The 144179-nt window shown below is 40.3% G+C and overlaps 4 protein-coding genes across 5 annotated transcripts in view; 1 reads left to right on the top strand and 3 right to left on the bottom strand.

Annotated features, from left to right (window-relative positions):
* LOC111157247 (mitochondrial calcium uniporter dominant negative beta subunit) overlaps nucleotides 1–48257 on the top strand; it is a 98269-nt gene extending 50012 nt beyond the window's left edge. The window contains exons 2-8 of the mRNA XM_022518523.1: nucleotides 29867–29942; nucleotides 30430–30600; nucleotides 35138–35242; nucleotides 43522–43682; nucleotides 45040–45243; nucleotides 45840–45956; nucleotides 48022–48257. Of these exons, the coding sequence (XP_022374231.1) occupies nucleotides 29867–29942; nucleotides 30430–30600; nucleotides 35138–35242; nucleotides 43522–43682; nucleotides 45040–45243; nucleotides 45840–45956; nucleotides 48022–48099 (912 nt within the window). The 3' untranslated portion in view covers nucleotides 48100–48257. The remainder of the gene's footprint in view (nucleotides 1–29866; nucleotides 29943–30429; nucleotides 30601–35137; nucleotides 35243–43521; nucleotides 43683–45039; nucleotides 45244–45839; nucleotides 45957–48021) is intronic.
* Nucleotides 48258–53044: 4787 nt separating this feature from the next.
* On the bottom strand, nucleotides 53045–66302 carry LOC111157298 (caspase 6). Its single transcript, XM_022518608.1, has 7 exons — nucleotides 66126–66302; nucleotides 60554–60596; nucleotides 59875–60021; nucleotides 59367–59443; nucleotides 57119–57294; nucleotides 54222–54381; nucleotides 53045–53663 (listed from the first exon to the last, which is right to left on the bottom strand). Exons 1-7 carry the CDS (start codon nucleotides 66163–66165, stop codon nucleotides 53425–53427), a joined length of 882 nt encoding a protein of 293 aa, XP_022374316.1. The 5' UTR covers nucleotides 66166–66302; the 3' UTR covers nucleotides 53045–53424.
* Nucleotides 66303–69528: 3226 nt separating this feature from the next.
* Nucleotides 69529–82862, bottom strand: LOC111157595 (phospholipase A2 group XIIA). Of its 2 annotated transcripts, XR_002641310.1 has the most exons (5): nucleotides 82543–82862; nucleotides 76059–76135; nucleotides 74715–74880; nucleotides 72149–72593; nucleotides 69529–70534 (listed from the first exon to the last, which is right to left on the bottom strand). XR_002641310.1 is itself a non-coding variant. In XM_022519146.1 (4 exons), the coding sequence occupies exons 1-4, from the start codon at nucleotides 82751–82753 to the stop codon at nucleotides 72475–72477; spliced, it is 573 nt and encodes a 190-aa protein (XP_022374854.1). In that variant the 5' UTR covers nucleotides 82754–82862; the 3' UTR covers nucleotides 71555–72474. The 2 variants fall into 2 exon arrangements, 1 of the variants encoding a protein (XP_022374854.1); XM_022519146.1 differs by lacking the exon at nucleotides 69529–70534 and having other exon boundaries at nucleotides 71555–72593.
* Nucleotides 82863–91122: 8260 nt separating this feature from the next.
* LOC111155213 (complement factor I) lies at nucleotides 91123–140381 on the bottom strand. The gene is made up of 14 exons (XM_022515323.1): nucleotides 140202–140381; nucleotides 126571–126612; nucleotides 124262–124541; nucleotides 122446–122599; nucleotides 118881–119062; nucleotides 117928–118041; nucleotides 117720–117830; nucleotides 110430–110471; nucleotides 109211–109246; nucleotides 107320–107423; nucleotides 107040–107143; nucleotides 97945–98222; nucleotides 93496–93600; nucleotides 91123–91454 (listed from the first exon to the last, which is right to left on the bottom strand). The coding sequence occupies exons 1-14, from the start codon at nucleotides 140256–140258 to the stop codon at nucleotides 91237–91239; spliced, it is 1827 nt and encodes a 608-aa protein (XP_022371031.1). The 5' UTR covers nucleotides 140259–140381; the 3' UTR covers nucleotides 91123–91236.
* Between the last annotated feature and the right edge of the window lie 3798 nt (nucleotides 140382–144179).

Here is a 144179-nt window from a genome sequence, read left to right as displayed (position 1 = left end):
TGATTCCATTATCCACTTTTGCCAGGGAGGTTAGTTTTGTTTTTAAAATTTCTAATAAAATTAATATAGCTGAAGATGTACCACAGCTTTCAGTTTAATTTCCTGACCATTATTACCATTATTTCTAAATTTAGTTTTTTGAGATTAAAAAAAAAACTTCCTCAGAAGGTGTCAAGTTTATCCTCAAATAATACATCATCATTCTTTGTTTTCTGAGACCAGTAGGAGATGACCAGTGTTTACTGGCATTTACCTGGGAGCATTTGAAAGAAATGACAAGAGAAGTTTAATTTTTCACTGAGATATTTAGAATAACTAACAAAGCGTAAAGGTATGGAGGAAGAATTAAATTCACCTCCATGATTAAGTACAAGGTGATATGCCTGATTTGGGGGGAATTAAAGAGTCTAAGCCTTGCCTCCTTAAATGGAATCTGTTAAGTACTTTAGGAAATGAATAGCTTTTGTTGGGGTTTGGAACATGTTACCCCAAACTATGGCATCTTGATAATAAACCATAAGTGTCAAGATCCCTGCTGTAGTGGGGAGAGTTGGAGAACTGAACTTGGGGATGATTGAACAGCCGACTGAGATAAGTAGTAGGAGGAAGTTAAACCAGGGGTAAGGGAAAAGGAGTCATGTGGCAGGAACAGTATTGGGTGGGTTGATGGGGAAGGCCTGTTGGAGGAAGCAACATATGGGCAAGAGCTGAATGGCCAGGAGTCAGTGGTGCTCAGGCTGCAAGGAAGGGTTTTCCAGCTGGAGGAAGTGGCAAGTGCCATGTCCCTGAGCAGGAGTGGAACGGAGGTACTTCTGAGACAGAAAGGAGACCAGTGAGTCTAGAGAGGACAGAGTGAAGAGAAGAGAAATATAGAGGGTGAAGTCAGGATGTAGGTAGAGGCCAGACTGGGAAGGAATTTAAATTTCATCCCAAGCACAGTGGTAGGCTCCTGGAGTTTGAGCAAGGGAGTAACAGGATCTGATTGATGCTTTTACAAGACCACTAAGGTTATTGTTTGGAGAGTAGCTGGGAGAAGGCAGGAGAGGAAGCCGGGAACCAAGTTAGAGGAGCAGCAGAAGTACTTAGGGAGAGATGCTGGCAGCTTGCAGAAGGGTGGCAACGGTGGGATTTGGGTGAAAGGGAAGGGGAATGAAGGGTTCCTTGGTTTTGCCTGGAGCAGCTGACTGGGTGGTGACTCTTTTTGCTGACGGGGGAAGCATCAGGAGGGGCTGAGAGGGCAGAGAAAAGAATTTCTGCCTTTCAGCGAAACTCAGGTTTTCTTTTTTTTTTCTTTTTTTTTTTAAATTTTATTTTTTTATAAACATATATTTTTATCCCCCGAAACTCAGGTTTTCTTGAAGGAGGAGGAGAAGCATGACACGTTTTTGCTCTGTGAGCATTGCCTAGTCTCTTCTGCTTTGGGTCTTAGGACTTTGATTTTCAACACTCACTCTTCCCTGGTTGACTTTTCTCCCCCAACACTGGATAATGAGATGGGAATGTGGGGTGCCTGAGTGGCACAGACGCTGAAGTGTCTGGCTCTTGGTTTCGGCTCAGGTGGTCATCTCAGGGTGGTGAGATCAAGCCCCATGTGGAGTTCCGTGCTCAGTGGGGAGCCTGTTTGAATTTCTCTCCCTCTCCTTGTGCCCCTCCTGCTTGTGTTCTCTGAGTAAATAAATCTTAAAAAAAAAAAAAAAAGAATGTGAGACTCTTTCAACTCACTGTAGGTCTCTTTTCCTCAGAATACAGGTTACATAATAAAATGAAACTGAGTGCCTGTGGCATGTTTACTAAATACAGTGACAAATACTGAGTATCATACATACTTGAGACACAAGGCAACGCAGGTTTACATTGTCTTTCCTTTAAAGAAATGCAGGACAGATTAGAGAGGGAGAAAAAGAATATGGTGCTAGTGATTCATCCATCATCTCTCCGCTCCCACTCTACCCTTCTTTGCTTCGGGATGTTGGAGTTGGTCTCTAAACATTTTTCCTTTGGCAGCTGCTGCACGTTAGCCTCTGTCAGAAGAGGGACTGGTCAGTGGCGTCCCATGGCAAGGTGATGGGCGCAGGGATCACTCCCTCCCCAGTTCTGGTTCTTCTTCCTTCCATGCCAGAACCCTGTGGTGCTCCTACGCCACCCTTGGCAACTCTCGCAGGCCTTCTGCCCACCTGCTGGCTGTTTCTGAGGTGTCCCGCCCCCCCCCCACCCCCCGCCGCCGTGTCCTTAGGCTGCATTCTTCCCACGGGGAGACCTGGCCTGTGGCCCGGCTTGCACCCTTAGCAGGGGCTGCCCTTCCATGGCCTGGCCCAAGCTGTGGCTCTCCCTTGGAGCCTCTGAGCCCACAGCTGCACCCTCTTTGGGGGGGGGAGCGGAATTTCAGCCTTTGCGGGAGGGAAGCCTCTCCTGAGCCCTCCACTCTCCTTTGGTGTAGATAAATGTTATTCCAGACCGCTGGGAGCCACGGACTACAACTGAACACAGTATCTCCCTCCGGGTTTGATATTTGTTTAGAGGGAGGTCAGCACACTTTTTTGGTAAAGGGCCAGATGATAAATATTTTAGACTTTGTGGGCCACCTACGATTTCTTGTTCATATTGTTCTTTTATTTTTAAATCGACCTTTTGAAAAGGTTAAAAAAAATTAGCTCATGGGCTATAATTTCTTGACCCCTTTGGTTTAGAGGATGAATCAAGAGAAGTCTCACTTTTCGAAACTAAAGAAGTGTTACCTAAAGCAGACATCTGAATTTTAGACTTACCATAGATTTTTGGCATAGCAAATCACCACAAAGCTCAGTGCCTTCAAACAAGAATTTCTTAACTTTCCTGAGTTCTGAGGCGGCAGGAATCGGGGAGCAGCGTGGCCGGGTGGTTGTGGCTCCAAGTCTCGAATGAGGCTGCGGGTGTTGGCCAGAGCTGCGGGCCTGTGGGGGCCCTCGCGCCCGGCCTCTGGCTGGGGGCCTCCACGCCTTTCCCCATAGGCCTCTGTGCTGCATTTCTTTGTGATCTTCGTACCTTGCTGCAGGTGTCCCCCAGAGAAAGTGACCCGTGAGGCCGGGCAGAAGCTACGGTGCCTTTCAGACTCAGCCTTGGGCATCCTGCGCCATCACTCCCATGGTATTATTTTGGCGGGACAGCTGTGATTTCGTGTGGGGGGCATCACACACGGATGTGACTGCCAGCGGGTCGGGATTATTGGGGACCACGTTGGAAGCTGTTCTGCCATAAGACCTGTACCTGTAATTGCTTCTCCGTTAACAAAGTGTGAACAAGCAGAGAATCTTGGGAGATCAGTGCTTTAGAAATTCACTTAGTGAGATGGATAATTAAGTTCCATAAAAACAGCAGCTTCTAAAATGCCTAAGTTAGATGGAATTGTGTACAGTAAAAATGCTCTCTGCCATCCATTTAATCAAGTTTCTCTTAATAAAATTCCACTTACACCTTTCTTTTCCATCTAGAAAGCGTATAGACCTGATGAATTCTTTAAAATACCTTGCTAAGGGGCACCTGGGTGGCTCAGTGGGTTAAAGCCCCTGCCTTCGGCTCAGGTCATGATCCCAGAGTCCTGGGATGGGCTCTCTGCTCAGCAGGGAGCCTGCTTCCCTCTCTTTCTCCGCCTCCCTCTCTGCCTACTTGTGATCTCTGTCTGTGAAATAAATAAATACAATCTTTTAAAAATAAATAAATAAAATAAAATACCTTGCTAAGTTTTTTTTTTTAATTCACATACAATTGACATGTAACAGTTTCAGGTGTGCAATGTAGAGCCAATATTGTACATATTGTAAAATGATTGCAATAAGTCTAACATCACTACACATATTACAGATTTTTTCCTTATTATCTTTATTTTAAGATCTACTCTCTTAGCAGCTTACAAATAAATATACAGTACAGTACTAAAGCTATAGTTCACGATGCTGCACATTTCATGCCCAGGACTCATTTATTCCTTAACTGGAAGTTTGTACTTTTTGACCCCTGTCACCCATTTTGTCCATCCCTCGTGTCCCCGTGGCCTGCCTCTGACAGCCACCAGCTTATTCTCTGTACCTATGAGCTCATTTTTTTGTCTTAGATATCACACATAAATGGGATCGTGAAGTATTTGTCTTTTCTCTTTCTGACTTATTTCAGTAAGTATAATACCTTCAGGGTCAATCCAGTGTTATAAATGGCAAGATTTCCTTCTTTTTAATGGCTCTATGTGTGTGTGTGTGTGTGTGTGTGTGTGTGTGTGTGTGTAGAATGGGTCATATATATAATCATTTATACATATGGTCACTAGGGCATGCTGAATTCTTAAGGCTGTTCCCATTAGTAGAATTGTTGACTTGACAGAAATCAAGTATTTGTTCCCAAGCATGGTTCTGTTAATTGTATTTGTTACTCTAATTGTGTGTTTTCAGTAGTATATAAACCAAAGAACTACGAATGTGAGTTGCCTCTAGGAAAATTAAGTTAAATACTTGGGGATAATTTGATAAATGAGTTACTCAGATTTGTTGTTGAATTAGATATTGGCAAATCCAGGAGAAATCATGAAAATCTGGAGAAATTCTGAACTCAGATTGGTTTTCAAGTATCTTAAAGGTCTTTTCTAAAGAATCTGGAAATGACACATGATGCCCTGTGTGTATCATTGCAAAATACCAGTGAGTGGAATTTTTCTCAAAGAAAAGACTTAAGTCATATGACAAAATATTGGCAGTTGAACATTTACACATTTTGGATTAAAATAAAATTTTTAAGGTATGTTTGTATTACTTAGTCTGTGTCTTCTCATTACCAGCTACCTGCTGGTTGTGATTGCATTTGATGAGGAACTCCCAATTTTAAAGTAGAAGGGCCTTTGGAAATGTGTGGTGCAGGGATTTGCAGTGTGCTCCATGGGTCCCCAGGGGTGTGTAAGCGCTCTCTGGGATTACATGTTTGTGCAGAGGGAAAGTGTTGGGATGTGATTGCAGACTTAGAGGGTGTTTAGGGGGGCTGTGATCTTTGAGAGCAGCTTCTCCTGTGTCTGTCCCGTAATTCCTGCTGGGTAGAAATGCATTTGGACATTCATGGGTTTCACATTTATACTCCTGAACAGACACTGGAAGAAGTTTTGGGATTGCCCAAGAGAACGTAGCTAGAGTCCATCAGTTTCTGAGAAAGCACCTGAAAAATGCCCCGATGAGGTCGTTTCCCCTACAGTATTGTCCTGCTTCCCTGTGCACTCTCCCCTCAATACATTAAATAGTTGGAGAGAATTCTGGCTTTTTTTTTTTTTTTTGCCATTCTTTTCTTTACAAGCCCTTTACTCTTATATTGCATTTTTAAACACTTTAACTGAACCTTGTTACATTGAAAATAAAGAAATCTAAATCTACTGAGCTTTTACTACACTGAAAATAGTGAGGTTCTCTTATGAAAAACTATGCTCTTTTGACCTGTGATCAAAATTAAACTCAGTTATGCCTTCTTCAGTCCTTTCTTTCATCTTTTCCCACAGAAGCCCCACCAGTTCTCTGTTCTTCATTCCTCCATTGGGAAGGTCTGCTTCCTGTCTTTTGGCTCTGCTGACCTCCTACTCAGACACCTTCCCCCTCTCTTTCTTCGTGCTCCCACGTGTTTTCAAGGTCCAGCAGAGCGGCCAGTGTATTGGATGAATTATGTTCCTTCTATGAGCAGTTTGCGCATGGGATTTGCCCCGTGCTGCTTGGCGATAATTAACCTTCTTTCTTCCTTCTGAGCTTGTGTCTTCTATACGGCCACAGGGTTGGCTTCTTGAGGGCACAGACTGCATTCTGTTAATCCTGTGGTTCCTTCCTTGGTCCTTGAGTCATCTTCATGCCGCCCTCACGTGTGGGATTAGCTGTCATTGGTTTGCCATATTATGGTTTCAGTGAACCACCTTAAAAAAAAAATCTTTTCTATGTTAATTAGATCTTTTTTTTTTTTTTTTTAAAGATTTTATTTATCCATTTGACAGAGAGATCACAAGCAGGCAGAGAGGCGGGCAGAGAGAGAGGAGGAAGCAGGCTCCCTGTTGAGCAGAGAGCCCAACGCGGGGCTCGATCCCAGGACTCTGAGATCATGACCTGAGCCGAAGGCAGCGGCCTAACCCACTGAGCCACCCAGGTGCCCCTGTTAATTAGATCTTAATGGCAGTTTCCTTTTTTTTTTTTTTTTAATCCTTAAAAAAAAAATATTACTGGATGTCAGTGGACCTAAAAGGGCGTCATGCCATAAGGTGTGTTCTGCCATATAGTTGTTTTCAGAAGGGAATGAGTACTAATGATTTTTTTTTAAGTTGGTTTGTGTAATTTCCCCTGTTTGAGTCTTCTGTCAATCTTGTCCTTTCCAATCTCTGTGGCAGCGCTATGTTGAGTAGGTGGCACAGTGTGGTGGCTCAGTAAACGTCAGGCCCTTAGGCTGATTCTCCAAAATAATGACTGTGAAACTGTGTAGCCAGAAAGGGAGGTTAGAAGGAGATATTAGGGCACCCATGAAATAGGAATACACTGGATTTTAGGAAAGAGTCTAAAATGAAATATTCTAAATTTACAACATTAGAAATGACAGAAGTCAAGAAGTATCTGTTAAAATAAAAACTTTTTTAAAGATTTTATTTAATTATTTGAGAGAGAGAGAGAGACTGAGAGAGCAAATGGGAAGAGGGACAGAGGGAGAGGCAGACTCCCCACCGAGCAGGGATCCTGACATGGGGCTCAATTCCAGAACCCTGGGATCATGACCTGAGCCAATGGCAGATGCTTTACTGACTGACCCACCCAGGTGCCCTGTTAAAATAAAACTTAAATCATCCTGGCTTTCAGTTAGTCTTTTGTTTTGCATTTATTAGAACAGGATATAATATTTTATAAGGAATTTTAAAAGGAAACTGATTAAACATGAGTCCTTAAGTATGCCTGCAGAGGAATAAATTTCTAAGTACTTGATGTGTTGGTTTGCTGGACTGGAGTAGAGCTGCCCACTCTGCTACCCCATGTGGCTTGTGGCCCTCTATCATCTCAGACACTAGGCATCAAAGACAGCTTTGTTAGTACCATCTGGCTCTACTTCTGAGGCTCTATCCCACTCCTTTGAGATATTTTTTTTTTTTTTTTTTTTTTAAGATTTTATTTATCTGGGGGAGAGAGCGAGCACGAGAGCAGTGGGGGAGGGACAGAGGGAGAGGGAGAAGCAGGCTCCCCGCTGAGCAGGGGATATGCGGGACTCAATCTCAGGACCCTGAGATAATGACCTGAGCTGAAGGCGGACCTCAACCAACTGAGTCACCCATGCACCCCTGCTTTGAGATAATTCTTGATAGTAATTGACTTAGATTAGGAGCAAAAAAAAAAGGAAGAAAAAAAGGTTGGTATGTTCTCTAAAATGCACCTTCCATATGAAGTTTTTCTTCTAATTTTTTCTGTGGGGGCTCCATTACACTTCATTTGTTCTCTCCACTATCATACTTACTCTCACTGTATTATGCCTGTTCTAAGCCTGTTATTGAAAGAAATTCTCACAAAGGAGAATTGAAATCTCAGTTCAAGAGTCCAGTTCAGATTTAGCTGAGCAACTTAAAGAGGAATATTCATATAGGAAGTACATTGTCCCTAAGTTTAATGGCTTCACAAAGTGAACATACCTGTGAGCGAGAAATAGAATATTAGCAGGTCCTAGCGGGCCCCTGTGCTCTCTCCCTAAACCTGGAAGTATAACCATCATCCTGCCTCCAGTGGCATAGATTACCTTTGCCTGTTGTTGGAATTTATATAAATGGAATCTTAGAGCATACACTCTTTTATACCTTTTGCTTAATGTTTTTGTGTATGTATGTGTATATACGCATGTGTATAATGTGTATTATTGTAATATCCCATCTGATGACTATACCTCTGTTTGTTGCACTGATGATTTGTGTAGTTTCCAGGTTTTGCTTATAAAGAGCACTTCTATGAATGTATTTTTGTTTTTTGGGCACATATGTAGTTCTTTCTCTTGGTTTGTACCCAGAGTGGAGTTGCTGTTGTTAGGTATGTTAGTAGTTGGAAATAGTTTTCCAAAGTGGCACTTTTAAAGAGTTTTAAAGTGCTTTTAAACACTTTTAATAGTTTTAAAGTGGCACTTTACATCGTCAACAGCAGTGTACAAGAATTCCAGTTTGCACACACATTTAGTCAATCACATTCCCAGGATGGGAGCCTAATTGGCCCAACTTGGAGCAAGTGTCTGGGCAGTTACAATGAGGGGACCTGGGTGGGGGCTGGGGGGAATTCGGGGATCATGTAATACAGACATGGTTTGGGAAAGCCCACCACTGATAGGCTCTAGCAGAAGAGGCAATTTCTCGAAAATGAGAGGTTGTGTGAATTGTGTGGATCTCCTAAATGGTTTCAACATAGTATTGGTAAATGAGATGCACAAGGAGAGGCTCTGAGTGAGGTACAGCTTTGAGTCATCAGCAAAGTAATGTAGTTAAAGCCAGTGACTAGGTGAGGGTGGGGCAAAGAGTGAGGTGAGAGAGGGTAGTGCATGGTAGAACTCTGGAAAACACCAACAATTAATTATAGGATGACAAAAGAATCTCTAAAGGAGAAGGAAAAGGTGTGATCAGAGGGCTAAGGGAATGTGGTGTCATGGAAGCCAAGAAAGAATCCTTGAAAGATAGCAGTCAGAAGTGGTGACTGCTTCTGCGAAGTCAGTGACTAAAAAGTTTTTACTTGGTGGGAGAGATGAAGAGGTTAGTGGCCTTCTGAGAGGAATTTCGGTGAAATGGGGGAGCAGAGGCTGGAGTGCAATGGGAAGGGATGAGGGAAAGCTAGGGTAGTAGAGATAACAGCTGTGGCCAGGCCTCTCAAGTCACTAAGTGAGAAGGGGTGGAAGGGGGTGGAGCTTGAGGGAAGGCCATCAGAAAGTAGCAGAGAACATCTGGTGGGGAAGATCCGAGAGAGAAAATATTCGGACAAGTGAGGTCCCTCTGGTGGTAGTAGGAACAGCTGGGATCCAAGCGCTGGGAAATGTGTTAGCGTTAGGAGGACCCAGAAAGACTTCCTGCACTGCCACCACGGAGAAAGCAGGGAAGGGTGGCTGGATTGGTAGCCATCTGGAAGAGTCTGTCAGTCAGCACACAGGAGGTGCTCAGTAAATATTAGTTGGATTGGACTGAATGACTATTTTCAGGCATTATATCCTGTAGTCTCATCTGTCAGTTTTTTTGTGCTTCTAGATCTCCTGGCTTACGTTACTCAGGAGAGCTGTTGTTTCCACATCTACCACCACAGAATGTGTAATAGCTTGGGATTACCACTTGCTAAAGAAATCCAGATAACGGGGACACCTGGGTGGCTCCGTCAGTTAATCATCTGCCTTTGGCTCAGGTCACGATCCCAGTGTCCTGGGATCACGCATCTTATCCAGCTCCCTGCTCACTGGGGAGCCTGCTTCTTCCTCTCCAGCTCCCCTGTACTTGTGTTCCCTCTCTCGCTGTCTCTCTCTGTCATAAATAAAATTTTTTTTTTAAGATTTTATTTATTTATTTAACACAGAGAGAGATCACAGGCAGAGAGGCAGGCAGAGAGAGAGAGAGAGGAGGAAGCAGGTCTCCCAACTGAGCAGAAAGCCCGATGCGGGGCTTGATCCCCGGACCCTGAAATCATGACCTGAGCCGAAGGCAGAGGCTCAACCCACTGAGCCACCCAGCTTCCCCATAAATAAAATCTTAAGAAAGAAAGAAAGAGAGGGAGGGAGGGAGGAAGGGAAGGAAAAAAAGGAAGGAAGGGAAGGAAGAGAAGGAAGGAAGAAAAGAAAAGAAAGAAACCCGGATGTGTTCCCTTTATATGGTGCCCATCTGTTTCCCAGTAGGAAACATGCCATGCAGAGATTTTCAGAGTATGTAGAAGCTGGGACTATAAACACATGTACTGATTTCAGTTGGTGTTTGTGTGTGTGTGTGTGTGTGTGTGTGTGTGTATACTATGTATTTCTGATATGTATACATTTCCACATTAGACCATTTGTGTCCAAGTATTCTCTTTAGCTTGGGGAAAATAGAAAATACTTGTATTGACTTTACAAAATGTCACAGCCGTGTTTTTGGAGTTGTTTTCAGACCTTGGGCCAAATTACTTTGTATGTCTTTAATGGTGGGAAGCCTTCAGCCTTTCACGGGCTACTAGATGGCTTCAGACAGCTAGGTGTTGTTCGGAATCCACTCTTGGCCTTTTCTCATCCGATTTCCAGTATGAGCCTTGAATCCTTTTAAAGTCAATTACATAACCTGATGATATCTGTGGACTACAACTGAGCAATCCCTGAAGAGGGTGGTAATAACGAGTTCTCACTTGTGGACGTGAAGGGCCAACTGGAGCACCGTGTTATCGCTGAAAGCCCCGTACTGGGACGGGTGTCACATGGAGCGCTTTTGTAGCAGGATAATTAAAGTTGTCCTAAAAAGGCTTCTATTTACAAGCACTCTGTTTTTATTTATTTTTCCATATCCATGTGTCACTCTTGCCTTTCAGCTAAGAAATTTAAACCGCTCCCCTTTGATTTGTATTTATTATGCACGTTATATGCTGGTTCCTGCTGTCGCCCATCACACATCCATAGCTCTTCTTCACCCCACATCACAGTTCTTTGTTTCTCAAGTAATGCCGCTGCTGCTTTTTTATTCTCCGCTGGGCTAGACTTCTGTTTACACCATACTCTCTACTTCTTGACACTTGACATTTTCTTAACACTACAGTGTAAGGTTGGATCACAAAAGCCCGCTGTGCTTACTTTAAAGGGAGGAAAACAATGAACTAAAAGAAAGTTCAGCTTTTTCTTCAGTCTCCCAGATGTGTACATTTTTTTCTTTTCCCCTCCCCCCTCTGATGTGTCATTTTTAAATAAATGGCTTGTCATGGGGTTATTGATATCCTCTACTAGATTTTAATACTGGAAATAATTTATCATTTGTTAACATCCAAGAGAAGCAGTATTATTTGAATTGGACTAGATAGGTAAGTTTATTTTACAGAAAACTTATGCTGTCCTGGAAATATGAACCCTCTGACAGGATTCTTAACTGCTCAAAGTTTCCAGATGGGTCACAGGTGGGATGTAAATTGAAAGAAGAACTGAGTTTGGGTTAGGCAGTCTTGAAATGCTTCAGCTCTGGATGTGTGGCAGTTTTGTGTAAGATTTTTAGAATGGTCTTTTAATAAAATCCCTCTGAGAAAGGGTTGTTGTAGGCTAAGTATAATGGTTTCTCTTTGACACTTTACTAACATGTCAAGAGAATGCCAGTATTCTTATCATTTGTAAATAAGAACTGGCTAAGGGTACCCTTAATGAGTTTCTGTGCTTGGGTTTTTTTTTTTTCCCCATATTTTTTTCTTTTAAAATATTTTTCAAATCTCCAAGTAGCCATACTTTTTTACTGGCATACAGTAAAAAAGTAAAGTTTATTTAATATTTGACCACTGGTTAATAGGTTGCTTCTCTCTGGAAATGATAATTTTAGTTTAGTTCATCTAAACTATTTTTTAGAATAAATGATAAGTTTAATTTGTCTAACCTATTGTTTATAGCATTGTGTTATTTTAGAACAAGCAAAATGCAGTAGGAGGAAAGTTCAGAAATAATCTGAGAATAAGTCATTAACGTGATGCCATTCCCCCTCAAATACAAAGACATTCTCTAATTTAATCACAAATGACCCTCCAAATCAGAAAATTAACATGGGCACATTACCACCATCCAATCTGTAGACCCCTTCAAATATTGCCAGTTTTCCCATTAATGTTCCTTAATGTCAAAAGCTCAGAATCACAGTTGAATCTGTCATATCTCCTTCAGTCTGAAACTAACATTGTTTCTTTGACTTGGAACGATTTTGACTCTTATGAAGATTACTGTACAGTGTCTCTGTTTGGGTGTGACTGGGGTTTCCTTTTGATTCGATTCAGGTTATGCGTCTTCGTTAGCACTTTCCCACTGGTACATGTAGTCTCAGGGCTTGATTTCCTTCTGGCCCCATTACTGAGACTAGTCACTCTGATCACCTGATTAAGATGGTGCCCGAAAGACCTCTTTCTTTTCAATTTACTATTTTTCCCTTGGAATTAATGCTTTTGTGTGGAGGTATATGTGTGAATATCTTGTTCCTTATCAGACTTTAATTTTTTCCATTTACTTAATTATATCGAAATGGACTCATGGTTTCTGGTTTTCTTCAATGGATTATCCATCTGTTACTGCCATTATTTTAATGCTCAAATCATTCTAAATTTTGACCATTGAGAACTCCCTTTAAGTTGATTTCTGCATCTTTGTGATATGCATCCCATTATTCATTGAGAACCCCCACAGCAAGAGGCCTCGGGCTCATTTTGTCCTTCTTGTGTCCCAGCCCAGGGATTAGCCATTTTTCCAAAGAACCCTGGTTCCCTTTGGATAAGAATGGTACTTAGGAGCCAAAATCTAGATGCTCCATAGGGTCATTACTAGAACTTTACTGCTCACACCCGGCCCCTCCCATGGAAAGAGAGGATACACCCATATAAGTATAAAATATATAAATATATGAAATTTAGATATATTGTATAAACATATAGACCCTAAACACTTGAATTTTTAAAAATTTTTTATATTTATCTTGTTGGTTTTATTTATAGTTTTGTGTATTAAAAACCATGAACTCCTACCAGTGCTTTCCATTTCATTCCAATACTATAGAATTCATTCCAGTTTTCTCCTTTACATATTGTAGCTCCTTTTTTGACAGGATAAGTCTGACTTCCACTAATCTTGATATATTTGCTTATTTGATCAGTTTTTTCCCCCCTAAGATTTTATTTATTTATTTGACAGAGATCATAAGTAGGCAGAGAGGAAGACAGAGAGAGAGGAGGAAGCAGGCTCCCTGCTAAGCAGAGAGCCCGATGCGGAGCTGATCCCAGGACCCTGAGATCATGACCTGAGGACCCTGAGATCATGACCTGAGCTGAAGGCAGAGGTTTTAACCCAGTGAGCCACCCAGGCATCCCTGATCAGTTTTTCTGTATGTGACAGCCTCTAATCTCTGCCACCACTCCTTCCCCTACGTAGATGCTTTCCTCACCTGATTGGTCTCCAACAGCTTGTTCTTAGCTTACCCTCCGTGCAGATGCCTTCTTCATTCCATCTGGATCCTGCCAGCCCTTTTAGTATGCTTAGGCCGCTTTACCCCCATGCTGGCTGCCCCTGAGCAGGGATGTCCTCCAGCCACAGTCAAAGTCCGACTTCCCACCTTTGTGTCACTCCTCTCACCCTCTATGAGTGCCCTTTTTAGAGGAATCCTTAGATTGAAGAAGCATTATCAGTCCCAAGCAGCAAAAACAAAGTCACATTTGTACCTGACACTGTAGTGAAATTGCAGAACCCAGAAGCAGAAAGACCGAAGAAAATCTCAGAAAATCGTAAATTTACAGAAGATGTTTTATTTATTTATTTATTTATTTATTTATTTATTTTTTTTTTAAGATTTGATTTATTTGAGAGAGCGTGTGCGAGAGAGCACAAGTAGAGGGTAAGGGGAGGGAGTAGCAGACTCCCAGCTAAGCAGGGAGCTGGATGGGGGCTCTGATGCAGGCTTGATCCCAGAATCCTGGGATCATGACCTGAGCCGAAGGCAGACGCTTAACCAATAGAGCCACCCAGATGCCCCTAGAAGATGTTTTAATAGAGGCCAGAGGGAAAAGAATATCTTCAAAGATCTGAGGGGAAATAACTTGGAGTACTCTGTTGAGTAAACTATCTGTTTCAGCAAACTAAAGGCTGAGAGACTAAAAGATTATTGAAAGTTCTTCTCTGGAAGAAGAAATTGAACACCTAAGAAAACAGAATGTAAGCAGAAATGGAGAGCAAAATAGTTGGAAAGCATACAGATGAATTGAAGAAACAGTCACTATATAAACAATAGTTGTAATGACAGTTTAGGGTTTCTGAAAAAGTGGAAATCATTCCTTCTTCATTGTGACTGATGCAGTCTAAATCCTTTATTGTTGTTCAGCAGCAAGGTAAAGAAATTAACTTTACACACTAAACCAAGTAAGAATGTCTTAGAATGTAAAAAGCAAACACTAGAGGGATAGAAAAAAAAGCCATGTACTTTTAAACCAGTAGAGATACTGGAGTATTTTTTTTTTCATTATATTATTAGAATATAAGAAAGAGGAAGGAAACAAAGAAAGTCAGGATAAAGAGAAAACACAAAATAGGATGGCAGATATCAATATATTTTTTAATGATTTTATTTGATTATTTGAGAGAGAGAAAAAGAGAATGAACAGGGGGTGGGGGAGGGGCAGGCAGAGGGAGAAGCAGCTCCCTGCTCAGCCTGATGGTGGGGCTCGATCCCAGGACCCTAGGATCATGACCTGAGCCAAAGGCAGACACTTAACTGACTGAGCCACATAGGCGCCCCCAGATATCTATATTTATCTGAGATAATAAATGTAAACAGATGAAATTCAACAGTGAAAAAGACAGAAATTGCCAAATTTATTAACAGCCTGGACTGAGGACTTTATTACCCATACAAAAGATCTCTTTGAAAACATTAACTCAAAGCTGTACTGAGCAAAATTTAATACAGAAGGACTAAGAATGCAGAAGAAATACCAAAAGAGAAAATGAGTAAAATACAAGAATAAAAAAATAATAAAACAATATTTTGTTGTTGGTGGTGATTTTGTTTTGTTTTTAATCTAAGCTCTGTACACAGTGTAGGGCTTGAACTCATGACCCTGAGATCAAGAGTCCCATGCTCTACCGACTGAGCCAGCCAGGCACCCCAAAACTCAATATTTTAAACCCTGTTTTATGGGGTGCCTGGGTGGCTCAGTGGGTTAAAGCCTCTGCCCTTCGGCTCAGGTCATGATCCCAGGGTCCTGGGATCAAGCCCGGAATCGCATCCCGCTCTCTGCTCAGCAGGGAGCCTGCCCCCCCCACCCTCACCCCCCCACCGCCTGCCTCTCTGCCTACTTGTGATCTCTGTCAAATAAATAAATAAAATCTTTTAAAAAAAAATAAACCCTATTTTTATGTACCACCTAATATGGAGTTCTTGTGTGGAATGTGTGAAGCAGGCAGGTAATCTTGATTAGATAATTGTTTTGCTTTGAAGCTTGTCCTTGGGTTCATTAGTGTTCTATCATGATTTTTTGTAAAACCCCACACTGAGCCCTTGAGCTTTCATGATTTTTTTTTGCTTCTTTGTTCCTTCTCTCTCCTTCCCCTAAATTAAACATTTATAAAGAGCTCATTTTTTATGAGCTCTTCTGACTTGTCTCTACATTTTATTTATTTTATTTTAAAGATTTTATTTATTTATTTGACAGAGAGTGAGAGAGGGAACACAAGCAGGGGAGTAGGAGAGGGAGAAGCAGGCTCCGTGCTGAGCAGGGAGCCTGACATGTCAGGACACGGACATGTCAGGAGACAGACATGTCAGGACACCAACATGTCAGGACACCATGAGTTGCGTCGGGACATGGGGGTCGATCCCGGGACCCTGGCCTCATGACTGGAGCTGAAGGCAGATGCCTAATGACTGAGCCACCCAGGCATCCCTTTAGGTTACATTTTAAATCTGCCTAAAAAATTTTGCATTTTTTAGCACACACTGGGCTGAGCTTAACTAAGGCTTCTGTCTGTCTCAGGTGCTAAGTGAATCATCAGCGTTAAAGTTTTCTCTTTGATCTGGATAGTCCAGGAAGAGTAGTTTATAACATGACTGAAACAGAACAAAAACAGAAATAATGTGTATGTAACACAGCCATAGCTTCCACATGTTTAGCGTAGTATCCTAGCAAGACCATGTTAATATCTCTTCTGAGCACTTGGCATTTAAGCCGTTGTCTGGACTGATCCCAGCAGGATCCCTAAAATTCATGTGCTCGTGTGTTTTGTGTATGTGTGTGTGTGTTTGTATGTATATGTGTGTCTGTGTATCTTCATTCTTCCTTTCCTCATTCACTCCTTTCCTCTCTTCACTTCAAAAAGAAATGTTTGGAGAGCAAATAACAAAGGACCACAACCCATACAGATGATACTAGACTAATGGTTGGTCTGTTACCACGCATGTTGACCTGTTGAAATATTAGAGTATATTGGCTCAAGAACACATTATTTACAATTAATGAATTGTATGAATGCAGTTTCTTAAGATTTGTTTGTAATAGAAATATCTAATATTTTTTCCTCTTCTTCAGACCCCTTGTTCCACAAAATCTTTTTTTTTTTTTTTTTTTTTTACACGTGTAAAACTTTTTTTACATTTTTACACTTGGTCTGGAAACAGAGTGCCCTGCTCTGCACAGGTGTGGGCACAGTGTATGATCACCTGACCCGGGTGCGGTTCTGTGTCCTGTCCCACAGGGTGACAGTACTGACAGGACAGTGAAGCAGTTGAAAGAATGGGAGCTCCTAAGTGCTTGACTGTGCTCCCTTATTAACTGACTTAATCTCCTTGTGTTCCAGTATTCTAATAATTAAGATACGGGAAACAACCTGCATGTAGTTCTTTATAGCAACTTTATTGATAGTGGCCAAAATTGAGAAGCATCCAAGATACCTCAGTAAGCTAGTGGATAAATTGTGGTCCATTGAGACAATGGAATATTATTCAGCACTAAAATGAAATGAGCAGTATATACAATATTATCATGATCAAACTTACTGAGAGCCTACATCTTAATCATTCCCATCCCGAAAAAGAAATGACAATTATGTGATGTCAGAGAGGTGCTAACTAATGATATGGCAGTCCTAAATGTATCAGATCAACAAGTTGTTCACCTAAATTTACACAGTGCTGTACATCAAATATATTTTGATTAAAAAACTTGAAATAAGTGATCAAGTGGAGAGACGTGGAACCCCCTTGAATGCATACTAAATGAAAGAAGCCAGTCTGAAGGGGCTACACACACTGTATGATTCTGACTGTATGACATTCTGGACAAGGTGAAACTGTGGCGACAGTGAAAAGATCGGTGGTTGCTGGGGGCCGAGGCGTGAGAGGGAGGCAGAGCATTTAGGATGTTTAGGAAACTGTTCCGCGTCGTGCTGCGGTGGTGGGCACAAGTCATCATGCAGGTGTTAAAACCCATAGAATGTCCAACCAAGAATGAACCCTAATGTCAGCTATGGACTTTGGATGAAAATGATGTGTGAATGAATATGGGTTCACAGACTGGAACAGTTGTACCATGCTGGTGCTGGATGTTGATACTGGGGAGGCCGGTGGTATGGGGGTGGGAAGAGATGAAGGTATGTAACTCTCTGTACTTTGCTCAGTTTTACTATTCTAAAATTGACTTAAAATATAAAGTTTATTTTTGAAAACTGGGGGAGGGGCATGCTGGATTCACCCCACAGGCTCTTGTTTACCAACTCCAGCTCTCTACTTCCTATTACATAAATGCTAAGCTTATTTGCTAGATCAATTAAGTGATAAATACATTTGAATAGGGGGAAAAAGGATGGGAAGCAATCGTACGCACCTCATATGGTTGCTAGAAAGATTAAATAAGATATTGCGTGTAAAACATCTAGCTATACAAAGAAGGTAAGAAGAATATTTGAGATGGAGAGCAGCATGTGCTACAAGCCTGAGATCTGAAAAATTTGTCAAGTTCTAGGAATTGAGAGGTAACCAGTAGGATCAGTGGAAGTAAGCAAGGAAGAAAGGCAATGAGACAAGCAGCATCTCATTGGCCATGATAAGCTTTTATTTTGTTGAATTACAAAGGGAATCCATTGAAAAATTTTAAACGGAAGAGTGAGATGATTGTGTTTACATTTTAAGATCAACACTTCTGCTGCTTTGAGGAGGGTAGCATAGAGGAGAGCAAGGGTGGAAGTAAGTAAATGAGTTTGGGAAATGTTACAGTGGCCTGGACCAACATTAACAATAAAAATGGAGAGAAGTGTATAAACTAGGCAGATAGAATGGGTGGGTTGATGAAATTGATGGCATCAAGAACAACTCCTGGGTTTCACTTGAGCAGCTAGGATAACGGTGGGTCAGTTACTGCAGGGGTAGGATGGAACCAGAGTTACAGATTTCAGGGGGTCAATCAGGAGTTTTGTTCTGGGTAAATACAGTTTTAGAGGTATAGGATTATGTAAGGGCACGTGTTAGTCCAGCATTTGGACTAAATGCTGGACCTTGGGAGAGGTCTGGCAAGAGTTGAGGGGATGGAGATAGAAGCCTTGTGGTAGTATGTTAAAGAGTGAATGGGAGTGGAGGATGCCAGCTTAGATAAACTGAAAGGTGTGGTTAAGGAGAGCCTATGAACGGGGCAGTAGCTGGAGGGCTATGTGGCTAGTGGAGGGTTTGGAAATTTTTTGAAGATGAGAGATAGCAGATCGTGTCTGCCTGCTGAATCTGTGGTGTGAGTAGTAATGAGATGAGATGGAGTTAAGATTTTGAATGTAGACGATGGAAAGCAGCTGAGGACGGCTTGGTCTTTGAAGAGGAAGGTCACTTGATTGTAACAGGCAAGAAAGTGATAGTAAGAACAGAGTTCTGTGTTTTTTTGTTTTTGTTTTTGTTTTTGTTTTGCAGTAGGAATAGTTTTTATAGGGTGGAAAAGAGTGCAAAAGGCAAGGAAGCATTCAACAGTGCACGCTAATCCAGAAACTGCAGTGTTTCCTGAGTCTGAAATCCAGGGTAGGGAGGTGGGTGGTGCTGGTGATGGTAAGGTGAGACCAGAGAACCAGACAAGAATCAGTTCATGGAAAGTTATCTTTGAAATTGTTTCTCTTTGCAATAGAGAGCAAAGAGAGTTTTTTAAATCTAGAAATAGTTTGACTTTATATGATTTCAGGAGATTGCAGTAGATCTTACTATGGAAAGGATGTGGGAGAAGCCAATTAGGAATCTGCTGCAGTGATCTAGGCAAGATGATGAGGCCCTGAAAGAGGGCAGTGGGGGTGGAGATGGAGGGAGAGGATTCAAGGGATCTGTGTAAATTAGAACCAGCATGCCTTTGTAGTAGTTCATTTGAAAATACAGGTCTACCAGTTGATTTTATAGAATATTAGTTGTTGCGGATAGCTCTCAGGGCTCTAGTTCTAACAACTGGTCATTAGTGGTGTGAGTTCATCAAAATAAGGAATAAAGGAGAGGATCAGGTCCTCGGTTCAGGAGGTATTGAGGTTGAGGTATTGGTGGGCTGTCCCAGTAAGGACATCTGGTGAGCCTCCAGCAGGAAGCTGGTTCCTCCAGGGATGCCCAGATGTGTCTGTTATTGTTCGATTCTGAACCTTATGAAGATTTGCTTGCTTGGGTTCAGACTACTATTAATACGGAGTTGTACTGAGTAGAACAACATGACGCAAAGAAGATATTCCCAACAAGAAGTTTGATAATACGTTATCAGATCCCCAAATTATTACTGATTTGTGATTTAATCATCCTGCAGTCTGCTCTGAAGGAAAAAAATTCAAAGAAAGATTTACATATGAAGATGTTTAGAATCAGTTTAGCTGTAATGGTGAAAAATTGAATATAATACATAGAAAATAACCTGGAAGGTACACATCAGTGTTAACTGGAGTAATTCTAGATGATGGCTTTTTGGATGACTTTTCTTTCTGTGAATCTATGATGTGTAGATTTTCTAAAAATGAGCATGCATTTTCTGATGAGAAATATATAGAAATATATGGAAATGGTGTATGAAATGGAAATGTCCAGCAATAGGTAAATAGTAAATTCTGGTACATCTGTAGGATAAATGTTTATGGGGTATTTAAAATTATTTTGTTAGGGTACTAAATGAGAAAAATATGCAGCCAAGAATACTTAATCCAGCTAGGCTGTCATTGAAAATAGAAGGAGTGATAAAAAGCTTCCAGGACAAAGAGAAATTATGAGAATTTGTGATCACCAAATAAGGCCTTCAAGAAATATTGAAAGAGGCCCTCTAAGCAAAGAGATAGCCCAAGAGTAACATACACCAGTAAGGAACAGAGACAATATATAGTAACAACCACCTTACAGGCAATACAATGGCACTAAATCCATATCTTTCAGTAGTCACCCTGAATGTAAATGCTAAGTACCCCAATTAAAAGACACGGGGTATTGGGTTGGATAAAAAAGCAAGACCCATAGATTTGCTGTCTGTAAAGAGACTCATTTTAGACCCAGAGATGCCTCCAGATTTAAAGTGAGGGGGTGGAAAACCATTTATCATGCTAATGGACATCAAAAGAAAGCTGGGTGGGAATCCTTGTATCAGACAAATTAGATTTTTTTAAATATTTTATTTATTTATTTGACAGAGATCACAAGTAGGCAGAGAGGCAGGCAGAGAGAGAGGGAGAAGCAGGCTCTCCACCAAGCAGAGAGCCCGATGTGGAGCTTGATCCCAGGACCCTGAGACCATGACCGGAGCTGAAGGCAGAGACTTAACCCACTGAGTTACCCAGGCGCCCACAAATTAGATCTTAAACCAAAGACTGAAATAAAAGATGAGGAAGGACACTATATCATACTTAAAGGGTCTATCCAACAAAAAGATCTAATTGTAAATATCTATGCCCCTAAAATGGGAGCAGCCAATTATATAAGCCAATTAATAACAAAATCATAGAAGTACATCGACAGTAATACAATAACAGTAGGGGACTTTAACACCCCCCCCTTCACTGAAATGGACAGATCATCTAAGCAAAAGATTAACAAGGAAATAAGGGCTTTGAATGACACACTGGACCGATGGACTTCACATACATATTCAGAACATTCCATCCTAAGGCAGCAGAAGATGCATTCTTCTCTACTGCACATGGGACAGTCTCCAGAATAGATCCCATACTAGGTCACACATCAGCTCTCAACTGATACCAAAAGATTGGGATCATTCCCTGCATGTTTTCAGGCCACAGTGTTTTGAAACTTGAGCCCAATCACAAGAGGAAAGTTGGAAAGAACTCAAATACATGGAGGCTAAGGAGCAGCCTACTAAAGAAAGAATGGGTCAACCAGGAAATTAAAGAAGAATTTAAAAAAATTCATGGAAACAAATGAAAATGAAAACTGTTTAAAATCTTTGGGATGCAGGAAGGGTGGTCCTAAGAGGGAGGTAGATAGCAATACAAGCCTTTCTCAAGAGACCAGAAAGGCCTCAAATATACAACCTAACTCTACACCTAGTGGAGCTGAAAAAGAATAGCAAATAAAGCCTACACTGAGCGGAAGAGAAATAATAAAGATCAGAGCAGAAATCCATGAAACAGAAACAAAAAGAACAGTAGAATAGATCAATGAAACTAGGAGCTGATTCTTTGAAAGAATTAATAAGATTGATAAATCCCTGGCCAGACTTCTCAAAAAGAAAAGAGAAAGGACCCAAATTAATAAAATCATGAGTGAAAGAGGAGAGATGACAACCAACACCAAAGAAATGCAAACAATTATAAGAACATATTATGAGCAACTACATGCCAGCAAATTAGACAATCTGGAAGAAATGGATTCATTCTTAGAGTATAAACTACCAAACCTGAACCAGGAAGAAATAGAAAACCTGAACAGACCCATAACTAGCAAGGAGACTGAAGCAGTCATCAAAAATCTCCCAACAAGCAAGAGCCCAGGGTCAGATGGCTTCCCAGGGCAGTTCTACCAAACATTTAAAGAAGAATTAATACCTCTTCTCCTGAAACTGTTCCAAAAAGTAGAAATGGAAGGAAAAACTTCCAAACTCATTTTATGAGATCAGCATTATCTTGATCCCCAAACCAGACAAAGACCCCACCAAAAAGGAGAATTATAGACCTGTATTCCTGGTGAACAGGGATGCCAAAATTCTCACCAAAATACTAGCCAGTAGGATCCAACAGTACATTGAAAGGTTTATTCACCAGGACCAAGTGGGATTTATTTCTGGGCTGCAAGTTTGGTTCAACATCCACAAATCAATCAGTGTGATACACTACTTTAATAAAGGACAAGAACCATATGATAACTCTCAATAGATACAGAAAAATCCTTTGACAAAATACAGCATCCTTTCTTGATTGAAACTCTTTACATGGTAGGGATAGAGGGTAATACTGCAATATCATCAACGAATATCATTCTCAATGGGGAAGAACTGAGAGCTTTCCCCTAAGGTCAGGAACACAGCAAGGCTGTTCAACGTAGTACCAGAAGTCCTAGCCTCAGTAATCAGACAATAAAAAGAATTAAAAGGCATCCAAATTGGCAAAGAGGAGTTAAATCCTCACTCTTTGCAGATGATATTATACTTCATGTGGAAAACCCAAAAGACTCCTCCCCAAAACTTCTAGAACTCATATAGGAATTCAGTAAAGTGTCAGGATATAAAATAAATGCACAGAGAGGCACTTGGGTGGCTCACTGGGTTAAGCCTCTGCCTTCAGCTCAGGTCATAATCTTGGGGTCCTGGGATAGAGTCTGGCATTGGGCTCTCTGCTCAGTGGGGAGCCTGCTTTCTCCTTTCTCTGCCTGCCTGCCTCACTATTTGTGATCTCTCTCTGTCAAATAAATAAATTCTTTAAAATAAATAAATAAAATATTTTTAAAAAATAAATGCACAGAAATCAGTTGCATTTCTATACACCAGCAGCAAGACAGAAGAAGGAGAAATTAAGAAGTTAATCCCATTTATAATTTCACTCAAAACCGTAAGTTACTTTGGAATAAATCTAACCAAAGAGGCAAAGAATCTGTGCTCAGAAAACTATGGAATACTTATGAAAGAAATTGAAGAAGACACATAGAAATGGGAAAACATTCTATGCTCATGGATTGGAAGAACAAATATTGGTAAAATGTCTGTGCTACACTTAAAGCAATCCCTGTCAAAATACCATCAACTTTTTATCGCAGAAATGGAACAAGTAATCCTAAAATTTGTATGGAACCAGAAGAGACCCCGAATAGCCAGCGGATTGTTGAAAAAGAAAACCAGAGCTGGTGGCATCCCAATCCCAGACTTTAAGCTCTATTACAAAGCTGTAACCATTAAGTCAGTATGGTACTGACAAAAAAACAGACACACAGATCAATGAAACAGAACAGGGAGCCCAAAAATGGACCCTCAGTTCTATGGTCAACTACTCTTTGACAAAGCTAGAAAGAATGTCCGATAGAAAAAAGACAGTCTCTTCAACAAATGGTGTTGGGAAAATTAGCCACATGCAGAAGAATGAAACTGGACCATTTCCTTACACCACACATAAAAATAGACTCAAAATGAATGAAAGACCTCAGTGAGGCAGGAATCCATCAAAATCCTTGAGGAGAACACAGGCAGCAACCTCTTCAACCTTAGCCTCGGCAACTTCTTCCTAGCCAAAGGCAAGGGAAGCAAGGGCAAAAATGAACTATTGGGATTGCATCAAGTTAAAAAGCTTTTGCACAGCAAAGGAAACAATCAACAAAACTAAAAGACTAAAAGACAACTGACAGAATGGGAGAAGATATTTGCAAATGGCATATCAGATAAAGGGCTAGTATCCAAAATATATAAAGAACTTATCAAACTCAACACCCAAAGAACAAATAGTCCAATCAAGACATGGGCAGAAGACATGAACAGACATTTCTGTTCTGACATCCATCCAAATGGCCAACAGATACATGGAAAAAGTGCTCAACATTACTTGGCATCAGGGGAATACAGATCAAAACCATGATGAGATACCACCTCACACCAGTTGGAATGGCTAAAATTAACAAGTCTGGAAATGACAGATGCTGGCAAGGATATGGAGAAAGGGGAACCCTCCTACACTGTTGGTGGGAATGCAAACTGGTGCAACCATTCTGGGAAACAGCATGGAGGTTCCTCAAAAAGTTGTAAATAGTAATACCCTATGACCCAACAATTGCACTACTGGGTATTTACCCCAAAGATACAGATGTAATCTGAAGGGACACCTGCACTCCAATGTTTATAGCAGCAATGTCCACAATAGCCAAACTATGGAAAGAGCCTAGATGTCTACCAACAGATGAATGGATAAAGAAGATGTAGTATAGATATACAATGGAATATTATGCAGCCATAAAAAAGACAACTTGCCATTTGCAATGATGTGAATAGAACTAGAGGGTATTATGCTAAGCAAAATAATTCAGTCAGAGAAAGACAATAGTCATATGATCTCACTGATATGTGGAATTAGAGAAACAAGGTAGAGGATCATAGGGCAAGGGAGAGAAAAATGAAGTAAGATGAAACCAGAGAGGGAAACAAAGCATAAGAGACTCAATCTCAGGAAACAAACTGAGGGTTACTGGAGTGGAGGGGGGTGGGCGGGATAGGGTGGCTGGGAGATGGACATTGGGAAGGGTATGTGCTATGGTGAGCGCTGTGAATTGTGTGAGACAGACCTGTACCCCTGAAACAAATAATACATTATATGTTATAATAATGATAATAAAAGACAGAACTATGGAGACAGTAAAAAGATCAGTGATTGCCAGGAGTTGGGGTGGTGAGAGAGAAAGGGATGAATAGGCAGAGCAGTTTTTTATGGCAATTAACCTACTCTGTATGATACTATAATGGTGGAGACATGCCATTATGTGTTTGTCCAGAGTCACTGAATGTACACCAAGAGTGAGCCCTGATGTAAGCTGTTGACCGTGGGTGGTTATGATGTGTCCGTGTAGGCTCACCAGTTGTTAACAATGGACCACTCCAGAGGGTGTTGCTAGTAGGGGAGGTCATGCATGGGGCAGAGGCTATACAGGAAATCTCTGTACCTTTGTCTCAATTTTTCTGTAAACTTAAAAACTGCTATAAGAAAATAAAGTCTTATTAAAAAAAAAGAAAAGTTATCTTTCTCCTTGAATTGCCTTTGCATATTTGTAAGAAAAAAATCAGCATATGTGTGAATCTTTAAAAAAAATTTAAAAAAAATTATTTTGTTTACGAAAAGTTTTTGAGGTAGGTAAATGATTATAAAACATTAATGATCAGCTCTCCATGGGCTGTGATTACAAGAACATATATATCTGAAGGAAGGCTCGCATAAATGAAGTCGGGTTGGGATTGTACATGTCTGTTTTCTATATTTCTCAAGTTGCCACAGTGACTTTTTTTTTTTTTTTTTACATTTCTTTTAGTCTTTTTTTTTTTTTTTGGTCTTCTAGTTTTTAAAAGCTTTTTGCTTTTTTCTGCTTTCCTTGAAAATGTTCTATTTTTTTTCTAGCACTTAAGAAACTGTAGATTGAGTGGTTTCCTTTTTTTTTTTTTTTTTAAGATTTTGTGTATTTGTTTGACAGACAGAGATCACAAGTAGGCAGAGAGGAGGCAGGCAGAGAGAGACGGAGAAAGAGGCTCCCTGCTGAGCAGAGAGCCCAAGACGGGACTCATTCCCAGGACCCTGGGATCATGACCTGAGCCGAGAAGGCAAGGCTTTAACCCACTGAGCCACCCAGGTGCCCTGAGTGGTTTCCTTCAAGTGTTTAACATACACACGTAATTACAGTTTTTCTAACAAAGTCTTAAGTTTTTCACTGTCTTTGCCCTCTTCCTGAACATGACAAGGATCTTCACATGTTCTGAGAATCCATTCAGTGTAACATACCAAATCTTGCTTAGAATTTAACGATCATTTTAACATGAAAAAATGGTTTAAAACTTCTTAAAATGAATAGTTTATTTACCATTATATTTTATAGCTTTGGTGTTTGTATCTGTTTCCTGGGGCTTTCTTGACAAAGTACCTCAGGCTGAGTGGCTTAAACAATAGCTTTGTTTCCTTACAGTTCTGGAAGACAGAAGTCTGAGGTGAAGGTGTTGGCAAGTTTGGTTTCTTCTGAGTCCTCTCTCCATGGCTTCTGAATGGCCGTCTTCTCATTGTGTCCTTACATGGTTTTTCCTCTGTGTATGCTCATGTTTGTGCCCAAATCTCCTGTTCTTGGAAGGACACCAGTCATAGTAGATTAGGGCTCACACTCATGTCCCCATTTTGACTTAATTACCTCCTCAAAATATATTTGCATTCAGAGGTACTGGAGGTTACGGCTTCAACGTGAATCTGTGGGTTAGAGGGAAGACACAACGCAATTCAGCCCATAATGATGTTCTCTTCCATCAGGGGTTAATTCCCTTTTTCCTGACGAAGTTCTTCAACAAAGATGTATGGGAAGGAAACTGTGATCTCTGTATATCTGAAAACTCTTTTCCTTCAACCTTCAGTAATTTTCCTGAGATAGTGTTCTAGGTTGAAAGTTATTTTCCCTTACCAGCTCGAAGGTATTCCCACATTTATTTAACATATAATTATTGAGCCCCTATCTTGCATGTCAGGTGTGTCAGGGGATACAGCAGTGAACCAGACCAGACCCCTCCCTGCTCCCAGGGAGATGGCACACTAGTGGGTGGAAAGGAAATAGCATTTGTACAGGTCGCGTGAAGTTAAGTTTTCATTTCTCTAGAGTAAACAACTAGGAGGTGGGATCACTGGGTCACATTTTAAAAAATGTAAAAACAAAGAAACCGCATCTTGATTTTATTAACAATAATAAATTTAATGGAAAGTATGGCAGAGCGTTAGAAGCAGTCTGGTCTTGTTAATTGGCCCGGACATAGGCTCATTGCACAGCTTCTTTCTACTAACACCTGCCTCCCTTTTACTTTGAAGCTGAATTAGACCTCTCCTATGTTAATGATATTTTCCCTTTTGTCATCTTCTAATATAGCCATCTCCTCCTCGTTCTCATAACCCCTATCTTCCTGATCACTCTGCCTGTCTAAGATCCAGCAGGCTGGTATATATCGAAGCTGAGATTCGCACTTGCTCTGCTTGCAAAGCCTGTGTTCTCTCCACTATGACCATTGTGATCTCCCGGGAAGACTTAAAGAGGAAATGGCTTTTGAGCTGGACCTTGAGGGAATGACAGGATTTGTAGATAAAGAAGGGGCTTTCATGAGTTATCATCAATCAAAATGGTTCTGTGCAGAAATTTAGTGTAGTGCCCTGAGGGTCACCGAGGGTCTTTTAGAGCCCAGCTGCTCCGAGCATGAGCCTCACACCTGTAACTTCCGGTATAACCCTGGGGCTTACTGAAAATGCAAATTCTCCCACCTGACCTCAGACTTACTAGATCTAAAATCTCAGGGTGGAGTCCAGGAATCTGTTTTTAGCAAGCCCAGTCTACTTCACAGTAGATGATACTGTGCTCTTCAGGTGATTCTTAGAGGGCGGGCAAATGCTTGAGAAACCTCTGAGAGTTTTCTCTGGCTGCCGTACCTTTCAGAATTTCCTTGTTGTCAAGTGGTTGCCTCTAAAATGATCTCCTCAGTAGTAGACCAGAAACTTCCATCAGCACATTAAATGATAAATACTTCCTGATCGGGAATTAACATTGGCATCTAAAACCTAACTCATAAGCTGTCTAGCTATAGATAGACTCTAGGATAAAATTTAGCTAGTATGTAAAGTGGTAACAGAGAGGGAAAAATCCTGGAAGGATACTTACGAAACTACTGTTAAAAAAATGGTTCATGGGCTGGGGTGCCTGGGTGGCTCAGTGGGTTAAGCCTCTGCCTTCGGCTCAGGTCATGGTCTCAGGGTCCTGGGATTGAGCCCCACGTCGGGCTCTCTGCTCAGCAGGGAGCCTGCTTCCCCCCCACCCCTGCCTGCCTCTCTGCCTACTTGTGATCTCTGTCTGTCAAATAAATAAAATCTTAAAAAAAAAAAAAAAAAAAAGGTTCATGGGGGTGCCTGGGTGGCTCAGTCATTAAGCGTCTGCTTCGGCTCAGGTCATGATCCCAGTGTCCTGGGATTGCGCCCCACAACAGGCTCCCTGTTCAGCAGCAAGCCTGCTTCTCCCTCTTCCACTCCCCCTGCTTGTGTTCCCTCTCTCGTGTGTCTCTCTCTGTCAAATAAATAAATAAAAATCTTAAAAGAAAAAAAGTTTCATGGCCCTGTTGTAAGGTTGAGTTTATTCAAGGGGACTGTAACTAGAGGGTTTTGCGGTGGGGAGAGAGATTGGGCTCGACTCCAAATACAGCAAGGCAAAACGGGGATTTATATGGAAGGGCAGGATTGATGGAAAATAACTCGAGAGGGCAGGGTAATTCTTAGCTGAACTGACTACTAGGATTCTTGCTGAAGGCAGATGAGAATGATCAGGTAATATGTATACATGGGGGGACTGTGGAGAATGAGGAATTTGGTTGGATATGGAGGGTGGAGGATTCTGGCCATACTGACAGGATTCTTGCTAAAAGGGGTTCTTAGAGGACACGCGCCAGGATGGGGCTTAGTCAGGCCTAGAGGATCCAGACTGAACTTTAGACGAGGAGAGAGTCTTCGTCACCTCTAACAGTGGTGGAGGGAGGTTTTGGTGCAGAAGGAAAGGGCAAGACTTTCACTTTTACACTCTGCGGTTTTATATTTGCCTTTTATATATATGGAGAATTGTTTATATCATTAAATATTTTTAAAGAAGTATTTTGGTAGAGAATTCTGATGTGTTTTCAAGTGGATACTTGGTTTCTTGTAGTTTAAAAGTGGTAGGAAAAAAACAACAGTATTGTACTATCCAATATCCAAACTTGGAAAACTTCTTCGTATCTTTATTCTTTGAGAGCTGCATCTATCTTAAGACATAGTCAGGGTTTTCTTCCTTTTCATCTTAGTAGTGAGTTATATTTAGAAATAAAATTCAAATGAACGGCCTTAAATTAACGTGACAGATGATATTTTGTTGTAAGTAATAGCCTATGTTGTGTTTAATCCTAGAAATGTGTAGCTGAATGTTTTAACTTATTAACACCATTGTTTTGATTTTGAGCGTAACGGAACATCATTTGAGTCATTGTCATTGTTGATTTTTCAGAGCAGTGAGCACATTTTTAACTATTTGATTTATTGCATAAATGAAAACTTGACAAATAGAATTTTGGAAAGCGTTTTGGGGGCACCTGGGAAGTTCAGTTCACTTTGTGGAGTGTGCAACTCTTGATTCTCGAGGTTGTGAGTTCGAGCCCCACGTTGGGTGCGGAGATTACTTAAAACTCTTTTAAAAAGTCAGAAAAAGAATTCTTCATTGGATAATTCCTGACACACTTATTGTTAAGGAACGCTTTGCAAGGTGATACATTAAAAAACACTGGATGTTGGGGCACCTGGGAGGTTCAGTTGACCAAGCGTCCCACCTCTTTCAGGTCCTGATCTCAGGGTCATGACTTCAAGCCCCATGTTTGGCTGCATGCTGGATGTGGAGCCTGCTTAAGAGGAAAAGAAGAAAAAACCCTGGTTGCTGTGATACTGATTCCTCTGGTGTAGGTTCTTTGAAGTGCCAAAAGCCTATTTCTCAGTGCCCTTTCTTTCAGTGACCACAGCGTCTCTGTGCCCTGCTGTGCGGTGATGTCATCTGGCCTTCCTTAAGCCCCAGTCCAAATGTCAACCAAACATCAACACAAACTCAAACGTGTCCCACAGTCAAGGAGCCATTTTAGATGTTCTAGGCCCAGCAGTGCTTTCTGATAGAACTTTCTGTGATGATGGAAATGTTCTGTTTCTGTGCAAACACCGTAGCCCCCCGGCCACACAGAGCTGTCGAGCACTTGAAAGGTGGTAAAGGTGACTGAGAAACTGAATTATTAGTGTTCCTTTTAACTTTAATGGTCACGTGTGTCTAGTGCCTACCACATGGGCCAACAAAGCCATCTGAAAGGTTTGGCGAGCTTCTCTAAGGGCTTATCTGGGTCTGTGTGGGAAGCTGAAGTGTTTATCATGCTTGTCCTATAAAGTTAGGAAAATCTTCTGGTAAAGACACTTATTTCAGCTTTCCCACTTTTTCTAAAAGAAGAAATAATCTTTCTTACAGGTTTTGTGTGTGCAGCTGTGTGGAAATCTTAAATACTATCAGTCACATCTTTATAGTACAGTGGTGCCCCCTGATGGTAAGCTTTCTTATCACTTTTTAGATTCCTATGCTAGTATATTTACATTCTTCCAAATAAAAGGAGAATTAGGGGTTTTGAGCAAAACGGACTCTTCTTGTCCCCCTCCTTTCTCTTCCCCCACCCCGTCCCTAGTTCACTTCCTCCCTTTTCTGCTGCCATACTATGTCTTTTGGCAAACTCCCACCCCAGCAACAGATGAGGTATAGATGAATTTGAGGCAGTTTCTGTCCTCAAAAACCCAACTCTTCACCTGGGAAGACAATAAGCAGATAATTATAATAAAGTGTGACACATGCTTAACGAAATGTTATAGAATGGTAGAATATAGGTAAATTGTAGTATAATGAAGGCACTATTGTAGGAATTCAGAGGATTATGAATTCCATATTTAAGCATTCTTCATAGAACCTTGTAATTTAAAGTTGCTTTTTAAAAAACTAAATTTTACCTATTTCTATATTCCTACTTTTTTTTTCATCGACAGAAGTAACAGTTAATTATAGACACGGCCTTCCCTTGATAACACTTACTTTGCCATCCAGAAAAGAGCGCTGTCAATTTGTGGTCAAACCAATGTCTTCAACAGTTGGTTCATTCCTTCAGGACCTACAAAATGAAGATAAAGGTGTCAAAACGGCAGCCATCTTCACAGGAGGTATATATATATTCTTTTCTACTTGTCTTTTTTTTCTTTTTCTGAACCTTTATTTTATTCTTATTCTAGACTGTTGATTCTTTAATTCATTGCGTAATAAATGGTTGGCCTTTACTGTGTCCTTCATTTTTGTATATCAGTAATAATAAGAAAATTAACTCCAGTAAGGGGTGCCTGGGTGGCTCAGTGGGTTAAAGCCTCTGCCTTCAGCTCAGGTCATGATCCCAGGGTTCTGGGATCGAGCCCCGTGTAGGGCTCTCTGCTCCACAGGGAGCCTGCTTCCTCCTCTCTCTCTTCTTGCCTCTCTGCCTACTTGTGATCTCTGTCTGCCAAATAAATAAAATCTTAAAAAAAAAAAATTAACTCCAGTGAATAAAGAATGAATGGAGTAAGTTTGATGTAAATTTCAGTTACTTATTTCAATATCTTAGCCCTAAAATTTTTCTTGAGAAAATTTTAATGACAGTGATTAATGTGTAATTTTCAGCACAATTTGGATAATTAGAAAACAAAATGCAGCTCTAATGATTAAAGTAGCTAGTGAATAATTATACAAATACTTCATTAATCTTTATTATAAAGCATCATGATCTCATATTTTCTGATGGCTCACTTTCAGGAAGAACATACATATTTTTTAATACCAGTAAGGTGTTTAATCACTAGACATTTCAAGTTTTAGGATCTAGCTTTTATGTCTTCATGGTCTGAAGTGGTCTTGGACCTGTTGCCCCTAAAATAGAATAAAGAATCCTTTACCCCAGCCCATCATAGAGGCTACAAATAGAGATAAATGACCAAATTTGCATTTTTATTTTATTGTAGTATTACATGCTTAGAATAAACTTATTGAAGCATTAATGATTACTGTTACAGTTTTTTTTTTTTTAAAGATTTTATTTATCTATTTGACAGAGAGAGATCACAAGTAGACAGAGAGAGAGAGAGAGAGAGAGAGGGAAGCAGGCTCCCTGCTGAGTAGAGAGCCCGATGCGGGACTCGATCCCAGGACCCTGAGATCATGACCTGAGCCGAAGGCAGCGGCTTAACCCACTGAGCCACCCAGGCGCCCTACTGTTACAGTTTTGAAAAGAAAATAAACATTCTTCTTCCCTGTCCAAGTCCAGAACCAAATAAGGGGTAGATACAGAAGTTGGAAAAATTGAGATTAAGAATTTATTTTCTAGAGGGTCTCATGCTGAGCGAAATGTTAGAGAAAGATAGTTATCATATGACCTCACTCATATGTGGAATTTAAGAAACAAAACAGAGGATCAAAAGGGAAGGGAGGGAAAAATAAGACGGAATCACAAAGGGAGACAAACTGTAAGAAACTCTTAAGTCTGGGAAACAAACAGGGTTGCTGGAGGGGAGGAGGGTGGGGGGATGGGGTAACTGGGTGATGGGCATTAAAGAGGACACTTGATGTGATGAGTGCTGGCTGTTGTATAAGACTGATGAAACGCTGACCTCTGTCTCTGAAACTAATAATAACTATATATTAATTAATTGAATTAAATTTTAAAAATTACTCAACAAATTGAGCATCTAACATATTCCAGGCATGGGTCTAGGTGCCAGAGGCAGAGCAGAGGACAACAGAGGTAAAACAGTCCTCCTCTTTTTGAGGTTATGTTTTAAGAAGAGAAAGAAAAGGGTGAAGGAAATATGTAGTGTGTTAGGTAATGAATATTACAGAGACAAGGCAGAGTGGGGGGCTGTGGTGGTGGGGAAGTGCCTGTGGAGCAAGCGGTGTTTATGTGGTGTCCAGGGAGATGCTCTGGAGTTGGGGGTTGTTATGGGGGAGGTGCTCACAGAATGGGGAGAGTGCTGTAGGGGGGGCATGGTGTAGGGGGAGATGCTTACAGGGTGGGGGGGTGTGCTGTCGGAGGAGATGCTCTCGGAATTGGTGGGGGGCAGTGTGGGAGGAGATGCTCTCAGGGACCTGGGTGGGGATGGGGGAATGCTCGCTAAGGTCAGGTTCTGGGAAGACCTGGAAGAGGAGAGGGAGCTGCGTAGATGGGTGAGCTCTTCTGGCAGAGGCCCAGGGGTGGGAGCTGAGCCACTGTGGCTACAGAGGAGGCAGCTGGGTAAAGTAGGAGCGGAGGGACAGATTAGGGCAAGCTTTATTGTAGGCTGCAGTAAGGGCTTTGGATTTAACTGGAAGGGGAACTTTCTTCCTGATAAAAACAGGATCAGAGAAGGTTTTAGTCCTGTGGCCACAGTGGCTTAGCTCTTCGTCTCTGAACTAGACTGAATGGTCCCAGGAGCATGGCATACTCTCAGGCCTTCTGCACTGGGCCAGCCCCTGCCTTCCTGAGCTTCTAAGAGCCGGCAGCTAACTGCCAGCCCATGTGCCTGGAGGGGCACCGAGCACAGCCCTTGCCTGGTTGTGTGGACTCAGTAAGTGTCCCTTAAGTGAGGGAAATAAGCAAGGTTAAAGCGGCAATTGACATGGACCCTGCTTGTTTCTAAAAACGTGAGTAGCTTTGAAACATAAAGCACAATGGAAAAGACAGGAAGTCTTAGAGAAAAAGGGCTCTTTAGACTGGGCGAAAACACTTTATTGGGGTTTAAATCAGTACACCCAGGACTCGGTGAAGAATTCGAGACTCTATCATTAGCTCCTCAAGAGTGTTTCGCGTCAATTTGCCACCGTTCCTGTATTAGTATAAAGGATAATGTAGTACTTGGGCTGAGAAATCATACCCAGGTGATTGCTTTTTATAGCCCTATTTGAAGGAGTAGGTTTGAAGTCATTTAAATGTAAATTTTTAAATGACACTTTCAAAGTCATATAAAGTGATTGGTGTCTTGTACTTCTTTAAAAAGAGAGGTTCTGTGGGTGGAATTTGCCTGCCTTTAATTTGGGCTTGAAAAGAGTGTTCTCTGCTTGTCACAGTTTTGCCCATAGTGTGGGTTGAATTATTTGGCAATTCCTGGGAAAATGATGTCACCCCAACTGATGAACAGGAACCCAAACAGCCAAATTCGAGGAACAGACCCAGGTGCAGACTTGACTCGCTGCCTTCTGGAACAAAAGAGCTGCAGAGAGCCAGACGGGAGGCAGACAACCAGGTTTTTCCTGATTTTACTAGCAGCATTACTGCGGTCATGCATATTAATGTAGTTGGAGTAGCTCTGGTAGGATGTAGCCAGGCAAATGCCCGGCGCGGCAAAAATTACCCATCCTGGACTGTTCTGAAAGGGACAATGATAGAGAAACTCCCACCCACTGACAGTGTTTTGCTTACTGTTCAATGAGTTTGCTTTCTCAACACCTGGGTTCCATTGAAGTTTAGTTCCAAAATAAAAAAACCTAGCTATCTAAGAGACTGAGCGAAAGCACGCTGAGGTTGAAAATTTCAAGGAGGTTTTTGTTTTTCATTTTTTTTGGTTTTGTTTTGTTGTTTTTCTTCCTGAATTGTTCCTAGGATATTTGAAATTACTATTAGAATCTCTCCTACCATTTTCTTCTTCTTCTTTTTTTAATGTTCTAAAGTCTTTGCATTTTCTTTTTTCTTTTTTTTTTAAAGACTTTATTTATTTATTTATTTGACAGAGATCACAAGCAGAGAGAGAGGAGGAAGCAGGCTCCCCGCTGAGCAGAGAGCCCGATGTGGGGCTTGATCCCAAGACCCCGAGATCATGACCTGAGCCGGAGGCAGAGGCTTTAACCCACTGAGCCACTCAGGCGCCCCTCTCCTACCATTTTTTACCTCCGTAAAAACCACACACATGCTGACTGACTCCTTAGGTTTAATTACGTTTATTACTATCCCTGCCATCACCCACCCCGCCCAGCCCCTGGAAGATTTGCCTCACACTGCCCCCCCACCCCAACCCAGCTAGAACATCAGGGAGCCCTGTGTGGTAGTGGTTGGTGGTGCTGTTTGGCTATCAAGTTTGAACCAGTCAGTCTCCTCTAATAATTAACAGGTTTTAAATGTGATTACTTGTGTGCCTTGCACATGCCAGTCAGGGGCTTAGCTACCAGCAGCAGATAAGGACTCTGGCTGAGCAGCGGAGCCGGTCAGTAGGCTCTGGAGATTGGAATAGACAGAAAGTCAGGCTCAGAAGAAGGCAGGAACTAAGGGAGGACAGACCAAAGACCAGGTTAGCCTAGGATCCACCCGATGGGCTCTGCTGCTGACACCTGCACCCTCACCGCCCCCTCAAAGTGTCACCTCCCCTGCTCTGGCTTTGCTATGAAGAGTCTGTCCCTGCCCCCAAGTTTAGCCTGACCTTCTGCAGATACAGTCTCCGCAGGAACATCTGCCTAGACCGCAGGCCCACTAACAGCGTGGGAGAGGGAGCCCCTGCCTGCTCTCTTTGGTGCAGTGTAATGGGAGATAGAGCAGGAAGGGAGAATTCCTCCACGTGGGAACAGTATTGGGGATTGGAGAGCCCTGCCCCATGAAAATGTCCACTCCTGTATTATAAAAACCTGAGTTAGTAAATATTTCTCTGTATGTTGGGAAATGGTTCTTACTGTCTAAAACAAGGACTTATTTTGTACATGATTTTTTTCTTTCAGATGGCAGTGAAATTCCAGCTTCGACCTTGATGGATATTTTGCTAATGAATGATTTTAAGCTTGTCATTAACAAAATAACATATGATGTACAGTGCCCCAAGAAAGGTAAGAGACACAGCTAGACAACTATCTTTTTTTTTTCCTAAGATTTTTAAAATTTATTTGACAAGAGCACAAGTAAGCGGCAGGCAGAGGGAGAGAGAGAAGCAGGCTCTCTGCTGAGCAGGGAGCCTGATACGGGGCTCGATCCCAGGACCTTGGAGTCATGACCTGAGCTGAAGGCAGCTGCTTAACCAATGAGCCACCCAGGTGCCCGCTAGGCAATTATCTTAACATTTCCCTTTAGTTGTGGGGCTTTTACAGGGAGCAAGCATAAGAACCTTCTTAATTGACCAAATCACCAAGGATGCTTTGGAGAACTGATGTTTATGCTTTTCTCTGTTGCCCAACAAGGCCTTTTAGTGTCGTATCTTTTTTTACACTTACAAGACTTCACATTAGGATCTTGAATGCTTAAGCTGACATTATTGGATTAAGAAGAAGTGGGCCTGAAAATCATGAATCCATGTGTGTATCATATAGCGCTTAACTCTTTTTTCAAAAACAGGCCTGGGGCACCTGGGTGGCTCAGTGGGTTAAGCCTCTGCCTTCGGCTCAGGTTATGAACTCAGGGTTCTGGGATCAAACCCCGCATTGGGCTCTCTACTCGGTGGGGAGCCTGCTTCCTCCTCTCTCTCTGCCTGCCTCTCTGCCTACTTGATATCTCTGTCAAATAAATAAATAAAATATTAAAAAAAAAACAGGCTTGATTTTTTCAGAGTAGTTTTAGTAGGTTCACAGGAAGATTGAACAGATAGGATACAGTTTCCATATACTCTGTCCCCTCCCTGTAGCCTCCCTCACTGTCAGGCACTACATTTGTTACAATCCATGAGCCTGCGCTGGCCCCTCATTATTACTCAAAGTTCGTAGTTGACATTAGGGTTCTGATAAATGTCTACTGACATATATCCACCATTGTAGTATCACACAGAGTAATTCCCCTACCCAAAAGTCCTCTGTGATCTGCCTGATCCCTCCCAACCACCACCCCGCAACCATCGGCAACCACTAAAGTGTTTACTGTCTCCATAGTTTTGCCTTTTTCTGAATGTCAGATAGTTGGTATCATACAGTATGTAGTATTTGTAGGTTTTTGTGTGGACATCAGTTTTGGATGCATTTGGGTAAATACCAAGAAGCGTGAGTGCTGGATTTTATGTTGAGAGTATGTTTAGTTTTGTAAGAAACTGGCAAACTTTCTTCCAAAGTGGTTGTACCATTTTGCATGCCCATCAGCAGTGAGTGAGAGTTCCTGCTGCTCCACATCCTTGACAGCTTTTAGTGTCGTCGGTGTTTGGGATTTTGGCCATTCTAATAGGTGTGTAATAGCTTGTTTTTTTTAACTTGTACTTGCTTAATGGCATACGACTTCAGATGCTTACTGTATTCTTTGGTGAGGTGTCTCTTCAAGTCTTTGGGTCATTTTTTAAAGCAGGTTGTCCAATTTTTAAATTGTTTTAAGATGGTTTTGCATATTTTATTTTTTTACATTTATTATTTTTTTAAGGTTATTTATTTATTTATTTGACAGAGAGAGAGAGAGTGATCACAAGTAGGCAGAGAGGCAGGCAGAGAGAGAGGGGGAAGCAGGCTCCCCGCTTAGCAGAGATCCCGATGCAGGGCTCGATCCCAGGACCCTGAGATCATGACCTGAGCTGAAGGCAGAGGCTTAACCCACTGAGCCACCCAGGTGCCCCTTTACATTTATTTTTAAAGATTTTATTTATTTATTTGACAGAGGTCACAAGTAGGAAGAGAGGCAGGCAGAGAGAAAGGGGGAAGCAGGCTCCCTGCTGAACAGAGAGCCCAATGTGGGGCTCGATCCCAGGACCCTAAGATCATGACCTGAGCTGAAGTCAAAGGCTTAACCCACTGAGCCACCCAGGTGCCCAGGTTTTGCACATTTTAGATAACAGTTCATTATCAGATCTCTCCTTTGCAAATATTTTTTCTCCAATCTGTAGCTTGTCTTCTCATTCTGTTGGCATTGTCTTTTGTGGAGCCGACATTTTAGTTTTAATGAAGCCCAGTATATCATTTATTCCTTTCATGGACTATACCTTTGGTGTATATATCAGGTGATCCTCATAGCCAGAATCATCTAGGTTTTCTCCTATATTCTAGGAGTTGTATAGTTTCACATTTTACATTTAAGTCTATGATCCATTTTGAGTAAATTTTTTTGGAGGGTATAAGGTTTGAATTTAGATTCTTTCTTTCTGTTTGTTTTTGCATGAGAATGTCTAATTCTCGCAGCACCTTTGTTGAAAAGACTGTCTTCGCTCTACTGTATTGCCTTTGCTCCTTTGTCGAAGATCAGTTGACTCTATGTGGGTCTGTTTCTGGGCTCTCTGTTCGATTTCATTGATCTGCTGGTGTATTCTTTTACCATACCAGGCTCTCTTGACCACTGTAGCTTTATAGTAAGTCTTGCAATTGAGTGGAGTCAGTTCTCTGACTTCATTCTTCTTCCATACCAAGTTGGCTAGTCTAGGTCTTTTGACTTCCAATGTAAACTTTAGAATCCGTTTGTTGATATCAACAAAGTATCTTCCTGGGATCTTGATTGGGACTGTGTTGAATGTATAGATAAATTTGGGAAGAACTGATAATCTTGTCAGTGTTGAGTCTTGCTTCCCATGAACATAGAGTATCTCTCCATTTACTTAGTTCTTCTTTGATGTCTTTCACCAGAATTTTATAGTTTTCCTTATAAGGATCTTGATCGTAGCTTGTTACATTTATACCTATTTCAGTTTTTTAGGTGCTGATATAAATGGTAACATGTTTTAATTTCCAAATTCCACTTGTTGATATACGAAACATGTACATATAAGCATTGGATACATTTTTGCTGGTATTACTTTGAACAGACTGTTGTTAGATCAGTTAATAAGCGAAAGGAAATAGAAGTTTTAATTTTGTCTTCCCTTACTCCCTCTTTAACATAGTTCCTTTATTTACATAGATCTGGGTTTCTGACCTTGCATCATTGTCCTCCCTTCACTTTTAACAGCTTTCACTAGGCGGGGCTACTGGCCCCATTTTTTGTTCTCAACTTTTGTTTGAGAAAGTCTTCATTTCTCCACTTTGGCAGAATAATTGGGTGGGCTACAGAATTCTAGGTTTGTGTTTTTTTCCCCTCACATTGACATAAAATGAACACACCTTTTAGAATTTCTAGAAGGAGGAGGATTGTATTGGAGTCCAGGTTAAGACAGCTGCCCAGGATATGCAGTCTTCACAAAGCAGATGGTGCTGTGTCAAAGGACATTTGCTGCAGGTTATTTACTTTTTTTTGCATAAAAAGTTACAGGTCATTAGACCAAGGACATTTCAGAAAGTTGCTGACATTAAGTTTCTAGTATATTCAGAGCTGTTGGACTTTAATCCTATGTGAGCCAGGGAAGTTTCTTCCTTTTTCTTTTGAGTTCAAAATGCTCTTTTGGGGTTGTCTTCTTTTTTTTTTTTTTTTTTTTTTTTTATGATTTCATCTGTCTATTTGACAGAGACCACAAGTAGGCAGAGAGGGAGGGGGAAGAGGGAAGGGGGAAGCAGGCTCACCGCAGAGCAGAGAGCCTTATGTGGGGCTCAGTCTCATGACCCTGGGATTATGACCTGAGCTAAAGGCAACCATTTAACTGACTGAGCCACCCAGGTGCCCCTGGGTTGTTTTCTTTAACAAAGCAGATGTACAGCATGTGCTGAGGGCAGAAGCAGACCCTGCTTTGAGGTTTTGCCAAGTCGTTCTGACCTTGGTAAATGGTAAAGTGTAGGTCCTAAGACACGAAGTTGAAATTTTCTTTTATCACTCTCAATGGTAAAGTGTAGGTCCTAAGACACGAAGTTGAAATTTTCTTTTATCACTCTCAATGGTGAGTTTCCCTCTGTCTCCTCCTTGCTGGTGTCGTCTCCAGGAGTCAGGTGTAATTTTTATTTGTGTTCTTTGGTAGGTAAGGCATTCTTTCCTCTGGTTCCTTTTAACGTTTTTTTTCTTTACCTTTGATTTTCTGCAGTTTGAATATGTTACGCCTTCTTGCTTTTTTTTTTTCTCTTGTCATATACTTATTTGTTGAAAGTTGGGCATGATGTGTTGGGTAGTAGATGCTGAAGCAAGTAGGTGTTCGATGTGAGGTATATTATGTGTGTGTCTGGCGAAGAGACTGCTTGCTGTTTGCAGTAGTGGTAGGTATCAGAGACTTGAGTTTCTTCTAGTGCCCTTGTTTTTCTCTTCCCTGTTGTCTTTGGATTTCCCTGGAAATTCTTTTTTGGAGTCTGCGTCTTGCACAAAACAGCAGGCCTGGTGATGTAGTTGTAAGGTCTTGGGGGTAAGGGGAGAAGTATCCTATAAACCTATGTTGAATTGCGGGTGTTGTATTAGCCAGAATTCCTGGGCTGCAACTTTGAGAAGAGTTTCTTAGCCTTTTTATTTTTCCCTCCCCTATGTGAGACGGGAAGGCTAGAGGGGGGCCGCAGTCGGCTGGCTGACCTTCTCCCAAGCCAGATAAGGATCTGGTGAAGCTGTTTCCTTGCTGTGGAGAAAGTTATGCTGGGGGCTGATTCAGAATGGTTACTTTTCCCCTCTCCCTGCTCCAAGCACCAAGTTATGTGCGATCTCTGACCTTCACTGTGAGAACCTGGTAGGGCTCCTGGAAGTAAAACTCACGAATGTGTTTTTGTTCTCAAACTGGTCCACGCCGAGCCTCAGGCAAATCACCATTTATGTTTAAGTGTTCCTGCCACCATTGGCTTGGGAGGCTTCTGTTCCCAGTAAGCTGTGAACATAGACTGCAGCAGGAGGGAATTAGTTAAGTCTGTGCCTTAATAAATAGATGGCAAAATAAATAGATCAATAAATAAGGGAAGGCTCTTGTTCATAGTTAGGATGCTCAGTGTTAACTGGTAAATGTTGGGGAGGGCTGTGGGAATCCAAAAGTCCTCTTGCAGCCAGATTCTCCCAATTCTGCCTCAGCCAAGAATTCTCAGTAGGTGCCGATGAGAAGGGGATAGGGTAGGGGAGGGGATTTAGATTAAAAAGGAATAAATGCTAACAATGAAGAAATGGGAGTAAGTCCCAAGGAACTTAAGGGGGCTCCCACTAGTGGTTAACTGGTACAGTTGAACACCAGGGTTCCCATATCTTGTGACTTGCCTCCATTTTTATTTCAAGCTTTTTCTGATTTTCTGGTGTAAGGTGGTCCAGGCTGATCTTGTACCCCAGAGTTGGTGTCGGCCACTTCTCTGAAGATCCCTTGAAAAGAAAAATATATTTTTAAATTTTGTGTGTTTGAAAATTTTACAGAATTTTCTAACACAAACAAGAATAGAGAAATTAAAATGAATCCGTCCTTTCAACAGCTGTGAACTTTCTTCTACTGTTAATTCTTCTTAAAAATCAGGGCAGTATTTAACCTCAAAGGGAGAAGGATGGTGGAAGTTGAGAAATACAGAAAGGGAAATCCCTGTGAAGGTAGAACGTTCATGTTCAGTGAGTCCCCAGTACTCTGGAAGGCCTTCTGCTTCCTTTCTCTGGGTTGAGTATTTGAGGAAACAAGTGGAAATAAATGTTTTTTTTTTTTTTCAAGGGCATCTCTTTGTTCTCCTTGACTTTCCTCTCCTGCAAGCCCCAACTTGTCACAAGCCTTAGGTCCCTGGGGACTAAACTGAGGCCTCCCTCCTGCCTGCTCATTGGGAGGAGAGCCTTCTCCCTGCCCGGGAGGGGCGGTTTGCTGAGATTGCGCTCCGGGTGCGTCCCACGCCTCCCTGGCCTCCGTTTTACCAGGTTCCTCTCTGAACACGGAGTTGGACTGACTCAGTCTCACAGAGGGAATTCAGCTAATGGGCACAGGAGATACAGTCGGAAGAAAGATGACAGAGGAATTATACTGGACTGATAGAAAATTCAGTTTGTAATATTATAAATTTGGAGTTAAAAAATGTATTTAAACTCTGTCTTTTCTAAAAGTATTGGCCAAGTTAGATTTGAAAATTTAGGATATGAAAATAAAATCCTCATTGAAGACACTTCTAAAAGGAATAAACAGCTTCTGGTTTTTTGTTAGGTGATAACACAGACAAATGTTTATTTATTTAGAGAAATGTTTGCATTGGTAATACAACATACAAATTTTGCTGTACCATTTTTTCTGAAAGATGATAGCTTGTCACTGAACTCAGATAAACATTTCGTGTCACATAGCAAAGATCCTCTCTTTGACCATACTTGAGCCAGGCACCTCTGAGCCCTCTTCTTGACTAGACCTCAGCCTTGACCTAGAAAAAAGATTTCAGATTCTCCACACAAATGATTTTGTTCACCCACTGCCCCTAAGAGACTTGAACAGACACCTGCGTGGTTTCTGCAGCTCAAGGGCGTATCCCTAGGATTAGACTACAGCCCTCCTAAAATTCTTGTCTGGGAAAGTGCAACACTGTCGGCAGAACTTCCTGTTTGTTCAGGGAAAACCTGGTGATCGGCAGACAGGTCCCTGAACCCCCTCTTACAGCAGTTACTTGGGAAAGCTTGCAATTATAAATCCATTCTCAGTGGCTTTGAAGTGTACAGCTTCTACCGTCCGGAACTGCCGTCTCAAGGACCTGAGAAACTCCTCTTTGAAACGCTGACCTCCAGGGAGGGAACTCTTGCTCTCCCTGCCAGCTGGGTAGCTGCCTTGCTCGGACTTGCATGGGGCCCTCTGTTGGTTTCTCTTCCGCCTATGTGCGCATCAACAACACAAACATTAGTCACATTAACCAACAACCTTCACGCCCGATTTTTGTAGATTTCCCCTTCCCTGACTCTGCTTAAGCCCCTGACAACCCCCCCTTCCCCTGTCCCTGAAAACAGCAGCCACCTCTGCACAAACAGAAATCTGAGCTCAGTTCACCCTTTAGCCTCTCCCTCATCGCAGTGGTTACTGATTAAAATCTGTCTTGATCCCTTTAGCGTCTGGCTTTGTCTGTCCTGGATATGCTCCACAGCTAGGGACAGAATTGCGTCCCATCTGTACCTTTCTTCTATATGTAGACCTTTCTTTCTTTCTTTCTTTCTTTCTTTCTTTCTTTCTTTCTTTCTTTATTTTAGATTTTTTAAATAGCATTACATTTCCCATCAAAACAAAAGGGCTCTGACTGTTCTACAAATCTCAGAAGCCTAGAAGGAAGGGAACTTCGACTTCTCACTTCTTCGTGGCAGCTGTAGCCTGGAATGTAGAAGGGATTAAAGACCACGATAATGTCTTGGAGGCTGTGTGGAGATAAAAGGGAAAAGACTGGAGCCCTGCTGGCGCTGGAGGCTCACTGGAGGCTCACAGAGCTAGTCCTTAACCTGGGGTCCTAAGCCTCCCCAGGCAGCAGGTGTGCATGACTGGCCGGCAGATCTGTCCCGCCTTGCACCCCGCCCCCGGCCCCAGTTCTCCTGTAGTGCTGGGCAACAGTTGTGTCCTCAGGAAAGGAGCACTGCAACCCAGTTTGTGGAAGTTTGTGGGAGTTTATTGATCCAAAGAGGCAGGAGGATTAAGAAATCCATAGGCAAAAGAACTTTGTTAATAATTTAGGAACTGACTTCCTTTCTTCTCAGTGTGAACCTCCTTTCAGACCTACATTTTGCTGAAAAGAACTTACACTTTAATTGCTTTTCAAAATGTATATTATACGTATTATACTATCATTTACATGTTTTTATACCAGCTTCCCTCCCCGTGCATCCTAAAGTAATTTTTGGTTAGATGGCTGGGGTCTAAGTGGGGAGGGATCTTAGGTGGAAGTCAGGTGTAAAAATAACCATAAGGAGAGCACTTGTGATGAGCACTGGGGGTTGTACATAAGTGACGAATCACTAAATTCTACTCCTGTAACCAATATTACACTAGATGTTAAGTAACTAGAATTTAAATAAAAACTTGAAACAATGACAAAATGAACACATAAACTGTAAAGTGTTACAAACAAGGTGAGGCATGCACCTGGATTCTGATAGATGGCTACCTTTTCCTATATGAAGATTTTTAATGAAACAGTAAAGTCATATTACAAAAGAAAAAAAAGAAAAAAACATAATGAAGTTTAAGCCTACTGTCTAATAATTTGTCATTCCTGGCTTTGTTTCTGTGGGAGGGACAAATCACCTGAGACAAGAAGAAAGGCCAATCCCAGATGCCTCCCTAGGGCTTGGAGTGCCCAGGCCGCCAGCCACGGGCACACAGGTTGGGTTCCCTGGACTCGGAGAGCCTGGAGGAAGAAGTGTGGTAACTGCCTTACGTATCCTTTGTGTCTTCTCTCAGAGAAACTGAGTATGGAGCATGCTACAGAGATGGACAATGTGAAATCCTTGGTTCACAGACTGTTCACGGCTTTGCACTTAGAAGAGTTTCAGGAAAAGAGAGAGCACCACTTACTGGAGAGAATTGACCACCTGAAGGGACAGCTGCAGCCTCTTGAACAGGTTAGGAAGCATCACCGTTGAGGCTCTTTGAAAATAATACTGTTGATTGAGCGCTTGCTAAGTGAACGTTTTGGGGAACGCCCTACATAGGCTCGCTTTCTCCTTCAGTCCTCACAGTGAGCCTGTGTGTACTGTTGCCTCGCAGGCGCAGAGACAGCGAAGGTGCAGAGCTAGTGCATGGCGGCCCCGCTGGAGCCTCCATCTTGAACAGTGTGCGCGCTGCCTTCCGCCACTGGCCACACTGTCTCTGTGAATGAGGATCAGATGGGCCTGGATGTACCAGCTGCAGCATTCCTGGTTTCTTTTTGGGAGAACAGGCCCATGGCCCCAGCTCTGCTTACCATACAGACAGCTGGAAAGTTAGCAATGGCTTCCTAACATCCGAAGTTAATCACTGATGGAGGGGAAAAAATAATAACTTTTTGGGGGAGACAGGGTTGGAGTCTGTTTTAAGGGAAAAAACAGCGTCTCCTAAACCTCCGATCCCCTCTTTTAAAACCGGATGGGTGTCTTCTGTGTATCCTCGTATCTGAATAGGAAATTTCTGGAAATAAACTTTTTTAATAGTATCGTCTAAGGATACCTAGGAGATGGCAGGGTGATGGACTTTGAAATTTTATTTGTTGGATTGTGTGTACCCACATTTTTATTTTTCACTTTTTAAAAAGTTGGTGATATATTTACTCGTATTAAGATTTTAAAATCAGGAAAGGTGCCAGTGGAAAGTTTTCCTCCTACTGCCATATCCCCACGCCCGTGGATCATTTTAGATTTTCTTCATCTGTGTATACACAAGTCAAATACATTATTTTGTTCCCTTTTTCAGAAAAGGGCATACACTGTTATCTACTGTTCTCCCTCCCCTTTTTTCACCAACAGTGTATGCTGGAAGCATTTCTGCATAGGTACATAGTTTCCTCGATACTGCTGCATAATAGCTTGGTAGATGTAGGCACAAGTGTTAGTCTTTTACTCTTGAGCACCTGAAATGGACCGTGTGTGAGCAAGGCTACCTACAGGACGCATTGCTAGAAGCGCAGTTGCTGGGTCAGAGAGAATAGGCCTATCATTTCAGGCTTCAGAGGACAGCGTCTTGAGTTTTCCATTGTATACCCTTCTATACTACTTAATTTTTTCTCCCCACAAGCAGATATTACATTTATATTAAAAAAATGGCTCATTTAATGAACTGAATTGGAAATAAGTGATCACTCATGAATGTGTCTGTTTCATAACTTGTCCCTAAATCAGACCTCATTAATATAATCAGATAGGTGTTACTTTACTTTTGTTCCTTTTTTTCTTTCCCCGTGACTGGGTACCCTGTAAGCTGAACCAGGCTGATTTTGCCCCTTAGATAAAAGCTGGCATCGAAGCTCGCTCAGAAGCCAAAACCAGTGGACTTTTGTGGACCGGGTTAGCCTTGCTGTCCATTCAGGGCGGGGCGTTGGCCTGGCTCACTTGGTGGGTGTACTCCTGGGATATCATGGAACCGGTGACATACTTCATCACATTTGCAAATTCCATGGTCTTTTTTGCATACTTTATCGTCACTCGCCAGGTGAGTAGTTTGTTAGGAAAATGGTAAGTTAGAACATGTTTTGCAAGTAATTCCATATCCAACTGAAGTAATGAGCAATAAAACTTTTTTTATTTACTGAATTGCTCTCTGGGTCTGTATAAGCTGATAAATTCTGTTGTTGTTTTTCACAAGGATAGCGCATATACAGCACAGAAAACCGATAACCTCTGTAGAGAAATAAATAGTACAACTCACAAATTTCTCCATGGAGATAAACACATCAAATTGTGTTCTGTGTCTTTAGAAATAAAATTGAATACGTATTGCAAAAACACTCAGTAACTTTAGCTTTCATTGCATGATTATTTTGCCAAAACAGTTTCTTTTTTCTCCTTTCTATCCCAATATGTGTGATTCCTCTTCCCAGCTTGCTTGCTTTTGAGAACAGCCGCTGATCTCAAGCAAGATGAAATGTTTTCCTTGTGTTGCCTTATGCTTCCTCTGTTGGCCACTGCAAATATTTTACTCATCTGCCTTCTTTTGCTTTAGTGTTGCTAAGGCAAGTTTCTTTCTTTCAGAGACATTATGTTCATTTAAAACATGTTCTTTTTTTCTCCCTCCTTTTTTCCTTTTAGGATTATACTTACTCAGCTGTTAAAAGGAGGCAGTTTCTGCACTTCTTCCATAAGAAATCAAAGAAAGAACATTTTGATGTGGTGCAGTACAACAAGTTAAAAGAAGATCTTGCTAAGGTACCCTGTCGGAAATACGACCTCTTGTGACTGGTCCTATTTGGGCTCTTTGGGAGCTAGAACATAGTATCGGGGAAATCCCCAAGTTCAAGCTTGGTCCTCAATAGACTTCTGTGTACTCTGCTTTACTCAGTGAAACAGTTGATGTTTCAGTTGATGCTCAGTGAAACAGTGTGTGATGCTAATTTCACATCCTACAGTTTTGGTTTTGACTCCCATATTCTGCATGGGGAAGTCTTTTAATGTGTGGGGGGAAATGTCCTAAATGACTTTGAGATAGTAAAATAATAGTTTCCAGTAGCAGTTCTTATTTTTTATTTCTATTTCTGATTTCTATTCACATTCTGAGTATGTGTTTTTATTATTTATTTTTATTTTTTATTTTATTTTATTTTGTTTTAAGATTTTGTTTATTTATTTGACAGAGAGAGAGATCACAAGTAGGCAGAGAGAGCGGAGGAAGCAGGCTCCCTGCTGAGCAGAGAGCCCGATGCGGGGCTCGATCCCAGGACCCTGAGATCATGACCTGAGTTGAAGGCAGAGGCTCAACCCACTGAGCCACCCAGGAGTCCCTGAGTATGTGTTTTTAAAGAAAACTGTCCAATATCCAGCTCAACTTTTTTCCTCTTCCCTTTTTTTTTTTTTTTTAATTTTATTTTGGAGCAGAGGCACAGGGAGAGGGAGAGAATCTTAAGCAGGCTCCATGCCCAGCACAGAGCCTGATGCGGGGCTGGATCTCACAACCCTGAGATCATGACCTGAGCCGAAATCAGAGTTGGAAGCTCAACCAACTGAGCCAGGCAGGCACTCCTCAAGTCCAACTTTTAAGAACATAAAAGAAAGTAGACTTTTAGGAAGATGAACACCAGTAAAACATGTTAAGCTTTTTAAAGGTATTTATAACTTCTCCTCCTTAAAAATAAGAGAGTCAACATGGATTCCTCATTTCATCTTTTCCATCTTTCTGGTGAGAAAATAGAGGTGCTTAGTTACTTGCCCAGGTATTATACTGTTAGAAAGTGGGGAGACAAGGCTGTGAACCCACCAGCCTGACTCTGGAGCCTGTGCTCTCATGGTCTTCCACATAATCTGTATCTCAGGCAGCTTTTACTCTGGCCTCTCAGTGGACTCATTAGCTTGATTCAGATGCTACACGCTTCTTAACACATTAACTAGATTTTTATTTTTTCTTAGTAATTTTACAAGAAAAAAGTTTCAGTAAAAATCTCTTCCACTAATGAATGCTCCTTTAATAGCCAATATTCATAATGTCTCTTGTTACCTGTAACATTCTTAACTACCCATCTCTCAAATTAAAAAAACAAGTTCTAGAATTCAACTTGTAATCCAAGAGTTAGGGATGATAAAACCTTTAACAATTTTTAAAATTTTCAAAAATCACTACTTAAGAAAAATATAATATTATTTTTAATTGGCGGGTACTCTTACATTTGAATGATATAATCCAAGGAGGCTAATGGATGGATGTTCTTCCCACTGGTTGATAGTCCTGGGCGTTTAAGATTTCAAGTAGCACCTATGGGGGAGCCTGGGTGGCTCAGTGGGTTAAGCATCTGCCTTCGGCTCAGGTCATGATCTCAGGGTCCTGGGATCGAGCCCCGCATCAGGCTCCCTGCTCACTGGGGAGCGTGCAACCTTCTCCCTCCGCCTGCTGCTCCCCCTGCTTGTCCTCTCTCTCTCTGTCTCTCAAATAAATAAATAACATCTTTTAAAAAAAATAGCACCTATGAAGTATTCTTTTAAGGCAGTAATGTTGAGGAAGAAGGGAGAATGATTGGTCCCAGTGTTTTTCTTTTCAAATAAGATCTGGAAAAACCATTATAAAAGGAACAGCAACTAGCAAGAACTTGAAGGATATATTAGAAGCCTTAAACTCTTTTCAGAAAGGATCCCTGTTCATCAAAATACTGTAGATACTTGCCATTAGTAGTTTCAATAGATTTATTAACCTAAGGATGCATTAAATTTATAGAATTCCTCTTCTGCAGTAATGCTGTTTCTCGTTCTCTTTGATCACATACTTTTTTCTTTTTCCCATTGACAGGCTACAGAATCCCTGAAACAGGTGCGCCACTCCCTCTGTTTGCGAATGCAAGGAGAGGAAATCAGTGAAAAGAATTAATCTTAGATTTTTAAATGTCATTGAATTTTTCCAGTGTGTGTTGATTCTGCAACTTAGAAACTGGAACTTTTTGAGTCCCATAGTTCCTTTGAATTTGATTGCTTCATTGTCTTTTGTCAATTAAAAAAAAATGCTTACAAAAACACAGGTATTCTTTGAAGTTCTCACTTGAGATTTTTGGTTTGTGGATTCACATGACTTTTCGGGGATTAATGCCAGAAGGAGCTTGGCCGAGTCAGTCCAAGTTAGAGTGGCTGTGGCTGGGGCTGGGGCTTGGAACTTGAGCTAAGCGTCCTCGACCTCAGACATTGTGTTCATTCTCCCTGCGAGGGGGAATGGTCAGGGTGCGTGGAATTCACTCTCATTCTTCGGCTTCCTTTAGAATTGTCTTGTCATTAATTTATTTTTAAATACATGATTGTTCCAAGACCTTGATCATTAAACATAGCTAAAATTATCATAAAATGTCATTTGAAACATTTCAAGTAATATCTACTGAGATAGATAGCGTTTATATGCTGTCAAATACTGATGCAAGCTTTTACGTATACGTTATTTGTAATCCTATAATCCTATGAGAGTAGCTGTTTTTAATCCCAGTTTCGTAATAAGGAAATGGAGGTACGGAGAGGCTAGTTAGTCCAAGTGCACAGAGCCAGATTTCAGCACGTACTCAGAGAAGATGATAAATCTTCATGCATTTACAACTAATGGTATTTGGTCCATTGTCCAGGATTTCAGGGCCTATGGGCCAGAAAGGGTGATGGTGATAATCTGATATTAGAGATTTGCTATTTTAAAAAAAACACCCCAAAGCTCCCAGTGTTTTCAGAGTTTGTCTTTCAATCAAATCAGATTCAAACTTCCTGTATGCAAACTGGAACAGTGCACAGTGACCACTTGCTGTGTTGTCAGTGTCTTGAAACATGGAGATTTTGAATCACTACTATATTGGTGTCTTAGAACTAAACTAAGAGGATGCACTAGTATGTTTTTATAATGAGTATCACGAGGTTAAGCATTATGACGAGTCCTTAGAACATGTTCTACCTTTGAACTCTATTCCTAGGGAGACAAGACCATCAGTACGATTAGATCAGAGTTCAGAGAAACCACTTGGGAAAGGTGGGCTTTGCCTTTCGGGTGGAATTTGGAACCAAGGGGAAGCATTTCTGGTGGAGATACAACATGGGAGGAGCAAGGGAATCCTGAACTTGGTCTTGGCTCTGTATTGGTCATCCATATGGATGGGAATCAATTTCTCCCAAACTCCTATTTATGTTAATATTTTGACTTCTTCCCATGAGTCACACGTGTTCTTACTGGCATCTAGAATGGTGAATCCTTTCCAGAGGATTTTCATTGACTTTGCCCAGATCCATCAGAGGAATCACTGTCTATGGCAGCTACAGCCTTACAAAATGTACTTCTTAAATATTAAGACTTGGAAGTTGAAATGACTCCTTGATCCATGGGTTGCAGAATGAATGTTGTGTTAGCCGAATTGAAAACCTTAATCTCACTGTGCATCTCCATAAGAGCTTTGGGTGACCAGGTCCATTGTCAGTGAGCAGTAATATTTTGAAAAGAATCTTCTAATTTTTTTTTTTTTTAGCAGTCGGTCTCAAAAGTGATCTTAAATATTCAGTAAACCATTTTGTAGATAGCTGTGCTATCACTCAGGCTTTGTTTTTCCATTTACAGAGCTCAGGAAGAGTAGATTTAGCATAATTCTGAAAGGCCCTAGCTGGGATTTTCCGAATGGTAACCAGCTTCATCAGCCCCTCACAAGAGAGGCAGCCTGTCCTTTGAAGCTTTGAAGTCAGGCGCACTGACTTCTGTCTAGCTATGGAAGCCCGAGATGGCATCTTCTTGCAAGAGGGCTGTTTCATCTACACTGAAAATCTGTTGTGTGGTCACCTTCATGAATCATCTGAGCTAGATCTTCTGGAAAACTGTCAGCTTCTCCATCAACACCTGCTGCTTCATCTTGCACTTTTATGTAATGGAGATGGCTTCTTTCCTTAAACCTCAGAACCAGCCAACCTCTGCTAGCTTTTGCCTTCTCTTTGGCAGGTTTCTCACTTCTCTCAGTCTTCACAGAAGTGAAGAGAGTTACAGTCTTGCCCTGGATTCAGCTTATACTGGCTTAAGGGAATGCTGTGGTGGGTTTGATCTTCTGTCCAAATCACTCAAACTTTCTATCAGCAGTAAGGCCGTTCCACTTTCTTATAGCTCCTGTATTTACTGTCATTTCCTTCGAGAACTTTGTCCTTGCATTCACAACTTGGCTGTGTGGCCCAAGAGGCCTTGTTTTTGGCCCATCTTGGCTTTTAACATGCCTTCCTGACCAAGCTTCATTATTTCTACCCTTTGAGTTAAAGTGAGAAACCTAGACCCTTCCCTTCACCTGAACACTTAGGCCTATTAATAATCCTACAGTGGCCTCTACTTTCACATTTGTTGTGGGTCAGGAAGTAGGGAAGCCCGAGGAGGGGAGAGAGTGGCTAGTCAGTGGAGCAATGAGAAGACACACATTTAATAAGTTGCTGTCATAGGTAGGTGTTATTCATGGCACCCCAAAACCATTATAACAGTAAGCTCAGAGATCACAGTTCACCAAAACAAATACAGTAACTACAAAGTCTGACCTATGAGAATTACCAAAATCATGAGACACACAAGATGAGCGAATACTTTTGGGAAAATGGTGCCAATAGACTTGCTTAATGCAGAGCTGCCACAGACCTTTGGTTGGTTAAAAACAAACCTGCAAAGCATGAAAAGATGAGATATGCCTGTACACATCTTCTTTATCCATTCATCTCTTGAGGGACACTTAGGTTGCTTCTATAGCTTAGCAAATTATAAATAATGCTGCAGTGATTAGAGAGATACATATATTGTTTTGAATTAGTGGTTTTGTGTTCTTTGGTAATTCTAGTAGGAGAATTACTGGATCATATGGTATTAATATTTTTCACTTTTTGAGCGGACCCCATGCTGTTTTTCATAGTGGCTGCACCAATTTACATTCCCACCAGCAGTGCACAAGGGTTGCCTTTCCTCTACATCCTGACCGGCGCTTATTGTTTTTTTGATGATAGGCGTGCTGACTGTTGGGAGGTGATAGCTTATTGTGGCTGATTTGCATTTCCCTGATGAGTGATGTTGAGCATCTTTTCATGTGTCTGTTGGCCATTTGTATGTCTCCTTTATTAGACTGTCTATTCAGGTCCTCTAACCATTTTTAATTCGGATTGGTTTTTGTTTCCTTGGTCGAGGTGAAGTGAATGAGTTCTTTATATAATGTCAATATTAACCCTTTATCAGGTATGTAACTTGTAAATATCTTCTCCCATTCAGTAGTTTGCCTTTTTGTTTCATTGGCTTCCTTTGTTGTGTAAAATCTGCTTAGTCTGATATAGTTCTATTTGCTTTTGCTTTTGTTGCCCTTGCCTGGGAGCAGAAACTCAGACCAAATGTGCAAGAGCTTTCTGCCTATATTTTCCTCTAGTTTTATAGTTTCAGTTCTCACATTCATGTCTTCAGTCCACTTTGATTTTATTTTTATATATGGTGTAAGAAGTGGTCCAGTTTTCTTCTTTTCCATGTAGCTCTCTAGTTTCTCGGCACCATTTATTTAAGACTTCGTTTTTTCTTAAAGACTTTATTTGAGAGAGACAGATAGAGGGAGGTAGAGGGAGAGAGAATCTGAAGCACACCGTGTGCTAAGTAGAGCCCAACATGGGGCTCAATCCCAAGATCCCATGCTCATGACCTGAGCGGAAACCAAGAGTGGACACTTAACCAGCTGAGCCACCCAGATGCCCCTTTAAGAGACTGTCTTTTTTCCCATTGTATGTTCTTGCTATCTTTGTCAAAGATTATTTGATTGTGGGCTTCCTGTTTTGTTTCATTAATCTGTTTTTGTGCCAGTACCATGCTGATTATTATTGCTTTGGAATAGCAACATAGTTTGGAATCGGGAAGCATGATACATCTAGCTTCGTTCTTCTCAAGGTGGCTTTGGCTATTTGGAGTCTTGTGTGGTTCCATACAAATTTTAGGATTCTTTGTTCTAGTTCTGTGAAAAATGCCATTGGTATTTTGATAGGGATGACACTGAATCTGTCGATTGATAGTTTAGGCAGGATGGGCATTTTAACAATACTAAACCTCCAATCCGTGATCATGGTATATCTTTCCGTAAAGGTTTTATTTTTTTAAATGTGAGAGTTGAAGTCCTATATAAGAAGTAATAAATCTGGCGGCTCCTGGGTGGCTCAGTTGGGTGAGCTGTGCCTTCAGCTCAGGTTTTGAACTCAGGGTCCTGAGATTGAGCCCCATATTGGGTTCCCTCCTCAGTGGAGAGTCTGCCGCTCCCTCTCCATGTGTCCCCTCCACAACCCCTTCATCTTTTCTCTCTAATAAATAAAATCTTTTTTTTTTTTTTTTGAAAGACTTTATTTGACAGAAAGTGAGAGGAAGCATAAACAGGGGGAGAAGCAGAGGGAGAAGCAGGCTCCCTGCAGGGAGCCAGATGTGGGATGTGATCTCAGGACATGGGGATCATGACCTGAGCTGAGCCAAAGGCAGCAGTTTAACCCACTGAGCCACCCAGCCTCTATAATAAATAACATCTTTTTAAAAAAGTGGAAATCCAGGGGTACCTGGGTGGCTCAGTGGGTTAAAGCCTCTGCCTTCAGCTCGGGTCATGATCCCGGAGTCCTGGGATCGAGCCCCACATTGGGCTCCTCTGCTCAGCGGGGAGCCTGCTTCCCTTCCTCTCTCTCTCTCTGCCTGCCTCTCTGCCTACCTGTGATCTCTGTCAGATAAATAAAATCTTTAAAAAAAAGTGGAAATCCATATGTAGATGAATTTGTATGACCAAGTAAAACTCTACTCTGAATTAAATAAGAAAGTGCATTAGAAAAATTAAATATGAATTTCAAATATTTTATTAAGGAAAAACAACTAATTCTTGGATTTCAAAAACCTTTAAAAACACTATAAAACTTTTATAAAAAACAAAATACAAGTTAAATGAACCAGATATTTTGAGAGTAACCTTGTGATTTACTATAAAAATCAAGTATTACAAATCCTTGTGGATTTTTATAGTAACTCCCTGAGGATTTCATTTCACATTATCAAAACCCTTTCACCATGTCTAATACCAATATGAACTATTCTTTAAAGTTCTCACTAAACCTTTAAGACTACAAATCACTTTATCATAAATTTCAACCTAGTGGTATTTATTTATATAAAAAGATGGAAAATCTGTTTTGAATATGGATACATAAAACAAAATAGTCCCTATCATTTAGATTTTGGAAAGAAATGCAGCTTTTTAGTTAGCATTGAGGCAAAGCAGGGAACCTGCTTCTTTCCAATTGCATTTGGGTCTTTGCAAAAGTCCACTCGGCGCTGAGAGACTTTCCTGTTCACCAGAGTGAGGAGTTCCGTGAACTCCAAGGAGGAGCCGAATTTCCCCAGCATCTCACACAAATCTTGAATGTACCATGAGCCATTCAGAGTTTCCCGATGAGAATAATAGCCTAAAAGGAAGGAAAAGGACACTGAAGTATTTTTGGCTTTTGGTTACTTCGAGTTTATAATGCACCCCTACAGAAACAGAAGTTCTCAACAATTCTTAAAGACTTAAGATATGTCCATTTCAAAACTTTTCTCTGTTGACTAGTGTCATATGGGAAAGGGATTGTTTTATATAGTTTTATAAAAATGGGGTTAGTTCTAAGTAGTTTCCTTCGTTTCCTGAAAAGTCCCAAGACCACAGTAGCCAGGCAGTGATTGTGACAAGAGACTGGAAAGAAAAACAGTTTGCTGCCCTAGCAAGGAACAGCAAGCATCTAAGTGTTTTCAGCAGCGCTTTCCACAAATACCACTATGACACCATCATGATAACAGGCAGCTAATATTCAATATAACTTGTAAGCTGCCACGGTTCTCAGGAATGATTTTTCTGTAAGTCACTCTACACTTGAGATCACCCTGTGCCATGTGATCAAAGAAATCTGTTCTTCTGTTCTAAGACTGTGAGCGCCAGGATCAAATCACTGCGGCCCACTTCTGGTTGGTAGTGAACAGCCACCCACCTTCTGCCACAGAGTAGCACATGAGGAAGTCAGCCCCAGCGGGCAGCGTGTGCACGGAGGCTGCATCCACCTGGGTGACGTTGGCCTCCGGTGCATCGGTCCGATGATCCACTACGTCCAGAGGAATGACTGGCACGTCATGCTGGTCTCCCCGACACGCCTAGGAGAAAAAGCACTCTCTGGTCTTTACCTAAGCTCTCCTTCCCAGTGCTTCAGGCTTACAGTCAATGTGTCCTTTTGGACACCATCATGTCAGCAGCAACAGAAGCCGCTTTATAGGTATGTCAGAAACCACGCCATCGAGTTTCGGAGCATACAAAGCTGACTGGTTTTCCCTACTTAGGTTTTCTTCTAATTAGGGTTTTCAAAAAATTGGCATCTTCAACTATACACCAAATTGTGTTGATTGAAAGGTATGCTCTGGAGAAAGCCTCTGTGCTTTTAAAGTTTCTAATGGATCAGCCACACTGCAGGACCAAAGATGCACCCCTTCTTCTAAAAACTGTGGTCTTTGCCTAGTGTTTCTATTCAATCAGGGAATATATGCCCAGACTGGGTTGTGCTTACCCAGCTGCTGCCATAAATTGTCAAAAGGACACCACGTGACCCAAGAAGATATCTTTTACTGTGCCCTTTTATTTTCGCTCATACTTTAGAGTGAAGTCTCAAATTCTTACCTGCTAATCCTGACTCATAGATGGGCTGACATTAATTTCTACTCTTAAATGACTATTATGGCTGAATGTTGTCCCCCCCCCATTTATATATAGAAGTCCTAACCCTCAGTATCTCAAAAGTGACTGTATTTGGAGATATGGTAAGACGAGGTCTGTTATGATTTTAATCTACCATAATTGGTGTCTTAGATTAGGGCACAGAGGAGACCATGTGAAGGCAAAGGGACAAGACAGCCACGTCCAAGCCAAGGAGAACTGATACCCTGATCTCAGACTGCTAACCTCCGGAACTGTAAGAAAATGAATTTCTGTTGTTTAAGCCACCCAGGCTGTGTACTTTGTTCTGGTGGGCCTAGTACACTTAATACAGTGACCTAAGAAGATCTGACAGTGCATTTTAAATGCATCTCTCATTCTGAAATGCTTAATGAGTTACAAGCTATCTATTTATTTATTGTGCAAATAATAATAGGGCAAGAGCTGCCAAGACTTATAAGCTTTGAAAGAAAAAGTTGTGAGTGATTTCAGTTAAAGAGAAGATCCCTAATATTCCATTTCTACAGGGAGATTTTAATCTTATTTCCTATTCCCAGGCTTCTTTTCAGCACTTATTTTCCACTGTCTTCCTATCTAGCCTATAACACCCCTAGAATGTGCTGCTCTCACCCGCCAGCTCAGAGGCAGTGAGCTGGAGAGTGAGCCTTTACAGAGGGCTGGCGCGTGCTGGACACTGTTCCCAGTGTGCTCGTCTGTTAGGTCGCCCATCCTCCCAGCGACATCATGAGGCGGTGCTATTTTATCTCCTTTCACAGATGAAGAATCGGGAGGCACAGAGAAGTAACCTGGCGAAACATTTTCCTCCTTTGTGGCACTCACCGCATAGCAGCCTGCTAGTTATTTTGAATTCTGTTGTCTCTGACAGCCCTAGTCACTCCCCTTTTCACGAAGCAATCATGTCATTATTTTCCCTGATTTTTCCCGTTCGCTGGGCTGTCTTCCTTAGCATCTTTCCTCTGCTCACTGCTGTCCCTCAGTTCTGTTTTGCACTCACTTTTCAAGCTATACTTGATATGGGTAAACTCATCTACGCCCATGGCTGCCATTACCATTCACCTCCTCCTCACTCTGAAATGTACTTCTCCAACACAGGCTGCCTTTCTTAAGTTCTAGAACTATAACTCTGCCCATGTGTGACAGATACTCCAAGGCAGCTGTCCCAACAGGAAACCATGGATCATCCTCAACTTCCCAGAGACCCCCCTGCCCCCTCCCCTCAAGGCTTGGTGGCAGCTGGAATGTGGCCATGCCCCCATGCTGTTCATGGAAATACAGAACTGGAGCACGAGAACACTGTTCGGATTCCTTACTGATATGCCAGATGAGATCCTTCAGGCCCAGACACATCTTATCCCTAATACCAGTGTGGTGGAGGGGAAAGGTGACAGGGTGAAGTAAACTAGGACCAGAACTCGCCCACAGTCTGCCCACTGGCCTCCCTGCACAGCGCTCTAACACCAGAGAGCCTTCCTCGGGGAGCTCCAGCTGACGCCGGGCTGGACTGTGGCACATTGGTTATTTTAAGTCCTTTCAAATGTCAGTCTGATAAACTGAAAATCTTTATCATTTATTCCTTGTTAAGAAGGAATTACTACTAATGGGAATTACTATTAATTGTAACTCTGATTGGCTGGGAAGCCAAAAGGGCCTTTCCAATTATTGGAGAGTTACTTTCAAAATTGGCTTTAATTCTTTATAATCACATGTACAAAACCATGGACTTTACAATTAAGACTGTATAAAATCAGTCACCTGGGTGGCTCAGATGGTTAAGCGTCTGCCTTCAGCTCAGGTCATGATCCTAGGGTCCTGGGATTAAGCCCTGCATTGGGCTTCATTTTTTTTTTTTTTTTTTTAAATATTATTTATTTATTTATTTGACAGACAGAGATCACAAGTAGGCAGAGAGGCAGGCAGAGAGAGAGAGAGAGGAGGAAGCAGGCTCCCCGCCGAGCAGAAAGCCCCATGTGGGGCTCGATCCCAGGACCCTGGGATCATGACCTGAGCCAAAGGCAGAGGCCTCAACCCACTGAGCCACCCAGGCGCCCCTCGCATTGGGCTTCTTGCTCAACCTCTGTTGAGCCTGCTTCTCCCTCTGCCTCTGTTTCTGTCTCTCATGAAAAAAATAAATCTTCAAAAAAATTATAACAAAATCAGTCTTACCTGAATGATAAATATCTTGGGTTTTCCAACTAGGCTTTGACATTTGTCTCCTTTGAATAAGCCAGTCAGTGTCTGAATTTCAATTTTGGCATCATATGCGTAAATGTGATTGCCTTCACCATGACTCAGGAAAACACATAAAAAGCAGTCGGCATCCGTGTGGCTAGAGGTTGACGCTATAAAGGCAGCCAGTAGTTCACAAAGAAATGAAGATGTTTATTATGTACCTATAAAAATTCAATCTAATACAAGAATAAAGTTAGAGATGGAGGAGGAAAATTTTATTTATTTATTTTTAAAAGATTTTATTTATTTGACAGAGATCTCAAGTAGATGGAGAGGCAGGCAGAGAGAGAGGAGGAAGCAGGCTACCCGCTGAGCAGAGATCTGATGTGGGGCTCGATCCCAGGACCCTGGGACCATGACCTGAGCCGAAGGCAGAGGCTTTAACCCACTGAGCCACCCAGGCGCCCTGGAAAATTTATTTTAATAACTGTAAAAAGGATGTAATGAAATACAACCTAGTCTTTAATCAAACATAATAATTTATATCATACGGTCTCTGATTTTTAAAAACCAACTAAAAGTTTGGAGAGTTTAAAAACAAATTTCATTAGCTTTTCTGCAACAAAGAGTAATGACATGAAAAACATACTGGGAGGACTGTGGCGACAAAATATATGTCTCGGAGCAGAGAGCTGAGGGTGGCCTGGAAAGGCCTTGCAGACACTTTGGCCAATAGCTCTGTGTGGCTGCGCCTCTAGGGAGTGCGCCGGCTTCGCTCCCTGTCTGCAGCACTGACGGTGAGCAAAGCCGAACACCCGCAGGTCAAAGAGGTCTGGTACAGGGGTGTCTCAAAAAATTAAAAATAGAAATACCATCTGATCCAGCCATTCCACTTCTGGAATTTACTGATGAAAAACCTAATTTGGAAAGAGACACCTGCATCCCCCAAGTTTCCTGAAGCACAACGGCTAAGACGTGCAAACAACCCAAGTGTCCATAAGTGAATGAAGGAAGGAAGAAAATGGGATATAGGTATCCGGATATATAGACACACACACACACACACACACCAGAGTATTATTCAGCCATAAAAAAGGAAATCCTGGCCTTTGCAATAACAAGGGTGGATTTGAAGGGTGTTATGCTGAAAGAAAGAAATCCAAGACAAACAAAATACCATATGATCTCACTTACAGGTGGAATCTAAAAAAAAAAAAAAAAAACCAAAGCTACAGAAAGAGAAGAGACTGGTGGTTGCTGGCAGGTGAGGTACAGTGGGTGAAAGGGTACAGACTTCCAATTATAAATCATGGGGATATAATGTGCAGCATAGGCCCTATAATACTACTATATATCTGAAAGTCTGAAAGTGGCTACGTAAATTTTTAAAATGTAATTTGTAATTTTGTACGGTGACAGATGGTGAGAAGACACAGGTGACCATTTTACAATGTATACAAATATTGAATCATGCTATACACCTGAAACTGATGTTATATATTACACTTAATTTTTAAAAAGCCCTGCAGTTTAAATACATAAATACTGTAATAGTCCATTGCAAATAACTTGAAAATCCATGGCATGCAGTAATTACAATAAATGTAAGTTAGATTACCTACTGTGCAGTGATATAGAAGTTTAGAGATAGTATATGTAAATCCACAATTAAAAAATCCACAATATTTTGAAGCCAGTAAAACACTTGGGTATGGAAGGAGTCAGCTGAAACATGACAGCCCAGCATCTGTAGTGTTTGCATTGACTTTTTTTTTTTTTTTTTAAGATTTTTATTTATTTATTTGAGAGAGAGACAGTGAGAGAGAGCATGAGCAAGGAGAAGGTCAGAGGGAGAAGCAGACTCCCCATGGAGCTGGGAGCCCGATGCGGGACTCGATCCCGGGACCCCGGGACCATGACCTGAGCTGAAGGCAGTCGTCCAACCAACTGAGCCACCCAGGCGTCCCTTGCATTGACTTTTAATTGCCAAATGAGAAGGTCATTTCCTTCATTTCTAGAATAACAGACTGTAATGAGTGGATGCTAAACATAAACTTTGGAGGCATAATACTTTGCAAGAGTTTCGAATCTGGTGGGTAACATCCAAGCAGAGAGGCACACCAAACCTGTAACCCACGCTAAATTAGTTGGTAAGACTTTTTAATAACACAGTTAATTATCTGGATGCCTTTATAGATAGGATACTCCATTCCCCTAGAAGATAAATAGGAAAACTACTTACCCTCATGAATTTTGAGTAGTAGTTCTTCTGCTTTAAGATCATTAAAGCATTTCACTTCAAATCCTAGTTCTGAAAACCTGGTGATAAACTGGGTATTAGCGTAGGAGCTATTCACAGTGGTCAGATACCTGCATTTACTTGGAACACATACATCTATACAAGTTTTTATGACCTACAGATTGACCTTCAGGAGGAAAGAAAAAATGAAATATGAATGAACTACAACAATGATGGTTTTCCTTAAGCACCCACAGTTGGGAAGGATTTACTCATAACTGATTCCAGTCAGAATGTTGCCGTCTGCTGTGCAACTATGTAATGATGCAGAGTCCATTAACATTTAACAGAACAAGGTGAGGAAGGAAATTCAGGCAAGTTCTCAAGGGACCTGTGCCTTCATGAGGCACAGCCTCAGGCACTCTTGCTCGGTAATTTCCTCAGTGTGGACAAGTTTTGGTAAGTATCACTTAACTATCCCGTCCTCCTGACACTTAGATAAAACCAGTACCTGCGTGTAAGATTGTCTCTGTCTGCGCTGGTGCCCCGCCGTTCTGGCAACATTAAATGCCAGAAGAACCTCTCGTGGTTGAAGATTAAAGCAGTTCCTCTCCTCTTGTGGTCCATTTTGTACTTTTCTGCCGGATCAAATACTTCACTGTTAAGGAAAAATTTAAACAATAATCACTTTAAGTCATATTAAATAATGAGCTCCTCCAAGCCCAATATCAACGTGGAGGGTAGATAGAGGTCTGCTGTCTGCGCCTCCCGTGCTAGGCTGACATGCTTCTGGTGTGCACTGGGCAAGCCTCACTGCTGTTCTGGTAAGGATAACCCTGAAATGTTTCTGTACTGATGGGTAAACAGCAGCCATCCTCAGCACCCTGACCCCCAGTCCTTCCAGGAACATCTTTTCTCCACGATCCAGGAACCAGGGACAACAGCATGCGCAGGCCCCAGCTATGGTTCCAGCGCCCACGCCACACCAGTTACTAGATGTTTTGAACATCACTGTAGGTCCTGAAAAGACCAGAGGCAGCAGCCAACCCACAGGTCGACTAGCCCCCGGTCCCAACACTAACACTCGCCGTTCTCGGCTCTACTTGCTCCCAGGTGCCCTTCTTGCTTCTTGTAGACTGATCACAGTCAGCAAAGGAAGAGGCCTTCATTACGAAAGTGCACATTTTTACCTCTTACGGAAGGCGTCCATTTCTGTCACATTTTGTTCCTCACCTTTAAAAAAAAAAAGTTGAATTCTATTAATTTGCTGTTTGACTTGTGGTAAAAACACAGTAGTCCTCCCACACTGTAAATCCTTCTAGTTTTGCTTGGTTTAAAAGGCAAGTATGAAAAGGGGAAATAGGAAGGGAAACTGCTTCATAATAAATGACTAGAAATTAACAGCTCAATTCTTTCTCACCCTGAACTCTTACTGGCAAAATAGGAAAGAGTATTATCAAGAGAAATGGAGAAAACATTATACAAATACATTCACTGCAAAATATACCTATGGTGACACGGTTCTGATTATGGACCAACACATACAAAATACAGAATTGTTCTGCAGAAAATGTTTTTGCAGATAGTCCCTATAACCGAGAAGCAATTAAAAGCAGAGGAAAACTGAAACAATGTGTGGATAATACTGGATTACCCTATGGGCTGGAAGAGGTAGAAGTCTGGAGAAGGGAAAGGCCAAGGGCAAAGGCTTAAATTTTGGATCTCCCAAATGAAACACATGCATTTACAACCCACCCAACATGGGGACCCTATGTCCCCAACCTGCGACCAGACTTCCCCACCCCCTAGGCTGCCCTTCACTGGATCCTCCTCTACTCCTTAGAGCAGTGTTGTGCAACGGAACTCTCTCTGCTGATGGACTCCTTCTGCACCTGTGCTGTCCTATATGCTAGCCACGGGCCACAGGTGGCTGCAGAGCACTTGAAATGGGGCTTGTGCAGCTAAGGAACTCAATTTTTAATTCATTTTCAATAACCACACATAGCCAGTAGCTTCTGTACTGGACAGCACAGTCTAGCATCTCTTACAATAAAGGCCCAGGCACCCATGACTGTTTTTACCTCATAAACTTAACAGCCCGAGGGGAGAGAAAGTAAGGAATAAACAAATATTAATGGTATTATAAGATGCTCTCTCCCTTGAGGTCACTGAGGATAGCACAACAGACCCTCCCACCCATCACCTTGGAACCAGGAGGCTCCCGTTTCCTTCTGTCCCTGACACCTGATTGTTCTAGCCTCACATCCCCTCCTCGCTGACAGCAATTTGCTCTGGGAGGGGGAGGCTGGAATTCAATTCCATGCCCTTCACCGTCGCTTTTGGGGCCTATTCCTCCCGGAATCCACCCGGCATCCACATCCAGCCAGGACCCCACGAAGGCCCTCTGCTGTCCAGTAGACCCTAAATCAGTTTTTCTCAACCTTGGTATCGGTTCCTGGTGTGGGTGATAAAATGTCCATTCCTGGATCCTAACCCAGATTTGCAGAATCAGAATCCCAGGGGAAGGGGAATCTGCATTTTTCACAAGGTGATTTTTATACCGAGGAGTCAAGGGCAGCCTCCCTAATGCATCCTCCCGGATCTCCCAAGGTTTCCTTCCTGCCCCATGCACTGCTCTCTCTGCACACCTCCTAAAGCCAGCCTGCTCTAGGGGACCCCTCCTCCAAACCCTGCTCTTCCGGTGATCCGCTGTCCCCCACACACTGCTCTACCAAGTTACCTTGCACCTCATAACGCTGTTTTACTAAAATGCCATTTACACATTTATCGACCGGGGACATCTCCTACTCCACATACCACCCTAGGAGGAACCCGGTCTACTCTTCTTACTCCACGAACTACTCCACCCAGAACACTTCCTACTCCACACCCTGCTCTGCCAACGCTACTTCCTTCTCCACGCGCTTTGCTCCCGGGGATACTTCCCCTTCCGCAAGCTGCTCACCTGAGGCTACATCCTACTCTTCCTACTCCACAAACTGCTTTACGCGGAAACTTCACCACCACACAGTGCTCTGAAGAGGACAGTACACAATTCATGCTACCCAGGATACTGTCTCCACGTTCTGCTCTACATGGGATCCTTGTACCCCACACCCTGGCCTCTGGGAAACACTCCCTACCCAAGATACAGGACCCTTCCCAGCAGCCACTGCTGCACCCGGGCACACCTGCTTCCCTTGGAGACCTGCTTCACTCACCGCTCTACCAAATACACCTCCTGCTCCGCACGCCCCTGTGACCGTACCTGTTGCTCCAGACACTGCTCTACCGGGGAGTACTTCCTACTCAGACTCTGCCCTACTGGGGGACGCTGCTCTTTGAACACACTGCTTCACAGGGATAGTTTCTACCCCACACACCGCTCTCCCAGAGATCCCCATGTGGCTTTACAGGGAATCTTCCTCATAGGACAGTGCACTATATGGGATACTAACCTGGCACACACCTCTCCACTAGTGCACTTTCTACCAGACATTACTTCACCAGGGACAGCTCCTTACCACATACACCATTCTTCTGGGGAGACGTCCTACATCACACAGTTCCACCCAGGAAATCTCTTCCTCCCCACACTGCTCTGTCCTGAATACTTCCTACCGCACACCCCATCTACTGGGATTACTTCCTACTCTCCACGCTGCTCTACTTAGGCAGAGGAATTTTCTCTCCTTCCATTTTCAAAAGTGGTTCAGGATCCACCTCCTTTTAATTACCTCACCTCTCTAAGCCAGTTATATGATAAAGAAAAAAAAAATCTCAAACTAAACACATTCAATCCTTGTGTGAAGGACAGTCCCCTCATTCATCCCCCCACAAACCTGCCCCGTTAGGAAAGCACTTAGCTCCAACATGGCGCACAAAGTAGCAGACCTGGGAGCCCACCTCTTCCGGCCCCTGCTCCACATAGGTTAGTGAGCCCAAGGCAGCTTGAAGCATAGCAGAGGGAAGTGGTGCCAAACGGCCAGTCACCAAACTAACTCAAATCATCGAGGGTGAAAGCACTGGGAGATGTACGCTCGAATGGATCTTCAAAACTAATTTTTTAAAAAATATATAAATGAGAACTGTCCTGGAGTTTCTCTCGGGCTAATATGGGACACAGTTATGTAAATAAATTACATCCACACAAAAGAAAAATACTCATTTTTTATAGTCTGAGGAAGGAATTGCACCAATCCTCCTGGCTAGGTGTACTTTCAGCTGTCCATCTGGATGGTCTCAAACAATGCCCTCAGCTTGGACGTGACCTATAGATTTAGGAAAGATAGCTAGTTTCAGGTCACTCCAGATAACCTAAAATCACATTCAGTTTCGAAGTTAACAGACATGGCAATCTCTGAGGGATTTTTTAAAGGTGTTTTGTTGTTACTGTTAGTATCATGGAGGCGGGGCTGGGGGTGGTAACTGGGCTCTGAGAACTTTAGTTCGGACCCTGGCTAGCTCAGAGCTGGCTCTGATACTAGCAAGCGCCCCGCACCGCGCAGAAGCAGTCAATGGCCAGGTCCGCACGCCATTCTAGTCTGGCAGTTTGTTCCACCAGAACAGAAAGCGATGGACACAGATGTTAAAACCTAAGTTTCCAACACTTTACTGGAGTTGATAAGTTTTACTCAGGTTCCACAGAAAATAGTATTCCGTGACTCTGTTGTGGTCACTCTAGGCTGTATGTCCTCAGCAGACAAGCTTCAGGAAGGGCACACTTTAACAAAGTCATCGTTACACTGCAGGAATACAAATGAACTGTCTAAGAGGGTAGAGCGCTCTGCCATCATGGAAAAAATCAATTTCAATGGAGATACCCTATGTAACATCTATAAATTCCTGTGCATCTGCAATCTATTCATCAAAAATGGGTCCATCATTAAACTTGTCTCTTGACCTCTTTTCACTTCTCCTTGCCTCTGATTTAGGCAATTTTCCTTTTCACCATGATGCACCTACGACCTCTTTGCTCCTTGAAACAGTTTAATTTTTACAAAACGAATCCCACCTTTTTCCTCTTCATCTTAATTGGATAATGCCTCCAGATAATCCTGCCAGCTAGCCTCTATTGATGGCCTGGCACTTTAGACCTTCTTGCCCTCAGCTCCACAGCCCATGACACACAGTGGTCAGGCTTGTCCAAGGACACTCAAGTGGAGCTGGTACTGAAAACCAGGTCTGCCTGGAAACTCCAAAGTCTCTGCAATCTTGTCACCAAACTAAACCCCTCCTACCAGAGACGCCAGTTACCTTCTAAACTAAGTGTTCATTTCCCCAACCTTCTCCATTAACCAGGGTCATCGTCCTCATGCACTGCAGTACCAATCAAACTCCACCCATATTCCCTATCAAGAATCTGTTTAATAATCCTACCTTGAGTAAGCTATGTCAGGGCTAGAACACACTAAAAAGGGGGTGGGGTGGAGAAAAAGGAAGGACGCAGGTAGGAAAAGGAAAGCAATGGGATTTAAAGAATGGAGGGGGAAGTGCCCTGACTAGTGGTTGGCGTCCTGGAGCCCTGCCCCTGCTGCCCACCCCCCACCACGGAACCCAAAATAGGAGTGGCCGCAGGACCCTGCACGGTCCGTCCGAGGCAAGGCCACTCCCTGAACTGCCAAGGTGACGTCCTACAACTTGCCTCAGGGGCAAGCCCGGTTTCTTGCAGCACAGAATAAAAAGCTCTGAAATAAGGTATTCTGCATCAACCACTAGTTTCAACCTTTTCTTCTTCTTCTCCTTCTTTTTTTTTTTAACACTATGGCCAGGCTCGAAGTTTCTAAAGCTATCAGTGATATAATTAGTAACAAGGAAGAAAGTTCTGAAGTCCACGTTTAGCCGTTAATTATTCTGTAGGGAAAGATGTGGCTTCAACTCAAATCCACAAACAGTCGTGGGTGTGGGAGAGACACTGGGGCTGCCCAAACCGCCAAGGCCTAGTTTTTTGGTTTTTTTTTTTTTTAATGGTAAAATTACTCTTTTATTTATGAAAAAATGGACTCTGAGAGAATAAGTAATTTGCCCAATGGCACACAGGAAGTGGTGGGATAGGGGTTCTAATTCCTACATCATCTAATGGCTTCTCCCATCACAGTGCAGTTTGAAATTCTGCTTTTTTGGTTGTGCTGTCTAGAAGTCTGGGATGTTTTGATTCCAGTCATTCTGAAGCCAAGGGTGGACACTCAGTTTTCAAGGACTCGGAGGGGGCAGATCTTGTCTGACATCTCATGCAGGATCACCTGAAGGCCTAGTTTTTGTACCCGAGTCAAGTACGGGCATAAGCAGGGGCTCCTGCCCGGCGCTCCCGCGGGCTGGTTATGCTTCCATTATTACGCATGCAACCACTTCTTACTTTTTACTCAGGAGTAGAAAAAAACCAGACCCAACTTCCGAGAGTCAACTTTCCAAAAGAGCAGAGCAAGCGCAGGGGGGCGCCGGCACAGGCCCCGCCGCCTTCCAGGGTTTAAATGCCCGACGTCCGGAAAGGGATAACCAACCCGCCGGAGGACAAAGGCGGCCCGGGCACGCCCCAGCGCTGGGAGCCGCTACCTCGAGCCGCACCGAGCGACGACGAAGTTCAGGGCTGGTTTTCTAGACCAAAAAACTAATAAGCTGCCCCTGCCGGACTTCAGAGCTTCCTTCCAGGACCCGCAACTCTTGGGGGTCGTCCTGCAGACACAGTGCCCGCCTCCCGGCTCCCGCCCGCCTGCCCCACGGAGGCTGTCCGGCACCTCCTCCCACCCCCTACTCCCGGCCTACCTGCAGGGCGAACCCCGCGGAGTCGCGGCCCGGAGCTCATCGAGGCCCCTAGCGCAGCGCAGATGCCCTGGCGGCCTCCCCTTCCTGCAGCCAGCGGCCGGCCGGCAAACTCCCGCCCCTTCCTCCGCCCCCGCGCCGCTCGCCGCGGGCCCCGGGAGTGGGTGGGAGCCGCGTCCGGGTTCAGAGCTTCTTGCCCGCCGGAGTTCAGGCTCCCGCCCCTCGCTGCGGAGCTCGCGGGGACCAGAGCGCCCGGGGAGGGCCGATGGACGCTGTGTCGTCCGCCCGGCGCTTGGAGACGAGCCCGGCCCTCGGGAAATGCCGGTTGCCACCCCGAGGGCACAGGGCAAGCGGGTGATCGGGAAGCGGCGGGCGATTTCAGAGCACCTGTGGGGAGCCGAGGCTCGCAGTCCCCGCCCCCAGGGCTCGCTCTCCCCTACCGCCTCCAAGGCGGAGGGCGTCGTGTTTTCCTGTTTCGTGAACAGTCCTTCCCCCGCGACAGTTACTTTATTGGACCTGTAATGACTTTAAATGCTCTTGGGATTCGGGACAAAGTAAAACTGGAGGCAACCCTAGGATTTTTAAGTCTGGCTTTCATAGGTATAGTTAATTCGGGGAAGCAATCATGCAGATTTTCGGAGCCTGAACTTTGGAGTCTACAGATGATATTTCTTGAGCCAGAGAGCCTGTTGTCCTCACCCTCAAAAAATACCCAAACCGTGCGTTAATTGGGCGCGGCGGGGCGCTCAAGGTTGCGTTTAACCGAGCTCCGCCTTAGGTGGTGGTGGTTGGCTATTTTGTAAATTTGCTTCAAAGAACAACTCTAAGATCAGATGAAAAGGTGGCTTCTGCTTTTATAACTTCTCTGGTCCTTGTCATTTAAAAAAGTAACCATCTTCAGACTGGGAAAAAAATGTGTTAAGGCATCATTTCTAATACATTAAAGTAAGTATAAGGTATCCGTCTTCTATAAATATTACTATATTGGGGAGAGAAAAACAAAATTTAACGTGGTAACTTTTCCCACGTGTGTTCGGTCATTAACTAGAGTATGAAATCAGGATTTTCCTATTTACTACTGTTCATTTCGCTGTATGCGTAAAATATTTCAGAAATCGATTTTAGCAACTTATTCTGTAGTTAGGACATGAAATCTCATTCTCTGCCTTACAAGGTTTTGCAAGGATTAAGTGAAATGACTACTTAAAACAGTGCATGGCTTTGAAGAGCTCAAACTATTTGTTACCACAATCTTTTAGCTCAAAGGATTGGCCTTTTGGTTTCCCCATTACCTGGCAGGGTTGCTTAGCATGTAGGTGGTGCTCAATAAATATTTATCCATTGAAGGAGATCCAGGATTTCACCATTTGCACTCTGGACTTTATCCAGTTTGAATGTGTTATCTGACCACCAGAACTTCCTGTCCTTTTGCCTAATTTTCAGGGTCTCCTCTACTTGAGTCCTGAAAACACTCCCTCTATAGGAGTGGAACAGCTGACCTTCTACTTTCTGAAAGGAGCAGATGAAAGGAATGTGCTTTACCCCTAAGTATCTTATCATCTCAGAAAATTGTGTTTTTATAGGATATGCATGTGGTTATATTTTAAAGTAGGATTTTGCCTATCTTAAGACATAAGTACAAAGCATTCTGAGATACTTATTTCAAAATTATAAATGTGTAATTTTAGTTTTAAATCAATAGCTATCGCAATAAAATGGGTAAGTGTCTAGGACTGGCAAACAGGTTGCCTAGATTCTAACCTGGCTCCACTATTTTCTTAGCCTTGAAACATTGCACAAATAATGCAACTTAATCTCTCCCAGCTTCAAATTCTTCTCTGTAAAATGGGGACCAAGTTTACTCAAGTTTTGGAGACAGTAACTGCTGAACTTCTAGAACAGTACCTGGCCCATAGCAAGCTTTCAGTACATTATTTTTAGCTACTGAAGACTTCCTAGACCAGTTCCCAAACTGTGGTCTCTGAGCCAGCAGTATCCACATAATCTAGAAACTTGCTAAAAAGGCAAACTCTGGGACCTACAGAATCAGATCTGAATGAGGAGCTGGGGGTAGGGAGAGCGGTGCCCATTAAGTGTTTTTAATGCGGGAATCCAGTGATTCAACTGGATGCTCATGTTTGAAAACCACGGATAGAGACTAATTAGAATCCTACCCATCCTACCTTCTCAAAGAAGAAAAAAAGAACCTAAAGCAAATCCATAAAATTAAGATACCCTAAAGACTGAAAGTTACTTTACAGATGGCTTGAATGTCACTTTCATAGAACTTACTGAAACTGAAGGTCGTAGCTGTCACCTATCCTAGAAGTGAAACATCTGGAATAAAATTCAGAGATAATCTTCAAATTTTAGTCTTTTTTTTTTTTTCCAGTTTACCCCACTAAACCTTCTGGTTTTTCCCTATATAATCACAAAAATACTAGTTTTCTATTGTGATTCCTACACTTAAGAAAAGTTAAAAGCCAACAAAAAAAGGCTTGTAAAGTTATCACCAAGGAGACTTGGATGTTTTGGAAACCTTTAAGCATGAGGCAAAAAAGCCTAATATCACTATGGCTTTTGCCAAAAAGATACTATTGATCGAGTTTTAGTTATTTTTATTAATAACTATTAGTTACTTTTTGTTACACCTCATTCTTGCTTTTATGATTTGAGCAGATGGCTGGTTTTGTAAGGTTAAGCCATGAGGAAAAACAGCAAACTAAAGGGGCTGGCTACTTCAATTATTATAACCAGTCATTATACAAGACCTGAATATACTGCAAGTAATATCTCTGAATTTGAACAATGCAACAAAAGATATGTGGAAGAATCTTACCTAATAGGTTTCATCCTACCTCAAAGTTACTGAAGTCAGTCTACTAAACAGTTGTTTTTATAGAGACTCCATTGTCTTCGTTAGATGTTATTCTTGTTTTGTACCACGATAAAATATTATACATTATGATTTCCTGATAATCTCATACCTTCTACAAATTTTGACAGAAATGCTTTTTCATCTTATGAAAAATTAGTTAGAAGCTAATAAAACTTTTAATTAATATTATTAGTATAGTTTACAGGTTCACTGAAAGAAAGCCTACTCCAGATGTGTTTAATTTGCTTTTGTCCTCACAGTTCAATTCTCCCTTCCTTAGAGCTTCTTGGTGCCTCAGTTTCTCCACCAGTGAAGTGAATACAGCCTTATCTGTTGCGGGAAGAAGTATGTCAAAAGGTTTTAAAGACATAGCATTATTTGAAGGCAATATAGTTTTATTTAAAAATATTAGTATTGTATTTCTTGCAGAGAGCTGCTAAAAGCTAGTTTTGGGATTTTCCTTTTGCTTGTTCTTTTTTTTCTTTATGAATTTATTCTATGGATAGGGAAAATACCATTCTCAAAATCTAAATACATGTTCTGTGGTACATGATTCAAGTGAAAACATCAGTAAGAACTCACGTTCAACTATATATATATATACACACACACGCAAACACACACAGAAATCATTATAGATTGTACATGTACATAGGTTAATACACATACATATTTCCTAGCTCTGTTTGTTGGGAGGGTCTAGCAGCAGTGACACCCCTATAGCAATGAGCACATCCAGCACCCAGATATTGGTTTCTAAGTTCCACTAGAAACCATTCTCTAGTAATAAGAACCGGTGCTCTCTGAAGAAGAGGCTGATTCTAGCACTGGAACTATACAAGACAAGCCCAGAGCAACATTCTTACTTTCTTGCCAGGAAATATGGAAGTGCTCAAAAATCAAAAGGATGGGGACACATTAAAGACAAACAGGAGCCAACCTGACATAAATCCCATTAGCCGAGCTGAAATAATTTAAGCAATAAAATAAACATTACCCAAAGTCTAAAGAAATATACATGAGTCCACACTGATATAAGTAACTGAATAAATGGGAGGGGTGAGAAGACCAATCCTTTTTACAGAAAAATCCCAAGTACTATATAAAGATATTCCCCTTCCAGCAAGTAGAACAGAATCTTGCCACCCTCCACCTCCCACAGACTGACTTGAGGCCTGGCTTCCAAAGAACAGAAGTATGGAAAGGGAAAAAGAGTAACTTCACAGTGGAGAAATCTGACAGACACTACCTTAAGCAAGTTTTCACAGTTGACACACCAAGTTAATAACATTCAACTATTGATATGATTTGATGAGAAAAACGCTTTATGGGTTTTTTCCTTAAATATCCATAACCCCAGTACAGTTATGAGGGAAACATCATTCAAGCCCAAATTGAGGGGCATTCTACAATATACCTGATCAGTACTCCTCAAAACTGTTAAGATATTGAAAAACAAGCCTGTGGAACCATCGCAGACCAGAGGCTTATCAGACATGATGACTAAGTGCAATGTGGTATCCTAGACTGGATCCTGGAAAAGAAAAATGACATTAGTGGAAAAACAATACAATCCAGATGAAGTCTAGAGTTTAGTTAATAGCAAATACCAATGTTGGTTTTTTAACAAATGTTTCATGGTTATGTAAAATGTTAACACTAGGGGTAAGGAGTATATAGCAAGTCTGTATCTTTGCAACTTTTATGTAAATCTAAAATTATTCCAAGATAAAAATCTTAACACATAAAAACAGCTTCCACTGATCTTTGTATATAATTTATAACTATGAATTAAATATTTTAGAGAATTCTGAGTCTGTCCTCTTGAGGAAGCCAATGCTGCCAAGAAAATCCACAAATTTATTCTAAGTTTAAAGTTACCTGGTCAAGTATTTCAACAGTAAATACTGGGAAAGATTAAATATGGATAATGGCTTATAAAACTGTTACCTTTTTAAAAGTCTGAAAGTATCAATTAAGGGTTCCAAACATTTAAGTTAGAATCCAGTTTGCTCAATTAGTCACAGGGATACACTTGCCTTGTCCCATAGACGACACATCTCTCAGCAGAAAAGCTCCATCATCTTAGTTTGGGAAGTTACTAGATTTTTAGCAATGATACCTATTCAAAGTTAGGAATGTGGCCCTTTCCCCAGAGTATATTTTTTTCTCTGCCCCTTTGCCTGTAATGACTTAAAGAGAACCACCTCTCCTGAAGCTGTCCTTTCTGATGTTCTAAGCATTTTATCTTTGTAACTTTGGCTATAGGTTACCCAAAAGCTATCCATGGCTTGGGATCCGAGGCTAGGGAAAGCCAACAATTAATGGTAGGCAAAGAGCACTAGAGGAATACAGCTGCTCTTTCCACAGGAAACTTTGGAAAGGAGAAACTTTCAACTTGCACAGACATTTCCAGAGGCAGCTGAGGTTCTGGAATTTGCTTTTAAACATCTGCTAATAATTTTCAATGTAAATAAAAAAGCTACAAAAGATATTCTTTGTACCTTGCTTTACCATCCCTTTTGATTCCACAGTTAAAGACTTAAAAAAAAAGTATCAAGAACAGTATTTATTAAGACCATTATTAGGAAAAGGTTACAGACTTTTCAAAATAAACCTGAATCTAGTATGAGGACCAAGTACTAGGGAAAAAAACACCAAAGCATAGCAGCATATAATGTTCTAATCTGTATGTGAAGTAATTTTTCAATTGTCTCATTAAATCCATCTTTTCTTCAATTTATGCCAAGGTTATAGCAAAATATGATGTCTGTCCTATGAACGGTTCATAAAATGGGAGTGGCTGTGCTTCTGAATTTTGTTCATGTCACCTTCTAGACACATTACATAATACCTAGATACCCTGGTTTTGCCCCCTAAAAGGCCACCAGTTGATGGTTCCAATTTTGTAAGAAAAAAAGACATGGAAAACTTGTCCTTGCAACTAGTCTTATCATTAACAGAAGTGAAACTTATTCATATGCTTGATGGGCTACAGGAAAACAGCATATTATGTGTTAATTAAAATAGAGAAAAAATAAAGTCAGATCTTTCCCAGGAATAAATGTATATTTAAAATTTTATAGTAAACATATACTTCTAAGTGAAGATTTTCCCATATTTCCAAATAAGATTATGTTCAACATACCTTGTAATCAATTTTATATTTGACCTCATTGTTTTGGTAAATACAGTTGTGAATACTGAGATACAGACTCCTTTTAAAATATTCTCCCCTTAACATGCACCTCTTTCTGAGACTGGTCAAGACAATTCGGTACAATAAGGCAGCAACATCCAGGAAGATCACCTCCCCCACATTTTTCTTTAGTTTGTACTTTTAATGCTAAAATAAAGTCTTAAAATAATCCTTTCACAAAAATAAGGCAGCTTTATGATATAAAAACAGTAGGTCTTTGTCAAAGGCTATGTTCTTCTGTCCTTATCTGCTGTCACCAACTGTCAGCATCTTCTTTAAAGATCACTTTTCTCTTCGTAGCGACACCTACACGCGGCTCGTTGGCTGTCCAGATACGGTTTACAGCCTAAATGTATAACACTGTCAAACAAGAGCTCCACTGTGGTTTCACAGGCTGCAAAGTAAGAAAGTGCTGTTACTGCCGGCAACTGCTCTCCCTCCACACATATTACACGTTACAGCACAGTGTCAGGCACATCCTTAGTGAGCACTTAAACATCTTTTGTATCAACGATCTCCCAAACCCTCACAGGCCAGAAGCACACACACACACAGACTTCCAGTGTTAGCATGTTGAGCATGTATCTACTTTTTTGTTTGCTCGCAACAGTTCATCCCTATTTTTTTCCTACAAGGCAAATGAGTCTCTCTCAATAACACAGTTCATCACAGTTCATCACGGTTACTTTTCCTTTTATCTGAAAAATACCACTAATAAAGATGCCTTAGAACACACTTAATTTTGCAGTTCAAGGGAAGATTTTTAGGTGTACAAAAAAATAAAGGTTGAAAACAGAGAAACAGGGGTGCCTGGGTGGCTCAGTGGGTTAAAGCCTCTGCCTTCAGCTCAGGTCATGATCCCAGGGTCCTGGGATCGAGCCCCAAGTCGGGCTCTCTGCTCTGCAGGGAGCCTGCTTCCTCCTCTCTCTCTGCCTACTTGTAATCTCTGTCTGTCAAATAAATAAATCTTTAAAAAAAACAAAACAAAACAGAGAAACATCAAAACATTTAATTTTGGCCAATGACTTCTATGAATTAATCACACACCATTTAAGAGGCTTAAGGTAAATGGACCCCAGTCTTTCGCTCTTTCTCAGTATCCCAATTTGGCCTGGGAAGGGAGACGTAGGAATCAGAAGTGTTTTTCTTCTGGCAGGGTTTGAAATTTTTTTTTAGGACTATAAAAAAGATAATGGATTTACTTTTCTTATTCTAAGAAGCCTGGAACAGCCAGCTGAGATAATCTTCATACACAGCACAGCACAGAATAGCTTTTAGTCATCCAAATACTCACATTAAGGAAGAAACTATTCATTGCAAAATCCTGACATTTTCAAACTTCTCCAAAAGGCTGTGCTGTTAAAAAACACAACCACCACAGAAGTGTAAAGGCTATACTTATTCAATAGGGCATTGGAAGGAACCGGCTTCATCATTTAGCCAAATGAGTATGTCCTTAGATCAGAAGACAGGAGATACATCCATGTATGCATCCACTATGCAACTAGCTTGCTCAGCCAAGAGCGTGCAAAGCATTCAGAGGCTGGGAATTCAAGCTGCAGAGACTTCTTCCTTGACAGTTACTACTAGGAATTCAGAATCTGACCCATGGCATTGTTCGGGGAATACTGCAGTAGACATAGTATGAGTTTTAAAATCGGAAGTATGCAACTTAGGACAAGTTACTTCCTGGAACTTCCGTTTCCTTCCTTGGAAAATGAGTATACCACTACCTACTTCTTTGGGTTTTTGTGAACACTGAGGAAAACAGATCTAAAATATCTAGCATGGTATCTTATGAAAAATGCTTTGAAACGCATAGTTTCCTTTCTTGCACCTTCTCTTCCAATTTCGATGTATGATAAATACTTTGGCTTGACACTGAAAAGATTTTATAACTTCTAGTATTTGTACAGTTATTTGTATTTCCACAAATGTTTTATTTTCTATCTATGCCAATTCTATGACATGGGTATTATTTTATAAATGGGCACACTGATACACCTTTTCCCTTTGCTGACTCTGCTTCATATCCCTTCGCTCTGAGTATGACTATTTGCTGAATCCTGTGAGTGCTCCTAGCAAACCTAGAGGTGGTTTTGGGGACCCTCCTGACACAGATACATATGAAGAGACAGTTAAGCGCAAACCCTCTAGAACTTCCCACTTGAAATCCTATGTGTTATACACTTAAAATCACTGGATCCAGGATTTCAAACTTCAGGCTCTCATAATTAGAAACAGACTACAGGGTACAAGATCGTGGATGAATTCTTGTCTGCCTCGCATACCCTCTTCCCAAGGTTTCCTAACACTTTTTGCTTCCACAACTATAAATCATTTGAGATGACAAAATCAACGACTCCTCATCTCAGAAAACTGAAGGGGCTGTGTCACAACAGAGAGAGTAATACACAGCGAAAGATTTCTAGTGGTACCTCCTGTAGTGAAACATAAAGCAGTCAGTAAAACCTGACAAACTGCGCTCATCTTCATCCTGCTGCATCACCCTTACCCTGAACGTGCTGAGCCAGTCCTAGTGTCTTCTGCACATCCCGGCAGATCTTAGAGAGGCAATACTGGAATTCCTCATCGCAGTCGTTCTTGCTCTTGCCGCAGGTCTCATAGCACCTGTCGTGTTGGTTACAGCACTTTGTCAGGGAAGGGATGCCAATATTAAGCTGAAAGAGGCATTTGGATGGATTATTGTTGGTGAAATTCAAAACTCCTCTGCTAAAGTAGTGCATTCAAGTAGACTTAGAAATCGAGGACGATGACTGCTGCATAACTCCCCAAATCCATTTCTGTCTACAAATGTCTTCCATGTTATTTATGCATCTGCCCGTCACTCACCCACATGCACCTACATGCTCTCCCTCTCAGCCATGCCTCAGAACTCCCTATTTTGCAATATATCCAGTTATCTGCTAGTAACAAATGTAACTTCCAATTGTCCAAAACACAAAACATAGTTTTAAGAACAGAAAGCTGAGGCTAAGAGCAAAGACTGATTTTTGGACATTCCAAAGTAGTCTGTACCTCTCCCCCTATAAAATGTACTTTACATAAAGTATCACTGAAAACTTTAAAGCTCCTACAACTTACATTTTATTTTATTGTGGTTCGACCTTTAAGTATCAATTCCCTAAAGATACTGTTCCTTCAAATCTATAAGTTATCTTTAATTGGTTTCAATAACTTTATATATAAAACCCTTATGTCCAGGAATCACTCATCAACATTTTTTTTTCACAATAATTGGCTCAGATTCAGCTTCGCCTACCAAAAAACACAGCTATCTTATTTAGATTTGCTTTAGTATAGAAAATATGCTTTATCTATACTTTTTTATCCAAAGTAGCATTACTTGTATAAATTTTTTAAACCATGCTTGTGACATGAAGAAATATCTTTTTAATAATATATCTATAAGATTAAAAAATTAAACATGAATTTTATTCCATTTGGTTTTGTTAGGACTTACTAATATGTTTTAGCTATAAAAGAATATAATAAACTCAATTACCATTATAACAAGCAAAATTATTTGTGATCCTGAGAACACAATGACAGTCTTGCATAATTAAGGGTACTACACAGTTGGGGCGCCTGGGTGGCTCAGTCAGCTGAGCGTCTGGCTCTTGATTTTGGCCCAGGTTATCTCAGGGCTGAGCTGCTGGGCTCCACACTCAGCAGGGGGTCTGCTTGAGATTCTCCCTTTCCCTCGCTATCTGCCCTTCCCCACCCTGACCTATGCCCGCTTTCTAATAAATAAATCTCTTAAAAAAAAAAAAAAAAAAGAGTACTACATAGCCTACTGATTGTAAAGCTTTTCAAATAAGAAAATAATGGTATTTACGTGAACACCAAACAGTGGAGAGCCACATCCATTCGGCGGGGAGGGTTTATAACCGTAACGTGGGAAAGGCTTAGATCCTATAAAATATAAATGGTATAATTAATTTTCAAGTATGATGAAAAACATGCAAAAAGGTCTATGATGTACTACTAGATTAGCCTTGGAAATATTTAATATTTGGGTACTGACATAAGTGAATGTCTTTATTCTAAGCCTATACTATAAAAAACATGTAAAGGCTTACTCTCGACTTCAGGAGGTTTCAAAGAGTATATGCGAGACTGGGTACATATATATGAAAGATAAATCCACCCTGTTTCCCTGTACATTCTAACACATTTTTTTGGTTAAAAACTTATAGGGCAGAACTGTATCTTCCCAACCTTCAGCCAATACTCCACTATACACAAACCTCAATAACCATTAACTAACCAGTTTACTCAAAGAGCTTAAAGCTAAGGAAGATAAGGTCACCCAATGAACATTTAATTGCCTTAATGCCATTGTAAGACATTACAGGACCACATATTCTAGCCTGGACTCCAACCAACCATTTCACAAATATACTTCTTTGCCAGCTAAGGAAAAAGGTCAGGAATAAAGATAGCTTGGTGAACCATATTACTCCAGTTTTATTCTCCCTAAAAGCACCAATGGTTCAGTAACAAGGAGAAAGATGACCTTATCACAGCAATCTTAACTGCTGCAAAATACTTCAAAAATATCTCTCCTCATGAAATATATACGTCGCTTCAAGATACCAAACAGTCACCTACTTTCTCTTGAATGTTTCCCACGATCCTCCTACAGCATCAAGAAAGAGCCTATTCCATTGTGGAATGGCACTAACTGTTAAATTCTTTCCTGTTTTCTTTTGAGCAATCCTCTACCCCTGGGGAACACAAAACAAGCCAATTACCTATTTTACATGAGCAATCCTCCCAACATCTGGGACTCCCATTTATCTTCAATTCGAGAAGCAAAACATCCCGTTATTCCAAATTATCTCTCTCCAGAGTTCCTTATTTAGGAAAAACATAAAGTATCCACCAACTTTCAGGCAACTATTTATCACTAGAAGACCAAAGATAAGTTTACCCTCCAAAAGTACAGTGGGGTGGAGGGGGGACAAAAGCAGCTCTTCCAGTAATCAACCACCAAAATAAGTAATCAACTCAAAGTAAGGATCTAAAAATGGTTTAAGTGAGGTGCTAAGACTCACATGCTTGACTGAAGTGACAACTAGAGCCTAAAGAGAGTGTAACCTCAAGAAGATACAAAGCTTTAGCCTGCTCCACCCAGTCTGAAGAGTAGTACGGATGAAGAGAATGGTTATGATGGATCGAGGAATGAGGAGGTCAATGACAGAAGTTGGTCTTGCTTCTCCAGCACTGTTCAAGAAGGATGGTTGTTTCTAGGCCCTTGGAAAATGAAGGTACATGCCTCAAGCTATCACAGATGAGTCACTGTGATCCTTCACCTCCTGCTTTTGGTCCTTCATTCTTAAGAAAATTGTTTATGATTTGGCTTTCCACTTAATAGGGCCCAAAGAGGGAGGATATACTAACCACCTGGGTACCTCATGGGTACCGCAAACTTTAGAGGTACCTCCTGAAATTCATCCCGAAGCCTGCTCCATCCATAGTTCCATCTTCTCAGATAAAAGCAACTCCAACATTCCCAGCGCTCAGGAAAAAACCTTAGCCATCTTTAATTCTCTCATTTTCTTATATCCCACATCCATTCCACAGCATGTCCTGCTGACTCTACCTTCAAAATATCCAGCATCTAATCACTTCTTCCCAACTCCAACACTACCATCCTGCTCTAAGCCACCATGGATTTTTGCCATAACCTCCTAATAACTCCCTACTTCACTTTTGCCACTCCACAGCACCCCCACACCACCTCTAGCCATCATCTATTCTCAACACTGAACCTGAGTGATCCTATTAAAATGTTAGATCACGTTTTTCTTCTGTCAAAACCCCTCTAATGGCTTCTCACCTTATTCAGAATAAAAGCCCACATTCCCTTCCAAGGTCTAGAAACTCTATATATAAACCACCACACAACACACCATGACTTCTCTGACCTCATCTTACTATTCTCTCTCCTCTTCCTCACTTCAATCCATCAAATCTGACTTCTCCATTATTCCAGACACTCCAAGTCTGCTCCTGCCTTAATGCCACTCAACCTGCTATTCTTCTATGTGGAGGCTCTTCCTTTACGTTCTCAGCAATGCCTTCTCTGACCATACCATATGTAGCATGAGTAACTGTCAAACATATTATATTATTAACCTACTTATTTATTATCTGTCTCCTCATACTAAAATATAAACTCCGTGATGACAGGAATTTCTGTTTTGTACCTTCAAAGACTTGAACACTGCCCAGCGTGTGGTTAGGTTATCAATAAATATTTGTTGATGAATGAACGGATAGCCAGGTGACTTGGAAGGCAGTTCTAATATTCATTATAAATAAACTGGTACTGACGCTTATCCTTCAGTCTCCTTTAAGTTTGGCAAGCATTAATCAACCTCCAAAGCTTGATCATTTCTCGTTTGTCACATCTCTTTAAAATGTGCCATCCCAAACTGAACACCAGTAGGTGTGATGGGCCTATTTTGAAGTAGATAAAGTCTTGTATTAACAGCGCCCAAGACAGTTAGCATATATTTTAGCTATGTCTCAGTACTAAGATACATTGGACAGTAGGAAAAAAACATCAGTTCTTTCTAAAATAAACTCTATCTACTGCTAGACACTCAGCATCTCTACAGCTTACATTTTGAGCCTAAATATTAGATGATGTATCAGAGCTACTACCCCCTGAAATTTGTAAGCCAATACAGGAAGCTAAGAAAAAAATGAAGAGATGAATTTCAAAAAACAAACCAAATCCACTGGGTACAACTACATGGAAATACTATTCATTGATTCTACTTGTTGACTTAGGCAAATGCTCCTCTCTTGATGCTTTGTTTTAGCATCAGTATGGACAGATAAAATTTAAAGATTTGCCTGGACTGAGGTAACGACAGATCTTTTCTATACATTTTTTTAGAAATTTGATGTAAATACTTCCAAACAGACCAATTTCTTTCACGTGAATGACACTGAAGTCGATGGGAAACAGATAGGGAAGGCTGTTGGGACAAAGACCTTAGCACTATACTTTATAGGAAATGCAGTGTAGAATTCAAACAGCTTTTCCAAACACTTGAGGTTTTAATTCATGAATTAATCTCCAGAGGGCCCTTGTGCTACTTTATTTTTCTAGTTCACTCGCTCTACTTTCCTCAAATGTCTAACACCTCCATTCCCATCTTCGTTCTTAGCTGATGACCTTGATTCCTACTTCACTGAGAAAACTGTGAAGTAATGGGAAGAGAACTCAGACATCTATCCACCTAATCAGCATCTGTGCCCCTATCCCCTACCTTTGTTCCTATTAACAGGGATAGGCCATCTGTGCTCTTGACCAATTTATTTATGCACTGGAACCCACTCCTCTCACTTACCTAAGGAACTGACTCCAATAATTCTTCATTTCTCCCTCCACAGTGTTTTCATTCTCTACTGAATCATTCTCAAAAGCATACAAATATGCTACTATTTTTCCTAATGACTTTCTTCCATGGTCTGCCCTATTACAGTTAAGGACAACCCCATCCTTCCAATCATTTAGGCCAATTTAGTTTTGGAATCATTTTTTACCCTACTCACACCTTCCTTCTGAGCTATCCGCAAATCGTTCAGGCTCTTCCTTCAAAATATATCCCTAAATCCAACCCCTTCTCACCACCTTTCTTGCTTTGAACCTGGACAAAACCACCACCATCTTTTGTCTGAATTCCTGCCCCTGTCACTCTGCCTTCGTTCTTGCTCTCCCACCTCCCTGGACTCTTATCCTCTGCACAAGAGCCAAAGGAATCCTGTTAAAACATGTATCACTGAAGGAGCTACTTATTCATAATTCTAAAACACTTTACAAGCCAATTTTGTTTTCTATTTTTCAAAAGAAATCAAGGTTTTCTTTCTCAAATCTTCTTTGCAGTTGGGGAAAAACAAGTTAAGAAAAAAAAAAGTGACCATGTAATTTGTTCCTCTAAGAAACTTTACTTCAATCTCAATAAAGTGTTCTTCCCACCCCAGGGAGGATGGCCAGAAGGGAGCAAGTCTCCATAAAGCTAATCCTTTTGATAAAACAAAGATAACTGAATTCAACCAGGCTGTGCCCTTTAATCTGATCATCCTCTCCCTACTACCAAGTCTTTTTTTAAGTTCCCTTTAACCTCTTTACTGCAACTATTGAACACCCCTTAATTGCCATGCTCCTCTAGCTTTGGGATTTGTCTGTTTGTTTGGTCCTGATTTGATCATTGGCATTCCAAAATACCGGAAAGGTTGAAATAGGGTTCCAGGGAGACTTCTCAAGTAATAGCAATTAAAGAACAATATTCATTATGTTGGAATTATCAACATGGTGACTTGGAACCACAATTCTATGAGCCCGACAGCATTACAAAGACACAAAAGGATGCTCACTGAAGCATACCATTTCCTAAACTCTCAAGTTCATTTATGCTGGAGATCTTCCTTGAGACTCCACATGGTAAATTTAGTGAGGCTTGTTGAAGATAAAAAGGGTTAAGTAAAATAAAACATCAAAGTCATCTTTATTAATAGGAACAGTATCCATTCAACGACAGAGCTATTTCGAATATAAATAAACTCTAGAAACCCTGATTCATCACAAGTTTATGAAGATTGCTTATTGAAGATGTAAGCCTTTCCTATCTCAGTAAATGGCAACCACATCCTTCCTTTGGCTCAGGCCAAAATCTTCGGAGTCATTCTTGACTGGCTGTTCTCCTACGTCCTTGTCACTGGCCATTCCCTCTGCCTGGAGTGTTTTATCCCCAGATCATCACAGTGTCACCTTCAGCATTTTCAGATTTCTTCTCAAATGCTGTCTTATCAGTGAGACCTTCCCTGAACAACTTATTTAAATGAGGAAACTGCCTCCCAACACCATCACTGTTTTTACTATAATTCTCAAAACACTGCCATACTTCAGACCTACATATACTGCATTTTGGGCTTATTTTACTTATTTTTTAGTTTACTGTCTCTCCCCACCAAAATGTAAGTCCCATGGACAGGAATTTTGTGTTCTGTTTACTGCTGAATCTCCAACTGGTAGAACACTTGAGACGTAACAGGCACTCAAATATTTGTATAATGAATGGGGATGACTAAGTAAAATGATGACATCCGCCTCAGGAAAGGCAATATTTAATTTTCAAATAGTTCACTTACTCCTCCTAACAAGCTCTACAAGGACAAAAACATCCTTCCCCATTGCATACTGGTCGTTAACATTTAGGCATAAATTTAGGAAGGAAACATTTAGCCCTTCATAGCACATGAGCTATGGCTCATTCTTTAGCTCCATTAACATAAAACTAGAAATTATTTTGAGAATTAAAGGCAGCAAATGGCATCACAGTTTTACATGACACAGATTTCTTTTAAATTCACCTACATGCCATCTGGTTTTACTGGTCACCGAATTCCCTATTGCTTTAAGCTGCCAAGCATTAAATGAACTAGGCCCCAACTTTGTCTACTCTTATTGGAAACCTGATTTTCCAATCAAAATCTTAACATTTTGAATTTCCAAAGAGAAGCCTGGGTACTTTATCTGAGCTGCTACAATATTTAAACATTCAGAAAAAGCAAGTACTTGAAAAGAAAGATATCTGCTAAGACACTGAGTTTATTATTACCAAAAATGCCACCGAACAAGTTCTCAGATTCAAAAAGAACTAAAGTTAAAAAATATGAAAAGCAAATCAAAACAATTACTAGTATTAACCAACAATGGAGAGGAAGTGTCACTATCAAGTCGTGATAGACAATTTCTGGAAGAGTTATCAGAACTCTTTCTCAACAAAAGAGTACACCAAAACTCTGTACAAAGGTCGCAATTTATTTTCTGTAGCCCTGCAGGAAAAGAAAACAATTAAAAGCAATTCTTAAGAAAAGTAAAACGTCATGATTAAAATTCTGTCTATTCTCCATGTTCGGCTGACTAACGGCGCTAAAATATGGGGCTAAAATCGGTCTGTTCCGCTCCAGTCCCACGATGCGTACGTCACAAAATTCTGAGGCAACTTCGTGCAACAGCAAAAGAAAAAGGGAGAGAGAAAAAGAAAAGGTAGTAATTCAAAAGCAATGAAAACAGGTGGGAGTGTACACCTCCTGTGACCGCTTATATTCTAACAATAGTGGTGCGAATTTCTAACCTGATTGCTCAATCACAAGAATGCTAAGACTCTAGCAGTGGTTAAGTTTCTCCACAGCTAGACGACAACGTCAAGGTCTGCCTTGCATCCCACACCTCCACGACCTCGGTCCCCGCAACATCTAGAAAGCGAGGGCCTCGCAGGGCCTGGGCTCCCTCTCACCGTCATTGCACTTGTACTGGCAGAGCCCATCCTCGCCTCCAAGGAGTTCCAAGGCGGCGTTCAGGTACGTGTCTATCTTGTGAACGCCGTTCCGGATGGTTTTCAGCGTGGCCCGCCAGTCGGTAGTCTGGGCCTGCTCCTGGCACCTGTGAGCGGCAGGCACGAAGAGGAGGACAACGAAGGCGAGCGCGTGCCGCGGGGGCAGGGCCATCCGCGCAGCACCGGGCCGTGCCCCCACAGAGCCCACAGGGGGCCCTAGGCAGCAGCGTCAGCCCGGGGCTCGGCGTCCCCAGCCGCCTCCATGCCCACGCCTCCTTCCGAGCTAGTAGGCGGGGCCTCACCGTCCTTGCTCAGCTCTGGCGGGGAGGCGGTGCTGTCGCGAAGACGCGCGGCATCGCGCACGCGCTGGCCTGGCCCTGCGGCCCCTACTGTGCGCTTGCGCGCAAGCGTGGTGCGTCAGAGGCCGGCGAAGCGGGAGCTCAGAGTGGTGGCGAGGAGCTCCTCGTCCAAGCCGTGCCCACGGAGCTCCTCCGCCCGGGCTCTATTTAGTACTGTCTGAGGGGACAGCCAAATGAAGAGCCCCACTTGACCTGTCAAGGTTCGGTCCAGCAATCGCCATCACTCCCCACCCCACCCCCGTACCTAGGGACAGGCTTTTATGGGTGTGGACGCCGTGGGAAAAACGAGTTCCCCTAGCCCCTTACAGAGAGCGCTGCGAGGGGTCCAGCTATGTTTCGGTTTGAGGACGCGATTCTGCGTGACGCGTGGACCCCCTCGCGTGCTTTCGGTTGTCGTGGCTGGGGGAACGGGAGCCGGACCGGTCAATCCAAGGGCGAGATGGTCCCTGAATGGCTAACATGAGCTAGATAGAGCCTCATTTACAAATTCTGAAAGAAAAAAAAAAAAAAAGGAAATTCTGAAAGAAAACCGTTTGACAAAAACTATGAGTTTTCTTTCCTGATAAGGAAGAAACGGTACTCTACACTTGAATACAGTTTTTTAAAAAATCTTAATTGGAAATCACTATTTTCGTGCTCACCATATTTTGTAATTTGAGAACTCTGGTGAAATTTCTCATTATTTTTTCCCCTGCGCTGTGCAGAATACTTAAATAATAATTGCAGTAGTGTTTTTTGTTGTTTTGTTTTTATTTTATTTTATTTTATTTTATTTTTTTAAAGATTTTATTTATTTGACAGAGAGATCACAAGTAGGCAGAGAGGCAGGCAGAGAGAGAGGAGGAAGCAGGCTTCCTGCTGAGTAGAGAGCCCGATGCGGGGCTCGATCCCAGGACTCTGAGATCATGACCTGAGCCGAAGGCAGCGGCTTAACCCACTGAGCCACCCAGGCGCCCCTATTTTATTTTTTTTTTAACCAGAGTTATAAATAATCTGGTTGTGTTAGTATCCCGGAAATTCTAAGAATTTTACAGTAAGATTCCAGGGCAATATTGCAAGTGTTGGGAATAGATACATCCTTTCTTATTAAAATTACCAATAAATTCTAGTTTGGTGTTTTGTGTTTGACACAAGCTTCCTAAGTGTAAGAAATATGCACTAAAGAGTTCCTTTAAAGAGTGAGGGTATCCTGTCAAAGCAGGGGCTATTTCTACCTTCATGAGTTGCCAAAGATTTTTTTTTTTCTTCATTTTTGGACAGCGCATTTAAAAACATTCAGAAAAGGGAACACAGAATTTTTAAAAAAAAAGTTTTCTGGAGCATTGGTTTTCTCATCTCTAAAGTGTGGGTGTTGAATGAGATTATCTCTGAGGTCCCACCTAATTCCACCACCCAAAACCTTAAACCAGTTTTGGTTCTTTCAAGTCTTCAGAGAAACTCTCCCATATGTGAGTAAATATTCCACAAGAAAAGAGAGGATGTTGTAACACCATTCCAACCCTCAGTTACTGAAGCCCCGAAGGCTCTCCTTTTTTCCTTTTCTCTATACATTTACTCTTTGGTGATCTCATCTAATTTCTTATACCTTAACTACAGCCTCTGCTCCGAAGATTCAGTCTGCTCTCTCTTCTCTTTGGAGATTAAATTCTCAAACTCCAGTTCCTTGGACTGATAGGGTTGTTCTCATTTTCTTTGAAACAAATTTCTTTTTCTACTGTGTTCCCCCTAGGAATCACCACCATCTTTCCAGAAAAAGATTCTAAGTTTTATTTTTACATTTACTTCATATTCAATCATTAGATATTTGTTGTTCTGCTGCAGTAATTCCAAGATTTACTTTTCCCCCTTAATTCCTGCTGCCGGATAATAGAGTCTGGCATTGACTATAGGACCAGCTACATAACTTGCAGGGCTCAGTACACAATAAAAATGAAGGGCTCCTTGTTCAAAAATTATTAAGAATTTCAAGAGGGGGGCGCCTGGGTGGCTCAGTGGGTTAAAGCCTCTGCCTTCAGCTCAGGTCATGATCCCAGGGTTCTGGGATCGAGCCCCACATCGGGCTCTCTGCTGGGCAGTGAGCCTGCTTCCCTTCCTCTCTCTCTGCCTGCCTCTCTGCCTACTTATAATCTCTGTCTGTCAAATAAATAATAAGTAAAATCTTAAAAATAAAAAAGAATTTCAAGAGGATGACAGTATTAGAGAACATTAAAGCAAATACGAAACATTTCTGAGTTCAGTGCCTTGTACATCGACACAGGATTCATGGCCATGAAGCCAGTCCTGACAGGTGATATCATGTAACTTCTAGAAGACCCCTTCCATCCTTTCTTCCTAATAGCATAAATGGTTTGAGAAGAGCCTTCTTTACAGGGCACTTTCATCTAATCAATAAAACTTGTTATTATTGTGACAGACACTGTTGGTTGCAAACCCACAACTTCCAGGTCTTTTCTGCTAGCATAAGGCTAGGTTGTCTAGATATAATTTGACTGGATGGGCAGGAGCTGAAGCCAGGAAGCCAGTAAGGATGTTAACAAACCAGGTAAGACATTATTATGACTTGGCCTAGGGAAGGAGAATGGAGGTGTGAAAGTGGTCACATTCTAGATATAACCTGATGGTAGAGCCAACAGGAATTACTGTTGGATTGAGGATGTTATACGAGCGAAGGAGGAATCAATGACCTTGAGGTTTTGGCTTTAGCACTTAGGATAGTGAGTTCTCACTAAATGACATGGGGAGGATTTCAGAAGAAGCAGATTTCAGGGAAAATTTAGAACATTAATTTTGGACATACCATGTTTGAGAAGCTTATTCTGAATTTGTACTTCAGAGGTGGGATAAGGACTAGAAATTTAGTTGAAGTCCTCAGCATAGAAATGACTTTTAAAGTCATGGGACTAGAAGAGATCCTCTAAAACAGGAGTATGTAGAGAAGCAGGACTAAGTCTAAGTCATAGAAGATTGGGGAACTGAGAAGTGGCAAAAGAGGCTCAAAAGGGGCATCCAAGTGCAACAAGAGAGTGCTTTATTGCAGTGTGTCTAGGAAAAACAGAACCATCCATTTGGCTGGTGTAGAAGAAGATGAGGACCTGATACTGATTGCTGAATTTAATAACATGGAGGTCAAGGTGAACTTCACAGAAAACTTTCATGACAAGACACATGTGTAGTGAGAGGAGAGAAAAAAAAAGGAAGAAGAATTGGAAAAAGCAGTTTTGGTCAGTATTATCAAAACAAAATTATGAAAATATAAAAGATGCTATATTTGTGCTGATTCTTGTCTACATGATACATGTGCCTTGGAATGTGGTCTTCTGGGTGGCTGAGACTAGGCTGTGTTTTCTCTGCAGAGCTTTCCAGTCCAGTTATAAGCATAGTCAGGCAGATACACCTTCTGGAAACCCCGAATGGTCGTTTCACTGTCATGGACGTCAAGGAATGTGATGATATTATTAATGAGTGAGAATGCCAAATGTATTGGGTTTAATGTAGTGTACTAACCCAGAATGCTTGGAGAGTGGAATCCTCTCTGTGTTATTTAAAACAATACAAAATCAACAAAATACAAATGACCAGGGGCAGTTTCTATTTGTTAGTCTTTTGCAGTGCCTCGTTAAATGGCCTGAGCTGTATTATTATGATGAAAATAAATGACACGTGGTGAAACCATTCCAGCCTTAATGATCAATCTTTGCCCAGTGTTAAGGCTGGAACACTGGTTTCTAAACAGGGCTCAATTTAAGGGGAAAAAAGTGCTAGTTTCCACCTTCTGCCTTTAAGAAAAATAAAAAATTAATAGCATGAATAGCTTTCAAACCAGGGACAAGGGGAAGGACAAGAGATGGCTGCACCAGATCTATAAGCACGCGTTGGTTCCATGATATATTGAAAATAACGGCTTTCCATTTCAGGTGTTCTGTCATCAGGCAAATTTGATCAGTGTTTTAGTCTGCTTGGGCTACTGTAACAAAATACCACAGACTAGGTGACTTATAAACAGCAGAAGTTTATTTCTCAGACCTGTAGAGGTTGGCGGTTCAAGATCAGGGTGCCGGAGTGATCAGGTTCTGGACAGGACTCTCATCCAGTTTGCAGACAGCTGACATCTGCATCCTCACATGATGGAGGATGGGTGGAATTTCTGGGGTTTCTTTTATAAAATACTAATCCCCATTATAAGGCCTCCACCCTCATGACCTAAGCACCTCCTGAAGACCCCACTTCCTGATACCATCACACTGGGCATTAGAATTTCAACATGAGTTTTGGAGGAACAAAACATTAAAAGTACAGCAATCAGGGAGGAGATTTTCAAGTGATCTTTGGGGGTAGAATGTAAGATTACTCGGCATGCAGAGAGATGTGCTGGGTAGGATGGAAAGGAACCTACCTGGGTATGACTGCAGGGTTTTAAACCTTCAGGCTAAATTCAGCTGTGTGGTCTCTCTAGGTTGGATTTCTGGTTATTTCCAAACCTCTGACTGATTTTCAGTTTCATATCTCCTGCTGCATGCTATATACATCTTTCCTGGGTTCCCACAGACCTCACAGCTTCAAAATATCCTTCACTAATGAAACCACCTTCTCTTTCTCTGTTTCCTTTATTTCTTTAATCAATGGCAACAGCAATCATCTCATTATCCAAGAGAAAACTTGGGAGTTATTCTAGGCTCATATCCCTCTTTTTAGTGCCCTGTTCTCTCTTTCTGTCCCCAGCTGCCATCTATTTCACTCCTTAATATATCTGGGATCGGTGTCGTCCTCTTTAAAAGTGTCCTGCTGTAGTTTCCACTTTCACCATTTTTCATTTGGATGGTTCCAACAGTCTCTTAAATGTCTTTCTTACCCCATCTCACCCCCTCCAATACATCTTCCTCAATGCCTCCACGGCGAACTTCCCAAAGTCTTTCAGTGGTCCCCACTCTTTGGCATGACTGCCTCTCTGATCTGCCCTTTTCTCCCTTTCCAGCTCTTCAGTTGCACCCTGGGCACCCCCTCCGCTGTCATGCTCACCTCTGGGGAAGAGGGCTTCTTTGACACTTCAGGCTGATTTATGGGTCTCCTTTGAGTTTTCCTCTCTCTTGTCCCTGGCAAAGTGCAGCTTTATAATATTTCCTGTCTCCCTCATAAGATAGTGAGCTCTGAGAGTTAAATATGAGACGACGGCAGCACTCCATGTCTAGCGAGCTCTGTTCGTTGAGCACCTTCAGGAAACACCACGCCAAGGCAAAGCAGCAGCAGCAGCAGCAGCAGCAGGTCAACAGTCAGGTCCAGTGCCCACCCTCTGCGTGGAGCCTGCCGCCCGAGCTAGCGGCAGTGGGAGTCTCTGATAAGCAGGCCTACAGTGCTCCTTGAGCATTATCCCCAGATGCGCAGCCAACTCTTTGGCTTTCTTGGAGATTCTGTGAACTGCATAATATCTTTGAACAAATCGCCTTCCCCGCATTAAATCAATTAGATTGGCTTCTGTGGTCAGCAGCCAGGAGCCCTTTCGTAGACCTCTTTATTAAGAGAACCCTGGAGTCCAGTCATCTCCCTCCTGCTGTTCCCAGGCTCTGCTACATGGAGTCACTACGGGGAAGCTGGCTCTTCACTCTTCAGGCTCCAATTCTGTCCACTCTACTGTGAAGCCTCCAGGTCCCAGGTCACTGTGCGGACTGGCTTCATCCTTCCAGGGGCCACAACGCTACCTTCTCCCAGCTTTCAGCCCTTAGTCCTCATATCCAGGCATCTTCAAAGATGCTACATGCTCCACGTTTGCTGGGCCAGGATGTGGTGGAAGTTTTAAAACACGCCACAGATTTTTTGACACCCCTTCCGTCAAGAGATGGATTATATTTGTTCCCTTCAACCTGCTCAGGTCTGTGATGAAAGCGAGGCCCAATGACTTCCAAGGCTGGGTTTATAGAGGTTGTCCTCATTTTCGGGCTCTCCTGGGACACTTGTCAGCTGTTATGTGAGAAGTCTAGAGCCCCTGAGTCCTCATGTTGAGAGCCCAAATGGAGAAGCCCACATAGACAGAGATGCCTGAGAAGCCCCACTGTCTGAGTTCTCCCAGCCCAAGCACCAGACGCATGAGTGAAGAAGCCTTCAAGATGATCCTTGGCACAGCCCTCCTTGTCTGATAGTGACTACACTAGAGGATGGAAGACATGGCCAGCTGACCCCAGTGAATTCCCAGACATGTGAACAAAATAATAAACAATTGTTATTTAAGTAAATATGTGGGGCTCTTTCTTCCACAGCCATAGATGGCCAAATATTTTTCTGCATTCAATGACAAAGGCCTGGGCAGCATGAGAGGGGAGGAGGAGTTAGTGTGCAATAGGCACAGATTTTTAGTTTGGGAAGATGAAAAATTCTTGATGCATAACAAGGGAACATATTTAATGTCCCTGAACTGTACACTTCATTTTTAAAAAAGATTTTTATTTATTTATTTAAGAGAGAGGGAGAGAGAGTAAGAGAGAAGATGAGAGGGGAGAAGGTCAGAGGGAGAAGCAGACTCCCCACGGAGCTGGGAGCCTGATGCAGGACTCAATCCTGGGATTTTGGGATCATGGCCTGAGCCAAAGGCAGTTGCCCAACCAACTGAGCCACCCAGGTGCCCTGAACTGTACACTTCAAATGGTTAAAGCAGTTTAAAAAATTGTATGTTTATGTTATCAAAAATTTTTTTAAAAGATTTTATTTATTTATTTGTCAGAGAGAGAGAGAGTGAGAGTGAGCACAAGCAGATAGAGTGGCAGGCAGAGGCAGAGGGAGAAGCAGGCTCCCTGCTGAGCAAGGAGCCCGATGTGGGACTCGATCCCAGGATGCTGGGATCATGACCTGAGCCGAAGGCAGCGGTTCAACCCACTGAGCCACCCAGGCGTCCCAATGTTATCAAAATTTTTAAAAAGGAAAAAAATCCTGGGCACTAAACAACTTTGGAATATATAGAGAAATGGGCATTTCTCTTATTAAAACAATTGGGCTTTATCTAGGACTGAACCTAGGGATTGAAGGTAATATCTATGTGAAAAATAAACCTCAGTCTTCAGGATGATGACAGCTGCATTTTAAATTATAATAAAAGCAGCTACTGTTTCTTCACTGAGGACCCCTATGAACCAAGTGCTAGTGTTGCGGACAGAAGGAAGACAGTCTCTCTTCTGTGTTACAGTGTAGTAAGCAGAGGGCAGAAGCGGGTTTGCGAGCATCCTGGGGAAGAGGTAGACAAACCAGGGTCACATGATAGAAAGAGACTGTTGCCCAGTGTACAGTGGTTCCACAGGAGAGCCCTGAGTAAATGCCATTTACTAAGAGGGGAGGAACTGGATAAAGAAGGGGTCATTTTGGGTTGGCTCTGTTTCTTCTGAGATGCTATTAGATGTCCAGGTGGAGAAGTTAAGTGCTCAGTGAAATACTAGTCTGGGGCTTAGGAAGATCAGGGCTGGAGATACAGATTTGTGGGCCATTGGACTGTGGGTGGGATTTAGAACTGACTCTAGGTAAGATTGCTAGGGAAAGCACAAAGTTTAAGAAGTGACCAGAAGGAAGAGACTAGGAAGGAGGCTGGGATCAGCCCTGGAAGGCAGCGGGCCAGGAGGAGAGTGTGATGTCCTGAAGGGCCCACTGTGTCTTCGGCTGCTGGGGCAGGGGGAGAAGAGAGTTGCTAAGTGACTGTGGGTTTGACACCAAGGAGGTCAGTGGTTATGTGGCAGTATCTGTGAGAGGTTTAAAGAGAGGGTCAAGGAGGACTTGTGAAATGGGGAATTAAAGACAAATCTTTCAGGAGAATTTTTAATCCTTTCAGAAGCAGAGAAACGGGACAAGAGCTGTGAGGTCAATTATGTTCCTGTGTCAGGTACAATGCCAACATTTCATTTAGTATGTGGTTTCATTTTTTTCAAAATTCTAGTTTCTATTTTAAAGGTAGAAAATGAGACACAAAGAAGATAATAAATTGCCCAAGGCCAAGTAATTAGTCGTTGGGGTTTGAGTGCAGGCTTATGTGAACCCAGAGTTAATCAACGAGCAAAACCTTTAGTATAGTCAATATATTTTCCCTGTATAAAGAGATCATTTAATCACATTTTCTAATAAATAAAGTATGTATGCCTGACTAAAATATTTCTTTGATAATTATACAGTGAAGTTCCAATATGGAAGAAGCTTCGCAGAGACCTTAAAAATATCCAATAAAATGTGCTTTATTATCTTTTTCCTAGAGAAGTACTAATTACGCAGTATCATTTCAACTAAAATCCAAATCCCAAGGGAAAAAGAGCGGAAGAGAGAGATCACAATTTTATACATTGTGCTGAGAAATAAGAGACCTTCCCACATGAACGCTAATCCAGTCAAAATAATTGGCCACTTTGGTGTAAACACCTGGGTACTCTGGGCTTCCGCAGTTTTCACCCCAACTCACAACACCCCAAACATAAGTTACATTGTTGACATCCTTACAGACTAAGGGGCCTCCCGAGTCCCCTTTACAGGCATCGATGGAACCGTCCTCTGTACCTGAAAAAGACAAAGGAAAAAGAAAATCACACATGTCCTTCCATTTGTCGAGGCTGCCATGCCGACTTCCTTTCTCCTCTGTCAATGGGTGTACCAGCTTTGGCTTTTTTACAGTTTGCTGATAGGAAATAGCACATATTCTCCCTCTCAGGCCCCTGCTGGGCCATAGAGCTGGAGAGGTGCAGGCTGGGAAACATTTTGTCTTCTGCTCATTCTCCATATTTAGTGAGTGCTTCCTGTGCTTCCTCCATTTTTTGCAAGTTTATACTCTGACGAGATTGCAATGTGAAAGCAGCATCCAATACTGACTGGGAAAATGACGAAATACTTCTTGCTTATTGAGTGCTTAATATGTATTAGTCAGTCATTGTTTTGATCCTAAACCACAACCCGATGAGATAAGTATCATTATTATCCTTATTTTCAGATGAGACAAATAAGGCACAGAGAGGTTAACTAATTTGTCCAAGACGAAAGAGCTACTAAGTGGCAAGAGGTTGGACTTGAACTCAAGGAGGCAGAACCCTTTGAGCTTTTCCTCCTAACTGTGATAACTGCCTCCTGGTAGGTTTTGTGCTCTTCTCCCCTTTTGTCCTCTGTCATCCTGAACTCCATTTAAGAAGGGAGGGCACAGGGAATGGTCTGTTTGCTTTCCTCTCACTCTTAGGACTTTCTAAGGTTTTTAAATCACTGATCCCAAAAGTTATGGGATGTCAGTGACTTTGCCTTTTTCTGGACTACACTATTTATAAGTGGTTTTAATAAAGCATCGTCAATGCATTACCCTGGCTTTGGTTCCCTGCCTTTGCGTCACCACCAAAAGCAGGAAGTGTTGTCGCTGTGTTAGTGATGTGGGAAACAAAAGCAAAAGAAATGTGGCTTAAATTAAATCTCCTTACAGTTCGCAGCCCACCGAGAGATACCTGAAACATGCAGAGCATGACCTTCCTCAAGGAATTCCCGGCTGCCTTAGTGCCTTAACGTTTAAAAGGAAACTTATCTTGTCAGCAGCTGCCCTTCAAGGTCCTGAAAGCCTTTGCTTCCAGATTCCCTGGAGACTTGCGCTATCCCTCACCCCCACGAATTAAAAAGTATACAATCAGTCATTCCTCACAGTCCCAGACAGCTCTTTCTGCCCCCAGGTGCCGTCCTGTGAGTAGGGAAGGGGTAAGGTCTTCGCAGGAGAGATAGGAAGCCCCTGACTGGGCACAGGAACTATTCCTGGCCGAGGGAGACTCGGAGACAGAGCAGAACAAGAGATAAAGGAACAAACCAAGACACAAGAGCTTCCCCTTCAGTTCCCAATAAAAGACTGCCACGAAAAGCTCTCAGTGGCAACCCATTCAGAACCCCTCTCACTGTGGAGAGCTTTTTCTTTCCTTTCTGCTCTCACCTCCACTCAATAAACTCTCACTTCAGTTCACCCTTTTGTGTCTGCGAGATTCCGTCTTCCACTCTGTGAAACAAGAACCCTGAAAGCTTGCGAAGTAAGGTAGGGGGGCTAGCACCAGCGGGACAGTAAAGGAGACCGTGGCAGGAGCCATCCAAAGTGCCATGGCAGTGCTGAGGAGGGAGGATTTACTTTCAACTGGACACGACTGAAATGGCTCATTCAGATTTTTGTTTAGAAAAAGTTGGGGTTTTGATCCTGGATTTGCCACTGATTGTCTATAAGACTTTAGGCAAATTAGATAACTGCTCCACGTCTCAGTTTCCTTCTTTATGAACATCCCCAGTTTTGCAGATGGGGACGCCTGCTCAGGGCCCCATGAGTCGTAATTGGTAAAAACTGGGATATAAACCCAGGCAGCCTGGTTCCAGACTCTGTGCTTTTAGTCACCTTACTATACGGTGGCGTAAGGAAGATTTGTTTTCCTCTTCGTTTTAGCACAAGGGATTGAGCTAAGGGCAAGGGAAGCAGCAGCCAGGAGGTCCGATGAAAGGGCCCACGGCCCAGAGCGAGGGGTGGATTTGGTGCGGAGGTAAGAGGTTCTGGTAGGGGGTATGGACACAGATCTTACGGAAACCACTCCGTGCTTACCTGCACAGTCCATTTCTTTTTCATAATAGCGACCCGGATAAAACCTGGAGCAGTTGTTGATTAGGCTAACTTCGCCCCACTGAAGTAAATTGACTTTTTGGTTATCTAAGCAAAGGGAGAGAATAAACATTGAGAAGTTGCAAATGAGAAATCTAAATAAATGCTCTCATCACTTAGTAAGCCACAAGGCATAGAGAAGATGATATATACTCCTTAACACATATATCAGCTTTTGAGGAGAGTTCATTAACATATTTAATCACACACCACTCCTATGTCCAGTATCTCCAATCGTCTTTTAAAACCAGTTAAAGGGCTGGCGCCCGGGTGGCTCAGTGGTTAAGCATCTGCCTTCAGCTCAGGTCACGATCCCAGGGTTCTGAGACTGAGCCCCGCATGGGGCTCCCTGCTCCATGGCCCCTTGTTCCCTGCTTCTCCCTCTTCCACTCCCCTGCTGGTGTTCCCTCTCTCGCTGTCTCTCGGTCAAATAAATAAATAAACAATCTTAAAAAAAATAGTTAAAGGGCAGTCCTGAACACATGCCTGAAGTCATCCTCATTTCACAGAGACCTGGCTGCTCTGAGATGAACAAGAGAACTCCCTCCCCTCTGATTGTTGAGCCCAGCAGGGGTGGAAGGGTGAGGGGAAGGTGGGGGGGGGGGAGAAGTCGGTGATTGGGCTTTTCTCACATGAATAGCTCCTATCGTCTTACATCCCTGATTTCTTTGAAAGTGCTTGTTAGAGTGAAAACAACCTTTTAATATAAGAAGTTAAATGAAGAAAATACATATGCAGTTATCAGCATATATGTTTTTGTGTGTCTGAAGTTTGTCTCCTGAGTGATTTGAAAGAGGATTTAGGATTTCCTTTTCATTTGAGTTGGAGATGTGGGGCTTGAACTTTTTCATGTAAGGAGAGAAAAGGGGCAGATACTGTTGCTGCTCGACAGCCCAGGAAGATAAGAAAAACTTAAGAACAGGGGTGAGATGTCTTGGGTGTAAGGAGCAAGTCTTTGCCCCACCTTCCTCTCCTTCTTTTCCCCAAGCTTTCGGCAATTTTTACACTCTAGGAGGGCAAGCACTGGACCTGATTGACAGGCAGCCTCATGCTAGCACAAAGTAGTTGCTTAATAAATATTTATGTAATTAATTCATCCATGAACTCCATAATCCAATTATACACTAAACAATTTATGCCAAATGACTTACCCCCTCACTTACTGTAGAAACTATCAGTGGACAGAGGCTTCTGACTATCTTGAGAGGACACCTCCACAGACCCTAGCAGTGTAGTGGGGATATAGTAAACTGTAAAACTAATATTCTTCTCTTCTGAGAAGCAGGGGGACACAAAAATTCACCCAAATATAGTGCAAATTAGAAAAGAGTTTCTTTTTTTCTCCTTCAAGTCTTACTTCAAGTTAGTTTTAAGATGCTATCTTTTTTTAGATTAAGAGTTTTTTTAAGAAATTAGTAATTTATTATTATTTTTTGTTTTTTTTTAAAGATTTATTTATTTATTTATTTGACAGAGAGAGATCACAAGTAGGCAGAGAGGCAGACAGAGAGAGGGGGATGCAGGCTCCCCACTTAGCAGAGAACCCAATGTGGGGCTCTATCCCAGGACCCTAAGATCATGACCTGAGCTGAAGGCAGAGACTTAACCCACTGAGCCATCCAGGCACCCCAGTAATTTATTATTTCTTCTAACTCAGTTGAAGTCTTTAAAAACTGGGAGCTCCTTTACCATGTGATCAATTTTTAATGGCTTGGGAGATTACTCCCTCTCCTGAATTCTTGTTTTGTATACTTTTTTTTTTTTCTTTTTTAAAGGGAGAGTGTGAGTGGGGAGGGGCAGAGGGAGAAGGAGAGAATCTCAAGTAGACTCCATGCTCAGAATGGAGCCTGATGTGGGGCCTGATCCCACAACCCCAAGATCATGACCTGAGCCCAAATCAAGAGTTGGACGCTTAACCAACTGAGCCACCAAGGCACCCCAATGTTTTGTATATTTCTTTAGGCACCTGTCACATTCTGCTGTCTGATGGTGGCATTCACGTCTGATGGCTCCTCTGTACTATAAGTACCTTGAGAGCTGGTCTTTGTTTCTCAGTCTTATAGCTTCTATACGCCTTGTTGACCTGGTCCATACTTTTCATCAGTGAAATCCTAGCACATTAACATTACTATTGTGAAGGGCTCAAAAAATGTGTTAAACTATATTTGATTAATGAGTAAAACAGTGCATAAGAACGTATCTACCAGTCTATAGGAAATACATGGAATAGAAGAATGTGTGAAATGCCACATCAGGGATACAATCAGACAAATTTAAGATGTGAAAATTCCAAAATAATGAACCAGTTTCTTTAATAAATACATTTTAAATAAAAGGAAGGGCTAACTGTTCTAGATTAAAAGAGACTTAAGAAAAATAGCCACCAAATGCAATGTGCAGACTTCGGATCCCAATGGAAATAACCCTGATTATAAAAATATTTTGTAAATAATTGAAGAATATTAAACACGGGATGGTTATTAGATGATATTATGGGATCACTTTCATTTTGTTGTGTATTAATGGTGTTGTGTTTTTGCTTTTGTTTTTTTAAGTCCTTACCTGGTAAAGGTATCTACTGGAATATTCATGGATGAAATTACATTATATCTGGGTTTGATTTAATATGCTCCAGGTGAAAAAATGTGTGGGGTAGCAGGGATATGTTCAATTGTCCTTCAGATCCATTCTCTACCCATCAATGCCATGGCCCCTGCCCAAAGAGCTTGATCTGAGGGACTGCCCCAATAGGAATCTCTTAGCCCCTGGTTTTCAATATAAAACCTCAACAGAAGAAGGGAGGGTAAGGAGAGAGGATAACAGGATTGGGGTTGGCTATAACCTTCCATCCAAAGTCCCCGCTTCTCTTAAGGCAGCCTGCTCTACCTTCGGCTCTTTCTCTTGGTAAATTCTTCCTCTCACATCTTCTGATCTAAGAGAGGCAGTTCTGGAACTGTTGGTCCCGGTTGCTGCATAGCCCTGTGGTTCCCCAACCCCCTATCCACATCCCTGTAATTAATCCCTTTATAAATAATCCTCCCTAATTATCCTATTGAGCTTGTGATTGATTCAGAGAGATAAAACAAAAATGGTAGAGTGTTGATAACTGGAAACTGGGTGATGAATAAGTAGGTTTATTATACTTTATCTCTACTCTTCTGTATACTTGTAAATGTACATAATAAAAGTTTTGTTTTTTTTTAAGGAACAAATGTAAGGACATAATGCCTTCTGGATAAACTAATTACTAATAAAATTTAGTCTTGGGTATTCAAACAGTCTGCAAGTCCAGGTTAATTTAGACACATATTTTATACTTTTCCATGTGGCAACTTTAAATAATGTGTTGGAGTCTATAAGACCAATGTAGTGAAGTTATTTACAAAGAGAATGTAGAAAGTCAAAAGGAAGCTAAATTTCAAAGCTAACTCTTCAAGATAAAGGGAAAGGCATTGGCTAATTTAATTCTAATCCAACTTCTTATTTAGCCAGTTTTTCTAATAATTTGTCCCTAAGTGTCTACATAGCTTATTCATACAAATGTTCACCTCAAGTCTTCTTAGAAGCTCAAGAAATAATTATGTTTTCTTCCTCTTTGTGGAATGTGATGGGCAGGGTGAGGCAAGGAAATGGGGGAGTGGTAGAGAGAACAGAGGGTTGTGGGATTACTGACTCACCTATACTTTGACTATTCCTTTGAAAACCATTTTTTCTTCCATCCTTGTCTCTCTAACAAACCCATAAAGTCCACGCTATATATGTCCCCATCACTCTGCCTTTTTTTTTTTTCTGAAAATGGTTACCCCTCAATATATGCTTCAAGATCACAGAGTGTGTAGATGTCCTTTGAAACTCTGGGTCAGGATCAGCTACCTAATTTTCAGGGCCCAGTGAAAAATAAAAATGTGAGGTGGAGGCTGCTGCAAAAATTATTAAGAATTTCATGATGGGGGCGCCTGGGTGGCTCAGTGGGTTAAGCCTCTGCCTTCAGCTCAGGTCATGATCCCAGGGTCCTGGGATCGAGTCCCGTATGGGGTTCTCTGCTCAGCAGGGAGCCTGCTTCCTCCTCTTACTCTGCCTGCTTCTCTGCCTACTTGTGATCTCCGTCTGTCAAATAAATAAATAAAATCTTTAAAAAAAAAAAAGGAATTTCATGATGATGACATTGATGATGACATCAGGGCAGTCCACTAAGCAAGGGGCCCTTTGGAGCCTGGGATGCTGGGCAATTGTACAGGTCTAATGCCTAGGAAGCCAGCCCTGGCTGAATGTTCATTTTTCTGGATTTGATTCTATGATTCTCCCTGAGTACTAGGTAATTAGCCCCTATCCATTTCTATTCCCATTAATTTCAACCCCTGGAGTCTAATGAACAACTTTTAAAACATGTACCTTTTTCTCGACCCCAGCCAGAAATAATGCATTTGTCGTTAGGTCTGAATAGATATGGAGACCAGGGCACACAGGCAGGGACAGAATGAGGCAGCTCACAATCTTTTCGGTTTGAGTGTTTTTTCAATTCAATCAAAGCTATGTCATTTTCATAGGTGGTTCCGTTGTACTTCTCATGAATAAAAATTTGATTTGCGAAGTGAACAATTACTTCCTTGTCCGGGTTTAACGAGTCTAGAAATGATGCCCATATTTGGTAATGGTATAGTTTACTGACGCTGTAACAGAAAGGAAAAGGGAGAGACGATATACTGAGGAAAAATACCAAATATAAACATGAACATCTGGTGCTTTATCTTTATATCCTCCCTTTTAAAGGACTTTCTTCCTTTTTCCAGATTTTTTAAAAAATTCTTGCATAATGAAGAAGTGTGATTAAATTCATGGGGTAGAATTAAAGTCAGTGGGTAAATGAAGAGATGGATAATCCACTTAAATGCTCAAGGGACATAAAGAACCCACTAACAGCCAGAGATGCCCAGAAGTGGAATGAATTGGCTACCTCTGGAGTGACACCATCATCACTGAAGGTGTTCAAGCAGAGACCAGAAAGCACGTAGCCAGAAATGTGGCTGAGGAAATGGGGAAATCAGGACACACATTCCTATTACTCTGCCAAACCCAGAGGTTCTCAGGGTGGAGACCCTGGCAGTATTATCCTGCGTTTAAGACTGACTTCATGTTGGGGCACCTGGGTCGCTCAGTGTGTTAAGCCTCTGCCTTCAGCTTGGGTCCTGATCTCAGGGTCCTGGGATCGAGCCCTGCATTGGGATCTTTGCTCAGCATGGGGCCTGCTTCTCCCTCTCTCTCTGTCTACTTGTGATCTCTCTCTCTGTCAAATAAATAAATAAAAATCTCAAAAAAAGAAAAAAGACTGACTTCACATTAACATTGCATTGTATTTATTTGCTCTCAAGCCTTTCTTCCTGTTGGACTGTGCTACTGGAGGTCAAAGATGGAGTCTAATTCATCTGTGGATATATGCCTGCATCTAGTATTGTACCTGGCATATATTCACTGTTTTAAATTTTAGTTGAAATGGCTAATGGGCCAAATATTGCTTGCTCCAATGCCTCACTCAATTTTCATACTATTTTTTACCTCATGGTTTCCAGCAAATTGGCATTTACCATCATTTTCTCAGGTAATCACCTAACAGTTAAATAGTGTTGTTCTAGGAACCAATGAGGTGTTCAGGATTCTTTTTATTTATACGTAATATTCCAAGAATGCTGTGAATCATATTAATTTTGGTTTTTTTTTAGGATTAGAAGTCATGAATATTGTTTAAAGGTTAACCCTGTTTATTCATTCAATTTACTAACAGATACTTAGTGTGTACCTACTGTGCTTTCCACTGGCACATAGAAATGAACAAAATCAGAAATATTTCCTGGTTTCATGGAGTTCAGGATCTAGGGAAAGATGCAGCAGTAAATGGATAATGATAATGGTGAAGATATATATTCTACTGTGTAAAGTGAGAGGAATGAACAGCACATGGGGTTCTGAGAACTTATCCAAAAGGCTTTGACTTACGGGAGTTAGGAAAGATTCTCTGAAGAAGTGAAGATTGAGCTAAGATCTAAATAAAGAGTAGCACTAACTAGAGAAACAGGTTGGGAAAAATCATTTCAGGCACGAGAAATAATATATGAAGGTCTCTGTGCAACAGGGAGCAAGGTGTACAAGAGTAGCTAAAAGAAGACCACAGCAGGTAGAGCAGACAGCAAGAGTTGAAGTCGTGGGGCAAGATGAAATTGGCAAAGGTAATTAGGGGTCAGATCATATGGAGCCTCATAGGCCATGTTAAAAATGTTGTTTAGATATTTTAGAAGCAAACAAGCCTGGCAAAACAAGTGTCTGACATCTTCAGCCTCCCTCAGGAAGAAGAGGACACTTCCTCCCACCAAAATTCATGAGAATATGCATTAAAAAAGTAGAAACAACATAGATTAAGACTACTGAGAGTGGTAGTCCATGATAACCCTGAACTCACTTTATCCCATGGACACACTGTATCTACACCTACATACAAAGCAATACCTCCTGAAGAAGAACAGGAGGCTAACTGAACAACTTCTGCACAACAACAACAGAGGGACCACAGAGAGAATGGTAGGAGAGACAGAGACATGGTAATAATGGGAATTCCAGGGGCGCCTGGGTGGCTCAGTGGGTTAAAGCCTCTGCCTTCGGTTCAGGTCATGATCCCAGGGTCCTGGGATCAAGCCCCACATCGGGCTCTCTGCTCAGCGGAGAGCCTGCTTTCTCCTCTCTCTGCCTGCCTCTCCATCTACTTGTGATCTCTGCCTGTCAAATAAATAAAATCTTAAAAAAAAAATAATGGGAATTCCAGACTTGATTCAATGACCTGAAGATGCTGGTGAGTGCCATTGTCTATGTCCCCTTCCCCCCCATCTTGATAGCTCAGATGGGTGTAGGGGCCAGACACTCTGGGGTGGCCTATAGCCTCAGTGACCCCAGATTCCTAGCCCTAACATCTCCAGCCATCCCCTATAGGTAAGCCCCTGCCTGCACCCATCCCATCTCCAGCTATCTCACTGAGGCTGTCGCAATACAGCGCACACCCAGACACCCCCTGTTTGTGCCCACTGTATCTACAACCATCACTCCAAAGTGGACCAGGTGGAAAGTACTCCAGGACACCTCCAGTCGGCACCTGCTTCAGCTCCAACCATCCCATCGGGCAGCCCCATATGGAGTGCCCCAGCCTGCCGGCCCCAGCTTCAGGTATCCTGCCATAGTGGCCCTGGTACAGAGCACCCTGGAACTTGCCAAGCCAGGCCAGTTTCAGCACCAGCTCTCCAGCCAGGTGGTTCCAGCATGGAGCACCCTGGGACCCCCAGGCCCATACCCACCCCAGCTTTAGCCGTTCCTGTAGGGTGGCCCCAGTGCAGCATGCCTTAGGACCCACTAGCCCATGCCTGCTTCAGCTTTGACCAGTCAACCAAAGCCTCCAGTACACACAGTCAACACAGGGAAGAACCTGCACAAGACCACTCCTTCAAGACTGGGAAAGGTAGCTTTTCTGCCTAATTCACAGAAACAGAGAAAGTCAAGCAAAATCAGCAGACAGAGGAATATATTCCAAATAAAAGAACAAACAAGACAAAACCCCAGGGATTTAAAAAAAAAAAAAAAAAAACAAAACCCTAATGAAATGGAAGTAAGTAATTTATCTAGTAAAGAGTTCAAAGTAATGGTCATAAAGATGCTCACTGAACTTGGGAGAATGGAGGAACACAGAGAAAACTTCAACAAAGAGTTGAAAAGGATAAGAAAGACCAAAAAGAAATCACAGAGCTGAAGAATACAATAACTGAACTAAAAAATATTCTATAGGAAATCAATAGCAGATTAGATGATCCATAAGAACAGGTTGGTGATCTGGAAGACAGAATAGTGTAAATTACCCAAGCAGAACAGAAAAAAGAAAAATAATTTTTAAAAAGCATAAGCTTAAGAGACCTTGGACAACATCAAGTATGCTAACATTCACATTTTAGGTGTCCACAGACAAGAGAAATAGAGATGGGCAGAAAACTTACTTGAAGAAATAATCGTTGAAAACTTTCTTAACCTGGGGAAGGAAAGAGACATCCAGGTCCAGGAAGCACAGAGAGTCCCAAAACAAGATGAACCCAAAGAGATCCATACCAAGGCATATTATAATTAAAATGGCAAAAATTAAAGATAAAGAGAAAATCTTAAAAGCAGAAAGAGAAAAACAGCTACAAACAAGGGAAACCCCATAAGTCAGCAGAGACTTTCAGGCCAACGGGGAGTAGCAGGATATATTTAAAGTGCTGAAAAGGAAAAGCTTACAACCAAGAATATACTATTTGGCAAGATTATCATTCAGGATTGAAGAAAAGATAAAGAATTTCCCAGAGAAGCAAAAGCTTAAGTTCATCACCACTAGACTGGCCTTACAAAAAATGTTAGAGGGAAAGCCATAACTAGAAATAAGGAAATACATGGAAGAAAAAAATCTTACTGAGACAGGTAAACATAGAGTAAAGGCAGTAAAGTAAATTGGCTACTTGCAAAGTTAATATGAAGGTTAAAAGATAAAAATAGTAAAATCAACTATAGCTAAAATAAGCAGTTAAGGGATACACATAATAAAAAGATACATTTTTTATTTAAGACATTAAAAACTTAAAATATGAGGGAGGGTGTAAAAAATGTAGTGCTTTTAGAATGTGTTCATATTAAGTGACTATCAGCTATATATGTGTGTGTGTGTGTGTGTGTGTGTGTGTATATATATACATATATATATATGGGAAGAGAGAGAGGTTGCTAATATGTAGTTAATATATATAAGCATCATGGTGAGCACAAACCAAAAACATAAAATAGATATACAAAAAATAAAGATAAAGACAAAAGAACTTAAACATAAAACTAAAGAAAATCATCAAGCCACAATGGAAGGGATGCAGGGAACAAGAAAGGAACAGAGAAGAACCATAGAAACAACCAATAAACAATGAACAAAATGGCAATAAGTACATACCTATCAATAATTACATGTAAATGAATTAAATGCACCGACTGAAAGACATAGAGTGGTTGAATGGGTCAAAAACAGGACTCAGCTATATGCTGCCTATGAGAGACTCATGTCAGATCTAAAGACACAAAGTGAAAATGAGGGGATGGAAAAAGATGTTCCATGCAAATGGAAACAGAAAGGAAGCTGGTGTAGCAATACTCAAACAGACATAATAGGCTTTAAAACAAAGACTGTAACAAAAGATAAAAGAAGAACATTACATAATGATAAAGGGTAAATCTAAGAAGAGGCTATAACATTCATAAAGATTTATGAACCCAATATAGGATCACCTAATTATACAAAGCAAGTATTAACATACATAAAGAAAGATATGGTAATACAATAATAGTAGGGGACTTTAATACACCATTTACATCAATGGATAGAGCAACCAGACAGAAAATCAATAAGAAAACATGGGCCTTAAGTGATACATTAGACCAGATGGACTTAATACATATATACAGAACATTTTATTCCCAAACTACAGAATACACATTCTTTTTAGCACACAGGAATGTTTTCCACAGTGCATTATATGTTAAGCCACAAAACAAGTCTTAATATATTCAAGAAGATAGAAATCATATCAAGCATTTCTTCTGACCATGTAAGTATGAGACTAGAAATCAATGAAAAGAAGAAAACTGGAAAAAAAACACAAACACATGGAGGCTAAATAGCATGTTACTAAACAGCAAATGGGTCAATGAAAAATCAAGGAGAAAAAAAAAAAACGCCTTGACACAAATGAAAATGGAAATACAACAGTCCAAAATCTAAGGGATGCACCAAAAACTGTTCTAAGAGAGAAGTTCTTAGTAATATAGGTCTATCTAAAGAAACAAGAGAAATCTCAAATAAACCATCTAACTTTATACCTAAAAGCACTACAAAAAGAACAGAGCTGCATATTAGTAGAAGGAAGGAAATAACAAAGATTAGAACAGAAATAAATGAAATAGAGACCAAAAAATAGGAAAAAAACAATAGAACTAAAAGCGGATTTTTTAAAAGATAAAAAATTTGATAAACCTCTAGCCAGGCCCATCAAGAAAAAGAGAGCCTAAATAAATAAAATCAGAAACAAAGGAGAAGAAGTTTAAACTCGCACCACACAATTAGAAGTGGTTATAAGAGATTACTACGAACAACTATACACCTATAAAACCTAAAAGAAATAGATAGATTCCTAGAAACATAAAACTTCCAAAACTGAATCACGAAGAAATAGAAAATCTGAACAGATGACTATAAGTAATGAAATTAACTTAAAAACTTACAATACACAAAAGTTCAAGACTAGACAGCTTCATAGGTGAATTCTGCCAAATATTTAAAGAAGAGTTAGCACCTATCCTTCTTAAATTGTTCCAAAAAATTGCAGAGGAAGGAATACATCCAGATTCATTCTATGAGGCCAGCACTACCTTGATACCAAAGCCAGACAAAGACACTACAGGAAAGGAAAATTACCTACCAATATCTCTGATAAGCATAGATGCAAAGACCATCAACAAAATATTAGCAAACTGAATTCAACAGTACATTAAAAGGATCTTCACCATGATCAAGTGGGATTTATTCCAGGGATGCAAGGATGGCTTAACATCTACAAATCAATCAATGTGATATACCATATAAATAAAACAAAGGATAAAAATCATATGATTAGCTCAATAGATGCAGGAAAGAAAATTCAACACCCACTTATGATAAAAACTCTCATCAAAGGGCATACAGAAGAAATGTACCTCAGTGTAATAAAGGCTACAGATGACAAATCTGTAGTTAACATACACACCGGTGAAAGCTCTTCCCCTAAGTTCAGAAACAAGACAAGGATGCCCACCTTGCTGCTTTTATTTCACATAGTATTGGATGTTCTAGCTGCAGCAATCAGACAAAAAAAAAAAAAAAAAAAAAAAGAGAGAGAAAGAGAGGAAAAAAAAGAAATAAAAGGCATCCAAAATGATAAGGAATAAATAAAACTATCACTATCTGTTGATGGCATGATAATACATATAGAAAACTCTGAAGATGCCACCAGAAAACTATTAGAACTGATAAATGAATTTGGTAAAATTGCAGGGTACAAAATTAACATGCAGATATTAATTGTTTCTATACATTAATAATGAACTACCAGAATAAAAATAATTCTATCTAAAATTGCATCAAAAAGAGTAAAATACCTAGGAATAAATTTAAGTGGAAGACTATAGGACATTGATGAAAGAAACTGGAAGTGACACAAATAAATGGAAAGAAATACCATGTGGATTGGAAGAACCAATATTTTAAAAATGTCTAGACTACCCAAAGCAATCTACACATTTAATGTGATTTTTTAAATTAAAAAAAAAATGGTATTTTTCATAGACCGAGAGCAAAGAATCCTGAACTTTGTATGGAACCACAAAAAACCCCTAAAAGTTGTAGCAATGTTGAGAAAGAAGAACAAAGCTGGAAGTATCAAATTCCCTGATTTTGAACTATACTATGAAGCTATAATAATCAACACATTGTGGTACTGGCCTGAAAACATACACATAAATTGAATAGTGTAGAGAGCCCAGAGAAAATCTCACATACATATATGGTCAATTAACCTATGACAAAGGAGCTAAGAATATACAAGCTAAAATAAACATGGCATTATATTAAACTAAAAACCTTTTGTATGATGAAGGAAACTGTCAACAAAACAAAGAGAGAACTTATTGAATGGAAGAAGAAATTTGCAAATCCTAAATCTGACAAGGAGTTACTATCTAATATATACATAGAACTTATACGACTTAAAAAAAAAACTAAAAAATGGGCAGAGCGCTTGAATAGACATTTTTCCAATGATATACAGAGACATACAGATGGTCAACAGACACATGAAAAGATGCTCAACATCTTAAATCTTTAATTTAATGCAAATTAAAACCATCAGAATGGCTAGTATCAAAAAGACAAGAAATAACGAGTGTTGGCCAGGATTTCAAGAAAAGGGAACACTTGTGCCCTGTTGGTGGGAATGTAAATTGGTACAGCCACTAAGGAAAACAGTACAGAAGTTCCTCAAAAAGTTAAAAATAGAACTACAATATGATCCAGCAATTCTGCTTTTGAGTATTTACCCAAAGAAAATGAAAACCAATTTAAAGGCATATATGCCTCCGATGTTCACTGCAGCATTATCTGTAACAACCAAGATATGGAAAGAACCTAAGCATCTATTGATAGATAAATGGAGAAAGAAGATGAAAAATAGGGCAAAATAGGTGAAGAGGTTTAGGAAGTACAATCTTCTAGCTATAAAGTAAATAAGCCAAGGGGATTAACATACAGCATAGAGAATATAGTCAGCGAGATTGCAAAAGCATTGTACAGTGACAGATGGTACTGACAACTATGTTTCTGGGGCTGACTAGAAGTGTAACTTTAGCCAAGTTATATAACTTCTCAGTCTCCTGCTAATCCACAAAATGGGAAGACTGACATTTACCTCTTAGGGCTGTTAAGAATATTAAAACAAAATAACATATGGGAAAGTGCCACATGCATTATCTGGTCTGGAAGAGGCGCTCAACAGATGACGTTTCATTCATTCGAGAGATCAGAACTGAGACTGGAATCCCAAACTCTGTCCTCCTGCTGACCTTAACTTGTTATCAACACCTTTTGTGTGTTGCCCTTTAGCCACTGGTATGGACTGAATTGTGTTCCCCCAAAATTCATATGTTGAAAACCTAACCCCTATATGACTAGATTTGGGGAGAGTCTTTAAAGAGGTAATAAAATTTAAATAAGGACATAGTGGAGTTGTAGTCCCATATGATTTGTCTCCTTATGGGAAGAAGAAGAAACATCAGGGATACACACAGGCAGAAGACGAGCAAGCCAGTGCTAGAGCAGCAGGTGAGACAATTAGCTCAGAGTTTAGAGCAGTTCCTTTACTGTCTGGAACGCATATCAAATACATGCAAGGGTCTGTGGAAGGGGCCAAAAAGATTTGTGCATTTGAAGACTTTAAATGCATGTGGCTCTTTAAGCAACATCCTTGTTGAAGGGAGACCAGAGAAAATGCCCGGTTAGCATCATCTCTTCATCAGCTTTTCAGTCATAAACTCTTCTCAGTAGTTTGGTCCTAACTCTATAAAATGTACAGAGTATCTACTTGCTTTCCCATCCTGCAAATGAGTCACGTGACATAACTTGGTACCTCTGGTTTTGATCTGACCTTGCCATCTGGGATCATAATTTGATCTGGGAGGGAAGACCACAGTAGGTTCTAGGGGCATGGCCTCTGGGGTTCCAGTCATGAATACTGGAGGGGATTTAGCTGTCAAGAGAGTGGAATTTGTCACATGTTTTTATCTAGCATCTGCCACAGTCTCTATTACACACTTTCATTATTTCAGGGAATCCAAAATCTTTTTGGAGACATTTTTACCTGAGACAGTGTGCAGCAGTTATAATCCAACACCCTCCAATATAAATTCCTCCACATTTGATTTTCTTATTTTCCTTAATTGCCACCTGCCACGGGAAGTCACCCTGTAAGAGACATTAGTAAGACATTAGTGTGGTCACTGCCATTCTACCAGATGGTGATAGACAGGTGGCTCTAAGATATGTCCATTGCAAAAGTCCCAGTCTCTTATCATTACATATCTCCCCAACCTTTCTTTGTTTTTCAAACTTGGGCTACTCCTGGGAAGTAACAGGTTTACCATGTGTGCTGGCTTTCCTCCTACAACTCGTTTCCTTCGAATGGGCGCACTGTTTTTAACTCCACAGGACACTTTAGGGAGAAATGACTTTATCCGTTTTCTTTCTTCAAGAAAGGAAGAGATTGTATCATTATGATTTTGAACCCATTACTTCTTGATTATTTTTGCCACCAAAACAGCAAAATCACTGCTAAAACAAAACAGGCTGGATTGATTAATAAATTATTTTAGATATTAATTGGTACTATTGACCTTGTTTAAAAATTCTGGCTTATCAACAAGGATGGGACGGGAGGAGATTACAAGAAGTGAAATAAGTCAAGCGGAGAAAAGCAATTATCATATAGTTTCATTTATTTGTGGAACATAATGGAAGACATTAGGAGAAGGTAGGGAAAAATGAAGGGGGGAGGGAAATCGGAGGGGGATATGAACCATGAGAGACTGCGGACTCCCGAGAAACAAACAGGGTTTTAGAGGGGAGGGGGGTGGGGGATGGGTTGGCCTGGTGATGGGTATTAAGGAGGGCAAGTATTGCATGGAGCACTGGGTGTTATACGCAAACAATGAATCATGGAATACTACATCAAAAACTAATGATGTACTGTATGGTGACTAACATAACATAATAAAAAAAATTCTAGCTTAATTTGAAAATTGCCTCAATTCTCTGAAGTTCTGCCTAAAGGTACATGGGTGGGGCAGAAAGAGGCTAACTGAAGGTTTAAAGATTTTCATGGGTCATGCTTGAAATCTGGTTGTTTTTGACAAAACTGATATGACAAAACTCATAGCAAATAAAAAAATTATGTAGGTCTAAAATGTTGTTTTCACTTCAAAATTAGCCTTGCAAATTAACTCATTTAAAAAATTTTTTAAATTTTTTTATAAACATATAATGTATTATTAGCCCCAGGGATACAGGTCTGTGAACTGTCAGGTTTACACACTTCACAGCACTCACCATAGCACATACCCTCCCCAATGTCCATAACCCCACCACCGTCTCCCAACCCTCTTCCCCCCGAGCAGCCCTCAGTTTGTTTTGTGAGATTGAGTCTCTTATGGTTTGTCTCCCTCCCGATCCCATCTTGTTTCATTTATTCTTTTCCTAACCCCCAAACCCCCCACATTGCATCTCCACTTCCTCATATCAGGGAGATCGTATGATAGTTGTCTTTCTCTGATTGACTTATTTTGCTAAGCATAATACCCTCCAGTTCCATCCACGTTGTTGCAAATGGCAAGATTTCATTTCTTTTGATGGCTGCATAGTATTCCAGTGTGTGTGTGTGTGTGTATACACACCACACACCACATCTTCTTTATCCATTTGTCTGTTGATGGACATCTAGGTTCTTTCCATAGTTTGGCTATTGCAGACATTGCTGCTATAAACATTCGGGTGCACGTGCCCCTTCAGATCACTACGTTTGTATCTTTAGGGTAAATACCCAGTAGTGCAATTGCTGGGTCATAGGGTAGCTCTATTTTCAACTTTTTGAGGAACCTCCATGCTGTTTTCCAGAGTGGCTGCATCAGCTTGCATTCCCACCAATAGTGTAGGAAGGTTCCCCTTTCTCCGCATCCTCGCCAGCATCTGTCATTTCCTGACTTGTTAATTTTAGCCATTCTGACTGGTGTGAGGTGGTATCTCATTGTGGTTTTGATTTGTATTTCTCTGATGCCGAGTGATGTGGAGCATTTATGTTTGTTTTTCTTAAAAGTGATAAGGAGAAGAGTAATGTTATTTTTTTCTATTTACATTGATAGCAAAGGTAATTGTTGCTTGAATCAATTACATATACGTGCATACATACATACACACAGAACATTAAAATGCAGATGTAAACCAGGGAAGCACTAGTAAAAAAGAATAATTTTAATTTACCTTTATCCATATTAGCAGTCAAAAATTGTGCCTCTTCTAAAATAAAACAAAAAGTTCCAATGTTTATGGTTGTGTTCATAGGAAAAATCAAATAATTAAGATTATTTAAACTTTAATCATAATTTTCTATCTTAAAACCCATCCTATATTGATTGATTGATTGATTTATGAGAGAGAGAGAAATTGCATGCACATGCATGGGTGAGCACAAGTGGGGGAGGGGCAGAGAGAGAATCTTAAACAGACAGGCTCCACAGACATGGTCTTGATCTGACCACCCTGAGATTGCGACTTGAGCCAAAATCAAGAGTTGGATGCTTAACCCACTGAGCCACCCAGGTATCCAAAAACCTGTCCTCTGTTTAAAAAGGACAGTAGAAATCCTCAAAGCACACCATCTTATTTCCTTTCTATACCTAGGTTATTGTGAAGGCTCAGGAGGAACTATGGAGAAATTCTGCAGGCACCAACTAGAGGTGTCTGTTGGTACAAGTGAATGGTGATACCCATGGTGCTGTGGCTTTTTGCATTTAGAATAGGCAAAATGCTTGGGTCAGAGAAGGAAAGCTGCTTCTTCAACTCTGATTCACAAAGTCCTTACATAAGGTAGGGAACAGTTACTAACACTGACTGAGAGAGTACTGAGCTGACGCTAAAAAGGCCTCTCCGCCTACACTAATGAGAAAGCTGAGTAATTGCTAACACGTGGTCATAACATGTGCAATTAATAGCTACGTTAAAATATAAGAAGAGGAGTACCTGGGTGGCTCAATGGATTAAGGATCTGACTCTTGATTTCCGTTCAGGTCATGATCTCAGGATCATGAGATAGAGCCCTGCATCCGACTCCACGCTCACCGGGGAATTTTCTTAAGATTCTCTCTCTCTCTCTCCCTGTGCCCCTCCCCAAGTTCACTCACTCTCTCATACACACTCTTTCACTAAAATAAACAAATCTTTAAAAATATATATAAGAAGACAACAGTTGCTTTGTTTTGCTTCAATTCTGCTGCAATATTCCAAGAATTCAATAAAATTTTTACCTTGAACCACATGTAAAAAGTCCCATGGAAAAAAAACGAAAATTTACCACAGCAGAGGATAATTTTTGAGAAAAATGTGTACCATATCAATGATATACATATATCATAAAACTATAAAACTTTATCCTTGTTTTCATTTCTGTAATATAAATTTTCTCTTATAAAAATGGATTTACCTTTAATTTCAAGATGGCCTTTAATTTCAGAATTTCCATTTCCTAAAAATAAAACAAAACATTTTTTGTAGCAGAGATGATATTCACCTGGATAAAATATACACCAATCATTAATATCTTAGAAACAGTTTAACAACTTAATTTTTTACAAAGATAAAAGGGAATCACAGTATGTCATCTTTCTTTGATTTTTAATACCACATAACAGATGTTTCATATTGCATTTAAACACACACCAATTTCATTATATCAAGGAAATAATTTTTACTCGAGTTTTAAAAAGGTGTATATTTTGGATATATTTGAACACATATGGACAGCAAGTTTACTATACAGTTATATAAATTTATAACTCTTTTAAGCTTATATTTATTAAAGGTGGGCTTTCCAGGATACATGAAATCAAGTTATACTCCAAACTTCCCTTGGTTTAGTGATTCTGATCTATCCACTGACAGATCAATCAATATATTAATGTTTTTATTTTACATCTCTTCTCTCATTTGCTTTTGCTTAGAGAGGGAAAAATTAGAACCATTACTGAAATACAAAAGGTGGTACTCACTTTAAAGAAGGGTAAACTGAAGTAACAATGACTTAATGTATTGACTTAATGTATTTTTGATATGGATTCAAGAACTTGATTTAAAAAAAAGCTAGCTTTGGCACATCTGGGTGGCTCAGTGGGTTGAGGCCTCTGCCTTCGGCTCAGGTCATGATCTCAGGGTCCTGAGATCGAGCCCCGCATCAGGCTCTCTGCTCAGCAGGGAGCCTGCTTCCTCCCCTCTCTCTCTGCCTGCCTCTCTGCCTACTTGTGATCTCTGTCAAATAAATGAATAAAATCTCTTAAAAAATAAAAATTAAAAAAAGCAATCTTTATGTTATAGTTTCTCCCTGATAGTGGGGTTTTTTCCTTCCTGATAAGCTAACAAATTGTGTTCTTTGAACTTAAACTTTAGAGTTTTGAATCAGAAGAAGGAGAGGGAGGTAAAATGGACAGAAGAGGAGAAGAAACCCCAAATATCATTATACTGAAAAAGTGAAATCAAACTATAGAACTTCAGAAGACAAATACTGCATGGTTTCACTTATATGTGGAATCTAACAAAACAAACTCATCGAAAAAGAGATCAAATTGTGGTTATTAGGGGCAGGGGTGGGGTCTGGGAAATTACGTGAACCTGGTCAAAAGGTCAAACTTCCTGATCAGTAAGTGCTGGGGGTGTAATGTACAGCACGGTGACTAGAGTTAGCATGGTTGTATGGTATACTTGAGAGTTGCTAAGGGAGTAAATCCTAAACGTTCTCATCACACACACACATAAAAATTGTAACTATATGACATGATGGATGTCAACTAAACTTACTGTGGTCATTGTCTCTCAATATATGTGTTGCCAAGTCATTATGTTGTACACCTTAAACTTATACTCCGTGTTGTATGTCCCAATTCTATCTCGATGAACCAGGAGGGAATGACTCTCAAGCTTCACCAGCAAGAGTCATCACTGTCTTCCTCCCTAAAAGATGTTTGGAAATTTCTCTCTCCTCTCTTTACTAAGGTTTTAACTATATTTGATGGACATAAAAGTATTTTGCTCAACTGCTTATATAAACTTCAAAAGAAATAATATGATTTGAGATCCTAAAAAGTGTGTTTTTACATTTAAGAACTGATGTGAATGGGAAACTAAACAAGACTTCAATAAAGTCCAATAATACCAAGCAGTGACAAAATGTAATTATTATCAATTCATTTATCCATATATATATCTGCCATGTATTTAATGCTTAGCTCTAAATCACATTTGGAATATAAAAATAATTAGATTCTATTTTCAAGAACAGGGCCTGACACACATAGTAAGAACTTAATAAATAGTCACTGAGAAAATTAATGAATATAATAACTTCAAGAAAGCACTGATGTAAGGAAGAAGTTGGTCTGTGTGACACAGAGTAGGTACCTAGTATTTTTACCATCAGAGGTTTTTCTGATGAAAAATGAGCACCAAAAAACAAAGAGCATTAACGATGAGCACCAAAAAAAAAGAGCATTAACACATTGCTCTGAAACTTGGTAAGTAAAGGGAAGAAATAAAAAACTATGTTTCCTTTCTTCTATGAATTGCATTTCATGGAAACAAAACAGCTGATAAAGGAAAGTTCTCTATAGAAAACCAGTTAATAAATGCAGAAGGAATGCTGATTTAGAATTCACCATCTTACAGTTCCTGTAGACAAATTGGATCTAGGCAGCAATCACACAGGCCACTAAAAACCATTAAGATGAAAGACTGTGGGGGAAATTTTTAAAGGAAAGATCAAACTGGTCCTGTGATCAATTTTAGCATCATTAGAAGTGGGATACACAGAGAACATGACATTTTACATAGTAAAAAGGACACAACACTACCCATCAAGAATTCTTGCTTAAAATATTGAAATTTGTATCTAATCAAAACTCTATAAATCCAGAATAAGGGACATCCTGTAGGCAAATGATCAGGTTTCTCTAAAAATCAATGGCATGAAAAAAATTGGGGGTGGATTGGTAGGTAACTTTTTTTTAAAGATTTTATTTATTTATTTGACAGAGAGAGAGATCACAAGTAGACAGAGAGACAGGCAGAATGAGAGGGAGAAGCAGGTTCCCTGCTGAGCAGGGAGCCCGATGCGGGGCTCGATCCCAGGACCCAGAGAACACGACCCTAGCCGAAGGCAGAGGCTCAACCCACTGAGCCACCCAGGTGCCCCAGTAGGTAACATTTTTAAAATTGAACTATTGTTGACATATAATGTTATATTAGTTTCAGATATATGACCTCATGGTTCAACAATTCTATATATTATGCAATGTTGACCACAATAAGTGTGGTTACTATGTGTCATCATGCAACATCCTTACAATATTATTGACTATACTCTCTATGCTGTACTTTTCATCCCATGACTTACTTATTTTATAACTGGAAGTTTGTACTTCTTAATCTCCCTCAACTAATTCCCCCATTCTCCCCACTACCCGCCTCTAGCAGCCACCAGTTTGTTGCCTGTATTTACATATCTGTTTTTGCTTTTCTTTGTTGGTTCATTTGTTTTGTTTTTTAATTTCCACATGTAAGTGAAATCACATGGTATTTGTATTTCTCTGACTTATTTCACTTAGCAAAATACTCTCTAGGTTTATCATGTTGTTGCAAATGGAAAGATGTCATTCTTTTTTATGACCTGAGTAATATTCCAGTGTGTGAGTGTGCACATGCACGTGTGTGTGTGTGTGTGTGTGTATTGCATCTTCTTTATCCATCCATTTGTCAGTGGACCCTTAGGTTGCTTCCATATCTTGGCTATTGTAAATCATGCAGCAATAAACATAGAATGCATAAATCTTTTTTGTATTTGTGTTTTTGTTTTCGTTGGGTAAATACCCAGTAGTGGAGCTGCTGGATCATATGGTAGTTGTATATACATATATATAATTTTCTTTTTTGAGAATCCTCCATACCTTTTTCCATAGTTGCTGTACCAACTTACTTTCCCATCAACAGTGCGTAAAGGTTCTCTTTCTCCACATCTTTGCCAACACATACTATTTCTTGTCTTTTTGATACTAGCCAAGCTGACTAGTGTGAGGTGGTATCTCACTGTGATTTTGATTTACATTTTCCTGATGATTAGGGATGTTGACCATCTTTTCATGTATCTGTTGGCCATCTCTATGTCTTCTTTGGACAAATGTCTATTCAGTCCTTGCCCATTTATTAATCAAGTTTGTGTGTGTGTGTGTGTGTGTGTGTGTGCATTGAATTGTATAAGTTTTTATATATTTTGGATATTAACCCCCATCAGATATATCATTCACAAATATCTTCTCCCAATCAATAGGTCATCTATTTATTTTGATGGTTTTCTTTGCGTGCAAGAGCTTTTAATTTGTTGCAGTCCCAACAGTTTACTTTTGCTTTTGTTTCCCTCATTTGAGGAGACATATCTAGAAAAATGTTGCTATGGCACCCAAGAGATTACTGCTTATGCTCTCTTTTAGGAGTCTTATGGTTTTAGATCTCACATTTAGATATTTTCTTTTTAAATTTAAATTCAATTAACCAACATACATTTAGGTCTTTAACCCATTTTGAGTCTATTTTGTGTATGGTGAAAGAAAGTGATCCAGTTTCATTTTTTTGAAAGTACATTTCCAGCTTTCCCAACACCATTTATTGAAGAGACTGTCTTTTCTAGATTGTGTATTATTGTTCCCTTTGTTGTAGATTGACCATGTAAGCATCAATTTATTGTGGACTTTCTATCCTGTTTTATTGATCTATGTGTCTGCTTTTGTGCCAGTACCATACTGTTTGATTACTACAGCTTTGTAGTATATCTTGAAATCTAGGATTTTGATACTTCCAGCTTTGTTCTTTCTCAAGCTTGCTTTGGCTATTCAGAGTTTTTTGTGGTTCCATACAAATGTAAGTGTAAGTCTTTCACTTCCTTGGTTAAATTTATTCCTAGGCATTTTACTCCTTTGGTGCAATTGTAAATGTGATTGTTATCTTAATTTCTTTCTCTGATGGTTTGTTACTAGTATATAGAAACACAACTGATATCAGAATGTTAAATTTGTATCTTGCAATTTTACTGAATTCATTTATTGGTTCTTATTGTGTGTGTGTGTATAGTCTTTAGTTTTTGTTTTTTTAAAAAAATTATTTACTTATTTGTTTGCGGGGAGGGGCAGAGGGAGAGAATCTTCAAGCAGACTCCCCACTGAGTTCAGAGTCCAATGCAGGGCTCCATCTCAAGACCCAAAAGAACATGACCTGAGCCTAACCAAGAATTCGATGCTCAATTGACTGAGCCACCCAGATACCCCTAGAGTTTCTATGTAAAGTATCATGTCATTTGCAAATGGTGACAGTTTTTTCTTTACAAATTTAATTCCCTCTCTTCCCTCTCTCTCTCTTCCTTCTTTCCTTCCTTGTCTGATTGTTAGGACTCCAGTACTATGTTGAACAAAAGTGGCAATAGTGGACATCCTTGTCTTTCTCCTAATTTTAGAGGAAAAGCGATCAGATTTTCACCACTGAGTATGATATTAGCTGTAGGTTTGTCATATATGGCTTTTGTTAGGTTGAAGTGTATTCCCTCTAAACCCACTTGGTTGAGAGTTTTTTTCATGAAATGGTATTGAATTTTGTCAAATTCTTATTTTGAATCTATTGTGATGATAATATGTTTCCTTCATTTTGTTAATGTGATATAGCATACTGATTGATTAGAGGATATTGAACCACCATCCCTGGAATAAATCCCACTTGATCACGGTGAATGATTCTTTTAATGTAATGTTGAATTTGGTTTGTTAATATTTTGTTGATGACTTTTGCACCTATGTTCATTAGAGATATTGATGTGTAATTTTCTTTTTTTGTAGTGTCTTTGTCTAGTTTTGGTATCAGGGTAATGCTGGCCTTGTAGAATGAATTTGAAAGTTTTCCTTCCTCTTCCTTTTTGGAATAGTTTGAGAATAGATATTAAATCTTCTTTAAGTGTTTGGTGGAATTAACCTGTGAAGCCATTTGGTACTGAACTTTTGTTTGTTGGGAGTTTTTTTTTGTTTTGTTTTGTTTTTTCCCAATTCAATTTCATTACCAGTAATCAGTCTGTTCAGATTTTCTATTTATTCCTGATTTAGTTTTGGAAAATTGTATGTCTCTAAGAATTTTTCAGTTTCTTTTAGGTTGTCCAATTTTTTGCCATATCATTTTCATAAATGTCTTTTATAATATTTGTATTTCTATGGTGTCAGTTTCTTTGCCTTTTTCATATTTGATTTTATTTATTTGACTCTTTTTTCTTTTATTTCAATGACTTTGCCTAAAGATTTATCAATTTTGGTTATCTTTTCAAAGAATCAACTCTTGGTTTCATTGGCATATTTAATTTAATTTAATTTAGTCTTTATTTCATTTATTTCTATTCTAATCTTTATTATTTCCTTCCTTTTACTAACTTTGGGCTTTTTTGGTTCTTCCTTTTCTGGTCCTTTTATATATAATGTTAGATTATTTATTTGGGATTTTTCTTCTTTCTTGAAATAGGCCTGAATTGGCATAAACTTCCCTCTTAGAACTGCTTTTGCTGTGTCCCAAAGATATTGGACTACTGTATTTCCAGGTGGGTGACTCTTAAAGAATAAAAGCTACTTTAAAAACTTAACAATCAAATACAATGTTAGATTGTTTTGAAACTTGATTCAAATACATTGTTTTTGAGAGGGGTGCCTGGGTGGATCAGTCAGTTAAGCATCCAAGGACTCTTGGTTTCAGTTCAGGTCATGATCTCACAGTTGTGGGATGAAGCCCCCCATTGGGCTCTGGGCTCTGGGCTCACTTGGAGTCTGATTCAGACTCTCTCTCCCTCTCCCTCCTGCTCACTCTCTCTCTCAAATAAATAAATAAAATATTTTTAAAAATATATTTTTGAAATAGCTGGGAAAACTTGAACATGGGCTGTTATTAAACAATGTTTAATAACATTAAATGTTATTAATATTAATTAATATTAATTAATATTATATATATAGTAATTCCTAATTATATATAGAATTAATATAGAATAAATATAGAATTCCTAATAATTCCTAATAATTACTATTATTAGGAATACTAATGAGAGTATTTTGTGTACGTATAAAGTGTAGCATTAGAAATGCATCTAGATGAAGTGACATGATATCTCAAGTGTGCTTTAAAGTACTCAAACAAACAAGCTGAACAAGACTGGCAAAACACTGCTAATTGTTCAAGGGAGAGAGAGGCACATATTGGTTCATTCTCATAATCTATTTTTGTTATGTGGGAGCTTTACTAATAAAAAGTTCTGGGGGTGCCTGGGTGGCTCAGTGGGTTAAGGCCTCTGCCTTCGGCTCAGGTCACAGTCCCGGGGTCGTGGGATCGAGCCCCGCGTTGGGCTCTCTGCTCTGCAGGGAGCCTGCTTCCTCCTCTCTCTCTCTCTCTCTCTCTCTCTCTCTCTGCATGCCTCTCTGCCTTGTGATCTCTGTCAAATAAATAAATAAAATCTTTAAAAAAAAGTTCTGAAATAACAAATGTATTTAATAAAAGAAAATTTGAGAAATGAACATTCCATAGTTCTTCAAATGCCCACTCAGTAGTACTCTTACTAAGACTCCCCTATACTCGCTTAAGATTACAATTTACCTAAAAGAAAGTTCTGGGTCCCCAGATCAAGTCATAGAAAAACATAACACAAACCCTTAATTACCTTCACAACCAACTTCATCCTCTCCTGTAATACAGTCCACCTCGCCGTTGCACTTATATTTGTTTGGAATACAAACACCAGACTTACAGAAGAAACTTTTCCCTCGGCATCCTACACAAACATAAATAGAAGAAGGTTTTTATTTTTGTTTTTTCATACTTAAAATACAGTAGGATAGAATCTGAGAGGCAGTGGGCGAATCTTCTACCTGTACAGCACAGTTCGTCACTCAGGTCTCCACAGTCGTTGATACCATTACAGGTTCTCTTCTGAGGAATGTATTTCCCATTCACACAGTGAAAGGAGTCATTTGCCGGAGGAGCTGTAAATTAGGAATCCTCTTTGTGAAATTTATGTATGGTGTTGTAGGTGACATCTTGATTACATTTGGAATAATGAGGACATTAAGATAAAGTCAGGCATCAAATAGAAAATGATATAAAATGTATTGGTAGCATCAACATAATACATATGGTTAATAAGGAAAACATATGCTAAAGCTGGTTTATGGAGTCCCTTTGGTACCTCTGAAAACCAGTATTCACGCAGAGGTCTGTGCTTGCTGAGGTTAGGGGAAGGGGCTCAGGGACCACAGGTCCTTGCTCAGACTAGCAAGCACAGGTGCTCACCCATTCCTCTTGTGCTGCTGCAGGAATCCTCACTTCCATCCCCTGACTTGGGCAGTGTCATTTTTATTTCGATGGTATTTTTTTTTAAGCACCAAAAAAGTGTTTAGCCTTTAAAACCATACATGTGACTAAAATACTCCAGTGTGGCAGTGACTGTCTTGAGACTGTGGTCACTTGAATATTTTAAAGACATTTTGAAGGGTGTAGGCTGGCCCTCTCAAAGGAGATATTGAGGTTTCTTCTGATATTTGCATTACTTATGTTTGTTGTATTAACTTTAATCCAGATGTTTCAGCAAGCAAAGAAGAGTCAGGCAACTTTGCTCCCCATATAGGAACCTGGAGAGAAGTAATATTTGAACGCAAAAAAGGTACAATAGAGGAAAAGCAGCAATTTACGTTCTAAAGCCCCAAAAATGATTTTGCTTCTATTACTGCAACTGAGTATCTATCATGTTTGTTTACTACAGATGTGGCATGCAATAAACAATTTTGAAGGAAGTTTGGAAGTTTCATGCAACTCCTCTACCAACCTGTATTGTGTGTGTAGCAAACCACACCAGCAAAATCCTGGTCATTTCTAGTTCCTCTCTTAGTAAAAGTACATTCAGCCAAACTTGTTTCGAATCCTTGACAATGCACTTGGAGACATTCAGTGGAATTTACAGAGACATTTTCAGGAAACTCAAACTGCTTTTGAATATTAAAAGCACCTCTACAATTAGAATAAATGAAACATTAGGATAGAATGATTAGTACTTTGAATTTATAACCTTACCTTAGGAGGTAAGGAACTGAAGTAATTTCCTCTAATTTTTTACATATGAGCGATACATTGAACAAGATGCTTAAATTCTCTGAACCTCAGTATCTTCATCTGTAAAAGGGAATATGATATTCTCAGCTGGTTTTGTAAAGAGTGATGAAAACAATCAATTTACATTGGCTAGCCAAAATTCAAAGCTGGCAAACACTCAGCAAATATTACTTTCCTCTTCTCTGTTTCCTGCTAAAAATGCTTTCTTCCACACTCCTGATATTTCTTTCCAACCTGAGATGCATCATTCTTGGCTTCTCTCCATCTCTTAACTCCTTTTTGCTCAAGGAACAGGAGTAGAATAATCAATCAGGGAATTTTGGAATTACAAATCAGGCAAGGTTAGCTCACCTTTCCTTTTCTCTTTTGGGGACCTCTTCACAGGCCTCATGCTGTAAGGCTTACCTGGTTGGCCCCATTGTTGCTTAGAATTTGGGAGATTAAGTTGGTTTAATTATAGCAGGTTCATTTTTTTTTTTTAAACCTAGCCATGTCCTCAACTCAGCCTCGACAATATTAAGGGGATACTTTGGCATCTATATGCCATTGCTTGGACTTCTCAATTTGTTCAGAATTTGTGCTACCTCTATGACTCAATATACTAGAGATGATGAGTTCCAGTAAAATATTCTGCTAGAACATTCAATTGCTCCCTGCTTCTCTTTAGAAAGAAATGGTGTTAAAAATAAGAGGCTGGGCAAAGATGCATCAGGTAAATATAAACAATAACAAAGCAATAATGGCAATATAAATATTAGGTATTTAAAGGAAATAAGAAAGGCATTTTTAATGATTTCAGATCAATAATGATGGTAAAAAGGAGTCATAAAACTGTGCCAAACAGCATCAAAACAAATGAGAGCCATTGGGGCAATCTCACAGGTAAATGATAAAAAAAAAAAATCTCAATTTAAAACTATCTAAAAGTACTAGATAAAATGCATTCAGTGAGCTCTTCTTCTTTTTCATTTTTAAGATTTTATTTATTTACTTGAGAGAAAGGGAGAGAGCACATGTGGGTGAGGGGGAGCAGAGGAGAGAGAGAAGCAGACTCCCAGCTGAGCAGGGAGCCCGTCAAGGGACTCAATGAGCTCTTAAAGAAGTAAGGGAAATACCCCTGGCTAAAATAAGAGAAGAAGTCTGGGGGCTCCTGGATGGCTCAGTCGGTTGAGTATCTGCTTTCGGCTCAGGTCATGATGTCAGGGTCTTGGGATTGACTCAATCCCAAGTGGGGCTCTCTGCTCAGCAGGCAGTCTGCTTCTCCCTCTCCCTCTGTGATCTCTCTCATTCTTTCTCAAATAAATAAATAAAATCTTTAAAAATAAATAAATAAAATAAAGTAAGACAAGTCTGTCCATGAGCTCATACAAAATATGGTAAGAGCAAAATACTGGGAGATCAAAGACTGAGAGAGTTTCCCATTAGGTTGAATTATAGGTTGTAGGTCACAAACTGTCAAAAATCACAAATATCTTGTGGCTCAACTTAATAAGATACTCTCACTAATTAACTACTAGCAGATGTGGTTTAAGAAGACAGTAAATTCAGAATAAAGTCGAAAAATGTAAGAAGCAGCAACAAACTAAGATGTTGGTAAACATGAAATAAATCTGAGTAAACACTAGTTGAATGACAGTAATAACAACTGCTTATTATATAATAATAGAAATTAACTTCAGGGATATATAAAAATAATGTGGAACTAAATACTGGAAACTTGGTAGAAATAATGACATTCCTTATATTATTCCTAAGAGGGTGAGGACTTCCTAAGTCAAGAATTCATGGTATAAATGTGACGATAACCACTAAAGGAACAGAAATAGGATGTATATAGTTTACAAACCAAGTAGAGGGGGGTGGGAGGTTTAAAAAATACAATAACATTATTAAACCCAATAGAAATTAGAATAGGAAGAAACAAGTACACAGAAAAGGCAGGGTAAATAATACTACTAAAATAAGATAGGGAAAATAAATTCAACAATGTAAATAATCACAATACTGTAAATGGACTAATTCAGACAGTTATTGTCATATTGGATTTTTTTTAAAAAATCTAGATACATGCTGTTTATAAAGGACACATTTAAAAGATAAAGACATAGAAAACTTGTATGTAAATAAATAAGAAAAGATTTGAACAAAGCAGTTAACAGGCTGACTTATTTTAATGGACAACATATTTATCATATAGAACCCTGCACACGAAACATTTAAAATAAACTCAGCACAAAATAAATAAAATAAAATATACTTAGCACAAAGCAAGTGTCAACAAATATTTAAACAATTATCATCATATAGAGACCATTCTTTTAACACAGTACAATTAAATAAGAACTCTGTAACAAAAAGTTAACTAAAAGCAAATATATATTCATTAGGGAAGTAATAAAGAAACTTCTAAATCAAAAAAAAATTATACTGAAAATTTAAAAATATTTCTAATTGAACAATAAATAAACACCACCTTTATGCCACTGAGACTTATAGAATGCAGATGAAGCATTATCTAGCGGGAAATTTGTACCTTAAAGGCTTATATTAGAAAATAAGAAAAGTTACAAATTGGTGAGTTAAGTAAGCATTTAAATCAAGGAATGAGGGAAAATACAGTAGAGAAAAGGAGAGGGACAACAAACTTAATGAAGTTGAGAGAAAGTCACAGGAGACAATTTACATATAAAATGTAAAAAAAAGCACAATCAAATAAATCTCTTTAAGATTGATAAAAAGAGAAGGCATAGATAAACAATGTTAGGTATGAAAAAGTGGACATAATTATAGACAAGTAGAGACAGATGGTAATAAACATATTTACAATTCTCTGGAACTACAAAGGATTCATATATCCAGATACTTCAACAAACTTACAAGCGCTCTGTGCTCAGGGATGTTCTAAGTGCTAGTGAAACATGAACATATTTAATCCTCATAACAATGCTATGAGACAGGTAGTTAATATTCTCAGGCTACATATGAGGAAATTAAGGCAGAGAAAGAGTGGGTAATCAAAAAGCAAATAGTTGGGGCGCCTGGGTGGCTCAGTTGGTTAAGCCTCTGATTTGGCTCAGGTCATGATCCCAGAGTCCTGGGGTTCAGCTCTGCCTCAGGCTCCCTGCTCAGCGGGGAATCTGCTTCTCCCTCTCCCACTCCCTTTGCTTGCGCGCTCTCTCTCTTGGTCAAATAAATAAATAAAATCTTAAAAAAAAAAAAAAAGCAAATAGGTGGAACAATAAAACCAATCCTGGGAAAATCCACTGACAACAAGGACTCACAGCTGAAATCCAAGTTCAAGGCAGGCCACATTAGCTTCTATAATGCTCCAGGGTTTTTTACATATGAACATTTCCTTATCTTGGTCTACAAGTTTTACTTCAACGATTCCTTCTGAAGTGGTATTCCCGTACTTTACAGAAACACTAAATTGTCCTAAAATTTAAAAAATTTAAAAAGAATGAGCAATATTTAGGCATTCACCTTTTCTCCTCTTGATGAAAAGCCTTTAAAATAACAAAAAAGAGCATTTCAAATTAACTTTGAACACCATGAAGATTTTAACAAATAATAGTAAGCAATTATTTCATGAGGCAGCCCTGTGAAGACTATACTGATTATTTATCCCATGTTTACACATGAGGTTAAGTTGCTTGCTCCAGTGGGGAAGCCAGGAATTGAAAGCTACCATATTGATCTCACTCCCAAGTGTGTGCTCTTCAATGTAAGCCAAAAAATAATTATTACGTAAAAAAGTTTTATGTATTCTCATATACTTATGGCATTTAATGACTCAAGAGAACAAAAGTCTGTCACTGACAAAGTAATCTCCAGTATTGCTTCCCTCCTGTCCAACAGGCAGTAGGGAGTTCTCGTCTTCCTGCTCTACAGTGCCTCAACCTCTTCACTCAGCATCACACAGAGATTTAGGTGCTGTGTGCCAGCATATGTCATGGTAACTAAAAAGAATGTTTTGCGGTGCCTGGGTGGCACAGTGGGTTGAGCACCTGACTCTTGGTTTTGACTCAGGTCATGATCTCAATCTCTGTGAGACTGAGCCCCAGTCAAGCTCCTCACTGAGTGTGGACTCTGCTTGAGTTTTTGTCTCCCTCCCCATCTGTCCCTCCCCATTGCACCCTCTCCTTCCCTCTCTCTCTAAAACAAATAAACAAATCTTTAAAAAGAGAATGTTTTGAGTGTTTTTTCAATCAGTTCATGAAGTGCCTGCGATAACTAATATTAGAAGATAAGCCTGAGGCTTGCTGTCATAGTTAAAATTTCATGAGCTCTTTTTGTGTGCCAAACACTGTGTGAAGACCTTTATATACATCATTTTATTTGATTTTTATGAGGGTCATATGAGTTAGGAACTAGTGTCATTCACATTTTACAGATGTGGAAAATGCGGTCTGATAGTCACATAGCTTGTCAATAACTGAGATTGGGTGGAGGGGCTTGCCACTCAATCTGATAGTAAGACTCCTAACCTTAACCACTCCACAAATCCACCTACTGGCATCCCAGTCTCCTCACTGCATTAGGAACCTGGATGGAGTGTAGACAAGCTCTTTTGTCTGATGTGCCAAGTTTGCTAGGTTAGAGCATGTCCTAGGTTAGCAGTGGCCCGAGCTCCCCTTAGATCAAGGCCAGTGTGGTTGGGGCTCCCTAAGGGTAGAGGCTGATGGGATGGATGCTGGAAGAAATTATTGGAACTGGAGGTCTAGAGATACAGCTCCTTATTAGTATCAACCTCACATAAAGACTTGTTCATTGAGTTCTAAACCAACTCAACGGCTCTGGGCATAGTTCTGCTAGCCAAGTCAAAGTGAGGGTGGGGATAATTTTGAAGGGCCAGGCAGCAGAGAGTGGCACGGGCACTGAGGGGGAAGGACTGGCCTCAGGGCCTTGTGCAGTGGACTCGAAGGCTAACTATATTCTGGTGACCTGAATTTCTTTGGTTATCATCGCAATTGCAACTGGGTCTAGAGAGGAATTTTGAATTGGCATCGTAACATTTCATAGCAAAATTATTTTCTAATAGAAAGTAGAGTGAACAATTTCCTTGTTACGTCACAGATTCAACTAGGCTTTTCCTACCTTGAGCTGTGCATGCTCCACTATTTACAAATTTTGACCCTGGACGAAGACATTCAACACTCTTTTGCTGACAGTAAGTTGGGTAGGTTTTCCCGTTAGTTGAACACACTGCAGTACCATTCTTTGGGCACTGATATGGGAGTTTACAAATACAGGTCCCATCGATGCATTTCTGCCACGGTTGGCAGAAGACTTTGCTGCAGGAGAGATGTGTGTATTTTTCAGTTAAGCACTTTTTGTCTACCAGATCATTTTGAGGTGTGTTTTTTATTGCAGAAAGCTGTAAAACACAAAATAAACATTGACAAACTAAAATCTTCTTTTTGAAGATGATTAATTGACGGAAAGGAACAAAACAGACTCATCCAGCCCACAGTACAGATGAGGGGATGTGGTGTAGTGGCTTACAGAATCACAAATGTGACTTCAATTCCTAACTTGGGTACTTACAGTTATATGCCCTTGCCCTCATGAAATGTGTGTTTCCTCATCTGGAAAATGGGGGTAATAGCTTCTTGCAAGGCTATTGCAAGGTTTAGAAATTCTACACATATAATAGTTGACAGGTACTAGGCATGAAATCAATAGGAGCTATTATTATCCTAAAGACAACATAAAATTCTGCCTTGGAAGAAATCAATGAATCTCATAAGTCATGTTAAGAAGTAACAAAATTGGTGTTAAATATAGTCTCGTGGAATGAACTGATGAATAAATTGGTCAATTTTATTAATAAATGCAAAATCATTTGTTAAACTCCTACTGTGTATAAAGTTTCTTTTAGATGAATGTACATGGGCTCTGTCTTCCAAGGGCTTGATATCTAGGTAATAAGACAGAAACATAATAACTGGGGAGAAGGCAGATTGTGGTAATTGATATAGCAGTGGTACAAATATAACACAGTACTCTTGGAGAGCCAGAATGGAAGAGAGCTAGGCTTTCTAGGGGAATTAATAAATTAATTGCTTAACTTTCCTTGGGGAATTTAAAAAGGCCTCATGGAGGTGGTAGCATTTGAGCAAGGTGAGAAAGGACAGATGCTGGCAGAGGGCTGATGTTAGCAAAACACAGGAGGGATGGTGCAGAATGTATTTAGGGAATGGGAATATGGGATTTTGTATGCTTTAAATGGGATGGTCACTGGTCAGGAAACTGGTAAGAGACAGCAGGAGTAGAGTATGGGAATGGTTTAGAAAGACACTCAAGCAAGCAAAAGCAATAGGATATTTTTTGAGAGTTTAGATGTAAAGGGACACAGAAATGGGGTGATAATTGGAAGGGGGTATTGAGTAAGGAGAAGGTTTTTGTTTAAAGATGGAGGATCATATACATTTGCCATATTAAGGACTGTTATGGATTATATGATTTAGTTTTAACTAAAAATAATCTTCACAAATGGGTAAGTGGTTTAAAGATTCATAGCATGAAATGAATGTTGGATTGAAAAAAATGCCAAAGCACAACACCACTGGAAAAGCAAATGGCAGAGTCTACAACTCTAACCCCAGTAGAAGCTGTTCATCAGCCACATCATGGGGGTAAAAACAATAAAATACGATAAATATAATAAAATATTTTTAATAAAATACAATAAATAAAATTTAATAGTTTTATTTATATTATTTAAATAATTTTATTTATATTATTTAACAATAAAATAAAATAAAATAAAATAAAATAAAATATGACAGAAGTCAGTCCTGTCACCCAGTTAGTAGAATTAAAATGAGTATTTGAAATATAGATTTATATCTGGTATCATTAATGATGAACCTCTCCCTATGTGTTTCTTGTGTGTTGCTCTTTCTGAAGTATCTTTTGCAGCTAATATGCCATTAAGGCAAATGAAAAATTTTAAAAATAATAAAGTGTGTTTAATGACATTATTTCATTGAGATTGATGAACATTATTAAAATATTATTTATGTGCTTAAAATTGTATTTGTTTTTTAGGGTGCATTATTTATATAGCAGTGTAATTATTATTTATTACTAAATATATTCACATACACTAGAAGCACATGTTCAAAAATTTTTAGCAATCATGGCTATAGTCTATTCATCTACAAAACATAACTCAACTCCTTTAGTTACCTTACTTTTCTGTGTATATGGGTTTGTTTTTGTTTGGTTTGTTTTTGACCCTTTCCTTGGTTATTTGCAATGATGTAGCAATTATTTTGATGTGAATTTTGTCTTTTTATTCTAGGCACGGCTACAATGATACAATATTAAATAGATGGTTGGCAATTAGAAAACAAGAAACAAACTCCTATTTGCCCCAATATACAGCTGTATAGCTTTACCTGTGTTGTCTTTTTCCATTGTTTTTGTTTTTCATCTATATCCTATAAACAAAGGAAAAAGAACCATCAACAATAACCAAAGCACAGAAAAGGCCTCCACTGCTCCCCTTCCACTGCTACGTAGCTATGTGATCTTCAGTAAATGACTTTACTTTCTGATTCTGTTCTTCCATAAAATGTGGAAAATAAAAATAATATTCTCACAGAACTGTTTGAGAGATCAAATGAAAAATACATGGGAAAACCAAATAAACATTTAAGTCCCTATAGAAATGCAAATATGATGGCAACTGTGGCTGATTCCAAGTGGCTCCAGTTCTACCCTCCCTACCTTCCAGTCCTTTGCTGTGCTTCTCACTGGGGGCAGGGTGTATTTTCTTTACTCTAAACTCTGGGTCTGGCCATGTGACTTGCTTTAATTAACAGGAAGTTAGCAGATGGGACACAAGAGATTGGAAAGTATTTGTCCAAATGGTTTGTCCTTTTGCTTCTCTGCCATAGCTATGAGAAGAACAAGGCCAGGCTAGCAAAGAAACACTCTAACAGAGTCCAGCTTAGATCACCTGATCACCAGCCAACCTGCAGACTAGTACACTAAATAAAATTTTATGCCACTGAGATTTTATGGTGATTTTATTATCATGGCATTAACTAACTGGCACAATCATCATATCCCCGGAAAACACTGAGAAAAAAATGGAAAAGATTCAAAAAGAGTAAATAATATGAAATTTTGGTTTTTTTCCAGAAGTGAATAAAGAGCTTCTATTCTGAAAGTTAATAACTATATGGGAAGTCTTTCCATTGGAAGAGTCTTAGCCCCTCTGTGGCTTCAGTTTCTTCTCATCCTGGTCTTTGCTAGCAATTTTTTCTACATTTTTTTCTCTCCTTTGATCTGTCCATCCTGTATTATACCTGTTTCTGATATAAAGTCATGCTCTGATACCTTGACAATCAGATACGGAAGCGGCCGCTGTCCTATTCAGATAAAAAAGTAATATTTCTCTACTAATACATAATGATGAATTGTTTTAATTTGCATAAAGAATTTGAATTTTGATATTTTTGCTGTTTGTTTTCTTTTTAAAATAACTACCCTGTTTGTCCTAGGACCAGCATGTTGTTATTGGAAATGGTAGGAAAATGGTTGTATGGTGTGCATAGGTAGGGTGGACCCTGATACCTTGCTCTTTAAAAACTGAAAATATTGCTTTGGGATCAATTCCATTATTTTTGCCTCAGAGATGAAAAAAAAAATCATTGGCCTAGTTTATTGGGTTTTTTGTTTGTTTGTTTTGTTTTGTTTTTTATTATGAAGGTAAGATGGCTGAAATTTTGTTGTTTTTATTTTTAATTAATTTTTTAAAAACAGGAAACACAAAGGAATATTACAAATAGGTTCAAAAGGGTGCCTATAAAAAGTATATTTCCTTTCTTTCCTTATCCATTCAACCTACACAGGCCCACCTCAGAGTCAACCATTTAATAGTTCTTTGTGAATCTTTCCAGAGATCATCACTGCACATGAGCTCATGTTTTCTTTCCTAACTCTGTCGCCCAACACTAGTGCAATTTGCAACCAGTGGCCCTTTCCAATGTTTTGTCATTATAACCAATGTTACAGTGAATCTTTTTATAAAATACACATCATTTCCCACATATACTAAATACATGTCAGTACTTACCTGGGAGAGAAACTGCTGAATAAAAAAAATTAGCACTTTTAACTTTGATAGATATTGCCTAATTTCTCTCTATAAAGGTTTTCATTTGCATTCCCATCATCAATCTATGACAGTGCCTATTTTGCATAATCTTGACCACAGAACACATGCCTCACTAACTTTTTTTATCTTAGCCAATCTAGCATATAAAAATGTTATCGGAGTACAGTTTTATTTGCAATTTTCCCCAATGAGTGAGGCTGAACATCTTTCAATACATTCAAACTTTAAGAGAGATTTTTATTTTTCTCCTTGCACTAACCATATCTTTTGCTGATGTATACTGGATTGCTGTCTTGTTTATTTGTTTGTTTGGCTGTTTTGTTTTGTAGGAACTCTGAATGTTAAAGAAACCAGCCCTTTGGAATAGGAGTTGCAAAAAAGGTGTTCGTCTATTGAAAAATGGCAAGCCTAGTGTATTTGACACACAGAACATACACTTTAAAAAAATATATTTTATTTTAGAGAGAGACAGCAAGAGAGCAAGCAAGGGAGGGGGGAAGAGAGAGGGAGAAAGAGAAACTCAAGCAGAATCTCAAGCTCTACATGAGCAAGAGCTCAGAGCCCAACACCAGGCTCAATCTCACTACCCTGGGATCATGATCCTGAGATCAGGACTTGGGTGGAAACAGAGTCTGACACTCAACCAACTGAGCCACCCAGATGCCCCCAGAACAGATACTTTTATAAAACATTACTTCCTACACAATAAAATTATTTTCAGTAAAAACCATGAAAGAAATGAATGATATATTATGCAGAAAAATGTATAGAGCAAACATCTTCTTTCACTGAAATTCATATATATAAAACCATGTTTATAAAAATAAAAGAATAAAAAATATAGTACAGTACAAATAAGGAAAAAATAGATAAATATTTTTAACTACATAATAAATGCATTTGGTGAAAAAGGGAAAAAATTATACCTATATATAGGTCTGTTATAGTAATGAATAATAATATTGCAGGCTTTTAAAAAGATTTAATTAATTAATTAATTAATTAATTTGAGAGAGAATGAGAATGAGAGAGCACAAGCAGAGGAGCAGCAGCAGAGGGAGGGAGAAGCAGGCTTCCCACTGAGCAGGGAGCCGGATGTAGGCCTCAATCCAAGGACATTGAGATCATGACCAGAGATGAAGGCAGATGCTTAACTGACTGAGCCACCCAGATGCCCCAATAATATTGCAGTTTAAGAACAAGTAAATACATTTATAAAAAGGGACGCCTGGGTGGCTCAGTGGGTTAAGCCACTGCCTTCGGCTCAGGTCATGATCCCAGCGTCCTGGGATCGAGTCCCACATCGGGCTCCTTGCTCAGCAGGGAGCCTGCTTCTCCCTCTGCCTCTGCCTGCCACTCTATCTGCTTGTGCTCACTCTCGCGCTCTCTCTCTCTCTCTCTCTGACAAATAAATAAAATCTTTAAAAAAAAAAAAAAGAACAAGTAAATACATTTATAAGAAAGGATAAATTTCATTTAAAAAATACTATTCAAATTTGGTAAAATATGTCCTGTATATACTATTGTTTGCACTTGGCACACCTGCTGGTCTGCACTGTTTTATTATTTTATATTTTAAAAACAAAAATTCCAAATGGTCATTAGAATGAAAAAACTGAAAACTCAACTTGTTTCTTCATCCCTTCATCCTTACAATTCACTGTGACAACACTGTTTATTTTGAATCTATTTATATTCAGAAAAATGTGATAACATGGAGTTTGGAGACAGGAGCTCTACCTGAAATGAGCTTGAACCATTCCAATGTATAATGTATATGAGACTGCCTCTAACAGGGCTGAACTGAGAGATCATTGAATTAACTCAATACAATGACTATTAAAGGATACATTTTTAAAAATATGCCCATTTGTAGTTTACATTTGTATTTTAAAAAATCAGTCTCGGTAAAACCAGCAATTGTTAACTGTACTATCTAATATAAGAGCCACTAGCCAAATGTGGCTATCTAAATTAAAATATATTAAAATTATGTTAAATAAGAATTCTCTTGCTTCCCATCAAGATTGAATAATAGGGACCAGGTGTATATTTCAGTTTAAAACAACCAAGAAATGGACAAAATATGGAAAACAATGACTTTTAAGATACTGGACATCAGGCAAAGAAGGATAGTGATCCCTGAGAGTTGACAGGTAAATTAAGAAGCTGTATAATTGTTCCATTTGATTACCTTGAGAAAGTTCCAAGACTGTGGTGCAGAGAGACGGAACTTTAGCTGAGCCTAAGGGACTCCCTGAGCTGAGGAGACAGATTTGAGAGTCTGAGGAGACCAAAGTAGCTACCGTCCACAGAATCGAGTACTGGAAAGAAGTGAGTAGAATAGAAAGAGACCTTTGGAGCTTCTTAGCAGATGCCCTCTGAGTGTTCAGTGATTATTTATCAGCACGTGCGTGTGACGAAACTACTACAGACTGGGGAAGGAACCACCGAAATGAATTCTAGGTGGCAGGGCCCATGAACAGTGCTCGTTCTCACCACTTGTGATTCCTGGGGATTTCTGGTCCTATGTAAGAATGCTTAAAGCCGGGGTGCCTGGGTGGCTCAGTGGGTTAAAGCCTCTGCTTTCAGTTCTGGTCATGATCCCAGGGTCCTGGGATCGAGCCCCGCATCGGGTTCTCTGCTCAGCGGGGAGCCTGCTCTCCCCCCACCCCCCGCCACCCCCCACCCCCCGCCACCCCCCACCCCCCGCCTGCTTCTCTGACTACTTGTGATCTCGGTCTGTCAAATAAATAAATAAAATCTAAAAAAAAAAAAAATGCTTAAAGCCAAGACCTGAAAGGATCAAACTGTTTTCAAGTAACTTAATTACATCTCAGAACAAAGTTCAAGAATATTTACAAGGATACAAAAATACTCAGCATCCAGAAGAGTAAGATTCATAGTATCTGATATCCAATTAAGAATACTGGGCATGCAAAGATGCAGCAAAATATGATTCATAATGAGAAAAATCAATCAGCTGAAATTCACGCAGAACACTAGCACAGATGTTAGAATAAGCAGGCAAGGATATTCAAATATTTATTGTAACTGTATTCTACATGTTAAAACGGTTAATCGAAAACATGAAAAACATAAGGGATCCAAATTGAACTTCTAGAGTTGAAAACTACAATATTTGAGATTAAAAAAGTATTATAGGGGCACCTGGGTGGCTCAGTGGGTTAAAGCCTCTGCCTTCGGCTCAGGTCATGATCCCAGGGTCCTGGGATCCAGCCCCATATAGGGCTCTCTGCTCAGTGGGGAGCCTGCTTCCTCCTCTCTCTCTCTCTGCCTGCCTCTCTGCCTACTTGTGATCTCTCTCTCTCTCTTTGTCAAATAAAAAAATAAAATCTTAAAAAAAAGTATTATACTGGATGGAACTAACTACAGGTAGGATTTGGCAGAAGAAAAGATTAGAAAACCCAAAGATTTATCAAACAAGGTATGAATGAGCTGTGCAACAAATTCAAGTGGCATGGCATGTGTGTAACTGGAGTTCCAAAGAAGGAGTGAGTGAGATGGGAACAAAAAGTATATTTGAAATAACAGTGGCTGACACTTTTCTAAATTTGATGAAAAATATAAATTCACAGTTCCAACAAGTTTAATGAACCCCAAGCAGAAGAAACAGGAAGGAAACTCCATGAAGGCATATCATACTCAAACTGTTCAAATAATACCAGCGACAAAGAGAAAAATCTTCAAAGAACCAAAGAGACAAGACACATTATGGGCAAAGGAACAAAGGTTTAGTGTGACAGCAGAGGTCTCATCACTAATGCAAGTAAGAAGACAGTGGAGTAACAGTTAAAAAATATTGGGGTGGGGGAATCCTGTTGACTTATACTTCTATACCTAACAAAGATATCATTAAAAGTTTTTTTCTCGTTAAAGATTTTATTTACTTATTTGACAGAGAGAAAGAGAGACAGTGAGAGAGGAAACAGAAGCAGAGGGAGTGGGAGAGGGAGAAACAGGCTTCCCGCCAAGCAGCGAGCTCAATGTCGGGCTCGATCCCAGGACCCTGGGATAACGACCTCAGCTAAAGGCAGACGCTTAATCACTGAGCCACCCAGGTGCCCCATCATTAAAAGTTTAAGGCAAATAACAACCTCTTTAGACAAAAAAGGTGAAAAATTAATCACCAGTATATCTGCCTTACAAGAAAAGTTAAAAAAAAAAAAAGATCCTTTAAGCAGAAGGAAAGTTATGCTGGATGGAATTCTGGACTTACACAGAGGAATGATGAATGCTGGAAATCTCTGGGAATATCTGATATGGGGGGAGGTCAGTGAAGACAATAGCTTTTATTTCTGCTTTGTACCTTTTCTTGTGGTATCTTTGATTTTGTTATCAGAGTAATATTGGACTCATAAAATGAATTAAGTATTCACTCCTTTTCTGAGTTAAGAGTTTGAGAAGAATTAATGTTAATTCTTTCAATATTTAGTAGAATTTACCAATGAAGCCATCTGATACTGGACATTTCTTTGATGAAAAAAAAATTTAATTATTGACTCAACTCTGGTTATATGTCTATTCATATTTACTATTTCTTCTTGATTCAGTTTTGGTAATGTGTTTGTAGGAATTTGTCCACTCATCTAGGTTATCTAATTTGTTGGCATATAATTGTTCACAGAACTCTTATCATTCTTTTGACTTCTGTAAGGTCAGCAGTAATGTTTTCACTCTCTGATTTTATTTGTTTCTTTTTTTGTCAATCTAGCTAAGGTTTGTCAATTTAGTTGATCTTTTCAAAGAACCAGCTTTTAGTTTAATTGATTCTATTATCTTACCATTTATTTTTTCCATCTACATTCTTTTCTTTTCCTCCTTCTCCTCCTTCACCATCTTCCTCTTCTACTTTTTTGGGAGGCTAAACAACATGCTACTGAGTAACCAATGGATTAGTGAAGAAATCAAAGAGGAAAAATAGAGACAAGTGAACATGAAGACTTAATGGTCCAAAATCGTTGCAATACAGCAAAAACAGTTCTAAGAGGAAAATTTATAGCAATGCCAACCTACCTTAAGAAACAAGAAAAATCTCAAATAAACAATCTAGTCTTATACCTGAAGGAACTAGAAGAACAAACAAAGCCCAAAGTTGGTGGAAGGAAGGAACTAATAAAGATCAGAGCAGAAATAAATGAAATAGAGACTGAAAAATGAAAAGTTCAATAAGACCAAGAATTGGTTCTTTGAAAAGATAAACAAAATTGATAAGCCTTCAGCCAGACTCATCAAGAAAAAATGGAGGACCCAAATAAATAAAGTCAGAAATGAAACAGAAATAATTACCAACACCACAGAAATACGAAACATTTGACAAAATTCAGTATATTCCCCATTCTAATCTTTATTATTTCCTTCTTTTTTCTAGCTTTGGATTTAGCTTGCTCTTCTTTTTCTGGTTCTTGTAAGGTGTAAGGTTAGGTTTTTGATTAAGGATTTTTGTTCTTTTTTAGTGTAGACATTTACTGCTATAAATTTCCATGTGAGAACTGCTTTGCCATATCTCATATGTTTTGGTATGTTGTATTTTTGCTTTCATTCATTTCTAAGTGTTTTCTAATTTACTCTGTGATTTCTTTGACCACCAGTTGTTTTAAAGTATATTGTTTAATTTCCACATATGTGTGAATTTTCCAGTTTCCTTTCTGTTACTGATTTCTAGTTTTATTCCATCATCTTTAGAGGAACTATTTCTTATTATTTTAACATTTTAAAACGTATTGAGACATGTTCTGTGGCCTAACATATAGCCTATGGTGGAGAATGTTCTATGTGCACTTGAAAAAAAATGTGTATTCTACTTCTGTTGGGTGTAGTGCTCTATCTGTCTAGTTGTTAGGTCTGGTTGATTTATGGTGCTATTAAAATCCTTTATTTTCTTATTAATATTCTGTCTAGATTTTCTATTATGGAAATTCTATTACAGAAAGTGGGATATAGAAGTTTCCAATTATTATTATAGAATTCTCTTCTTCCCTTCCATTATGTCATGGTCTCATGTATTTTGCGTTCGACCGTTTGGTGTATATGTTTATAATTATATATTTCAGATGAACTCTTTTATCAATATCTAATGTTCTTTGCTTCATCTGATATTAGTACTGTTACTTCCAGCTCTGTTTTGGTTACTCTTTGTATGGAATATTGTTTTCCATCCTTTTACTTTCAATCTATTTGTGTCTTTGGATCTAAAGTCTCTTTATAAAGCATATAGCTGGATTATGTATATAGAGTCTCTTGTATATAGCATATAGCATATAGTTGGACCATGGTTAGTTTTTTAAAAAATAAATTCTGCCAATCTATGCCTTTCATTGGAGAATTTAACCCACTTTCACTTAAGTTGTTTATAAGGAATGCCTAACTTTTGTTGTTTTGCAATTTGTTCTCTGTATGTATTATAACTATTGTTCTTTATGTCCTCTGTTATTGACTTCTTTTGTGTATGTTGATTTCTTTGTAGTGAACTCTTTTGATTTTCTTATTTCTATATATTTTTAAGATTTTTTTTGTGTGGCTGACATGGAGATTATACTTAACATCTTAAATGTAGAGCAATCTAGTTAGAATTGATACCAACCTAACTTCAAGGGCATATAAAAACCCTGCTCTTATATGTTGTTGCTTGTAAACCCCTCCCCCCTTTTATGTTGTTATGGTCACACATTACATCTTTATGCATTTTATGCATGTTAACATAGATTTATAATTATTTTTTCTACATTCTTCTTTTAAGTCATGTGAAATAAAAAGAGGGGCTACAAACCAAAAATAAAATTTCACTGACTTTTGTATTTACCTATTTAGTTATCTTTACTGAAGTTCTTTATCTCTTCTTATGGCTTCCAGCTACTGTCTAGCATATTTTTGCTCAGCTTACAGGACTTTCTTAGAGTGAGTTTCCTGTCTATTAGTAACTAACTCCATCAGCTTTATCTGATGGATATGTTTATCTGAAAATATCTTAATTTCTCTTTCATTTTTAAAGGATTGTTTTGTTCTATATAGAATTGTTGATTGACAGTTTTTTCTTTCAGCACTTTAAGAGTATCATCCCGCTCCTTTCTCCATGCCTCCATGGTTTCTAATGAGAAATATACTCGTAATCTTACTGAAAATTCCTTGTCCATGATGAGTTTCTTTTCTCTTGCTGCTTTCAAGATATTGTTTAATTCCTTGGCTTTTAACAATTTCATTATAATGTGCCTTGGTGTGGACTTCTTTGCATTATCTTTTGGGGGCCGGTAAGCTTCCTAAATCTGTAGATTTATATCTTTTTTTCAAATTTGGGAAGTTTTTGGCTATTATTTTGTCAAATATTCTAACATGTTCTCTCCTCTTCTGAGGTTCCTATTATGTATATTTTGGTGTTCTTAATGGTGTCCCACAGGTCGTAAGCTCTGTTTCTCTTATTTTTTCTTTCTGCTCTTCAAACTTGATACTTTAATTGACTGATCTTCAAGTTCACTTACTTTTCTGCCTGCTCAAATTTGCTATTAAAACTCTAGTAAGTTTTTCATTTCTGTCATTATACTTTTCTGCTCCAGAATTTCTGATTTTTATGATATCTATGTATCCCTTCATTGATATTTTGTATTTGCTCATACATCATCCTCCTGGTTTCCTTTAGCTCTTTGAAAGTATTTAAGATAGTCAGTCTAAAGTCTTTGTCTAGTAAGTCCAAAGTCTGTTCTTACTCATTTCTGTTAATTTCTCCTGTGAAAGGGCCATATTTTTTTGTTTCCTTACATGCTTCATCGTTTTGTTAAAACTAGACATTTTGAATATTACAATGCAGTAACTCTTGAAATCAGATTTTTCTTTCTCCTCAAGGTTTGCTTTTCTTTCTTGCTATAGACTGTAGCTGTTTGTTTAGTGAGTTATCTAAACTGTTTTTGTAAAGCAAAGTTTGTTTTTTGTCATGTGTGGTTTCTGAAGTTTCTGTTCCTTTACCTTGCACTCAGCTAGTGTTTAAACAAATATTTCTTTGAATGAGAGAGACAGAGAAAGAGAGAGAGAGGAAGGAGAAGGGGAAGAGGAAGGGAAAAGGAAAAGGAAAGGGAAAGAGAAAGGAAGAGAAGAGAAAGAAATGAAATATAAAGAATAAGAAACTCCTCAAATCAGTAACAAAAAAACCTCATCTAGACTTTGCAAATTGGCCCTGTGCTTGATTACCTCCCCGCCCCCCAACATTTAGCCAGGCCGTTTACAATTCTCTCTTAGCCTTCACTTCATCAAGCCTGCACTGAGCCTAGAGATCACCTAGAGGTGTTGGTTTAGGGTCTTCTTAGACCTTTTCTGAACATGCATCCTGCCCTGGACATATGTGCTGCTTTTTAAAAAATTCCTAAGTATTCACAGGGAATTTTGAATGGTTATTTTCCCACAGAAACTCTTTCCCTAACTTTTCCTCCCAGGCTTTGGCACTCTACTGTTTGTCTCAACTGTAATCTTTTGTCCCGGGTAGCTGCAGGTTGTTTGATGCCTCACAATGTTTTTGAGGAATGCCCACTGGCTTTCCATTCTGAGTGCATTCTGAGTTAGGCAAAACAAAGACAAATATGTTCGATCAGTCTTTCCAGTATCCTCCAGGCAGATTAAAATAGACAAAACACCATTCTTCTAAAATAATGTCTGCTCTGCTCCTTCTAGAGCTAGGGATGAGAGTTCCACATGTGGACTGCTATCTTCAAGACTGCTACTGAACTGGGGACAGTGTAGGGCTAGGGCAAGTTGAAATGCCACAAAGTTTTCCTCCCATTTTTAAGTTGCCTTTTCCTTCATTCAGTGTTCATTTGGATGCTGTAGGGCTTTGTTTAATAACTGGAGTTCTGACAAAGTTTCTTCTGACAGTCTGCATGATTGTGTGTGTGTATGTAAAGACAGTGTTTGGATTTGCCTACTCTGCCATTTTTGCTGACCTCACTCTCTGCATTACATGTTGCTTCCTTTGCATATTGTCTTTCCATCATCTCTTCACTCTGCTGAACATCACCCTAGCTTTTTCTTTCCAAAATATTACTGATATAAACAGGTTTGTAATAAACTTTAAGGATAAATAAAAATTTAAGGTTTGGTCAGAGTTTAAGTTATAACACAACACTTCACAGTAGTAAATAACCATATTGAGTGGTTATTTCTATTTCTACTCTTTAATATACCTTGGTTATTAATACAGCAGCCAATCCCTCCGTGTTCTGGTTTTATCTCCCAGAGAAACCTGAGTCCCCTTATCTCTATGTCTGGGCAATAAAACCAGAATTCTCACTTCACTATTCAGAACAACCTAAGTCTATCCTATTGCCAGTTCACTCCTGCCATCGATATAATCCACTTTCAAATAAATCCATCAAAAAGTTTTGATATAAAAGGGATGGGACTTTTTATTCCTTAGAGGGAAATCTGGTCCTAGCTTTCAAAATAACAAAAATTTCTCCCAGATGTATGTATTTTATTTCATTTAGAAAATGTAGACACATTTTAAAACTTCTTTGAACACATTTATGTTGTCTCTACGGCAACTTCCATTTAAAAATGGTTATTTCAAAAAACTGAGGTTTGCTGGAGGGGATGGCTGGGTGCTGGGGAGGGTGTGTGTGCTATGGTGAGTGCTGTGAATTGTGTAAGACTGATGATTCACGGACCTGTACCACTGAAACAAATAATACATTATATGCTAATAAAAATGGTTATCTCTCAGTATTCCATTTTCTTTTATAAACTAATATTATAACTAATATTTTTCTTTTATAAACTAATATTCCTACAAAATTCTGTTTTTTAAAGAAAAGAAGACAACTTTATTATTGAATGATTATTCAGTAAAAGAGGCTCTTCCCTTTCTATAAGTGAATAATACTCTTTTCTTTTGTTTTTGTTCTGGGAATCAAAAATGTGGCTGAAATGTCTTTTCCTCAAAAATAAATTTTTTCTATTCCAAAGTAATACACATTTATTTGGTATTTTAAAAAAATGAATAACAAATAAAACAGAATTTCTTAGTTCTGAAAATTCACAAATGTATATAAAACAAAAAATAAAAATCACCAGTAATCGCATTACCTGAGATACCAACTGGTATCTATTTGATATATACCTTCCAGGAACTTTTAAATTGCTGTTTACATGAGCAGCTATATATGTGTATTTGTGTGTGTGTGTGTGTGTGTGTGTGTATGTGCGTGCGCGCACGTGCACATATGTACACATACACATGGATACATAATGTATGTATATTTTCTTCTTTAACAAAAGTAAGATTTTAGTAAGGCTTTTTTCTCAACAAATATAAAATGCATCATTTTAATAGCTACATGATAGTTCCTTTAAAGATGTACAATAATTTAATCAATTTCTTTTCAATGAACACTTAACTTATTTCCATTTGTTCTCTGTTACAAGCACTGCATATATATTTTAGAATTACAGGAAACTTAAAATCAGTAATTCTCATTTCTTAGTTTTCTTTAAATATTTGCTTCTCTAAGCTGGCGTTAAGACAGTTTTTGTGGGCGCCTGGGTGGCTCAGTGGGTTAAGCCGCTGCCTTCGGCTCGGGTCATGATCTCAGGGTCCTGGGATGGAGTCCCGCATTGGGCTCTCTGCTCAGCAGGGAGCCTGCTTCCCTTCCTCTCTCTCTGCCTGCCTCTCTGCCTACTTGTGATCTCTGTCTGTCAAATAAATAAATAAAATCTTTAGAAAAAAAAAAAAAGACAGTTTTTGTAATCCTGTTTCAAAATGATTTGACCACAAAAGTAGGCAATCATCAACAGTTGTCTAAGATACCTTAAGTCTATCTAACCTTAATAGATGACCTTCCAACCTGGCTATAATCTGTCATACCAGTTTTGACTACCCAAGTTCCCCACAAAATTTCCATTCTAATCAAACGGATTTATTCACCTGGAGGAGACTAGGGCTTTACCAATCTTCTACCATAGCACTTCCTGCTTTTCCAGGCTAAAAAGCATGCAAATCACTCTGTTCCTTTACAGTAATCCAGAATTATGAATCCAGCTCAAATCCCACTTGGTCCATAAACTCTTCATGACCTCTCAGCAGGAAGGGATTTTTCCTCTCATTATGGTCCTTTGACACATGATATTTGTAACATTTTTGGCAATTAAATATCTTTCAAAAGTTCCTTCTCAAAAGTTATTTAAATCTTATTATTTCCTCATTGTCATGTTTATGTCATTTTTCTACAACCGTACAAAGAGCTATTTGGAGATCAGACATGCTCTTTGCCCAGCACTACACCTTGCATGTAGAAGGAGTCTGGTAGATATTTTTTTGATTTAATATAATTACTATAAATTACAGACCTATATTAGTAAAATTCTCATTCAGTTCAATTTCTATGTACAGATAAGAGCACATGAAAAAAGCAATTTTTTAAAGCTCTTTCATTGAGATATTAACATAAAATCTTTGTTACTGACTATATACTGCGGATGTTGGTATCTGAACTATGTAATCTCTAAGTCAAAATAATATACTTAAGGATTCTTTTCTTTTTTTTACTTTTTATCTTATTTATTTATTTAAAATGTTATTTTATTTAAGTTCAATTAACACATAGTGTATTGTTTCAGAGGTAGAGTTCAGTGATTCATCAGTTAAGTATAACAGCCAGTGCTCATTTTATCAAGTGCCTTCCCTAATGCCCATCACCCAGTTACCCCATCTCCTCACCCACCTCCCCTCCATCAACCTTCAGTTTGTTTCCTATAGTTAAGAGTCTCTTATGGTTTGTCTCCCTCTCTGACTTCCTCTTATTTTATTTTTTCATCACTTCCCCCATGTCTTTAACACCTTATTTACATTTTGATAATATTTAAAAAACAAATTAAAATAGTCTACATAAATATTGAGTTACTTACCTTGCAAAAACTTAGGCAGAAGCACAAATGTAACAAAATAACATGAGCAAGCTTCATGTTGGAGACTCAGTGTCTGTCTCTCTTCTTTACCCTGGGTAGTCTTTCAAAATTTAATTTTTAACCTTTGAAAAAACATTCAGAAAAAGCAAGCGTCCTAAAGTGCTTTGTACTTTTGAACTCAGAGGATTTGGCTAAAATCCAGAGTTTTACTGTAACTGAAACCACAAAAGATCTTCTCAGTGAATAGCTGGGGGAGGTGACCAATAGGGAGTATGTTTCCTCCAGAGGAAATGATTTCCCCACTTTGTTACTAGATAACGCCTCAATTCTGTTCTCTAGGGAAGACAGAAACTACAATGAGAGAAAATTTGTTTTTGGTAAAATAAAATTATGGTTTTCCCCTTAAGGTTGAAGAACAGGAGATAAGAAGTAAAAGTACATTACATTGAAGGCTGTGATGAATACATTTTTAATCCTCCACAAAACAGTTCCTTTACCAAACATCAGTTATGCTGTGATCAAATGATATCCTCTGAGCACAGAAAACCTTGTGAGGGCCTGAAGGATCTGATACTTAGTTGCCATCAGAAGAAGTGTCTGCTGATCATACTTTTCACAGCTAGGGCAGTGAAACCTTCCAGGAAGTGGGATCTGGGAAACTCATCTTTTTGTCTTTCAGAGTCCACCATTTGTACATCTATTTGTATCTACTTTTCATATACGCTCCAAGAGTGGCTCCTTCAAAATTGCAGGAGGCCTTGAGGGAACATTTAGAAGAGAGAAATGGTAAGAAAAACTATAGCTCTGGCCCTTGTAGTGGGTCTGGAGGCTGCAGTTGATACTCAGCCTCTATCTCTTTCCACTCCATTACAGATTCCTCTCACCCTGAACTTCTACCTCTGCCAGCTTCAGCTGTTCACCTAATGTCACGACTCCCAAACTTCCTGGAGCCCCTGGTTACATTTACTTCTCAGACCATAGTTGCTGTTTTTATCCTTTAACTGTCACAAGAGGCACCCAAGGAACTCATATGGTTCCATCCATACTACTCCCTTCCCTCATTATGTAACAGCAGCCCCTACTCCCTCCAAATGAACAAGGTGAGTTATACTTGTCAACATGGCGACTCCTCTTCTTTCCTGCTGGTCCCCAGACACAAGAAGCCCAATCAACGTGTATGAGGCAGAAGGCTTAGCTTATAATACATTGGGTTTCTTGCTGTGCCTCCTGGCAAAAGTATGCTTCCTTTGGGGAACAGGAGCCCTAAGGTCGCAAAGTCTCCAGTTGCAGGACACAACAAGCTCCCAGTTAGTCACTGAGAGTGACAGTATGTGTGGTCATTTCTGCGTCTATTCCTCAACTCCCAGACCTCCATCTTCTTTCTATTGGCAATACAATGCTAAATGAAGGTCTTTCATTCAGTGCATATATTGCTTGCTAGAAGACAGCTCCCGGTTGTCAGAGTATTGCCTTTAAATAGCACCTCATTTCTACATTTGGTGGGCTGTTCCAAGGCTCCATAAGGCTGCCAGTTTTCATGTGGGGCAGTATGTGACATACCAGTGAATCCCACGGTCAGTCACCCACTCTCACATCTCCTTTGCTGTCAGGTGGGTCCTCTTTTCTGACAGGATGTTGGAAGATTAAATACACTGAAATCCTTTGGATTATGACTCTAGCTACGGCCCTGCAGGCAAGAAAGGCACAATGTAACCTAGAATATGTGTCCATTTCTCTGAGAATGTACCACTGGCCCTTTTAAAGTTGAAAGGACCAACTGTGTCAGTTTACCAATGAGTACTAGTATCCCTGATGAATTGTGCCATCATGGGGACTCAGCATCAGTCTATGTTGCTTTCAGATTGGACAGTTGTTGATGACATCAGCCAAGTTAATCTTAGGGGGCCCATGATATTGGCCTCATGATTAGCCTCCATTTCCGCTACTATAGCCACTTTATTCTTGTGCCCATTGGGCTAGCACGGGGGTGGCTGCTGACACTGGCTGATACCAATTGGCTGAGTCATTTTGTTCGTTATTTAGTATCTTTTCTCTGGCGGCCATTCCCTAGTGGGTATTAACATGTGATACAAATATTTCTATACTTCATTCCCACTCTTATATGTACATCCACATGTTTGTACCCCAGATCTTCTTGTTCTTAATCCTTGAATACTTTTTATTCTTAAAAAAAAGAAAAAATGGTCAGGCAATCATTATTGCCTGTGATTCATATACAGTCTAGTTTTAGGCCACCAAATTTCCCACACAAAGTGGGTGACCAGGTATATCATCTGAAGCTCTGCCCATCGTAAAGATGTTCCCTTACCAGTGTCTTCTAAAACCACCCCTAAGTTTGGCTATATTGCGGCTGCTGTCTGTTTTCAGCTTGTACCTACATACCGCGCCAACCCCTCTGTAAACCAAACACGGTTTTCCCCTCCTCCCGGTCGTACCATATTCCTTATAGAGCCATAGGTGTGAGCTGAGGGAAGGACTTGGGTGCAACAGTTTGGATTAGGTGGGCGGGAGGAATATCTGAGCTACCAGCTGATGGGGTTTGCTAGTGGCCTTGGTCCGGTTTGTATTTGGGTCTGGATGTAACACTTCCATTTTATAAAACATTTTTGCTAGGCCTGCTCAATCGTATATTTTGTGGGTCTGTTAGTACCCGGCTCATAATGGGCATTTCTGGTCAATAGTGTCCAATGTTCAGTAATTCCAGATTTACCAGGGTCCAGTAGTGTACAGTTGTTCCTCGAAAAGAGTGTATTTCTCTGCTGCAGATAATTCACGGCTTTGCTCCAGAACCCCAGTGTTAGGGTCCGTGATCAAAGGAACGAGACTAATATAAAGCGAAAATCAAAGCTTTATTTCACGCCAAGCATCAAAAATCAGACTGACCGGTCAGGGCTATCTCTTACGAAAAGACGATGACGATGATTCCGACAAGGTCACTCCCAAGAAGGCCGCTCCGGATGAGGCTGCTCGGCAGAGGAGGCCACTCCCCTGTTGGAGCTGCTCCCAAGAAAAGGCCACTCTGGAGGAAGCCGCTCCCAGGACGAGGCTGCTCCCAATGACGAAGAGGCGATGACGACAGCGACGATGACGAGGACAACACCGATGACACAGACTCCGCTCCCATGACGCCACTCTGACAAGGCTGCTCTGGCGAGGCCGCTCCCCAGGCAAGGCTGCTCCGGCGAGGCCGCTCTGGAGGAAGCCTCTTTCCTGACGATGCTGCTCCCGCGGGGCCACTCACTGAGGAGGCCTCTTCCCAGACGAAGCCGCTCCCTGGAATGACACAGCTCTGGCGAGGCAGTGGCTCAGGGTTCCTGGCGAGGTTGCTGCCATCTAGGCCATTTCCCGCGGCCCCGCTGCCGAGGGTCGCGGTGTGTGGGCGGGGCCGCTGGCGTTGGGGCCGCTGGTGTCTTGGGGCACAGGCGTCTCAGGGCAGCAGGCATCGGGGCGCTGGTGGCGCGGGACCGCTGGCATCTGGACCACTGGCGTCTGGACCGCCGGCGGCTCGGGGCCGCAGGCGTCGGGACCGCTGGGGCTGCCAGCGGCCGAACTGCTGGCGTCTGGTCTGCCGGCGGCGCTTATAGCTCTTACAAGAGCTGTTACGACCCCTATAGCTCTTACAAGACCTATTACAGCTCTTCTTCTGCTCCCGCTGACTCTTCTCCTTCTGCTTCTTCTTCTTCCTTCTTCTTCCTCTGACAGCTCTCCTTCTCCCCTCGACAGCCTTGCAGACCAACCTTTATGGGGGGGGGTTGAGCCCCACCCCTACACAGGCGGCCAATTGAATCCCAATTCACCCCAGTGGATATACACGCGCCCCACCAATTGGACGTCTCCACCCGGCCTGCCCTGCCCCTACATCCGGGGTCCACAAGCCAGTTCCTCTGGGAGGGGCAGGCCCTTACACCCAGGGTTCTCTATTGTAATTCTCTCAATGCTCTTTCTCAAACGTTATGC

The sequence above is a fragment of the Enhydra lutris genome, unplaced genomic scaffold, assembly GCF_002288905.1.
Source record: "Enhydra lutris kenyoni isolate GAN:26980312 unplaced genomic scaffold, ASM228890v2 scaffoldscaffold3, whole genome shotgun sequence".
NCBI lineage: Eukaryota > Metazoa > Chordata > Mammalia > Carnivora > Mustelidae > Enhydra > Enhydra lutris.
Note: the sequence above shows the minus strand (reverse complement) of the source record. Positions and strands in the feature narration are given on the sequence as shown.

Bases quoted from the DNA above. Each gene is read 5' to 3' on its own strand.
- LOC111157298 (XM_022518608.1), bottom strand. From the start codon at position 66,165: ATGAGCTCCGGGCCGCGACTCCGCGGGGTTCGCCCTGCAG. The intron at 60,597-66,125 runs GTAGGCCGGGAG...TTTTTTTTAAAG, and splicing joins CCGCGGGGTTCGCCCTGCAG to GTGAGGAACAAAATGTGACA. The intron at 60,022-60,553 runs GTAAAAATGTGC...TTTCCTTAACAG, and splicing joins ATGGACGCCTTCCGTAAGAG to TGAAGTATTTGATCCGGCAG.
- LOC111157595 (XM_022519146.1), bottom strand. From the start codon at position 82,753: ATGGCCCTGCCCCCGCGGCACGCGCTCGCCTTCGTTGTCCTCCTCTTC. The intron at 76,136-82,542 runs GTGAGAGGGAGC...TATATTTTATAG, and splicing joins CCAGTACAAGTGCAATGACG to GATCTAAGCCTTTCCCACGT. The intron at 74,881-76,058 runs GTAAATACCATT...TGCCTCTTTCAG, and splicing joins CTCCACTGTTTGGTGTTCAC to CTTAATATTGGCATCCCTTC.
- LOC111155213 (XM_022515323.1), bottom strand. From the start codon at position 140,258: ATGAAGCTTGCTCATGTTATTTTGTTACATTTGTGCTTCTGCCTAAGT. The intron at 122,600-124,261 runs GTAGGAAAAGCC...TTTAAATTTTAG, and splicing joins TGGAGCATGCACAGCTCAAG to GACAATTTAGTGTTTCTGTA. The intron at 118,042-118,880 runs GTTGGTAGAGGA...CCTAATTTACAG, and splicing joins TTGCTACACACACAATACAG to CTCCTCCGGCAAATGACTCC.